At 37.9% G+C, this 144,179-nt stretch overlaps 1 protein-coding gene and 1 long non-coding RNA gene across 4 annotated transcripts; both read right to left on the bottom strand.

Moving 5' to 3' along the window:
• Positions 1 to 23,972: 23,972 nt before the first annotated feature.
• On the bottom strand, positions 23,973 to 120,879 carry LOC132521272 (uncharacterized). Of its 3 annotated transcripts, none has more exons than XR_009540788.1 (5): positions 120,707 to 120,879; positions 103,039 to 103,116; positions 77,876 to 77,999; positions 31,334 to 31,586; positions 23,973 to 27,582 (listed from the first exon to the last, which is right to left on the bottom strand). It is a non-coding gene; the product is annotated as an uncharacterized LOC132521272 (long non-coding RNA). The 3 variants fall into 3 exon arrangements; XR_009540789.1 differs by lacking the exon at positions 120,707 to 120,879 and adding an exon at positions 112,104 to 112,265; XR_009540790.1 differs by lacking the exon at positions 77,876 to 77,999.
• On the bottom strand, positions 27,615 to 31,325 carry NRIP1 (nuclear receptor interacting protein 1). Its single transcript, XM_060150757.1, has one exon. The coding sequence runs from the start codon at positions 31,226 to 31,228 to the stop codon at positions 27,758 to 27,760; it is 3,471 nt and encodes a 1,156-aa protein (XP_060006740.1). The 5' UTR covers positions 31,229 to 31,325; the 3' UTR covers positions 27,615 to 27,757.
• Positions 120,880 to 144,179: the final 23,300 nt, after the last annotated feature.

A 144,179-nucleotide genomic window follows, 5' to 3' on the forward strand; every position in this document is an offset into this window, starting at 1 on the left:
GCAGAGGTGTTAAGTCATTCCTTCAAGTTCACACAACCAGTAAGTGGAAAGCCAAGCTTTCAACTCAGAGGGTGGCCTACAGGGCCCACAATCTTCCCACTACATCCTACTATCCATAACTTGCTAAACTACTTCTCAGCATGATTGGGAAAGGACAAAATACATATTCCATAATTGTGTCCTCTGAGTAGTGGGCAAGAATGAAGACTGGGATTTTCCCGTAATGGGAACCACTTCAGAGCCACAATAGCAGCCATAATGGGGATTTTTACTTTGCTTCTTAGAGAGGGTGGGGACAGAGAAGCAGCTCTGCAATACTGGGACATGTCTGGACAGGATTCACATTATTTATGCTAGGTTGCATCACTAAAACAGGTTCTCAAAATAAGGTGGGTCTGTTCCAAGATCCATTTATGTTCTTATGTATTCATTTGATTTAATCTTTAAAATTGTATCTGTCTTTCTGGAAATTTAGCTAATTAACTTAAGAGATCCCCCCACGCTCCCCCCTTATCTTCTTCTCCCAATGTACTGTAACTCTATGGTTGAGCGCGGAACACAGAAGGTTGAAAAACCTGCATTCTCTCCCTGACTCTGCCACTGCATAACCTAGGCCGAGTCGTTTAACAGTTTTGTGCCTTGGTTTCATCATCTGTAAGTTGTAAGGATTTCTTCCCGATTTACAACTCTGATATTCTAGCTCACTGCATCCTTTGTGGACATTTCCGTAAATTCCATGAACATTTGAATAAAATAAGAAAAAACTTAATGAGAAGAGGGGTCATGTCCATCTTAGTCACCAGTGCATATGCAGAACTTAGTACTTAGTTTGAAGCCTTTAAATATTTGTTGTATTTTTGGAAATGTAAGAATATTCCATATATGTAATAAGCAAAAATAAAAGTAAAAAGCAAGTATCTCAGAAAAAAGCCCTACATTTGGATCAGTAAGTGGGGAATGGCCAGAAGTATTTAATTCACAATTTGAGGCATTTTCTAAGAAAGATCTGATGAGGTTCAGGCCATGCTATCCCAGAATATGGTACCTTGGCATGTTGAATATTTTAAGCTGAAGGGAGTTTGAGAAAATGGCAGAAGGTCAACTCTCACCTGCCCTCCTTGACCTTTCTTCCCTGAAACAGGTCATAAAACTCCCACGTGAAGTGTACCCTCCCTGTACCAAAAGGAAGGAAGACATTCTAATCACCAGAAACAGGGAATTGGGGGGCAGAGAAATCTACACAAACAAACCTTGTTAAACTAACCCTTACCTTCCTAGTTACTTCTTCATCATTTACTACTCCTAACCCAAATTCCTGTCTTGCTAATTCTTCACAAATTTATTGTTTCTGTGTCTAAAAGATCCTGCTCTGGTCACTTCTTTGAGTCTTCATTGTCTTGTAAAAACTCTCATATACAGGTAAAAATTCAATAAAATGTGGATGCCTTCTCCTCTTAATCTGTCTTTATCAGTTTAATTTTCCCAGACCCAGTCAGGGACCCTAAGAGGGGCAAGGAAAACTTTTTCCTCCCCTGCAGGTCTAATAAGAGTGCTTTTTCTCAGAGATTTAACTTTTAAAAGCTTGCAAATACCTTTGCTTTCCTTGCAGTGTTTATTGAATCATTATAGCCTGGGGGTTGCCAATAAATACATCTCATACACAAAGGAAAAGTGCTACATACATCACTGTCCTTACTCTTATAGTCCAAGCTCACAAAATACAATGGAAAACTAAAATGCTATGTAGACTTACACACTGCTCTTTCAACAATCACCCTTGTCTCACGAGTACCTACACTTCGTAGCACCTCACCTAGTTTGATTTGCTAACATTATATTTGGGCACACACACCACACACGTACGCTTAATGTAATTATTATCTTGGGAACCCCCAAGTGACCAATGATGGAATGCTATGAAATCTTCTAAGCTGTTCTGCGAAGTTTCTAGATCAAACCTAAGCAACTATTACTGATTTTTGGCAGATATTTTGAACCTGAAATTATTAACTCGAATTCTCCCTCTTTTATCCATATTTTGCCCCCCCAAATGCTATTATCACTAAAAGTTTCACTTAGGTTCAGTCAAATTAGTTTTAGAAAAACAGCAAGAGAGAACTGTGTGTTAGTTCTACACTGTTCTGAGCGCTTATGAATTGCTCCTAAATAAATGAAGTCTTATGGCTGTCAAATTCTCCCACCTACCCTTGCGCTGATGGGATTAAAAGGGAATAATGGTATAACTTCTTAGAAATAAATAAACATTTGTTTGACTTGCCTGCTGTGTTTCCATTCCATGTTGGATGAAATGTTTTTCAGTAACCGAATGTTAAATTTCCATGCAATTGACTTAGATTAGAAATGAGAATTTTATATCTAGTGATATTTATTTTTGCTGTTAATGTGTATTTATTATCCTAGAGTTGATAGGGTTTAACAATTTTCACACAAATCCATTAGAAAATCTTGTCTCCACATTAAAATATACTCAGAAGAAGAAGAAAACTTCTCCGACTTGCACTTCTGTTGCTACCATCCTAATACAAGCAAGAATCATTTTTCTACTGGATTACCATAAGGGTCTCCTAACCTGTCTCCCTGTTTCCATCCTTGCTTTCCCCTACATCTACTTTTAACAGAGCAGATCAGGTAATCTTGTTAAATGAAGGTCAGACCATGTTATAATTCTGCACAAAATCTTCAAATGGCTACTCATTCCACCCAGAAAAAAGGTGAAGTCCTTACAATGACCACAGATTCTGCATGATCCTCCACTCTTTCCCACTGCTCACTTCACTCAGCTGCATGTGGTGCCCTTGTGGTTCTTGGGGTGGACTGGGTGTGCTCCTGCCTTAGAATCATTGCCCTGGTCAGAGCCAGTGTCTGAACTGCTCTTCCCTGAGATAACCACAAGACTATTCTCTCCCTCCTTCAAGTCGCTGCTCAAATGTCACTTTCTCAAACTCCTACTATCCTGTTTGCAACCACATCTGACCCCTAAATCTGGGCTTCTGTTACTGAACCAAACTTGGGTCCACTTGCCTGTGGGCAATAAAGCCAATCTATTGACACTGCCTTGCGGTGAAGGAAAGGGCAGCGATTATTGTAAAGCACCATAAAATAGTGAGTGCGGGGGCTTCCCTGGTGGCGCAGTGGTTGAGAGTCCGCCTGCCGATGCAGGGGACACGGGTTCGTGCCCTGGTCTGGGAATATCCCACATGCCGTGGAGCGGCTGGGCCTGTGAGCCATGGCCGCTGAGTCTGCGTGTCCGAAGCCTGTGCTCTGCATCCGGAGAGGCCACAACAGTGAGAGGCCCGCGTACCGCAAAAAAAAAAAAAAAAAAAAAGTAGTAAGTGCGGAAAAAAGCCGAACTCCCAGATGGGTTTCAGGAAAGCACTTTCAAAGGCCAGGTGAGAGAGGGGAGTCTCAGGATATGTGATCAGCTTGTGCACAGTTCTCTGCTTGGTTGATGGTGAGGTAACAGGGTGATGTCACATTAGTAATCCTCACGCTCCAGTAGGCCTGGGGGCTATGTGCTCATGGTCATCAAGTAGTTATGTCTTCCATCTGTGAAACAACTCAGGAAATGTGCATCAGATACTGTTATCTAGATACATCAGAGAGGAGCTAAAGCAGAGAATATGGGGGGGAGGGGAGGAGGGGGGAGGGGAGGGGGAGGGGAGGGGAGGGGGAGGGGAGGGGAGGGGAGGGGAAGGGGAGGGGAGGGGGAGGGGAGGGGAGGGGAGGGGGAGGGGAGGGGAGGGGGAGGGGGAGGGGGAGGGGAGGGGGAGGGGAGGGGAGGGGAGGGGAGGGGAGGGGAGGGGGAGGGGGAGGGGAGGGGAGGGGGAGGGGAGGGGAGGGGGAGGGGAGGGGAGGGGAGGGGGAGGGGAGGGGAGGGGAGGGGGAGGGGAGGGGAGGGGAGGGGAGGGGAGGGGAGGGGAGGGGAGGGGGAGGGGAGGGGAGGGGGAGGGGAGGGGAGGGGAGGGGAGGGGGAGGGGAGGGGAGGGGAGGGAGAGGGGAGGGGAGGGGAGGGAGAGGGGAGGGGAGGGGAGGGGAGGGGGGGAGGGGGAGGGGAGGGGAGGGGAGGGGGAGGGGAGGGGAGGGGAGGGGGAGGGGAGGGGAGGGGAGGGGAGGGGAGGGGAGGGGAGGGGAGGGGAGGGGAGGGGAGGGGGGGAGGGGGAGGGGGAGGGGGAGGGGAGAGGAGGGGGAGGGGGAGGGGAGGGGGAGGGGGAGGGGGAGGGGAAGGGAGGGGGAGGGGAGGGGAGAGGAGGGGAGGGGGAGGGGAGGGGAGGGGAGGGGAGGGGGAGGGGAGGGGGAGGGGAGGGGGAGGGGGAGGGGAGGGGAGGGGAGGGGAGGGGAGGGGAGGGGAGGGGGAGGGTATCTGTCCCGGGAAGGCCCATAGGGTCCTGCTCTGTTACATTTCCAAGTCCATGTATACCGCTCTGTCTTTTCACCATAACACTTAGCATTTTCTACTATTGTATGTAATTTTCTTATTTATTATGGGTATTGCTAATTTTCTGTCACTTTTCCCCACTACAATGTAAACTCTTGTGAGGATGAGAACTTTTTATGCTTTGTGTATTAATATATTTCATGTACTGTGTTTGGGATATTATAGGTCAGGAAGACATGGGTTGAGAGTGGAGATGGGTTTGGGGAGTGAAAGGTAGAATATCAACTCTAGCATAAGTATAACCCCTCAGTTATACAGTAAAGTAAAATTATGGCAAAGTTTTACACCAGCCCTTAAGGAAACTTATACAGCAGAAAAGATACCGAGTAAACAAACCATATATCACTTAATATCTTCTGAGAGGATTTGGGGCTGTTAGGGACACAGCTGAACACTAGTGATCTAATCCAATGTTTTCATTATAACCATGAAGAAACTGAGGCCCAGAGATGTTAATTGATTTTTCTAAGATCACATGGTAGCTTTAATGGCCAAGACAGGACTGGTACTGAGATCTTTCTATTCCATCACTATATTTCCCAAATTTCATTTTAGCATGAGTATCATCTCTTGAAAAAATATCACCAAACAGCAATTTGTTATCATCAAGTAACAAGATCCTTATTATTCTCATCCTGGCCTTCCTGTGTCCAACTGTAGCTGTGTTGCTAGTAAGTAACAAAAATTTGTTCAAGATTTGTTTCAGGGCTTCCCTGGTGGTGCAGTGGTTGGGAGTCCGCCTGCCAATGCAGGGGTCGCGGGCTCGTTCCCCGGTCCGTGAGGATCCCACGTGCCGCTGGGCGGCTGGGCCCGTGAGCTATGTTCGCTGGGGCTGCGCGTCCGGAGCCTGTGCTCCGCAACGGGAGAGGCCGCAGCATACCGCAAAAAACAAAAACAAAAACAAAATTTGTTTCAAGTAAAGGAGAGTGCAGAGACATGTATCAACAAAATCAGGAGGAAAATTGGGTAAGAAAAGGTCAGTGTTTGCACAACTGAGTATAGCTTTGACTGTTGACTGGACAGCTGTTAAATCCAGAACTTTGTATCCCAGAAAAATACTCAATTATCAAAAAGGCATTCATTCATTCACCAGCTGCACATTAAGATTTTCTAATATTTAAAAGTCATAGAGGTCACCACGCTTAAAGAGATATTATTGAACGTTACTGTTCCTTCATAGGAATTGATTCTTTTACTATTTATTCAACTGTTCATTCAGCTGAACTCACTGAGGAGAACTGTGCTGCAAATATTGAAACGGGGTCCCGTTGGAGGTTGAGTGAATCAGCATAAGTAGGCGGGGAGCTCTTCAGGCAGAAGGCTGAAAAAAAGCACCCTGAATAAAGAGCCCAATTTCACATCCAGGACACCAGCCTCAAGCAGTTTCATTATCAACAAGTCTTTCCAAGTTCATGGTTTGTGCTCAAGACATATAAACGTCCCATTTTGAACTTCACAACAATAACAAAATGTACTAAGAAACTAGTGAAGGGAGAGGGAAGAAAACTTCTAGTCTGAAGCACTAGGAAATGATGTCACCACCCAGTTTTCCTTCCTGACCTCGGGCAAATGATTGACTTTGGAACTGACCATGGCCGGCTTAGAGCTATTCAGTGTCAAGTGCCGCCTGGTTTCATGTCACTGAACATGTAACAAAGAACAGGAAAAGAGAGACTGGGGTAATGGGGGAAAGGTACATATCAAATTACATCTTGAAATCTCAATCTTTCCCAAACAAATGTAAGCACTTAGGTACATCTGAATCATTCATTCTGAAAACCCAATAGAGCCTTTCCTGGGCAAGTAGGACAGATTAAAGCCAACAATAACTCCTGCTTTGCTCAACTGATTTTTCTAGACTGAGCTAACAAAACTGGTCTTGCAGAAACCTGCCCTTGCTTCCTTTCACCTACAGAATTAAAATGTCCCTCTTGGTTATGCCACAGAACCACAACAGAGTAGCCTGGGAAATCCTAGTAGGGAAGAGGCACCCAGAGCTGAAAGGTCTGAGTTAGGACTACATACTGACTGGCTTTATTTAGAGCATTATGATAATTTTCATAATGAGCTAATCACCTGCCAAAGAGCATCATCACTGTGTTTGTGCCTCGTCATCACATTGTTACCACTCCACCCAGTCATCACGTAATTACAGAACTAAAGGTCTCAGGTTTCCTTCAGTTGTATTCACTTATCTATTCATTCACTGGTTGGATTGCTTACTCTCTTCTTCCCCCAGTTAGCTACCCAACCAACTTTTATGAGTGGGACAGGCAGGCATGATCTAACTGATGGAGATGTGAAAGACAAGACACGTTGCACAACCAGGCAGTACCTGCCCTTCCAGGTATGGCAATGGAGATGTTGGGGCAGAATGGACTGACTGAAGCTTTGCCTGGGAGAGTTGAGAAGCCTCCACTGGATCACTCTTTGAGAAATGATGAAGGGAAAGATAAGAATTAACCCAGAAGAAAGTGCATTCCAAGCAGAAGGAACGATAGGTATAAAGGCAAATAAACATGGATAGTCTTGGTATGCTTGGGGAAGGGTGGAAAAGTTCAATATGCTTGGAAAGAAAGCATAGGTAGGGATGAAAGGGAAGGGATAAAGAGCCGCCAGGGAGTTGGAGGAAATGAGACTAGAAAAACAGGTCACTGTCCAAACTGCTTTTCCACTTACTGGTTTCTCAGCCCAGTGTGATATGGCCTCAACCCCACCACTCCTCTGAAAGTACAGTTGTCAAGGTCACCAAAGACCTTCTTATGACTGAATACTTAGGTCATTCTCAGGCCTCATTTTACTCATCATTTTTGCCGGTAGCGTACCAAAGGCTGGAGAGTTTGAGTGGTCAACTCTGAGTACAGGTAGTAAGGGGGTGCCTTGTCTATTAAAAACAATAATAAAAACTGATAAGTTTGGTCATTTTTTATTATCACAAGGTACCAGCAATTGATCAACAAAATACTCCTCCCCCTACTTTATAGCACAGGGAGCTATATTCAATATCTTGTAATATTCTAATGGAAAATAATAGATATTTATATACACATATAACTAAATCACTTTGCTGTACACCAGAAACTAATATAACATTGTGAATTAGCTATGCTTCAAGTATAATTTTTAAAAAATTTTTTAAATAAATAAACTAATTTATTTTTTAAAAAAAGGATTAAAAAATACTCCTCCCCAAAACTCTTTTATTGATCTAAGTTCTAGGCAATTGCTATTACTTTTGCATTTTAATAATATATATTATTATTATATATGTATATTATAGTATGCTATATTATATGTATATACATATGCACAATTCAAATAAGCACCTTTTTATTACTTATCCTTTAACAAATTTCATATTCTATCTGAAAGTTAATTTTAACAGTCCACAGTTAAACAGTTCACCCCAGACACAGGTGGACTCATTTCAAGAGTAAATCCAGGGACTTCCCTGGTGGCGCAGTGGTTAAGAATATGCCTACCAATGCAGGGGACACGGGTTCGAGCTCTGGTCCAGGAAGATCCCACATGCCGCAGAGCAACTAAGCCCAAGTGCCACAACTACTGAGCCTGTGCTCTAGAGCCTGCGAGCCAAAACTACTGAGCTCATGTGCCACAACTACTGAAGCCTGTGTGATTAGAGCCCGTGCTCCACAACGAGAGAAGCCACCGCAATGAGAGGCCCACGTACTGCAACGAAGAGTAGCCCCTGCTCGCCGCAGCTAGAAAAAGCCCGCATGCAGCAACGAAGACCCAACGCAGCCAAAAATAAAATAAAAACATTAAAAAAAAAAAAGAGTAAATCCATAATGATTCAGAATCATTCAGGCTTGCGTTGGTCATTGTGTCTCCAACCCTACAGTACGTGTATTCCTATGTTTAATCAGTAGATTCAAAATATACCATGTCAACAGAGAGACTGTAAAGACAAAGAAATAGAGACTGAGTTCATTCTGTCATTTTTATGTTACCACATGTTCGGAGTTTTTATTTGTATTTAAAATCGAAAACAGCAAAACAGAGTATGAACTTTGAGGTATTTTTTATTTGCTTGGCAAGTACAAACTTTAATTCATACATGAACTAGTTTACTGAGTTTGAATAATATCTTTAAAACTGAAATTCGTTTTTTAAATGGTGCTCATTTTAAAATTAAAGACCAAATCAAGAAGATGTTTATTGATTCTTACATGATGATGACTGAGATTTCACCATATGGAGGAGGGACTCTGCCCTGAGTATTAAATGCACTCGTTACTGATCAACGCAACATTCACCACACTCTCTTTCGGTAAATATTCTTTTCTTTTGGTTTCCATGATACACAGTCTCCCAGTTTTTTCTCACCTAGCAGTCTCCTTTGCAGGATTTTCTTCTTCTCATCCCTTAAAGTACTATATTCTCAGCGTTCTGCCCCAGGAGGTCATCTCTTCTTAAACATACAAAGTGCCTTGAGCAATCTCTTCAGCTTCAAAGGCTTCAGTTATCAACTGCATGCTAACAACCACCCTCAAACCTATACCTTTGACCTAAATCTCTCCTGAAATAACTTGTTTACCCGAACTCTATGCTTAATATCTTCCCTTGAACAGAGCTTAGACATCTCCAATTCATTTGTCCGAAATTGAGCTTCATTGACTTCACCAGCAATTTGGTGAAGTCCGGAAAACCTTAATTTATCCTCCTTTTTCACCCACGCCTACTCAATTACCAAGGCTGGCAAATCTCTCTCCTAAATACCTCTTGTACCATCCACTTATCTGCTTCCTCACCATCACTACCATTCCCTGCGCCACCGTCACCTCTTGCCACGATAGCTCCAACAGCTGTCTTGTGCATTGCAGACCAAGAGCTCTCCCTGAAGGGAAAATCGGATCACATCACCAAACTGCTTAACATCATCTAATAAATTTTGTGGCTTTACTTTCAAGATCCATATAAAGAGGTCTCTTTCTACCTTCAGAAACTCATCTCTCAGCCATTCTGATTCGATTTCAGTTTTTGTTCTTGTTTTTTTTTTTTTTTTTTTTTTTTTTGCGGTACGCGGGCCTCTCACTGTTGTGGCCTCTCCCGTTGCGGAGCACAGGCTCCAGACGGGCAGGCTCAGCGGCCATGGCTCACGGGCCCAGCCGCTCTGCGGCATGTGGGATATTCCCGGACTGGGGCACGAACCCGTGTCCCCTGCATCGGCAGGCAGACTCCCAACCACTGCGCCACCAGGGAAGCCCCCGATTTCAGTTATTTTAATGCTTTAAGTTCTCTCCTACCTCCAAACCACTGTTTATGCTATTTCCATCCTCTAAATTTCAAAGAAAACATCGTTTCCTCTATAAAACCTGACTGCTATTCAAGTTTGGGTTAGATACTTTCCTGCTGCACCCTATCACAGCACCAAGTCTGTCTCTTCTAGTTTTTGACCCCCGCTCTGCAGCATGTGGGATCTTCCCGGACCGGGGCACAAACCCGCATCCCCTGCATCGGCAGACGGACTCTCAACCACTGCGCCACCAGGGAAGTCCTCTCCTGGTTTTTAAACTACCTAGACTTCAATTTTTTTTAAGAGCAGACACAGATCTGTCTTACTCCTCACTGTATTTCTAGAACCTTACATAGTGCTGTTATAGAGTGGGCACTAATAAATATTTTGTTAAATGAATGAATATACGCATGAGTCGCTTTTCCCCTCACAAGAATTTCTCTACACCATAGACCATGGCTGCTTTGTCTAAGGCTTACAGCATCAATTGCTCTATTTTGACTTATTTAAAATCCACCACGTGGGAATGGAATGCAGAACCTTCAACCAACGTTAGAATCGCCCTTTCAATTTTAAATCTACTTATCAACAGAGATGGTCATTTTAAGTCTCTCTTGGTTCTGAGCTTCAGGGGAGAGTATATAGAGGGGATCTTTTCTGATTCCAGATGAAGAGATATACACAGAAACTACCGAAAGTCAAGGCACTTCTTACAGAAAAGGATGAAGCTTTCATCACTGGAGAGGCCCAGCTAAAGTCTAATGCCAAGGAAGAGAAGAAGAGGCCGAGTGAGATTTTCTAGCCAGCACGACCTTCCCTCCCTTCGTGTTTGTCTCAACAGCAGCAGCTGCTTACTGGTCCAGTGTTTACATGAAGATGAGAGGCAACTGCACGGATTCTCTGTCTCTATCCTGCCCCAGGCGGAGCTGAGAGCATCAGGTAACAGGCACCTGGACGGGGCTCCCCACGGGCCGTCAGGATTTCTAATCAGCTTCTCTCAGCCGGCAGATTTTGAACAGTGGGTATGTTCCAAATGTGTCAGGGCCTATTTTTCAAACATCACTGCAGATTCATTTGTTATGTCTTGCCTTTTTTTAGACCTTGACAATAAAGGGACATTTTTAACCAAGGAAGGGAAAGAGAGAAGCTAGCGTACACTGATGTCTTATGACATGCTAGGATCCACAGTGAGATTAACCTATTTCTTTGAGATCTTTGGGGCCCTATTATCTATGACTCCTTGTTATTTTCCATTCCAGGACTGCAATTATATCTGCAAAGGGGGAAGATTCAAACTACGCTTTCATGTTTATGTGCTCTGAATTCTGACATATTTCAAAGTGTGTACCTTAAGGTGGGCTTTGAGGAAATCCAGGGATCTCTGCTCTGCTCCAGGTGTTTATGTGTGTGTGTGTGTGTCCAACTTAGAATATGAATTACACAAGCCTGAGAATCTTTGTTTTATTACTCTCCAAAGGACAGTGAGTGCTTAATACTTAAATTTTCACACACACGTAAATAAAACTCCCAAAGCTCTCTAATGTATTTTGTGCATGTGTACTGGAGCCTGCACCTACCCTAGGAAGACACTTGAGGAAGAGAATTTGGAGCATTAAAATGAACTCCTTTGTATTTCCTTTATTTCCTGTGCAGCAACAGAATGATGTATGATTTTCCCAGAGCTGCTGTAACAAGTCACCACAAACTTGGTGGCTTAAGGCAACAGTGATTTAGTCTCTCACTGTTCTGGAGACCAGAAGTCCAAAATCGGTTTCACCAGGCCAAAATTAAGGTGTTAGCGGGGCCACAGTCCTTTTAGAGACTCTAGAGGAGACTTTTCCTTGCTCCTTCCGGCTCCTGGCATGCCTTGGCTTGTGGCTGCGTCACTACTGCCTCCATGGCCACATTGCCTTCTTTTCTTCTGTGTCCAATGTCCCCTTAGCCTCTCACTTGTAAGAACTCTTGTGATTGCATTTTTTTTTTTTGCTGTACGCGGGCCTCTCACTCTTGTGGCCTCTCCCGTTGCGGAGCACAGGCTCCAGACGCACAGGCTCAGCGACCATGGCTCACGGGCCCAGCCGCTCCACGGCATGTGGGATCTTCCCGGACCAGGGAACGAACCCGTGTCCCCTGCATCGGCAGGCGGACTCTCAACCACTGAGCCACCAGGGAAGCCCCTGTGATTGCATTTCATACCTGTCTGGATAATCTGTGATAATCTTTCCTTAAAAGCCTACACTTAACCATATCTGCAAATTCCATTTTACCGTGTGAAGGAACATTCATAGGTTCCAGGGATTAAAATATGGCTATCCGTATGGGGGTCATATTCAGCCTATCACAGTGGTTCAGGCATCACCTTACTAAAAACGAATTTCTTCTGGGGTACAAGCCATTCAGGGGAAATCAAAGGTGAGAGGCACAAGCTGTGACAGCAAGAACCATTCTCAAAAAAAAAAAAAAAAATTTAGGGGCTTCCCTGGAGGCGCAGTGATTGAGAGTCCGCCTGCCGATGCAGGGGACACAGGTTCGTGCCCCGGTCCGGGGAGATCCAACATGCCGCGGAGCGGCTGGGCCCGTGAGCCATGGCCGCTGAGCCTGCGCGTCCAGAGCCTGTGCTCCGCAACAACAGAGGCCACGACAGTGAGAGGCCCGTGTACCGCAAAATAAATAAATAAGTAAATAAATAAATGAATAAAAATTTATTCTGACTCTGTGATTCAGAAGTCAATGAGGAAATGGGTTCTTGACTTTAGAAAAGGATTGTGTGCCAAAATTTTGTGAGGCAGTTCTGTAAAGCTCAGATCTTAGAACACTTTTCTACAGAAACAATGAAGCTTAAGACAGTTTTGATTCCAGTGAGCCACAAAGAGCTAATTCAATGTAACTGTGATACATCGAAGTTTACTTTTGTCTTCTTAAAATCTGCTCTATGGAAATCATAAGAAAAGCAAAACTCAAAATGTGTGTGCAGAGATGTTTTTGGCAACACTATGTATCATAGCATAAAAAAAGGTTTGGAGAGAGAACCTTAAATAAGCAACAATATAGAAGGATTTTAATAAATTATAGAATATCCACATAATGGAAGGTCATTTAGCCATATTAAGTTGACGTAAAAATTGTTAGACATGAGAAAATGTGCATATGAAATTTAAGTGAACTGTCGTGACAACATGTGTTTTGCTTGTGAATCTGTAATTTGGGCAGGGCTCATTGGGGACAGCTTCTCTCTACTCCACTTGGCATCGGCTGTAGCAGCTCAGAGGCTGCAATCATCTGAGGGTTCACTTACTCATACGTCCATCCATTGACGCTGTTGGTCAGAATACCTACACATAGGCTCTCCGTGTGACCTAGGCTTCCCCTCCTGGTTTCCAAGGGCCGGTGTCCTAAAAATGAGAGCCAGGCAGAAGCTGTATCACCTTTTATGACCTAGCCCGAGAAGCCACGCAACATCGCTTTCCCCACATTCTATTGATCGAGGCAGTTGCAAGCCCTTGCCAGTTATAGGTGGAGGGAAAATAAGACTCTATGTGTTGTTGGAGAGGCCAGGTTCTGGCACCAGAAAATATCTGGTGGCCACTTTTGGACAATACAGTCTGCCACACAAGGACAGAGCATAATCCTGACAATGTTAAACACAAATATGTAATTACTGGCAGATTGGAAGAAAGTAGTAATAGCACTTCATATTAATAGAGATAACTAATAGTATTTATGTCTTGGGGGTAGAATTATAGGTGATTTTTGTGTTCTTCTTTGTGTACTTTTCTGAATTCCCCATACATTTTATGAGTAAATATAATCGTTATGACTGAAAATATCGACATCCGTTTTGGAAAAGAGAATATGTGAATAGCACTTTACATAATATTTTCACGTGTAATACGTCATGTGATCCTAGCAATAGTCCAGTGGGCAAGAGGTACTGAACAAATTTTCGGGCCCCAAATCTGAGACTGAGACAAATTCATGCTAGTTTTTGGGGGAGCTGAACTTCAAATTCCAGTCTTTTGATTCCAAAGTCTTGTTTTCCACTGTACATAGTTGCCATGGTTTCTCCCTTAAAGTGGGTTGGAAATTGCAGTTAATATACTTACAATCTAGGGGAGAATCTCTTCTATTTTCTTGCCCCTCATTGCCACAGTGATGGAAGGATGATTCCTCCTCCCTCTTTATACCATCTCTTTTGCTCTAGAGGTAAGTGTTGGGAAGAGGTAAGATTAGAAACCCTTGAGAAGCTTCTGAAAACGTGCAGGGAAAAAAGAATGGGGAATGCAGGAGTTTGGGATGGGGACTTGGGAGACTTCTCTTGCAGTGGGAAGCATCAAGCAGGAGTACAGGGATGACTTTGGATCCTGTTGCCTATAGGCTCAAATAGCGCAGGTAGGGACTGGCTATGTCTTCATCTTTACCACGGTGATGCTGAGACAAGATGCGTGAGAAAAAATGAAGCAGGGCTGACTTTCCCAAGAACGTTAGTTTCCATAAGAAAGAGGAGAAGTTTCTGGGGAGGGACTAGTAAAGGAGTGAGTACTTAGTTCTAAGAGCTGATCATAAATAACTAAAGGATTTTCATAAATTGGGTGCTGGTAAACCCAAATTCCCAGCAAATCTGGGAAAAGAAGGGTGTCTAGTTAGCTAAAGGATTCAAGAGCAATTAAATGAATTTGAAATGACCTCAACCAAAATTGTCTTCTCAGTTGAAATTTGTTTCAAGATGTGTTTAGGTTCAAATGGAATATCCAATTTTGGAAAGAGAAGAAAAGCTTTAATCACATAAACAAACTAAAACAATAAAACCAATAAATGTATATGGATATAGTTATGGTGTCTGTTTCTGACACCACAACTGAACATCTCTCTATTGTTATACTGAGCTTACGTGAAAAGCACTCATCGTCATTGGTTTTGAATCCTTCAGTGTCAGCGGTGCCAACTCTCCAGCGTGTACTAACTTCACGCTCAACTCCATCATCTTCCTTAGAGTAACCCTGTAGAGCTTGTGGCAAACCTAAGCTTTTTCCTTAGGATTAGTAGATATCATCTGAATCCTTAAGTTTTGTTAATTTTAGCTTCTAGTCCATAGTGTGAAGAGGAAAGGCAAACATTAAAATATAATCAAATTAAATTTAGTGATCAAAAGGACATTGTTCTATGCTCAGGCAAATCCTATATTGAAAGTAGATATTACTGAATGTTCACCAATGCTTCTGGTTCTTCTTTTTCCAGGTATACCACGTACATAGTTAAACTTCCTACCATCTTGAAGCTAAGCAGACCAGTGCTTTGGTTGGTGTAATGTGAGGAGGTGTTAAGTCTTTTAAATTTGGTGCTCAGTTTGCCATGTTCTTTTCTCTCTGCCAAGGCAACCAGTGACACTCCCAGATAGTGGAGGTACCACCACCCTGGATGAGCGTGACCATGAGCAGAGCCCGCTGCCAACTCAAGTTGGACATGTAGCAAGAATATGAAATAAACCTTTGAGGTTTTCAGTCACTGAGAGTTTGATATTGCAACATAATGTAGCTTAACCTGGTTGGTACATCCAGTGAAACTGATGGGCTTGGAATTGATGATTAAGCATTTCTTAAGCACAGGAGTTGTGGGAAATTTGAATTATTGGGAAGGTCAGCTCTGCCCTCTTAAAACACATATCAAAAAAGAAAAAGGAAGAAAGAAAAATGAAAAAAATATATAAAAATATATCAGAAATAATAAAAATCCCAATTTTTAAAAATTTTAATAAAAGAAAAAACTTGAAAAACGTCCACATAAAAGCCCTCACAGCAGCTCTATTCATAACTTCAAAACCTGAGAGCCACCAAGATGTCCTTCAATAGGTAAATGGATAAACAAAATGTGATATATATACATACAATAGAATATCATTCAGTGATTAAATGAACTTAAGCTACAAAGGGACATAAACCTTAAAATTGTATTGCTAAGTGAAAGAAGCCAATCTGAAAAGACTACATACTATATGGTTCCAGTTATATGACATTTTGGAAAGGGAAAAACTATGGAGACAAAGTGATCGGTGGTTGCCAGGCCCTGGAAAGAGGTGGGAGTGAGCACAGGAGTGCATGGGAGGGATGAATAGGTAGAATTTAGGGAATTTTTAGGGCAGTGAAACTGTGATGATACTCAAATTGTGGGTACTTGTAATTATACATTTGTCAAAACCCATAGAGTATATAATACAAAGAATGAACTTTGTATTAAAAATATAAAGTCTACAAAGAATGAACTTTATATTAAAAATACAAAGTCCAATACAAACCAAGGACTTTAGTTAAAATAATTTTATTGGTTCATCAATTGTAACAAATGTATGGCACTAATACAAGATGTTAATAATAAGGGAAACAGAGGGGGTAGCAGTGTGGAGGTATATGGGGGAGCTCTGTTCTTTCTGCTCAATTTTTCTATAAACCTGAAACTGCTCAAAAAATTAATTTAAAAAAAAGCGTAAGAAGAAAACCAAAGAATAATTTTCCTGAGTTAAATACCAAAGAGCATTTAAATGATTACAAATTGAATATGTAAGTGGTGACCGTTGTTGCATTGAGTTTGGTCTGTTGGGTTCAATTGTGGAGCATTTGATGGCAGGAAGAGTTATGAATCGGAATATTATCCAAGGGAGGACGTGAAAAAAAATTAAATGAAATTCTCGGAAAAAAGAAAATAGATTTAAGTAAATTATGTTTAATAGGAGGTAAGAAAAGAGTCATTTAAAATAGCACGGGCCAGAAATGTGTCATCCTATGGGTAGAAATAATGCTGCAGCACAACATTGCTTAAGTAGGTTACCCTGGAGGAATGTGGCTTTGAGTCCATTTATTTGTTGATGAGAAATAAGGTAAGTAAGAGGGACCCACTTTGGGAATGGCAGCCTGAGGGGCTCTGCAAACCCGTTCTCCAGCAAAACAACGTAAGTGGTCAAATTATTTTTTAAAAGTACTCTGGGGCTTCCCTGGTGGCGCAGTGGTTGAGAGTCCGCCTGCCGATGCAGGGGACGCGGGTTTGTGCCCCGGTCCGGGAAGATCCCACATGCCGCGGAACGGCTGGGTCCGTGAGCCATGGCTGCTGAGCCTGTGCGTCCGGAGCCTGTGTTCCGCAACGGGAGAGGCCACAACAGTGAGAGGCCCGCGTACCGCAAAAAAAAAAAAAAAAAAAAAAGTACTCTGAAAATTTTCCTAAAGGAACACATCAAATGAGGAACATTATGTAAGAAAATCTCTTAAATCTTGCTAAGAACATTTGAGCCATGACCTACTCCTTCTCCCTCACCGTAGCTTAGTGTGATGGAAGATCCACTCAAGCTGGGTGTGGCCGTGAAAATGAGGGTCCCTCTCCCCAGCTCCAGTTAAGGGTGTCAATATCTCCTTGGAAGGGCCAGGTGACCAGCATTTCTCATCCTCTGCAAAACTCTGGGTTACAGAGGCTACTGTCGACTGAAAAAAAATGCATAACCTAAACATTGAAAATTATGTTTTATTCAGTGGACTTCCTGGGGACTCAAGCCCAGGAAGCAGCCTCTCAGCTCTGAGGAACTGCTCTGAAGAGGTAAGGGATGAGCCAGGATATAAAGGAGTTTTTGCAAAAAAAAAAAAAAAAAAAACAGGGAGTCAGAACATCAAAAGATTACTTACTATTAATTAAAGAAAAACCAGACATCTCAAGTTAACGCATTCAGTGTTTTTCTATGTACCTGAAGATGCAAGAATCTGGGGTCATTGAAATCATTCCTTTGATATGCACCTGACTATCTAGGCCCAGCATCCTGTTTTTCTCCATCCTGAATCCCCTCAGGGTACACAGTCAGCTGCAGTGGCTGCTGGTTTGATGGCTGTAACATCCTTTGTTTACTGATATGGCAGGTGACATTTTTTGTCAACACTACCTTCCAGGTGAGTGCCACTGAAAGTCAAGGGCTTTCTTCCTCTACTGAGCTTCTTCTCTAAGGGCAGACAATCTATCTTAAAGGTGGCAGGGAAGAATAAGGGGCTGTAATTGCCCTAGGCCCAGCTCATTCATAGGGTAGAGCTTCCCCACTGGGAGTGGTGAACTGAGAAGACCCAAAGCTATCATGCTCACCCAGCATCCAATTCGTAAAAACAGGGATGTTACTCAGAGAGAAACAGGCCACTATCTCTGTCTTTAGCAATGGCACAGTGGCTCAGAAATTTTGACCAGGGGTTGAGACAAGCCATAAAAACGGAGAGCTCTGAAGCTCTCCCTTCATTTAGAACAGAGTGTGAGAAACTTCAAGCCTAAAATATTCTTGAAAACAACAAAGATCTTGGTGGTAAGCAATTGAGAGGAGGCTGTTAGCTCTATGAGAATAGTAAGCTAAACCACAGGTCAGCTAGTTTACCAGAGGGAATCAGGAAAAGAGACAGCTAAGAAGAGCCCTCTGGGAACAGAATAAATCTCAAAGACCTGCCTCAAAAACCACACTTGCAAAAGGGCCCAAATGTAATTGGGTCAGACAGTGGAGATATTTATGGCCAGGGCATTGTCAAAAAAAAAAAAAATAGTAATATACACACACACACACACACACACACACACACACATACATACAGAGAGAGAGAGAGTAATGAGAGGACAATTAGTGGAGCCTAACAGCTGGGTGTGACACCAAAAGAGGCAGACAGCAGAGAGATCAGGGAAAGAGCCAACTAAACAGGACCCTGCTAAAACCAACGTCATCCCAGGATGACTCTGTTGGAAAACATCAAAGAAGACCTAAATATGTGGGAAGACACTCTATGTTCACAGATTGGAAGATTTAATTTTGTTAAAATGGCAATACCCCGCAAATGATCTGCACAAATTCAACACAATCCCTATCAAACTCTCAGCTATCATTTTTGCAGAAATTGACAGTTTTATCCTAAAAGTCATATGTAAATTTAAGAAACCAACAACAGCCAAAATAATCTTGAAAAACAGATTTAGACGACTCACACTCCCTGATTTCAAAAATGCCTACAAAACTCTAGTGATCAAGATGGTGTGGTATTGGCATAGGATAATCATATACATCCATGGAAGAGGACTGAGAGTCCAGAAATGAACCCCTACATTTACAGTCAATTGACTTCATACCCTCATACTTCATGGGTGGCAATCTCCAAACCAAATGTTGATTGGTTGTCCATCCTGCTTTTGATGAGTGACTACAACAACAAAGTTCACAGCAAAAATATTCATAATAGCTAAAAAAGAAAACAACCCAAATGTCCATCAACTGATAAAATGACATATACATACAATGGGAAATTATTCAGCAGTAAAAGAGGAAAGTACTGATACATGCTATAACATGGATGAACCTTGAAAACACTAAGCTAAGGTGAATAAAGCCATTCAGAAAAGGTCACATATTGTACGATACCACTTACATGAAATGTCCAGAACATCTAACTCTATAGACAGAAACGATATTAGTTATCTAGTGACTCCATGAATACACTAAAAACCATTGAACTGTACACTTTAAATGGGTAAATTGTACAGTATATCAATTACATCTCCTTAAATCTATTCTATTAAAAAGAAAAAGAGAGAAAGAGAAAGAGAGGAAAGAGAAAAAGGAAGGAAGGGAGGAAGGAAATAAGGAAGCAAGCAAGCAATCTGGTAAGTCGGATGATGTGTTTGAGCTCTGGCCTGTATTCCTGCTTCAGTAAGATTTCACTTGGTGATGATCAGAAACAGCCTCTAAGTACTATATGGTCCCATTAATCTAGTGGCATCAACGTCACTGTTATTTTAAAAAGTTGCACTTTGACTATTCACTTTGAAAGTTGTACTTTGGCTTCTGGGAACCTTTCTTGCATTACTATCAGTTAACAATTTGGAGCAAAAGTGAGTCCTGGAATACAGCTTTTAGCATGATCACCTCACCCCTAATACTATTTTGCTCATTAAGGCCAGTTGGATAAATACGTATGATGCTTTGATGGTTGTTAGGTTGCTGTCTGGTTTGGTTTTAGGGGAAATGTTAAGTTCATAAGCTTCTTATCACTCTTTTCCCTGGTCTCATATCCCAGTCCTGGAAGTCTACAACCTTACCCAAGTATGAAGAGATGCTGGGGGAAAAAAAATAAAACCAAAAACAACGCAAAAAATCCCCACCTGATTTTAAATATCCAGACTCGCAAGAAACTCCTTACCTTTGATGAGAGGATGAGTATGATTATTTTCTATTAATATGGTTAAGATTAGAAGCCTTCTTGATTCGCTTAAGCTAGAAAGGAGCTCATAGGAAGAGAACAGCTTAGGGAGCGTCCCCTCTTCCTTAGAAAACTAGGGACACTGTGCTTCCAACTTCTCTGTCCTCTAAATATGTCTCTAGCTCTTTCCACTATCTAATTACATAAAACATCCACTTAAAAATGTCCCCTTTGAGACAGAGGTTTCCATCTGTTTCTTCCCCATGGCCTAATATCAGGTAGAAATCATGAGTCATCAGTCCTTGGCTAGGGAAAGGGGACCATTTCACCTCCACTGAAAGCCAATCTCCTCCTCCTGAATATGCTCTGTATTTGGATTTTCCACTACCATTTGGACATATGATAAGAGCGATTTCATAAGACTTTATTCTTTCTCTTGGGGGTTGGGAACACGCAATGTGGTTTCTCTGGACAAATAAAATGCAGCAGTTAAAAAAAAAGTTTATTAATTTTATGTTATCAGAATGAAAGGAAATTAACATCTCAGTCCACCTCCACACATACAAAAGAGATGAGCTTCTGCTGTCACAGTGACTTAGCACACCTTTAAGCACCTGCTGATTCACTGAACATTTGTATTACTTTTCTGATACTCTTAGAACCTGTTGACGTGCCTTTCTAGGTAAGTTGCCACTGTCAAAGCCCTCCGATGAACGTGAATACGTGTGCTAGTGGACTAGTTCGTATGCGGCACTGGTCTCTTGGCATTTCCACAACTGTAGGGACTCAGATTTCCTTGAGGATCTGAAATAGCCTAATGCTAAATCCAGGTCCTACCCTGGTGAGGGTCTTACCATCAAGGAGTTAGTTGCACCACACCCACCAAGAGAGCATGTTCTGCCTGGGTGTGATTCTCCATAGTTCAGGAGAGTGTAGCCCTGTGCATCAGGAACTTATTCATGATTGGCAGGAGAGGCCATGGATTCTTGCCTCAGGCCTATCTCAGTGTGGTGTTTGGAAGCTTCCCTGATAAAGGCAAAAAATTCTAAGATGCTCACTGCTGTTTGTAAGAAGATATGGTACAACAGGTAATTAGACCTACATCGGCAAAACCCCCAAAGTTCCCGTCCCATTCTGGAGAACCAGCTCCTCTTGTTAGGAATTTCTCAGCTGACAGCATCTCTGCAGATTAGAGAGGACAGAAGAAAGAATGCCTGGCTTGGCCTACAGAGACCATGAGCCCTAGGGCTAGAGGTAGCCTGGGAGACTGGGTATCGTTTCAGGGAAATGGATGCATCCCAACCTTGTAAATTACTTTGTTTCCCAGCCCAGGGGAAGGGGAGACAGCCTTTCAGTTTTTGTGTGGGGAGAAATCAACCTTCTTTCATTCTTTGACTGGTCATACATTTACTAACTGTTACATATCATGCCTTTAGAAGGAATACAAAGTATGTTGTTAACCACTCTAATGAAGGAAATTAAGAGAGGTCTACACAAAGTATTATGGGACTGCAGAGGGCTGAGGAACACACTGCCTGAAGGAACTACAGAGGGTTCTTTGAGCAGCAATATTTGTTAGGTTTTGAAGATAAATACAAATTTACAAGGCTGCAGATGGGGAGGAGAGGGCAAAGGAAGGAGGTATTTTAGGCAGAGAGTGTCACATGGCTGAAGGTGATGCCAAGAAGGCATCTTCTTGATGCCAGGAAGGCAGATGTGCTCAGGAAACTGAATTCCTACTGGGAAGGTTTTGAACACTAGAATGATTGGTGGCGATGGGCAGAGAGGTGTTAGATGGTGGGAGAATGAGTTGAAAATGTGAGAATGCAGTCAGGGCCACAAGTCCAAGGGCACTCTACCAGATGCAGCAAGGCCAGCTAGCACATCCAAGTGGGTGCTGCGAGTCTTATAAGAATTTGCTGCTCATGGAAAGATTGGCTACAATGGCTGCTAGGGGCAACCTGGGAGAAATCTATAGTTTTCTAATTATAGTTATAGTGAAGTCATCTTACTGTTCTATCCTTAAATTACCATTTCAAATCAGTTAAGGGAAAATACAATCTCAGAAAACATACCAACACCAAAGCTCTACTCTGGGGCCCCGCTGGTGCAGCTTTCAAAAACTACGGGCTGGGCTTCCCTGGTGGCGTAGTGGTTGAGAGTCCGCCTGCCGATGCGGGGGACACGGGTTTGTGCCCCGGTCCGGGAAGATCCCACATGCCACGGAGCGGCTGGGCCCATGAGCCATGGCCGCTGAGCCTGCCTGTCTGGAGCCTGTGCTCCGCAACGGGAGAGGCCACAACAGTGAGAGGCCCGCGTACCGCAAAAAACAAAAAAACAAAAAAAACAAACAAAAAAAACTACGGGCTATGAAACCCATACCATGTTAGGCCATTTCCTTTTCCAGATGTGTTTGGAGGTGAATGCGTATCAGCAAAAAAGAGCAAAATGAACAGTCCAAAAGGATTGTAGACTTTTCTTAAAGCTCAGAGCACCTAACCAACGAAGTTTGGTAAAAGCAAAGGCTGGACGGTAGGTCTTTGTCGGTAAAAAGGCTGTAAAAGGACTGTTTGGAATGGCTGAAAAATCCTCTTCTGACTACAGAAGTGTACTATTGATATTTTAAAATTTGGCTATTGCTGGAAGGGTTTATGTATTTACCTTTAGACACTCAAATGAAGGCATCGTAAGTGCAGCAGCACTTCTCCAGGACTGAAGTTTATGGGATTTGAATTTTATTTCCAATTATTCTGTTTTACCAACTAAAGAGTACATTAACTCTGGCTTTTTAGAGCAAGGGTCTTTAACTTGCCTACGAGGACGGCATCTTTAAAATGTTTTAAGTATTATCGTGCCAACCATTTAGAGAAATGTAGCAGTAAATTAACGCTAAAAGGTGCCAACAGATTCCTCCACCAACCCTTACAAGGTGCTAGCCTCAGGTACTTCTTAAGTTTGATGGAATAAATGAAAAATGTCATGCTTAACATTTAAAATCTATTTTCTGTAAACAAATAGGTCACAGTTTAGTGATAGTAGTGGTAGGAGAAAACTTGTTCAAAATTATTTCTTTGTAAAGGAGTCTTCCACATTAACAAGCTTGAAATAGAACTTGGCACAGAGTGGGTGATCATTATCTGATTAGATTATGAAAGACTTTCCATACTAAAGTCATTGGCGCTAACTTATAGTCAACAGGAGTTACTAACTGGGGTGGTTTTCATCTTAAAAATCCCTCAGTTTATTACATGATGAGCTCGTTATGCCTTTTTACCGCATAAATCAATAAACAAAACAAAACGTGGCTGTGCATCTCTGGTTCCGATGACAGCGTCTGTACAGACGGCAAAGCGTAACTTTTCAACATTTTAATCATGTAGAACAGCTGTATGTATTTCTATTACCTGGATATTTTTTTAGACAGTGTTTATAAACTTGTTAGGGAGAAGGTGCAAAATTTTCAGATTTTAATTTGAGATTTTAATAGGCCTATTTTAGTGTCAGAAGACAGAAACTGATCTTCGGGAAAATGCCTTCCTCTTAAATTATTATTAATATATTTGTAAAAATAATGCCCTCCCCACCCCAGATCATCAGTTCACAGGTATAGTTCTTTTTCCTTTTTCTAAATAAATTGGTCTCTATTACTTATTACATAAGGACATTGCTTATCATTCTCAACTACTCATTACCTATACACATATAGTATACATACACATGTGTGCAAGCGCACACATTCATTTTTGCAAAACGTTTGGAGACTTTTAAAAAAAATAAATTTAGGGCTTCCCTTGTGGCGCAGCAGTTGAGAGTCCTCCTGCCGATGCAGGGGACACGGGTTCGTGCCCCGGTCCGGGAGGATTCCACATGCCGTGGAGCGGCTGGGCCCGCGAGCCGTGGCCACTGAGCCTGCGCTCTGCAACGGGAGAGGCCGCAACAGTGAGAGGCCCGCGTACCGCAAAAAACCAAAAAAACAAAAACCAAAAAACACCCCAAAATTAACACCCGTCGAAACCTGGATAAAAACCTAATAAAATCCTATCTTAAAACAAGTTTATATCAAATCGACTTTATTTTTGAACACTGTACAAACTTTTTCCCACTTCAAAAATCCATGATGGCCACCCAGTTACACACCAAGCAATAGAATCAAGGATGGGTAGAAGAGGCTATATAGGCTCATTGTCTTTCTGAGCTATGCTTCAATTGCCCTGTCTCTAGATAATACTAACTCGCAGGCCACCTTCTTTTTTTTCCCTTTATTTTTCTGAGAAGGGCAAAGCATTCTTGAAGGCTTGTTATTTTCATGACCAGAGACTTTTATGTTTATGGAAAACCTGAAAATCGGAGACAGCCCAGAAAATAACAATCATTTCAAACCAGAGACAATGCATTTTTTTCCTCATTTATTCAAATTCACTGCAGGAAGTAAACACTAAAAGATTAAAAAACACAACAAAAAGTTCACACTGCAGTATGTACAGTTTCATGACATCACATGAAGAAATTAAATTTCTAATAAAAATGACAAATTATATTACTGAGCATATCGCATCAAAATTGGTTGTGTAAACCCCAGAATTCATACCATGAATGGTAATGTGCCTGTACTCCAGTACACTGGAATACTCCTGGTATATTATTATGCTTCCAATGGGATTAAAAAATTCATGAAAGTAGTTGTGTGAATTCTTTATGTTGAAAAGTGGTTGACTTGATTTAAAAAGTTTTAAGACCCTTGGATTCAAAGCACATTCTTTCACAAAGCTTAAACCACGGAAGTCATGTCCAGAAATGGAATACTGTTATGTTGGGATGAATATCTGATCTGACTGCTTAAGACATTTTGCCAAATGCACAGATGCACAGGGTCCCCCATGCACTTTTCATGCAGCAGGTAATCACAACTTAAATAAAAGGCTTACTCTATACATTTGTCCAGACTTGCAACTGTATACACACATGCACAATTTTTAAACCTGTCCGATTATATTTACACTTATACATGGAATATACAGAAACCAAAGAGATTAAAAGGCTTTTCTGTTGTATTAGAACAATACAAAATATGTATTTTTCATTAAGGAAATCACTATTTACATCACCTTTAAAAACCAATTTTAACATCTTCATGTAACAAGTCAATATATATATATATATACATATTATATATATATATATATATATAAAATATATACTCTCACCAGTTTACTCTTCTGTAAGATGCAGCAGAGAATAAACAGGTAATGCTACCTTACTGATGTCAATGAGAGCTGTAGTACCCTTTCACAAATGACTTTATTAGGAAGAAATTGTCTAGCTATCTAAAATAGTCCTTGAAAATGTGTATATGTGCATCCTTGTATCTACATATGCATAAATGAACTGCATTTATGGATGTAGGCCCTTTCTCACCGCTCTTCTTTAAAATCATACTAAACTCAAATTGGGGACACTCCAGTAAATCAGAACAGGTTTCTCTGTGGTCATGTTTATTTATATATGACATACCTTCGTTTCTTTGACTGCTGACAACAGTAACAACAACAACAAAACAAATGACCAACCAAAGAAACAAACAAAAAAAGCAAAGCTGGCCCTTGATGTTCTTTTTCCTGACCTAAGTTTCACCCCCTTGTAAAAGCCCATTTTCCCCTAACCAAGGGGGAATATCAATATTTTTTTCTAGCATACTTCTAAGGCTCCAGACCTTTCACAACGGCAGAAAAAAATGACTTGGTTAAAAGCTTATTTATACAGTGTAGACAATAAGATTGTCACAGAATAAAGATGGGATGGAGTTGAATATCTTCACTGGCCCGTGGAATTTTCATGATGTAGCATAATATTCGCTCCTATTATTTTATAATATATCCAGTAACTATTTACAAATTATTTTGAGAAAAAAATAATCATTTAGGGTTTTAGATCATATTAGGAAATAACGCCCATTTTTAATATAAAAATCTTAGAAACAACCTCAAGTAGAACAATTTCAAATAGATTTCCTTCTAATTAACAGTCGATTATATAACAATTTTTTGATAGGTCAGTTGCTAACTCAGCTCACAATTAAACCCAAAAATAACTGGTGAAAGAATTGTGGATTGTAAAAACTGAACTGAAAAGCATGGACTTGTTTCAAGATAGAAACCCCATGCGGCTCGATAATACATTAAGTTCTTCCAAGAAAACATCAATGTTTACTTTTAATCACTATTTTAAAATAACAGATCCGATGGAGTGACTGTGTACAAATCTGTCATGTATATGTGCCCTTCGTACTTTTTTGTTTAGTCAATCTGAGTTTAGTGCCTTTCTTGGGTTTGAAATAAATGTTTTCATCTTTGTCAGCACTGTTCTTAGGACAATGGTTTTAATAGAAGTTAAGGATGTATTCAGGAGGAGTCGCCAAACCATCCTGGAATCACCTGAGTTTGGTAAGTGGCCCTGTTATTCCATCCCTAAGGCTAATTGAGTAGATGTTACTCATTAGAACACACAAATAATCATAGATTTTCCTGAGATGTTGAGCCAAATATGAAAGTTGTCCCCTCCACCCGATTTTTTTTTGTCATAAAAAGTATTCTGAACCCGATTTCCAAAGTTATAGCAGTAATATATGAAGTACAATATTGCAAATTTTGAGTTGATGTGTGACTGTACTGGGGAAAATACAGGCATCAAATAGTTTGTTCACAATCCTGTGTTGAGAGAAGTCATAGGCAATGGTTTCAATTTTCAAAATTCAAATTTCAGTGTGCAGAAGAAACACCTAGGGAGTATATTAAGATGCAGAAGGAAGATTCCCAGGTCCACTTAGCAGAGATTCTTGTTCTGTAGATCTGAGATGCTGCCTAGGAATCTGCATTTTAAAACAAGTGCTCCAGATGATTCTAATGCAGGTGGTCTGAGTCCAACTTTAAGAAACCCTGGTCATAAGACTCACAGGTACCACAGAAACGGTGAGAAGTAGCTTTTACAAGAGATGGTGAAAACTGTCCAAAGAAAAGCCATTTTGCTTGTTAAAAACAACTTCTTATTTCAACTATTCAGGAAACCACCTGAAGATACATGTTAACTTTCCTAATTCTGTAAAAGGAGGAATATTAATTTAGTAAAGTAGTTAAAATACAAAAATGGAAATCTGCCTTTTTTTTAAAGATCTATCAAACTTCCATCAATTGTAATCAATGTTTACTAAGTAGTACAAGGTTTAAAGAAATATAGTATATTGAAAAGGATTGGGGTGGGGCAGACACATTGAGGAACCACAAAACCCCTTCCAAGAATTAAAAATAAATGTGTTTTCTTTCTTTTTTTTTTTTTAGCAAAAGTGAAAAATGTAAGCATATTTTTTTTCTAATTTGTTTTTGAACTGAAAAAATGAATCAGTATTAGGTTCTTTGATTCAATAATTATCCTTTAAGGAGTTATTATTTAACAATTTGGACTTTAAAAAAACGTGTTATGTACGCTGACTTCTGAAAAGCAAAATAAAGTACCCTAATAAAGGCAGCAATGCATTAATCCATTGTGGGTGGAGATTCACATTTTAATTTATGCCTATTATTTATGATTAAAAAAGAATATCATTCATGGGCTACTCACAGTTGTTGTCTGATGCATAAGAAGGTGTTAAACAACCAATTGCTAGTTCAGCAGCTTCCTCATGACATCTAATGTAAAGCAAGAAGTAGTATGCATATTTAAACATCACAGTAACCAATTCTTTTCAAAATGAAAAAGTTTCAATTATACCATGCTTTTCTCAAATCATGCGCTTATTTATACAGATCTCAAGTTCATACTAGTTAGTTTTAAAAAGATCCAAAGATGGATGGCAGGTACATTTTATTCTGATTCTTTTTTTATTGTTAGCACGTTTCCCAGAAGTCCATAAACTTCTCCATTTGCACTGTGTGGGCGAGAGGCATTATTTCCCATATGGCTATTGTAAGTGCTTCTTAAATTAAAGAAAGAAGCTTTAGTTTCTGCAGCAGGAAGTAACTCCTCTTTGATTGTAACCTGTGAGATACTTTCAGCAGATGAAGGCTCCCTCCAAATGTCCTTGTCCTGTGTTTCTCGACTGGTAACAGAATTGCCTCCTTTCTGGAGCATGTAATACAGTATTGGGTTAGTTTTGGTCAGTCTCGGAGAGTCTTTCTCATACTCATTCTTATCCACATCTGTGATAACCCACTTGATGGGTCCCTTCTCACTGGGCACGGAACACCCATTCACAAGCCCAGATTCTGGTCTAGACCCTGCGCAGCCCAGGTGCTCAGGGAAAGGAGGGCTCACAGGAGGTTTTCCTACACCGGGGTATGGAAATGTCCTGTGGCCCATGCAGCTGTTGGGCTGAGCAGCACTGTACATCAGTCCGTTCAAAGAAGAAATGCTGAAGTCGGGCTTGCTACTGGTCACAGTGCTTCTGTGTCCTTTTTTTTTACTGTCGACGACAGAACTACTCCTGTGCTGAGACAAATCTCTCACACAGTTTTCTGAGAGAAGCAGCTGTTTCAGAACGTTGAAGCTTTTGCTCTCTCTGGCCCAATTCCTGTGTTCGCTGTCACTCGCTGAACCATGGCTGGCAGGATATTTAAACTCAAGATCATTTCTGCTAAGCTTCAGCTCTTGCTGGTTAAGCAAGGACCCATACAGCACCTTCGGAGCACTGGGACTGTTTGCAGCATCGACTATGTTATTTCTCATCTTTTTAAATGGATTTTCTAATGGCTCAGTATGAAGCTTCCTTTTTTTAGGGACCATGCAAAGATTCTTTGAGTCTACAAGTGTCAGTTCACTATTTCTGTGACTGTTGTCCAGGTCATCAGCCGGGTGACTCTCTTGGTTTTGTCTCAGCAGTCGACTTAGCAGACCGTTCTTAGAGAAAGAAAAATCCTGAGGTGAGACCGGCTCCGATTTGAAGTCCTCAGATGCTGGTAAGACAGCTGTGCTTCCCTGCAAGGCAGGAGCCACGCCTAGGAAGGGGGCACCCTGAGCGTCGTGGCTCAAGGGCACATTTGTGGTATGCGTATGCAAGTCATCGCAAGGCTCAGATTTTATTTTCACCATCAATATTTGTTCACTTAAAGCTCTATCTGTATGTTCCTGAGTACTTTCATCTCTTAAGGGCATCTTCTCTTTCTTTTCGGGCTTCCCTTTGTTGGGGTTTCCCAGCAGCAACTGGAGGACGGTGCGCCTTTCAAGCAGATTTTCTATTTCAGAACCAGAAAGTCCTGGTTCAGGACCTGTTGCGTGACTGCTGAATGCTTTATTTTCTTCAACTGCATTTGTTTTATTTGAGAGCAGAGGGCTATTTAGTCTATCAGTCATACCTGTAGGTTTCTCTGTGTTTACACTCAGCAGCTGTTTACTGGGTCTCTGCTCTTCCCCTGACACAGAAGACTGCATTCCACATTGCGCTAAATTTTGTAACAGTTTACTGGCACTGAAAGTGGCAGAGTTTTGTGTGCCTTCATTTTGGACTGGTTTCTCCCCTTGCGATTCTTTGCTTTTTGTAAGGTCCATCAGGTGGTTCGATGCGGTATTCGTTGGCTTTTCAGACTGAGGGCCACAGGCATACAGTGGGGAATTCCATTTGATGACCAGAGAGTGTTGGGAAAGGTTGATGGGAGACTCGGCTTTGGTGGATGCAAGTAATGGTGGAGTGCTCACTGGAGTAGTCCTGCTGGTACTAGGGCTTTCTATGACAGAAGTCCGCGTGTAATTATGTGTGCTGAACTTTGTCCCATCACTGTGTGGTTCCTGAGGGCTGTTGTTTCTTTCTACATTTTCTTCATTCTTATGGCCAAGTAGCAACTGAAGAAGGGTTACTTTCTGGTGCGAATTTAGCTTAGAATTCTTTGAGGTATCTTGATCTTCTTTGATATCTACTTCGGGGACTTTGGGATCCCAAGTGTTTAGCAAGGACTGAGTTAAGTTATCCAGAGAAACAGGCTGGTCAGGTTCTGGTTTTTCGATTCGGTGTTTGCAAGACAAGTCTATGGGAACACAGTTGGAATATGAACTTTCATCACCACTGCTATCATCTGTAAAACTAGGATTGTTATCTGAGTATTCATCAATAGTTGTAGGTGTACTGCTCTCCTCAAAAAGGCTTCCTTTCTCACTATGACTGTGTCCGTTCATTGGCTTAGGTATGGTCTGGCTTTTAAGGAGATGTAAAAGCAAACTGTTATTAGCAGCTTGTTTTGCATTGCTTCTTTCCAGTGAGTTCTTATAGCCTGCATTTTTGGGGGAAGAAGGAACAATACCCATCGGAGTTTGAAATGCTGTACTTTTGCTAGCCATTAGTTTGTTTGATGATGCTCTTGCCTGACCATTAAGATGGCTTGACATTCCTTTTGAGAAGTGGAAACTGCCCACATCCTTTTGGCCATTTTCTTGTAATCTGGCCATAGCAGCAAGTCTTTCACTTGCCGCCTGATTTGCATTTTGTGTCTTTAAAGCGTGTTCTCGAGAATACTGCTGTAAATGGGCTTCGCTTGAAAGGAGTAATGCTAATTGGCTACAAGCAACACTTGGCTTGGGTGAAGTGGCAGGACTAGCCCTTTTTTCCACCATGCTCGCGACAGCCTGTAACCTCGCAGCACATGACAAGGGTTCACTCATGACCTTTGTGCCACTCTGTCCAACATGATGAGGTGACTCTACGAACCTATCTCTGATGAGGTTTTTAGTTACGTCAGGGAGACTGGTATCAGGCTTTTGATCTTTAGCTTTACTTTTCTTCAGCAAAGTTTTTAAGTGACTTGATGCGACACCGTAGCACCTTAAATCCTTCTCCACTTTTAAAGAATTATGACTGAGGGCGTATCCTTGCTCCTTGAGGCTCTGCCTAATCTGTTGTGACAGAGCAACAGTCTGCAGCCTAGAGCTGAACGACTGAAGCAAAGAGGCCAGTACCGTGTTATCCTGTTTGCCTTTAGGCACACTGTCAGCCATGCCAGCCAGCAAAGCTTCCTTCTTTACGTTTAAATTTACGATGGAATCAGACAGCCTCTTCCGCTTCGCTGCATTCCAGTCCTCAGAAGACTGCAAGAGTCTGGCTTTTTTGAGATGCAGCATGCCAGATCCCTGATATGTATGTGTATTGAGAACTGGACCATTACTTTGACAGGTGGGAAATGCATTACCAGAAATGTTAAAGTTCTGATCTTCTTCATTACAGCCAGCAGACTTTTTGTCGATGGCAGTACCTGATCCCTCTGCTGCCTGATGCATTAGTAATCCTTCTAGGTAAGTTAAAACAATAGAATCCTGGTGCACATCAGAGCCAAGCTCTTCTCCATGAGTCATGTTCAATAGAAGTGTTCACAAAGGCTTGGTTTCTATTCACTTTGAAGAATGGTTTTCTGTGGGTGAGTGAGACGTAACTTCAATTAGTGAATGTCGGTTTCTCACCTTCCATAGTAATTAGACAGAGGTGTACTGTTCCGTTCCGACCGGGATTGGTCTGCTGGTTGGCAATGACGAGACAAAAGGCAGGCAGGCTCCCAACGCAGCCTGACTGCAGAGTTGATAACTCCCAAGCAAGAAGCAGCAGCAGAATTCCTCAACACACAGGTCTGCAGCAGCAAGCAGATAGAATCCTTAGTGAATATCCTGCTTCTCCTTCTTCACCTTTTGTTCCACAATAAATGCAAATATCAGTGTTCTATAAAATAAATAAATAAAAATAGTTAAGGAGGTGAAGCATTAGAATTATGCTGTGATACCTGTAAGCAGAAAAATACAGCACTTGTCAGTTTCTAAGTGTATATATACAATATACATATATATGCATTGTAGTCACTTCTTCAGTAATTTATGTTATTGTTATTCCTATTAAATTGGAAATCTCTACTGGAAATCCTATGGATTAATCCATATTGTTAAAATGATCCAATCAGAGAAGAGAAAATACCTTAATGTTACGTAACTGTCTTCAAAAGTCCACCAAGTTTCTGAATTTTCATAAACACCTTTCTGCAAAGTGATGTGAATGCTAAGTCTTTTCTGTAGCACCACAGCTCTATGAGGGGCTAGAACGAGCTTCCTTACGTTATGAGGAGCTTAGGAAGGAACAAGAGAAGTATCAAAAAAGGAAAAGAGATCCACGTGACATGGACTCAATCTAACGAGTGTGATGTGAGGTTGAGGCCGACACAACGGATTCACTTCTGATATCATCCCCCAAACATCAGACATCCCATAAGTAATCTGGAGCATTTCCGTTTTCAAAGACTTGGAAGCCCTAACAAGTATAAGATTCTTTTGTAGGCCTGTGCAAATTGTGAGTCTTGGTCGTACAAACGTTTACATATCATCACAAGCTTATTCACCCCTAGTTCTTACCACAACTTATTAAAAACAGAAGAGTGATCCTTCAGATGCTCATTCAGGTCTATCAAAGGCTTAACGTATCTGTTTTAAAATCCCCACACGTGTGCTCCATGTAGAATTTTTTAAATGAGGTCCATTCCTAGCAGATGCAGAATACAGGTTACAGGTGAATCTATAGCCCTAAGTTTCTAGAATGTTCCTAATATATAATAAAATACTCCTCCTCCCTACCCATGCTATCTCTTCGTGTGTGACACTGTTATCAATAAGGATAAAATGTTACATGTGATTAAAAAATTTTTCTTAGAAGACTTAAAGTCATTATTTAAAAAAAATGTATTAGGGTACTTGCACCAATTTTTAGTTTAGAAAATGTGGTTACTGTGACACATAAAAGTATAACTATGTGTTTACACTAAGCTATCACATCATCCTGTAGAAGAGTGGGCAAGAAATAAATTTAGAATAGACCTGAAGGAAAGAGGAATAATCGTTCTCAGAAAATTCTAAGTTAAAGTGGTTATTTTTCATTAATTTCTTTGAAAAGAAAATTCTATAAACAGCACCAATTACATGAACAAGAAGAAAAAGAGCTTTTCATAGAAACCTGTTTTTTTTAAACTTTTTAAGGTTAAAATCGTTTGATTTAAAGCCAGTATTATTAACCTGACTCATTTTCTTTCAGTGGAAAGGCAACCAACCACATTATTTTTGAATCACTGACACTGGCTTACTTGATTTTACACTGGCTTACTTGATTTTACATACATATTACTTAAGAATGCTGCCAAGTGTTGAACACTACCTGAGTACCGTCAGTTACAAATACCTAAATGTCAACACACATTTAAAAATTAGGCTTTTTTGGAGATTTGCAAGCAATATATTTAACAACTGGAATATTTTACAAAATACTGTGATTCATTAGCTTGTCAGTGGATCTACTGGTTTATTTTTTTTTATTTTTTTATTTTTTTGCGGTACGTGGGCCTCTCACTGTTGTGGCCTCTCCCGTTGCGGAGCACAGGCTCCGGACGCGGAGGCTCAGCGGCCATGGCTCACGGGCCCAGCCGCTCCGCGGCATGTGGGATCTTCCCGGACCAGGCCACGAACCCGTGTCCCCTGCATCGGCACGTGGACTCTCAATGACTGCGCCACCAGGGAAGCCCCCTACTGGTTTATTTTTAACTTCAACAATGATTTTAAATATTAGAGCTTGTATACATGTCTATTTAAAAATATTCCATACTCTCTTCATAAACAAAATAAGGAAGAGACTTGACTTGTACAGCAAACACTTGTTAAAGAGATTTCTGCGGAAAGGGAAAAAGAATTATCCAAAATATTTGGTTTATGGAAGGTAAGAAGGACCAAAGGGAGTAAAAGTACTGAGGGGGCAGAAAAAAAAAGAATAGGAAAAAGAATTCAAATGAAGATCTCACAAATTTTGCAACTCTCATGAGGTTTAGAAGGAAAAATTCAGTTTAGAAACTAAAATACATTAATAGTCTGTCTTTAAACATTAGGTTCGTAGGCATGATAGGCAAAACGAAGAAAGATTTCTTTAATGAACACTAAAAATACATATATATATATATATATATGTGTGTGAATGGGAAAAAAATAAAACCTACCCAGTGATAAATTAAAAGCTGACTGAACAATGTCTATTTCAACTTAGTTGTCATTTTTATAGGGTGATTCCATAAAATATTTAGAAAAAGTTTTCTGGTTTTAACAAAAAATTTAGTGTAACATTTATTATACCAAGAAATGACTTAATTTTGATTTTGGAATGATCAGTTAAATCAAAATCAGCTCTTTATAATTTTAATGAATTCATTTAACCCTCAGTATACCAAGAAAAACAGTCATCACCATTTACCATCTGGGTCCAAGAACATTTCATCACTACTTAGGTCAACTTATGAATAATTTACAGAAGAATAAAGAGATAATGTAAAACAACTTCGTTAGAATTTTTAATAAGAATTTACACATGGCAAACCCAGTTCTTAATTCTATATTTTCCTGGTTTTGAAGGATAACATATCTGAAATGGGCAAGGCACTTTGGAACTGATAGCTCAACTACTGTCATGCACAAACCTGGAAATACCCTGTAAATACCAATTCCAGATTTCAAATACATGTCTAAAAGGTTCTAGCTTAATCATCACTTCTGAGTCTTCTTCTTGTACTTGTATAATTCAAAATGTGTTACTTTGGAAAACTTGGACAGCTCAAAATTATACTGAGGAAAGAGGGACAGAAATCTTCCTTGCTACGTAATTGCAAAATATTTTTTCTATTTTTTAGATTTATTAATACTAATTACAGTGATCAATTCAAAGAATTATGTCATTTTCATGTCATCTACTTCCTTCCAATCTCTTGTTACACACCAGCCGTGTGTATTTGTACACTTCTGTTTCAAAAAATGTGGGTGTGTCAACATCATAAAAGAACCAAGATAGGGCAGGCGAGGTTCTTGTCACAAAATACTGAATGAAGTCCTTCCTAATAAGCAACTAACTGGAGGAAAATACTGTTATTTCCTTTTTGTCTTTAGGACTATATTGTTATGGTAACTATGTGAAGTGATGGATATGTCAACTAACCTCACTTTGGTAATCATGTGCATATCAAATCCTCACATTACACATTATAATAAATATAATAATATAATATAAAATATATAAAATAATATAAATGTAAAATATATAAAATATATATAAAATATATAAATATATAATATAAAATATATAAAATAATATAAAATAATAATTTATTATTATAAAATATGATATGTCAATTATATCTCAATTAAGCTGGGGGAATAAGAACTATATTGTTCACTCACTGATCCTTGAGTTTGAGAAAATTCATCTTGGATACTGTCATCTGAAGACAACAGTCCGAAATGTTGCTTATACACTCAATGTCACTATCATCAATCAGGTATAGAATGCTACTATCAGTCTCTTCGCACTCATCCAGTGACTCATCTAATTGAAGCATCTTCCTATGCCAACTTTCTTCTCTTTAACGTTAGGGATGGAAAATAAAAAATACTGAATCCTCAACTCTACTTACTACAAATTTAAAACAAAATAGAAAGACTACAAAGATAATCTCCAAACATTATTTTACACTCTTGAAAGATAATACAGTATTAACAGGCTATGCTATTAGAAAACTGAAGATGATACAATAATGATGACATATTTCACTACTGCATCACCTTTCTAGGCACTTTCATTAACTTCCTTTGGCTTATATAATCTTAGTCTTTATATCATACAGTTGAAAGTAAATGATGATGAATTTCCAAAATGATAAAAGGGCAAAATGATTAAAGATACAGGAAAAATAAGATCACTAAGATTCCATAATGTATGTTTGAGTTATAAAAAGTTCCAATGGATACACAGGGTAATAACAAGATATAATGTTTTTTTCCTATTGAAAACACATTCATTGAAACATTAAAAAAGAATAAAAGTCATATAATACAATCCTTCCTACCAAACAAACAACTTCAAACTAAAACTGGGTTCAAAGAACCCTGACTGTATACCAAGGGTTAATGCATTTCAAGATAATTTAACAAAATTCATGTATAACCATTTTACAGTGTTAAAATTATAAATGAAATCCTTTTATTAATATAAAATTGTTTATAAGCATAAAAATATCTTTAAATTTAATAAAATTGAGATTTTATTGGTCCACTAGCATGCAGCAAAAAGAATTATTGTTGTGGCAGGACAGAATTATTAAAAATAAAATCAAACTAAACCATAAATGAATTTCAAGCAGTCCTGGCCATATGAATAGACAGATTTTGGCAAAGATCCAAGTTTCAATACACAGACTAGTTTAATGAAATATCTAGTAAAATGCTTGAATTCAAAGTACGTTTTTCTAAAAAGCTACATTTAAAAAAAGAACTTGAAAAATAAGACTCAACATAATGTAACTTTTTTCTTAGCGCTTTAGTTGATAAAAGACAGTTGTAAATAATTTGCATATTAACAATTCCTAACTAGGTGTTATATTGATTCTCTAAAGCAAAATATTTCCATTGCACTGTTTTACATTTTCTATTTGGAAATGGTTTATTAATAAGCAAAGGGAAAATTCGCTGAATACTTAAACACTTTTATAAATGGTAAAGTCCAAGTAAAAAGATTTTACTTGGATAAATGAAGGACGCATCTAATAGGATTCTTACACGTGGGACTACTTTTGGTTGAAAATACATGAGAAAGGTCTTTCTCTAGCTGTATTTAAGGAAAGGATTCAGTATCTCACTAGTAATCAAATTCTCCACTAAAAACACATTTCAATGATTAAACATCTATGAAGTCAACTCTGTGTGCTATTTAAATGACGTCTAATGAATACCTCACGACTTCCAATTGTTTCCATGAAATCTCCAATTTCTTCTGCATTATCAAGTAACACCTGTTTCAGTACTGAACTGAAAGGTATTTCTGCAATGCCACTTTAATGAGCCTTTGGATTCTTGGCTCTGATTCCTCAAAATGCAGAAGGAACTGAGAGGCTACTCCTATTGGACAATATTACCTAAGTTTCACTGTAGAGTACTTTGGGGATGCAATTTTATGCACAAGGAAAGACAAACATTAAGATGTTTCAGTAAGCATTAGAAGAAAAATATGTAAGTACTAAGAAGATTCAAAAGTCCTAATTATTGAAACTTTTACTTAAGCAATACAAATCCAGGTAAATGATTCAGAGAACTCTTGGTGGTCTCCAAGGTGAGACTTTGAAAGAAAGTTTTAGGAGCTGAACAGGAAAAAAAAAAAAAAAAAAAACCCAAGAAAAATATATCAAGAAGATGTAACACCAAACATTTTATGCAAATAGATGAGATTAGCTTTCTAAACCAAGGGCCGATGAAAAGTTAGAATATATAAAACCCAACACTTAATGTCATAGAACAATAAAGGAAAGTAAAATTTCAGATAATGGTCCTGGACTTCAGTGAAAAGTGAAGAATATAGTGAATCCTCTATTATAAATTAAAAGTTAGTTTTTGAAAAGAGGTTAAGAAAAATAATAAAAGAAATGTTCGATTGTTGCCATTTTACAGCTGGGAATAATAATGGGCATCGTAAAGGAGGAGGCCTGGTAATTCATTTATTAGATATACTTCTAAGTTTTTGAAAAATAAATCAGAATTAGTATATGTCCTTTCATATAATTTAAATTCCAAGACAATTTTCATTGTAGCATTATCTATCAAAAGATGTTCAACCTGATGGGTGCCAAGAAAATACCTACCTGAAAACATTTTGCTCAACTGAGGGCCTTAACATTTAAAATTAGACCACAAGAGCTTCTGGCCCTGTCCCAGGGGTTCTCATTTTAGGTGTAAATACTCTTCAGAGATTGGTAACAGAAGCTACTGACACTGTAGTGAGTAAAACAGCTGCCCAGATTGCTCTCCATTGCAACCTGAGGGACTTACATATTTTTGCCCAAGGGCAAATTTGCTCCTACCTTCCAGGCCCATCAGCTTTAACTTGCTGTCAGCTGCTTCCACAGGAGTAAAATAGTGTCACTCACTTTCCCTATTAAGAGACTCACTAGGAGACGTTAGTGCTTGACTGACTTGAGTGTTCAACAGGACATATGTATCTGAGGACCTCTTCAACTCTAAAATTTTATTTCTATGATTCCAAGTAATGTATCAAACTGTAGTTGATAAAAATGACAAGCATTTTCACCAGAAAGATGACAAGCTGTCATAAAAGTTGTGGAAATAGCCCTGACCAGTATGTTCTATCGTCTTTTTAGTGAATTCTAGGGGAAGGAAAGGATTTTGAAACAGCCATACACCCTACCCATTCAATCCCCCAGTTGTTTATCTTCACTACTTTCTTTACTGGGGCACAGAATTTCAAACAGATGTTTATTTAAAAGCTAAATATGAGCTTATATTCAAACTGGAGCTTCTGCTTATCTCTCAATGACTATATACTGAATAAAATGCAATAGTAAAGACTTAAGACCCTTGATGACATAGACAAACACATGAGAGACGTAAAAAACATTATCCTGGAGACAGAAACATGTATCCCCTATAAATGATACAGTGAAATAAAGAAGAGCTTCTTTGTTCTGAATTATTCTCAAAAGGCTTATGTCTATGAATCAGATTCAGTAAGTCCACTATCCATTTTATTCTGCCTGTGTAGTTTACATAAAAAATTAATTTATAATCAAAGTTAAGAGTATAAAGTTCGAGATTTTAAATTAAAAAGGCTCACAGAATCAAAGGAGCTAGAGACAGAGCTCAACTGCCAAACAATTTCTACTCCAAAATGGAACACCTTCATGGATGCTGTGCTGCATTATCTTGAAAACACAGAAACTAGAATATTTTCAAATAAAATTAAATTCTAAGTGTAATTTTTAGAAATCCAGGAAGAGAATTATTATATGATAAAGAATACCTGATACTCAGCATTAACATTAATGTCTGTTCACTGCCTTCAGTTAAACAATAGTTTCTCTGAAGAAACACAAAACAATTATTAACAAATTATTTGGTGGCACCTAAGTGTGGAAAAAAGGGTTTAACTATAAAACTAACACGGTAGAGCTTCTCCTTACCTTTTCCAATAGCCCTTCAAAGTAACTGGTGCTTTCTATCAGATTTGAAAAGCATAATAATTTCCAATGTCTATCAAAATATGAAATATAATGGAAAATGGTGATTTCTTCTCCTGGAATTGTTTGAGTGTTTATAGTATGTGTGTGTATATATATAGATATATACATACCTCTATATCTATATACACGTTACATATATATGTGTATATATATGAACATCCTTTGAGACTGAAGCATAAATCCTATTAAACTCAACTATAGTTTCCCTAGCCCTAAAATAGATTTGACATACAGACATAAACACAAGGTCAAGGTCATAGATCAGTAAGAAAGATTACCAACAGAACTGATGTAACAGCTGGCACTGATCCTGGGGCTTTTAGTACACTTACCAGACACTCTGCATTTACTCACAGGGGTACACTCTGTTTTGAAAATGTTCCCCATCTTTGAAGACAAGATCTTTATGCGCTTTTTGTTATAAAGTATGTTCTACTAAAAATGTTGTACTGGATCACAGAGTAAGAAAGAGAGTAGTGTATGTATGTTTCAGAATCATGAGTTTTTACATGTGTGTATGTATATGTGTAGGTATTCTTGGGTACTTATTTATTCATTTGTTATAACTGATCCTTGCCACGTGACAACTTTGAAACTGATTTTACAGGTTCCTGAATCGACCATGCTCCCCGACACCTCTAAGCCTTTGTACCAGCTAAAATGCAAACTGTCTTATTTCTCAACGTCTTGGGTCACTTCTTCCCTAATACACAGATCTAACTGCTAAAAATTGGTTCAACCAGAAAAACTTTACAATGTGTCCATAGTCTTCCATGATAATTTCCAAATTATACATATATGAAGAAACTTTGGTTATCAACAGCAGCAATGGAAGTGACTCTTAATGGAGTATATTATTGAACAGTATAATTATCTAACAAAACCATGCCTTTTGTTTCAGCTGCTCAAACAAGATACTTAATTTATCTTAAATTACATTTATGAAACCAAGAGTTATGTGATGAATGTTCTTACTGAAGCATTCTGACCAAGAAATTATTTTTAAGAATGCATAATGCTGTTGGGGTAAATTTATAATATAAAAAAAAGCCTTCCTTGTTAAATTAAGCATCACCTGCTGTAACTTGATTAACTTGCAAATTATGATACATGAACATGTAAATGTTCTCGATTATCAGTTTTTTATTTTGAAAAATTATTTTTGATGAATTAAGTAGGCTGGAATGAAAATACCAGAATTATCCTATCCTAGAAGGTCTGCTAGTTTCTCAATAACAAAGGAAAAAGGAAAAAAAAAGTTATCAAATTAAATACCACTGAAAATGGCACTTCCTTTACCAGGCAGAAGCAGACCAAGGGTATATCAAAATTACCAGTAATGGACACCCATTTGTACATCAAACTTTGATCACAAAATCTACTGACATATTTTTTAGTTTAAAACAAACAGAATTCCTTGTAAAATATACTATATTAAAGTCTATTTAGAGGAATCACTTACCAATGAATAAATATGTTCTGGGTGAAAGTGCCGCCTTGCTGTGTGAACTCTGACTTGATTTTCCAGAAATAATAAAAACATTATGACACCACGCTTGCCCATAATGGCCCAGAACACAAAGCTTTCTAGATTGAGGGCTTTAGCCAGTCTGTGGCAGAGAAGTATCGCTACAGACACAATCCACGGACAGAGAGACATCGTGGTGATATGTGTGAAGGGAAGAAAGAGGTCAATGAACTTAACAGGCTCCCACCCCAGGGGATCGGTGAGCAAAACAACAAGAATACGCACAATGTACCTGGAGAATTTCTATGTCTTTAAATACTGACAGGTAACGTTAATAGTAACAGGTAACGTGCTAAATTACGTTCTTCAACTAGGGAGATAAAGCTACTGGCACACCGTCAGTAGGTTATTTATTTTAAGTGGTTTCATTTTGACTGAGAAACTACCACCCATACCTTTCCACAATGTCTCTCTTGCTCATCAGTACACAGAAGCAAACGTCTGAAGTAATCATCTTAGGAGCTATGGCCAGTGGCTGCCAACCTGAGACCTGCTACCCAGGTGTCAGGCACGTTCAGTCCATGAGCAGGGACAGTCTGCATGGCCCTGGCCATGGCCCCTGACACTCAGCTATAGACTGGAGTGTGGGTAGTGAGGAGGCTTTAGAAGAGGCTCCTACGAGCTGGAGAAGCAGCAGGAAGACCAGTCTAGGTCACATAGGTCTGTGCCTTCCTGACTTCACTTACTGGACCAAAAATATTTCAGAACAACCTTTACTTTAGCAATTAAGATCATCAGAAACAATTACTACTATCAACTATAAGCATTATTCAATAAAATTATTTTAACAGCAAAAAATGAAATACTTTAGCTTTGTGAGAATCTCTATCATATACATCATTTTTCTTGTTTTCTTTCTTTTTATTCTGGTGGAGATAGAATGATGACACATGGGCTGGCACGTATATACCATACTGAAACTTCTCTGTTCAGTACTTTGTTCAACTCCAGTATCAATTACTTAAATTCTTATGTCAGTATCTCCTCTATTTATATTTTGCTTTATTGGTTTGGCAGTTATCACGCTTTCAATTGTAGCACTTAATATAAAATGAATAATTTGTTTCATATTTAAATTCTTGCCATTACCCATGAGGAGATGAGTAAGACGTACCAACAGTGGGAAAAATAAATGTGATGCAGAATAAAAAGAAAAGGATCTTCTGCTCAGTGCCCTTCCCTACCTCTTCACCCACACAATCCCTACCACCATCATCATTTGATGAAATATATCAGAATTAAAAGATGTTCCACTCACCCACAATCAAGCTAAAGGAATAAGATATCTTTTCTATTCTGTAAGTCTCAGCTGAGGGCTATACCCCCCTCCCTCCTCCTTGGGCAGCCTTCCCTGAACTATACAGGCTGAGGGCAGTTTCTCATCTCTGGGACTCCACAGCACTCAGTAGATCTTTCAATCATCTCATCACAAAACTGTAGTTCATTGTTTATGCAGGGCCCTCAACTAGAATGTAAACTCCTTCTGGGCAAGGATTACGTCTTTGTCACCGTACATCCCAGCACCTGGCAGAGACAGCATTTCCAGTAGAACATGCAACAAGTCAAACTCCTAGAGCCTCAGACTATAAAACACGGGGTGTACCATAATTCTAAGGTAACTTAAGATTTGAAACGATGTAATAATGGTAGTTATAATGTTTGGTTTCAAATTCAAGACATCATCCCCCTCTCTGAATATAAATTAACCAAAAAAATTAAAGAGCAATAAAGTACTTTATTCTATGCAGGAAGTTCTGTGGGTTTGGAAAACATATGTGACTAGTATTCTGCTAGAAAAATACAAGATTTAAATATTTATGAGGGTCTTTAACATCTGTTCATAAAAAAATGATCATATTCATCCAGTTTCCTTTAACCAGTGTCTTCCTGGCTAAGGTTTGTAAGACATAACATGCCCACAGACTACAGACAAGAATGAGCAAATGTTTTAAAATTCTGGTATCATAAAGCTTTTCACCATTTTCCCCTCTCAAACTACTCACTTCACAGGAAGTTGAATAAAATCCATTTACACTAAAATATTTCATTGTTAAATTTTCTTACAATGGAGATGTATTTAAGAAATGAAGTATCACATTGAAAGATTTAATTCCTAAAATCAGACAAATCAAACTCTTCCTAAAAAAAGAGTTATAATGAAATGGGGAAAGAAAGCCTTTATGAATTAACTTTGTATCACACATTAACCACAAATGAGAAATTATTTCTCTTTGTCCATTTGAAAAATCAATCACTGAAGTATATAATACTTATATACCAAACAACTTGAACCCTTTAAATTGTGCAATAAAGATGAACTCAAATTGGTCAAAGCTATTCTTAGGACAATCTTTTTCATTTGAACCTGTATTTGCTGAAGAGCTTCAAGCATGAGCTTTTACTGTGGCTGGCTAAATAAAAACAATATCCTGCCATAAAGTGATTCAATTAGAATATGTGAAAGTGATCAAATTACTTTAAAAAGACTATACCTGAAAATCTAAAAACCAATTCAACAAAAACAAACATTACCCAAGCAGGTCTGGAATACTGATGCAAGAAGAGTCAACATGTCATTGCCCTGCCTTTCCTACTTCTTCCACATCTGCATACTGCTGTTGGCAGCAATGTAAAATCAAGGCAATTCACTCCTTTGACCTGTACTGAAGGGGTAAGCTTCAGGTCCCCACTTGCTTCATGGTAGGGTATCAAACCTAAATGATGTTTCTCAGGTCTGAGGAGGCTAAGAAGTCATGTAGGTCCAGAAAATATCTAACTTTGATGTAGATGGATACAAGTTTGAACACACATTTTTCTATAATAAGATACTCTTTAATATATATTAAAAACAAAATATATCATACTATACTCCAAAAGCTATTTAGGCATTTGTTTTAAAGTAATCACACTATCAATTCAAACTTCCTTGTCTATCATAAAATATTGTAGGGTTTTTGGGCAGACACTTTATTCACTTGGACTAATGACTTGTTTTTAAAGCTAAACTGACAAATATCCTAGCCTCCCTAATGCCGGGAATACAAATTTATGGAAGTTGTATAACAATGGCAGAACAGCTAATTTTTATGAAGAGAAACCTATTTTCCTATGATGGCTCTACCACTAGCTATCATTTTCCTAACAGCAAATAGATTCTACAAACATAATGAATGAGACCAATTTAAAAGTTAGGAGACAGTTGAAAGGTCATCTGCCTTATCAGTCATCCCATCCAACGCTTAAACACCTTTAATAATCTATTTGCTAACACTGGTTGTCTAGTTTACTTCTGAAAACTTCTAGTGACCATGGATTGTATTCCAAGGTGGTATCTTTTGAAGTCAGATGGCTCTGGGTTCAATTTCTGGCTCTTCCATTTGCCAGCTGTTTGACCTCCTCGGGCAAGTTAACTACTCTTGAAAGTTTTATTTTTAAGTGTGAAAAAACCAATACCTATTTCACAGAGCCACTGTGAGGAATAAATCTGACAGTGCTCATACAGTGCTCAGCACAGTGCCTGGGCACAACGCAGGTACTCAACAAGGATTATCCATTATTCAGAGAACTCATTCCATATTTGCACAACTGCAGTAGTACGATATTCTTCCCTGCCCCGGGGTATAATCTGTCTCCTTTACTCTGATCATTAGTCCTTTGAGGGGCCACAGAAAACAAGGCTAATCCTTCAATTATCCTTCAAACATTAGAAACATTATTCCACTGACTAAGTCCATCACCTTGTTAAGGTCTAGATAAGACAGTTAAATTCCACTGTTGAAGGAGTCTAGCAAAGGACAAACAAAGGAAGACACATGCACCTGGGTGCCAGTCTGCAAAGATGCAATTCTTTATAAATTCTCGACCGGCCAAAGTAGTGTATAAATGTTCCTGGGAGTTCTCCACCACAGGCTGTTGGCTCCTACTGAGTTTACTATACATTAAAAAAGCCCTGCTTCTCCCCAAGTGCTTTAAGCCATACCTCCTCCTCAAATGAAATGCCAAGATACGTTTTCTTTGATTTTTCTCCTGGGGTTGGTTAATATTATATTACCTTAATTTGCATTTTAACAAACAAGCAACTGAGTGATCGGTTAATTGGCCAATAAGTGGCTCATCCAAAATTAATTTAGGGAGACTTCCCTGGTGGCGCAGTGGTTAAGAATCTGCCTGCCAATGCAGCGGACACGGGTTCGAGCCTTGGTCCGGGAAGATCCCACATGCCATGGAGCAACTAAGCCCGTGCGCCACAACTACTGAGCCTGAGCTCTAGAGCTCGTGAGCCACAACTGCTGAGCCCACGCGCCACAACTACTGAAGCCCGCACGTCTAGAGCCCATGCTCGGCAACAAAAGAAGCCACCACAATGAGAAGCCCGCATGCCACAATGAAGACTAGCCCCCGCAGCCAAAAATAAGTAAATAAATAAATTTATTTTAAAAAAATTAATTTAGGGTCTTCTGAGTTCCAGCTTTCCCTATTAGTTTAAATTGCCACAGACTATAACAATGGTGAATTTGAAAGCATTTGGTAAAGCAAACGACTCTGTAGCACCTGGAGAACTTTGGATTACTTTTCCTGCTCTAAAATCTGTGTCTGTTGTTGTCTCTTGTTTTTATTAGAAAGGCCACAAAGCACAGTAGTTAAGAGAACACTCTTTGGATTCCTCACTCTGCCATTTGTCAGTAGGTGACTCTAGTCAAGTTACCTATCCATTCTGGGGCTCCGTTTCTTTAGCTGTAAAATTAGAATCATAATAGTACCTACCTCATCAAGATGTTCTACTACATGAAATATGCCTGGCATTTTCTAAGCATTAGATTAACGTTACATTATTCTATGGACGGAGCTCCAGACTAGAGGACTTTCTCAAAAAAACTTTCTTCACTTTCACCCCACATAAAGCTCCTTGCGAGTTGGGATTGTCTTTGGCATTTGTATCTCCATGCCTGATATTTTCCGTTAAATGCTTGAACATATTCTATATATATCCTGTAAAACTAAAAAAATACTTTGGATCTGTAATTTAATAACCTAGCTAATTAATTCCTTAATTTTGTAAGACATGTTTACTTAAACCAGAGTCATTCATTTCATGCACAAAAGATATCTATCATTTTTCCTTCCCTAGACTTTTCTTCATGAAGAATCAGGGGAATGGACCATGTTGGGAATGTGACTAAACTGGACCAATTCGTTTCCTCTCTTGGGATATATAATTCAAAGTGACTGAAAACCTTCATTTTGAGGTTGCTTTAATAGGCCACATTTCACAGATTAGTATACAGAGGAGTCAGGATGCTGAGAGAAAAGAACGAAGTAGGTGCAGAGAGAGAAGCAGAGATGAGGAAGGCAAAAAGGAAGAGAGAGAGAGAAGAGACAGCAAGGAGTTGATGAATGGTTTTCCAGTTTCAAGAAAGTGCAGTGCACTCCTATCACTGGGTTCCTGAAGAGCCTGCTACATGCCTCTAATAAATCTCCCTGTACTTGAGCTTTGTTGAGTAGGCTTCTGTTCTATGCAATTGCAGCATCCCTAAGATACGGCAGTAGTACTATGTAAGAAAAACTAAATCCGTGGTTTAAAGACCTCTGCACATATCAACGCTCCTTTCCCTCACTTTTCCTACAGTACCTCTACCTCATGTATGGTCTACCTCCAACACATATCTCCGATTTTCAAATGGGGACAGCCAATGACACAAAGAGGTAAAAAAGATGTTCAAGGTCACACTGAGAGTTTGTAGGGACAGAGCTGATAAAAGAATTTCAGATTTCTTATGCCCAGGGGCCTGAACTAACCAACAAACCAGCTGCCTCCCTTGATGGAACTAAAGTATGCCAATTATCCAAACTGTGTAGGAAACACTGACCAAAACAGGGGTTAATTGGACATTGGTTGTTTTAATTCCATAAGCAGCTCTTTCCCTGAGCTATCCTGGGAGTGAATAACATACCTTTTGCAGGGATGGGAAGGAGGCCAGCACAGGCCATCTGGCTGAACGTGTCCTTTCGTCAAGTTATCCCTGCAGCGGTGTGAAACTTACCGATGTTGAAGAACTTTACAGTTTAATTTGTTTTATCATTTTCCCTACTCCATTGAATTTAAAAGTAGGTAAGTCTTTATTTTCATATGAGCCAAGCAGTTTAACTGACTCTGAAGTTACTGAATCTACATGAATGTATATATTCATGAACAATTTACTTAGACCATGGCCACTAGTAAAGAAATGAAGACTCATTTTTCTTTTCACATGAAAAGTAAAACAAAATATTGATCTTCCTCTCAATCAAGGAAAAGAAGGAACCATGAAAGAACACAGGTAGACTATTTCCTTGTCCATTTTCCTGACCTCGTCCCCTTTGTCATTTTGCTAAGATGACAACAAATCTGGACTATTCAATTCAAGAGCGCTTCCTAAGACCTCAGAGTCAGAACCCATCAACTGGTTTCAACTCATGACTCTAGTACCACTAGCCAAGGGCATAGCCAAGAGCTGTTCCAGCCCTGAAACATGTACTTTTTTTCCTCCATCCGTTCTTTCTTCCTGCCTTCCTCTACCCCTCCCAACCTCTCAAATGGTCTACTTTCTCTAATTCTTCTTTCCATCTTTTAATTCCCAAGTCTTAAATTAATTCTACCTGACTTACTCATGGTGCTGCTGGCGTTCAGAACTACGAAGGCTCCTGATACTGACGTGAAGACCATATTTCCTATGTTGGGAAATGTGTATGAGGTGGGATGGGGTGGGTTATTAATACTTAATAATGCAAGTATTAATGTCCAACTGTGGGTCAGACCAGGGTTGTCCAAGCCCTAAATGATGAGCCCTGAGCAACCTGTAAGGCCTTGAGAATGAATGGATGAAAAACAGGCAAGCTCAGGGGGACTGCCTTAATCTAATACACAGCCTAGGTACTATGCCTATTAGCTAGAAGACGGTAAGGGTCCATGCCAGGGAGCTATAGCACGAACCAGATAAGAGGTAATAAAATCTTAAGGGAGATGCTGGTATTCAAGCTGTATGTATGAGCAGACTGGAAAGTGAATTCTTAAAGTGGAACCTAGCAAAAAGGCAGGTGGATGGGTTATACTGAAGTTGGCAAGGAAATAAAGACCAGATGGTTCTTGCTCAGAGGGCCAAATAGCAAAATATCACATAAGGGGGATCTTGATTCAGCCACCTCTACCATCTCTAGCAAAATATGCCCATAAACGGTCATGGCATCTAACAGCAAGCAGCACCACACTCTTATAGTGCCTGCAGTCAACGTTCATTAGTGAAGCTGGGTGGGTGGGAAGCAGGGTTACCCTGGGTCAGGCAAGGCCAGGTTATACCTAGGGATTCCAGGTACTTCTTTAATTTCATTTGCTGCTGTAAACTACGGGGTTTCCACCTGTCTCCAATTCTTCTTAAATAAACTTTGGTGGGGCCCTAGATAACAGCCTTGGCCCCAAATGTTTCAACAACAATTGCCCAAAGGTAGGAGTCAGAAATAACAACTACTCCATGGTGGAATAAACAAGAAGAAGAGGCAGAAGGTTCCACTGCCACAGTTCTCCAACTATGTCTCACTCAATTTCTTCCTGTATATCAGGTAAAATGCTTCTTCCTTTCGACAGGACCTGTGTGGGATCAACATAGGGAAGACACTGAATCCGGCCAGATGGACCAACTCCTGGAACTCTGGGGCTATGAGAGACAGTGAAGAAAGAAAAAAGTGACCAAGTGTTGTCATCTTTTTGTGCCTCACTTTACTCATTTAAAAGCACTAGGCTCAACAAGAGCCTCTTTAAGATTCTACTGCATCTCCCCGGCTCTAGTTATTTTAGCTCCATATTTCGAAGTCCTTGAGAATGTTCTCAATACAGCTAAGAATAATCACTTTGCCTTTCTTTTTCTTCTGCATCATTTAGGACTGATGCTCCTTTCGGGGGTGAGTATGTGTTCCCACTCTAGATAGAATAAAATGCTTTCTTTCATCCTCCCTCTTACCCACAGAAGGGAGATGTTTATAAGTGTTACTCCAATTTTTTTGCAGTCGAGCTTTAGAGACAATTTCATGGATATCAGAAGGAAATAAAAAGACTTACATAAATGATACCAATTTTCAAAAAGTAAACAGAATAAAGAAATTAATGTGCTCTTTTATGAGAAGAAAGAAATTAGAAGAAACATGGCCTTGTTCCATTTACTTTCCTCCCCAGCAATCTTAGAGCCCAGGCATATGACAAGAATTTGCCCATATACTCCCAGCATTAAAGTAGAAGATGACTACAAATGTTGTCCATTTATATCTGAGATGGTCAGAAATCTCATCCAAAATTAAAAGGCGGTTTTTCCTTTAAGACTTTCTGCCACTTCTCTGACCACTGTTTTCGCCTCTACTCTGAATACTCAAGGAACTCAGCCTATTTTTAAATAAATTACAGAGGCAAGGATATCACTTAAACAATTTAACCTACAAATTAAGTTTGACTGAGTTTTGTGGTTTTTGATATAGTAATAGAAATGGTTTATAAGTTTCTGTATTATACTTACATAAGAGAATACCATTCAAACTTTCCAAACCAAAAACTTAGTATTTTTCCCCCCCAAAATCTAACTGTAAACACAGGTTTGCTACAAAATTATTACTGAAGTTGATTTACCAAGTAAGGTGTCTCCTCCGCCTACCCCCTCACAAGTACATACACTGCGGGAATACTCAGAAGAATGACACAAAGGGGAGAGAAAAAAACTCTTTCAATCTACTAAAAACATCTACAGTGTACTAAAAAAAAAAAGTCCCCAAATTTGTCAATATTTTTGTTCTAAATATATTATTCAGTAGCATAAACACTGTGCAGTAGAAACGGCTGGAACACATGTTCAGAATAAAAGGGCTAGGTCGAGTTCTGTATAACCAGCAAAATGGAAGAACAAAATTATACATTGAAAACTGCATACTGGAACAAAACTAAGTAAGGACGTGCCTTGAATCTCTACTATATAATCAAGAAAAATGGTCATCAGATAGTTGATACCAGTCAAACCTTATTTGTAAAAATTATGTCTGAGAAGGGATAGAAATGGTTAAACCTTCTTAAAATCTCTGTTCAATAATCGCTTTTTACTTATTTAGAAAGAATTCCAATAGGAAGAGCACTTCTATGATTAGAGAGGGTAAGCTTTGTGTTTTGCAGTGTTAAGTATTTAGACCTGTGTGTTATCAGTGATGGACCCGGGGACAAAAGACGACTGGAAAAAACCAACTAAAATCGAGAACAGTAACAACAAAAAAAATCAGGACCGAGAAACTCAACTTCATAAACTAGTTTACAGTCCTATGTTGGCTACTGACAGGACTAGACACCATTCCAATCCACCAGCTGTCAATCTTAACAATTGAAGATGAAGAAACTCTTAGAGTCAAAATTTCCACAGCTTACTTCTGAAAGACCTTCTTTTCCACCTTCCAACAATCTGTATAATAAAAAATTCCTTCCAGTTTTCATTTCTAAAAGATACCATGAGCTTTAAAAATAAAAACACTGGGGCTCATCCACTAGCTCTGTAACTAGGTAAATCTGTTTGAGTCTCAGTTTAATGTGTATGATACCAACTTATCTAATAGGACAGTTGTGAAAATTAGATAACATATATAAAACATCCAATAAAGCAAGTCCTCAAGAAATGCTACCTTTTCCCTCTTTATGCTCCTTATATCTCTAATAGCTATTGCTAATAATTTACATAAATGCTTTTTTAAATGATAGCTTACTCTTTTTTTCTTTATTTGTTTATTTATTTTTGGCTGCATTGGGTCTTCATTCCATTCTATGAATCTAATGACACTAACTTGTCCATTTCACTATTACTGGACGTTTAAGCAGTTTCTAACAGTTTGTATTATGAATAGCACTGCTGCGAATAACTTGTTCACATTTCTGAGTTTTTTTTTTAGGATAAGGACTCACTAGGTCAGAAAGTATAATACTCTTTTTTTTTAATTTTTAAAAATTTTTTGCTGCGTTGGGTCTTTGTTGCTGCGCGTGGGCTTTCTCTAGTTGCAGCGAGCAGGGGCTACTCTTCGTGGCGGTGCACAGGCTTCTCATTGTGTGGCTTCTATTGTTGTGGAGCACGGGCTCTAGGTGCACGGGCTTCAGTAGTTGTAGTGCATGGGCTCAGTAGTTGTGGCTCGTGGGCCCTAGAGTGCAGACTCAGTAGCTGCGGCATGTGGGCTTCGTTGGTCCGCGGCATGTGGGATCTTCCGGGACCAGGGCTCGAACCCACGTCCCCTGCATTGGCAGGTGGATTCCTAACCACTGTACCACCAGGGAAGTCCTACAGAATTGTTTTAATGTAATTTTATACTAATTAGGCAAAATCTATCCTTTCCAAAATTAAACAGTATAATGGAAACTGAAGTAGTACCACATTGCAAATGTTTTGGATACTCTGGTATATTAAACTATCTTTTTGTAAAACAGTACTACAAACCAAGAATCTGCCATTTCTAATTCCTAGCTACCAGAATCTGCAATTTAAAGTAGACCCATATATAGGTATTTTACTATGACTTGATACTTTAAAATATGTGACACTGTTAGTGATAACATACCTATTGATTCCACTATCCCACTGTTTATAAGATCATGCATTCAAAGCTAACTGCCACAAAAACAGAAATACAGGTCAATGGAACAGGATAGAAAGCCCAGAGAGAAACCCACACACATATGGTCACCTTACTTTTGATAAAGGAGGCAAGAATATACAATGGAGAAAAGACAGCCTCTTCAATAAGTGGTGCTGGGAAAACTGGACAGCTACATGTAAAAGAATGAAATCAGAACACTCCCTAACACCATACATGAAAATAAACTCAAAATGGATTAAAGACCTAAGTGTAAGGCCAGACACTATAAAACTCTTAGAGGAACACATAGGCAGAACACTCTATGACATAAATCACAACAAGATCCTTTTTGACCCACCTCGTAGAGAAATGGAAATAAAACCAAAAATAAACAAATGGGACCTAATGAAATTTAAAAGCTTTTGCACAACAAAGGAAACCATAAACAAGATGAAAAGACAACCCTCAGAATGGGAGAAAATTTGCAAATGAAGCAACTGACAAAGGATTAATATCCAAAATTTACAAACAGCTCATGCAGCTCAACATCAAAACAACAAACAACCCAATCTAAAACTGGGCAGAGAATAACTGAGGCAGAAGAACGGATAAGGGAACTGAAGATAAAATAGTGGAAATAACTATTGCAGAGCAGAATAGAAGAATGAAAAGAAATGAGGACAGCGTCAGAGACCTCTGGGACAACATTAAATGCACCAACATTCGAATTATAGGGGTCCCAGAAGAAGAAGAGAAAAAGAAAGGTACTGAGAAAATATTTGAAGAGATTATAGTTGAAAACTTCCCTAACATGGGAAAGGAAATAGTTAATCAAGTCCAGGAAGCACAGAGAGTCCCATACAAGATAAATCCAAGGAGAAACACGCCAAAACACATATTAATCAAACTATCAAAAATTAAATACAAAGAAAACGTATTAAAAGCAGCAAGGGAAAAAAAAAAAAACAAATAACAGAAAAGGGAATCCCCATAAGATTAACAGCTGATCTTTCAGCAGAAACTCTGCAAGCCAGAAGGGAGCGGCAGGACATATTTAAAGTGATGAAGGAGAAAAACCTACAACCAAGATTACTCTACCCAGCAAGGATCTCATTCAGATTTGATGGAGAAATTAAAACCTTTACAGACAAGCAAAAGGTGAGAGAATACAGCACCACCCAACCAGCTTTACAACAAATGCTAAAGGAACTTCTCTAGGCAAGAAACACAAGAGAAGGAAAAGACCTACAATAACAAACCTAAAACAATTAAGAAAATGGGAATAGGAACATGCATATTGATAATTACCTTAAATGTAAATGGATTAAATGCTCCCACCAAAAGACAGAGACTGGCTGAAAGGATACAAAAACAAGACCCATATATATGCTGTCTACAAGAGACCCACTTCAGACCCAGGGACACATACAGACTGAAACTGAGGGGATGGAAAAAGATATTCCATGCATATGGAAATCAAAAGAAAGCTGGAGTAGCAATTCTCATATCAGACAAAATAGACTTTAAAATAAAGACTATTAGAAGACACAAAGAGACACTACATAGTGATCAAGGGATCGATCCAAGAAGATATAACAATTGTAAATATTTATGCATCCAACATAGGAGCACCTCAATACATAAGGCAAATGCTAACAGCCATAAAAGGGGAAATCGACAGTAACACATTCACAGTAGGGGACTTTAACACCCCACTTTCACCAATGGACAGATCATCCAAAATGAAAATAAATAAGGAAACACAAGCTTTAAATGATACATTAAACAAGATGGACTTAATTGATATTTATAGGACATTCCATCCAAAAACAACAGAATACATATTTTTCTCAAGTGCTCATGGAACATTCTCCAGGATAGATCATATCTTGGGTCACAAATCAAGCCTTGGTAAATTTAAGAAAACTGAAATTGTATCAAGTATCTTTTCCGACCACAATGCTATGAGACTAGATACCAATTACAGGAAAAGATCTGTAAAAAATACAAACACACGGAGGCTAAACAATCCATTACTTAATAAGGAAGTGATCACTGAAGAAATCAAAGAGAAAATCAAAAGATACCTAGAAACAAATGACAATGGAGACACGACAACCCAAAACCTATGGGATGCAGCAAAAGCAGTTCTAAAAAAGCAGTTGTTTATAGCAATACAAGCCCACCTTAAGAAGCAGGAAACATCTCGAATAAACAACCTAACCTTGCACCTCAAGCAATTAGAGAAAGAAGAACAAAAAAACCCCAAAGTTAGCAGAAGGAAAGAAATCATAAAGATCAGATCAGAAATGAATGAAAAAGAAATTAAGGAAACGATAGCAAAGATCAATAAAACTAAAAGCTGGTTCTTTGAGAAGATAAACAAAATTGATAAACCATTAGCCAGACTCATCAAGAAAAAAGGGAGAAGACTCAAATCAATAGAATTAGAAATGAAAAAGGAGAAGTAACAACTGACACTGCAGAAATACCAAGGATCATGAGAGATTACTACATGCAACTCTATGCCAATAAATGCCAATAAATGGACAATGCCATTTATTGCCAATAAAATGGACAACCTGGAAGAAATGGACAAATTCTTAGAAATGCACAACCTGCCGAGACTGAATATCAGGAAGAAATAGAAAATATGAACAGACCAATCACAAGCACTGAAACTGAAACTGTGATTAAAAATCTTCCAACAAACAAAAGCCCAGGACCAGATGGCTTCACAGGCGAATTCTATCAAACATTTAGAGAAGAGCTAACACCTTTCCTTCTCAAACTCTTCCAAAATATAGCAGAGGGAGGAACACTCCCAAACTCATTCTATGAGGCCACCATCACCCTGATACCAAAACCAGACAAAGATGTCACAAATAAAGAAAACTACAGGCCAATATCACTGATGAACACAGATGCAAAAATCCTCAACAAAATACTAGCAAACAGAATCCAACAGCACATTAAAAGGATCATACACCACGATCAAGTGGGGTTTATTCCAGGAATGCGAGGATTCTTCAATATACACAAATCAATCAACGTGATACACCATATTAACAAATTGAAGGAGAAAAACCATATGATCATCTCAATGATGCAGAGAAAGCTTTCGACAAAATTCAACACCTATTTATGATAAAAACCCTGCAGAAAGTAGGCATAGAGGGAACTTCCCTCAACATAATAAAGGCCATATACAACAAACCCACAGCCAACATCATCCTCAATGGTGAAAAACTGAAACCATTTCCACTAAGATCAGGAATAAGACAAGGCTGCCCACTCTCACCACTATTATTCAACATAGTTTTGGAAGTTTTAGCCACAGAAATCAGAGAAGAAAAAGAAATAAAAGGAATCCAAATCGGAAAAGAAGTAAAGCTGTCACTGTCTGCTATGACATGATACTATACATAGAGAATCCTAAAGATGCTACCAGAAAACTACTAGAGCTAATCAATGAATTTGGTAAAGTAGCAGGATACAAAATGAATGCACAGAAATCTCTGGCATTCCTTTACACTAATGATGAAAAATCTGAAAGTGAAATCAAGAAAACCCTCCCATTTACCACTGCAACAAAGAGAATAAAATATCTAGGAATAAACCTACCTAAAGAGACAAAAGACCTGTATGCAGAAAATTATAAGACACTGACGAAAGAAATTAAAGATGATACAAATAGATGGAGAGATATACCATGTTCTTGGATTGATAGAATCAACATTATGAAAATGACTCTAGTACCCAAAGCAATCTACGGATTCAATGCAATCCCTATCAAACTATCACTGGCATTTTTCACAGAACTAGAACAAAAAATTTCACAATTTGTATGGAAACACAAAAGACCCCGAATAGCCAAAGCAATATTGAGAACGAAAAACTGAGCTGGAGGAATCAGGCTCCCTGACTTCAGACTATACTACAAAGCTACAGTAATCAAGACAGTATGGTACTGGCACAAAAACAGAAAGATAGATCAGTGGAACAGGATAGAAAGCCCAGAGATAAACGCACACACATATGGTCACCTTATCTTTGATAAAGGAGGCAGGAATGTACAGTGGAGAAAGGACAGCCTCTTCAATAAGTGGTGCTGGGAAAACTGGACAGGTGGATGTAAAAGTATGAGATTAGAACACTCCCTAACACCATACACAAAAATAAGCTCAAAATGGATTAAAGACCTAAATGTAAGGCCAGAAACTATCAAACTCTTAGAGGAAAACATAGGCAGAACACTCTACGACATAATCACAGCAAGATCCTTTTTGACCCACCTCCTAGAGTAATGGAAATAAAAACAAAAATAAACACATGGTACCTAATGAAACTTCAAAGCTTTTGCACAGCAAAGGAAACCATACACAAGACCAAAAGACAACCCTCAGAATGGGAGAAAATATTTGCAAATGAAGCAACTGACAAAGGATTAATCTCCAAAATTTACAAGCAGCTCATGCAGCTCAATAACAAAAAACCAAACAACCCAATCCAAAAATGGGCAGAAGACCTAAACAGACATTTCTCCAAAGAAGATATACAGACTGCCAACAAACACATGAAAGAATGCTCAATGTCATTAATCATTAGAGAAATGCAAATCAAAACTACAATGAGATATCATCTCACACTGGTCAGAATGGCCATCATCAAAAAATCTAGAGACAATAAATGCTGGAGAGGGTGTGGCGAAAAGGGAACACTGTTGCACTGCTGGTGGGAATGTGAATTGGTACAGCCACTATGGAGAACAGTATGGAGGTTCCTTAAAAAACTACAAACAGAACTACCATATGACCCAGCAATCCCACTACTGGGCATATACCCTGAGAAAACCATAATTCAAAAAGAGTCATGTACCAAAATGTTCATTGCAGTTCTATTTACGATAGCCAGGAGATGGAAGCAACCTAAGTGTCCATCATCAGATGAATGGATAAAGAAGATGTGGCACATATATACAATGGAATATTACTCAGCCATAAAGGAAATGATATTGAGTTATTTGTAGTGAGGTGGATGGACCTACAGTCTGTCATAGAGAGTGAAGTCAGAAAGAGAAAGACAAATACCGTATGCTAACACATATATATGGAATCTAAGAAAAAAAAAATGTCATGAAGAACCTAGGGGTAAGACAGGAATAAAGACACAGACCTACTAGAGAATGGACTTGAGGACAGGGGGAGGGGGAAGGGTAAGCTGTGACAAAGTGAGAGGGTGACATGGACATATATACACTACTAAACGTAAAATAGATAGCTAGTGGGAAACAGCCACATAGCACAGGGAAATCAGCTCGGTGCTTTGTGACCACCTAGAGGGGTGAGATAGGGAGGGTGGGAGGGAGGGAGATGCAAGAGGTAAGAGATATGGGAACGTATGTATAACTGATTCACTTTGTCATAAAGCAGAAACTAACACACCATTGTAAAGCAATTATACTCCAATAAAGATGTTAAAAATAAATAAAAATAAAAATGGGCAGAAAACCTAAACAGACATTTCTCCAAAGAAGATATACAGATTGCCAACAAACACATGAAGGGATGCTCAACATCACTATCATTAGAGAAATGCAAATGAAAACTATAATGAGGTATGACCTCACACTAGTCAGAATGGCCACCATCAAAAAATCTACGAACAATAAATGCTGGAGAGGGTGTGGAGAACAGGGAACCCTCTTGCTCTGTTGGTGGGAATGTAAATTGATACAGACACTATGGAGAACAGTATGGAGGTTCCTTAAAAACGTAAAAATAGAACTACCATATGACCCAGCAATCCCACTACTGGGCATATACCCTGAGGAAACCACAATTCAAAAAGAGTCATGTACCACAGTGTTCACTGCAGCTCTATTTACAGTAGCCAGGACATGGAAACAACCTAAGTGTCCATCGACAGATGAACGGATAAAGAAGATGTGGCACAGATATACAATGGAATATTACTCAGCCATAAAAAGAAATGAATTTGAGTTATTTGTAGTGAGGTGGATGGACCTAGAGTCTGTCATAAAGAGTGAAGTAAGTCAGAAAGAGAAAAACAAATACCATATGCTAACACATATATATGGAATCTAAAAAAAAAAAAAAAAATGGTTCAGTAGAACCTAGGGTCAGGACAGGAATAAAGACACAGACATAGAGAATGGACTTGAGCACACGGGGAGGCCGAAGGGTAAGCTGGGATGAAGTGAGAGAGTGGCAGAGTGGCATGGACTTACATTTACTACCAAATATAAAATAGATAGCTAGTGGGAAGCAGCCACATAGCACAGGGAGATCAGCTTGGTGTTTTGTGACCACCTAGAGAGGTGGGATAGGTTGGGAGGGAGGGAGACGCAAGAGGGAGGAGATATGGGGATATATGTATATGTACAGCTGATTCACTTTGTTATAAGGCAGAAACTAACACACCATTGTAAAGCAATTATACGCCAATAAAGATGTTTAGAAAAGTAAAATAAAATAAAAATAAAATATTATGAAGCTAAAAAAAAGGAAACTGCCAGATTTTTATGCTGCACAGTGAACTTCCCTGGGTGTTGCCTAATCTTTCTTTTTCTTATCTTCATTAACTAGAAGAAATAAACCTATTAGTTTACCAAAAAGTATCAGTCTTGTCAGTGATAAGAGACAAATCAATTTCAATTCTGTTAAAGACATATGATTTTTAAAAATCTTAAAAATTTTCACTTGAATTTCAAAAGTCTTTTGATTTTTATAGTGAAAAATATTATTGATAGTGTAAATGGTCATTAACAGGGATACTGTGAAGATACTTAACTTCAAAGATGCCTAAAATACATTAAGCTAAGAGTTCAGGTTTTGAATCTTCGTTCACCTACTAACTTAATTTTTCTGAGATTCTGGAGATAATGTTACCTAATTAATAGGGCTATAAAAAAGATTTAATGAACTAAGACATGCAAAGCACATAGCATTGTGTATGGTGTCCCCTAAGTATTCATAAGTGGAAGCAGACTCTATAGCAAATAAATTTCTTTCTAAGGTAAAAAAGCAAAAACAGCTCAGGAAAAAAAAAAAAAAAGAAAAAACTGAACTATACTGCTATGTCTTGCATTTTTCTGTAGTATGAAAAATAATCCAGAACTTGTATCATCAGAGTAGTATAAATAACAGTAAAAAGCCAAAGATTAAGCATTATTCCAATTTTATACAAATTAAAAAGTGGTACTACAATTACAGCTTCTGAGAGAAATAAAACATGGCACATCTAATTCACATTCATGCACAAAAATACATACATACACACACACTACATAAGAAGCATTCTGATAAGAGGCTATCACAACATGTACCTGAGAGATCTAAGTTTCAACCTAGAGCCTGTCACTTACTACTCTATAACCTTGGCCCCTTTCTTAATTACTCTAAGTCTCTCAAGTTTCTTCACTTACAAAAGAGAGACAACAAGCTGTATCACAGAGAACAGTTGGGAGGGTTAAAGGCTATACAGTCCTGCGGGATCTGTGATGTCCATAGCTTCTATCAAATTACCAAACGATTACTCGAACCACAAAATATTAAGAAATGTCACAGGTTTGTCAAAAAGTTTAAAAACCTTTAAAGATATAAATGATTTTAAAGTATTACTATTTCCATGAATTCCAGTGTTTCAGAAGCCTGGTAGGAATTTAATTTTGTAAGAATTTTAATATTCCATGAACACTGGACGAAAGAGAATTCCTACACATGTAAACCCTAAACCAAATGCCTGCACCCATAGCTTAAGAAACTCCATCAAGGGCTTCCCTGGTGGCACAGTGGTTACGAATCCGTCTGCCAGTGCAGGGGACATGGGTTCGAGCCCTGGTCCGGGAAGATCCCACATGCTGTGGAGCAACTAAGGCTGTGCGCCACAACTACTGAGCCTGCACTCCGGAGCCCGCGAGCCACAACTACTGAAGCCCATGAGCCTAGAGCCCGTGCTCCGCAACAAGAGAAGCCACCGCAGTGAGAAGCCCGCGCACCGCAACGAAGAGTAGCCCCTGCTCGCTGCAACTACAGGAAGCCTGCACACGGAAACAAAGACCCAACACAGCCAAAAACAAATAAATAAAATGGATATACATTAAAAAAAAAAAAAAAAAGAAACTCCATCAAATAAGACTGAAAAACTCACTGATGATTAGAGATATATTTTTTATATAACATTATCTGACAACTGTTGTGTTATCTGGTTTAGTGGTGTGTGTGTGTGTGTGTGTGTGTGTGTACAGTACTGCATTAGCTTCCGAATTGAGCCCCCTCCAAAACATTCTCCACACTGTAGCCCATGCTCTTCGTAAAAGATAAATCCCTTTGACTAAAAACTCATTATGGTTTCCCGTCTCACTTCAAATAGTCTAAATTCCTCTCTACAGTCTACAAGGTCCTGCATAATCTGGCTCCAGAGAATCTAACGAACCTTATCTCATGTCATTTAGCCCCTTGCTCATTATACCCTAGTCAGGCGCTGTCCAGCAAAACGTAATGAGAACTACAAATGTAATTTTAAATGATCTAGTAGTCATATTTTTTTAAGTTTAAAAGGTAAAATTAATTTGAATATATTTTATTTAACCCAATGTATCTAAAATATTATGGTATCAATATAAAACCAATAGAAAATTCTTAAAATGTTTTACATCTTTTTATTGTCATACTACATCTTCTAAATTGCTGGGTAGTTTACACTTAGAGCACATCTCAATTCGGACAGGCCACGTGTGGCTCCAGGCTACTAGACTGGAGAGCATAACCCTAACTACACAGACTTCCTTCGATCCCAAAACAGACAGTTCTTCCCGGCCCTTCAGCCAGTGGGGTGCACGTGTGGGTCCTGATTCCCGGAAGGCTCTTCCTACAGCTGCTGCTTTGCCTCCCTCACACAGGTCACCTGAAATGTTACTTCCCAAGATAAGCCTTTCCCAACGGCCTTCCTAAGTGGGTCTCCCCATGTATTCCCTAGCAGAGCACCCAGGAGATCAATCGTCTTAGGACTTCTCTCATTCTGTAATACTTTTTCCTTGTTTTTTGTTTTTGTTTTTTTAATACTTGTTTACTGCTTGTCTTCTACTGTTACACCGTACTTACTGCTCCAGGAGGACAAGGATTAGTTTTATTCTATTTGCTACAGGCACAGCTGAGACACAATTTCTGCTGAATAAGTGGATGTCTATACATATTCTTAGTTTCTCTCTGACCGCTTAATTCTATACATAATACTAAAAAGCAACTGGCAGCATAGGAAATATATATACAATTACTTAAATTTATCATGTAAGCCAAGTAAAGATGATTACAAGGTATAACTTTAAGAAATCCTTCTGATTTTCAAGTAATATGCTTTTATAAAGATCAAAAGAAATAATTACTTCACTTAAAATTACAAGTACGATATAATGAAAAAGTAACATCTTATTTAAGCTGAGATCAAATCGTAAGAAATTTCTAATATTCCTCTCTTCTGTGCAGTCCAGAGAAAAGTACTGTGTTAATTGTTGTTTATTTGGCTTTTACATTTGTTAAACTCAGATCACCCCAGTGTCCTAAGGATCTGCAAAAGTCTATAATTGCTAAATAATTTCTATAATTAAAGGAAGAAAAGTCTAGAAACTATGAGTGGCACTTGAAGAAAATGAAAACTTTTTAGCTCTAAGATTTAAACAAATTAAACTTTACCTTATCTGCCCTGGGTTCTTATTTTCCAAATTATTTTCTATAATTCTAAAGTGAGGTCCATGATTCACTTAGACATTTTATACTGTTAGATGGAAAGGTGGTCATTGAAAATTATGCACAGTTTTTGATACATATTTGAATAAAGTCAATACTACAAATAAAAATCACATAACTGATCAAGGCAAAGAATATGTAGTTTGTGAGAGGGAATCATATTATTAAAGTTACAGACGCTTTTTTTTTTTTTTTTAGTTTGAAATATGAGACTAAATTAACAGGTAAAAAAATAGGAATAAGAGTTTAAACTCGGCTTCACCACGCTGCATATAGAAGATGAAAAGACTGTGTCATTCATTATGAGATACCCAAACAGCTCTGCTACATCATATTACGGTTACTTGACAAGTCCTCTTATTAACAGTGGTATAAAGCATACATCCACAGAGGGCATGACTATCTTACACTCAGACACGCACACCTACAAATAAATAATTATCAGATATATATAATGGTCCAGGCACTACACACTGTCTTCTCATTTAACCTTCATACTAACCTAGAGAGGTTGATATGATAATAATCCCCATTTTGAAGAGAAGCAAAGTGAAGTTTAGAGAGGTTAAATAGTTTGCCTGCAAACCTTGCTCTGTCCAATTGTTGAACTTTCAAAAAGCTAGGTGGGAATTTTAATCTACTAACAAGAGGGAAAGGCTTGGAAACAGTTTACTGCCATCCGTACGACTTATACGCTTCATGTACACTTGATTTGGAGCATGAGCCAAGTCCCTAAACCACGCCCCCACTGCCCACCGGTCTCCCCACTGCCCCTATGCTTGGTCAATTTGGTTTTCTGACAGTGTCTCTAGCTCTTTGTTCATTTCTCCATTGGAAATAAAACCAGCCCAGCTGGATGAAGGCAAGTCTAGTCTTGTCAGGCACTGCTTTTTGGACGGACCCTCTCAGTCTTTAACTTGGATACCCATCTGACATGTACTGCCAGGACCCACTGTATTTGCAAACCAAACTCTACCCCCTGGAGTCTAATCTTTCCATGAACAATCTGAATTAGAATATTTCTTGAATTTGGCAATTCAACATTTAATTATGTTTGCAGGGGGTCATGCCTGGTTAGTACCCCTCCTTGGAGGTCCCTACATGGCAAGAGTCTCAGTTGGCTGCCCACTTTCTTTGCTCAGCCTGATTACACTATTAAAGAAAACACTGCTGTAAGATATTAAATATTAATGGATTATAGTGTAATTATTTGAGATTGTAAATAAATTCACAAATTTATTCTAATACAGATACTATAATTGTATATATTTTCCTCGTTTCTAGTATATTTCTTAAGTGATATGCAATATCTTTGTCATTCTTCTGGAGTAAGAGTACACTGGTAGAAAAAGAAAAAACGAGAAAAGGAAGGGTACACTGGATCCACACTCACAGCGAGCAATCCGTAATTGTGTGTGTGTATAATTCATAACCAAACAGACTGTAAATTAAACTGAAAGTATATCATTTTAAATATATATAGTGATATACATAAACATATATATAATGATTTAATGTCCGTTTGCTTTAACTTACAGTCCATTTGGTTATGAATTAAAATTACTGTGGCTATAGGTATAAGATTTGGCTAGTATCAACATAACAATTATTATTTTAGAAGGATAAAATCAGGCAAAGAGTTGACAGCATATGAAAAAATGATCACTTTTTATAAAACTAGGCAATTTGTATTTTAGCCCCAGCTCAGCTACTAAGTAGTTTTATAACAGTGACCAAGTATCAATCTTTGTAAAGGCCAATTTTCTCATGTGTTAAATATACTCTTTATATTAACTGATCTGTAAGGTTCTACCACTCAAAAACTCTGGTCTAAGCCTAGCTAATGTTGAACACCTAACAATAAAAACATTTGCTCATTAACTGAGCTGAGAGAAGTTATCATCCACATATTTAAAGTTGTCCTCACGAATGACTTTCATTTCATGGCTTAAAGTATTAGTAACAGTCATAATAACAAGCCAAACATTTATTTCCTCCAAAGATTTAAATCTCTCTGACTAAAGTTACAGTGCAGTTTTCTTGGATGTTTAAAATAATTTGTTGATATTGGTTAGTAAGCATAATGTATCTAGACTCATACAATGAATCTAAGAAGACATAGATTTCACCGCTTTAAAAATTCAACATCACAGCAGGCCAGCATATGAGGAAAAAGAATGGACGCAGGGCTTCCCTGGTGGCACAGTGGTTGGGGGTCCGCCTGCCGATGCAGGGGACATGGGTTCGTGCCCCGGTCCGGGAAGATTCCACATGCTGCGGAGCGGCTGGGCCCGTGAGCCATGGCCGCTGAGCCTTTGCGTCCGGAGTCTGCGCTCTGCAGCGGGAGAGGCCACAACAGTGAGAGGCCCGCGTACCGTTTAAAAAAAAAAAAAAAAAAAAAAAAGAATGGACGCAAAGTGAGGCGAAGAAGGACTCTAAGTGTGTCTGTCTACACGTGCTTGTCTGTGTTCAGAGGAAGAACAATTTAAGGCACAGTCACTTGAACCACTCTGACTGAAAAAACAATTCTGCAAACACAGTTCCTACTCTGGTTCTGAAACACTGAATTCCCATTCCTTCAACACCTAGAATGCTTTCAGAAAGGAAGCAGATGCTAAAAACTACTACCGTGAGAACAGTGGAAATGTAAATAGACAAAAGTAAAAACAAAGTGTGTGTGTGGGGGGGAGAGTGGTTGAGTGTCCTTTATTCATTTGACTAACAAATATTTATTGATCAGATACTAGGTGCCAGGTACAGTGTCAAGCACTATGGCTATTTTGGTAAATAAAGAACACAGCTTTTGTCTCTAAAAAACAATCAAATAAAGAACACAGTTTTTGTCTGTAAAAAACAATCTCCCACTCCATCAAAAAGAAGAAGTACAACCACCAACGCAAGAAAAGAAAACATAAACATAAATTTCCTCTACTTGGTAGTTCCTCCATCATCTTCCCATTCTGAGTTGTTTATATATTAAATATACACATTCCATGTACTTCTTTTGTAAGGGTGAAAGATAACAGGATTTTCAAAATTTGTAAGATAATTACAAAATTAAAAACTAAAATTTTAACTAGAAAGAGTTCAGAACATCTTTTATGCTGGAAAATAAAATATTCTGATTCTTAGTTCTATGGTTTATTTTTTCCTCTACATTTTCTCAATCCACATTTTTTCAAAAAAAAACTTCCCACAAAACTATGTAAGAGTACAATACTAATAATTTTGATGGCTGATCTTCAACTGAAAACAGTTAGTAGTCTTAATTTGGTCACTGAGTTAAAAAGTTCTTAAAAACATCTCTTTTCCTTAATAGATAACATGACCTCAAATAGTTAATTTTAATCAATGTTTTATGTCAGAAAACCGTATTTCGTTAACTTCACAAATGCTTATAATCATCAAAGTAGTCTAGATAACCATTTAGAAATTTAGCTAATTTCATGTTTTTCATCTTTATAATGAAAATAGTGATATTCATTCCTTATTTCTCAAGATTACTGGTAAAATTAAAGAACCTGTTGAATAAAAAAACAAACAAAAACAAAAACAGCAACAACAAAAAAAACCAAATGCTTAAAAATGTTTCTCCATTCACACATTTTTCTACAAAAGTACCTGGGAATAGTCGAGACCAATATCCATGGCCTCTGATTACACCAATCTTCCATATCAGAATGTTTTTACAATGTATAATTAGTATATGCAGAACAATTACTCACACATTTAAATGGGAGTGAAATGTAATCTAAAAAATGTAAAGCTATATACTGATTTTAAGAACATAAAAGGAAACAATGGAAAACAACTTTAATTCCCTCAGTGAACTATTTTGCTTGCTCTCTCTCCTAAATCAAGTGCTCTGATTGTAATCGAAGGATCAGGACAGGGACAGAGGAGGCAAAGGGCACTTGCAGTTCACACAGGGCAGGAGACTTGGACAAGAGGAATTTCTCCTCTACCCTCACAGTACAGATTTTCACATAACCTGAAGAGTGCAGCTACGACAACATCTCAAGAGTGCCTGAAAATGGCAAGGGGTCAAACCCCAATCATAGGTGCTTCAATCATTTTGTGAAATATTAAAACATTTATTCAATTCTTATTAAGAAATCCCAAATTTTACACCGTAAGTCTCTATCCGAAGAACGTTCACAGAATTAATATATATAAAAAAAAAACTGGAAGAAACATTGCAATTTCCTTTCCCACAGCAGAATCAAACAGTACAATATTTATACAACAAAACTAGTGAAAGAATAAACTAAATACATTTCTTAATTTCTTTAATGTAGCTTAAGGTGGTATAGTGGCTACCTTTTTTTTTTTCTTTTTTTAATGAAAATCTCTTTCCTATTCTCTGCATCACGTTATGTAGGACCTTTAACAACATAACGTACTGGAAAATAATTAAAAATCATTTCCTAAACTAATTAGGTTCATAACCACCTCCCTGACTTCTCCCATTCATCTTGTGCTTAAAATTTTACAATTACTGGCTTGAATTTCATCTCTGCCTGACACGTTTCAAGCAGTGAAACAGATTAGTGCCTCAGAACACTTTATAGTGTTTTGTTATCAATCAGGTTACGTTCCCAGCGATGCTTTCAGCAAAATGATCTTATTCGAATGAACTCTCATGGTCTGAAGTAAATAAAGCTGTAACCCACTGCTCTTGCATACTTTCCATTCATTTACTTCCTTTTTTTAAACTTAGACTTATAGCACGTGCCATAGAAAGAGCGCGTGTTAAATATTCCTGTAGTGTCACAATATGTAATACAATAAAACAGATTACAACCCTACCTTTCTTTCACAGCAGTGGTGCCAAGCACAGGTACACCGGAGCAATCAATTTGTTCTGCAGACAGTAAGGCTTTCACAGAATACTAATGGAAAATCTCTTTTCTTTCTCCTTTGCCTTGACTCCCCAATGCCCAGGTCCCGACCAATACAAGGAAGAGGGCGGTATGTCTTCTGCTGAGATAACCACAACTACTAATCAAGTCTACGTGTACAAGGGCACAGGATTAAACCTCCACCAAGCTTGAGTCAGAGTTTGAGAGCAGCTAAACACATGCACAGCACGGTCAAAATTAAACACACACACACACACACACACACACACACACACATTCATACACCATGCACAAACCATGAAAATACAGATGTGTCTACTTCAGTGAACTAGTTCATCACACTTTTACCACCGATAGTTTTTTACCTCAGGGGCATAAAATTATCTCCAGTAGAACTGAGGGCTTAGATTCAACGGTACCCAACAACAATTTTTTTTTTTCCAGAAAACAAGAATCATGAACAATATTTTTTGCATTAAACTGTTCACCGTTTTTAAAAGAAGGCATTTTTCTAAATTGGACTATCCAATACAGTTTACGTGGACTTACTCTTTCAAGTATTAATATAGGGTTAACAGACTCAGCAAGGATTCTTAAGAGTTTGCACTTAAAAAAGGGTATTATAATAGCTCAAATCCACTTATCCAAGAAAAACATGTATATTACCAATAGTGAAAAGATATCTAAAAGATCTTCATTTATCTTTTAGTTTTTACATTAAATATAATCCCATGGTATTTAACAAATATTTTCAGGTCTCAAAAAATTACTTAAAAAACATCTTTAGCATTTTATAATTATGACGGCATGGTGGTATTTATGATCTCATTAATCCAGAGTTTTGAGGTTCCTTTCAATTAAGCATTTTCACTTGGCTTACTTTTCTTTTATTCGAAATATGAAAAGGTATGCCAATCATTGAGTAGGGTGATGACAGAAGTTGTTAAATATTTTTTAGCAATATAACAATGCCTCATTTTTATGTGCCTGCCTTAATTTTCAAGTAACTCTTGAAAAGTACCGATAGTCAAAGGACTGCAAACTAAACAATAATTAAGAACAAAACACTCTGGATGACTGGAGAAAATTATGAGGAGGCTTTCTAAACCAGCTCTATTTTCATGTAAACAACTGCTTTAAACTGCTAAAATACACGTGTCTTATTCTGCACTCTTCCTTTTTCTAAAAAAAAAAAAAAATCAGCAGAACAATTAAGAAATACTAAGCCTTCTATGAAGTATTGCAATAATGTTTAACCGAGACTGATGCATTTGTCCTTGACACACTGACCATGTCATCAGGCTACTGTCATGTGATATCATGTCATTTCCCCACCTGGCTAGTGACCTTGTCCTCTAAATGACCTAAAGCTTCCCTCAAGTAGCAGGAGGCCCCTCCCCGCTGCCTCAGCAAGGTCGTATGGGTCAGCGTGTCCTCATCTATAATCCACCACCATTTGTCAGCGGGGAGGCTGGAGAAGGCAGGCTTGCTACAAGGGGAGAATGCCCAATTAGGCAGCTGTCACACAAAGCATAGGCTGCAAAATTATCCCCTGTCAAAAGAAAGAGCAGCTGCGGGTGCCAGTTACAGCAACCTTTCAACCCTTTAGGTACTGGAAACTACACAGAAGTAAATGAAGAACAATTAGCGATAACAAATCGATGAATTAGGACAGTAAATTAGAAATTACTAGCAGGTGAGCTTGGGTCATACATGACATAAGGGCATACCAGACTCCATGCAAGGGCAGGGATGCGCAGAATCGCACTACCCATTTCCTTGCATGTCGATTTCCCCTCCAGCATTTTCTTCTGGCAAACCTAAAATCCTTTAAAATAGCCCTAAGCTAAAAGTGTATATACCTTTTTACTTTTCATGGAGGACCCAAATACACTGCTTCTTGACAGGAGAAAATCTTCCAGAATATTAAATCTAGTCAATTCTAAACTGTTCCTCTAATACAATCCATCAGGCTATCCCCTGAAACTTAGCTATTTGTTGGCCACAAAGTCCAAAATATCAGTTCAAATAATCACACTTAAAATATCATATCCACCTTCCTGAAGTATGTGCCCTGGATCTACTCTGGTCACACGTACAGGGAGACATCTTCTTTAAGAAAGCAACAACCAAATTCTGAGAAAACGTATGTTAATATCATAATGTTGAAGTAAAGTTTCTCTACATGATGTGAGATGTGATTCTGTGTATAAAGGAATAACTGCAAGATGCGCTTCTATGTATGATACACACAAGAAAGTATCAACTATAAAATTAACTTCTCTGATTATTCTGCTCTAATCCTATAGAGGTGATACGCATTAAGTCGCAAGCTTAGAAAGCCAATTTACTTGGACTCTTTCCAACTAATGTCTGGTACTTAGCACTCACAGCTAACAAAGGAGGAACAAAATGGGGAAACAAGTCCCACAGAGGAGAGGGAGGCCAATATGGCTATTGTTTATGGACATGGTTTCATTGTGCCTCAAAAACGTCACGTTACGTTCACAAACAACTTTCTTAAAGTCCATTTTAAACTAAAACTGCTTTTCTTCCCCCTTAGGAAAAACACGTGTGTCTTTTTACACCAGTTCTTTGAAAGTTGAGAAACCTGAACGATATGTGCTATATTTTCTAAAGACTCAGGGCAAAGTGATTTACTATAATTCCAAATCACAAATGTAAAAGTGAGGCAGAGAAGGTGAGGTGATAAAGAAGCATTTTATTCAACCCTCCCCAACACATTATAAATAAATCACAGTTGCCAGCGGAAAAAGTTTCTGATTCCTACTTCCTAAACCAAACCATTTGATAAAATTTCCAGGAGATAAATGTTGTGGGGAGAAAACTTCTCCATTAAAAGTTTATCCAAGAATTTGATTTATAAATTATGTTTCACCCTGTTAAAAAACGGCCATTTATAAATTTTCTTAAGTTTAGAACGCAACCTTCTAAAAGTCAGACTAAGGAATTCAAAGTAATGGCATATAGACAGGAATGAAGGAGTTAATGCCTTTAGAATTCAGCTTTCATCATACACGGGTGACTATCTCTTTAAATAATTTAAATCCTCTCCATCAACTACAAAGCTGTTTTGAAGCCATTTAGCTTTGTTCTTTACATGTGTTCTAATTAAGAAATGACCTTGTCATCACACATACCAGAAATCCAGGATTATTTCCTACAGCAAAAATTCACAGAGCCCCCAGAAAAAGAAAAAGAGGGGGGGAAAAAAAAAGACTTCTTCCTCAGTTCCTCACTAAAGGAAGTTGTTGGCTGGCTGAACGCTGAAGCAGTTTCACCGCATAATTTTTTGTTGTTGTTGAATGTCACAGGGCGGGTTAGTGTGACCTTGAGCTGCATCAGCAGCACAGCAAGGGTCGAGATGCCTGCAGGCGCCCTTGTACTGGATTTGCAAGACAAAAACCTTCAAACTGGCTGAAGGACATCTTAAATCTCTTCAAAGGTTTTCCGAACTAATCTGGGCTGCTCTTAGCAGGATCTGTGCCAGTGTGAGAAGCAAAATTAAAAACAAGGTCTTTGACAGGATGTTGTCTCCTCTTAACCCTTTCCCAAGCAAAACAGAACAAATCACACGCATTCTGGACACACAGTTTACCTAGAAGCATTCTTTCATAACAAATTACGTAAGCAAGCAATCACAAAGGATGAGGCAGCTATTAGTCCTTAAAACTAAACCCTCCCATTGAATTCGGGTGGAATTTTTTTCTGGCTCATATTTTTGTGTAGTGAATGGAAGACTTAAAAGAGTCTATCTGTTATCTTTTAGATTTGCAGCAAGTGATAGGTTAACATTAAGAGAGTATATTTCCATCAACATTAATGTCTTGCATTTTTTTTAAAAGAACAAGCTTTTAGCTGGTTAAGTCATAAACGTCATGCATGTTGCATACAGCTTACTAAAATTAAAACAGGGAAAAAAATTACGTGATATGTTTACTAAATTCCTTATTCCTAGCATGATGAATACACTGGTAAGAGGGGGGAAAAATCAGAATAGTGAAAGTGAACATACGTAAAACAAGATAAGGCAATCTCAGTCTTATTATAAGCAATCAGCAGAACACTTTTTTATTGTAATGTTACAGTATTTCCAATGCAGGCCAAAAGAGAGGGTATTAATACCAGCAGAAGTTGTGAGTCTTCCCTGCAATACCCTTAAAGTTTAATTTAGTAGCTACAGCTCTCAAGAAATAATCTAGGGGAACAAACAGCTATAATATTTAAAATGCAATAACTTAAAATCAGTGTATCTCCACCTTATGATGTTAGTTTCTCATCATCAGATATAAGACACGTCATAATTAGTTGTAAAGAGTATTTAGTGTAAGGTGTACCATGCATTAAGGTCCAATAGATTGCAAATTATACCCATTTAAAAAAATAGACTGAGTTCAAGATTATGCTGAGTGGCAACCAAACTCACTTGAGTTCAGGTATGCCTTCCCAAATGGCATACAAATGGGGTAGGAAGGAACACCCAGTAGGTATGTGAGAGTGAACAGTACATGTGAATTTTTCTTTAGTCACTGTGCAAAAGAAGACAGAGTTTATGTGCTAAATGCTACGGCTCAAGTTTGTAAAAAGTGCTCTAGGAACAGAGTGGGCTGTAACTAAGTTTTCAGCTTATCTGTGTCTGTGCCCTAGGTGGTGGTCAATGATGGTTAAAAAAAATGAGTAGGCAGAAGAGAATGGCAGTCACTCTAGGTTACAAAAACAGCACCTAAAGGCAGGGTATTGCTGAGTGTGATACGGGACGCGGTGGTCCAATGTGACTAGAGATTAGGCTGAAAACGCAATCAGGACCAAGGACTTTGAATCAAGGTCATGCCAAGGAGCTGGCCTTTATCTAGTGAGCAGTAGAAGGTTTACGGGCAATGGTATGACTAAATGCATGTTAAAAGACAAAAACAAAAACAGAAGCTGTAGAGTTGTTGATGGCTTAGAGGGGAAAAGTAATTGAAGCAAATTAGTGCAAAGAAGAAAACACAGTCAAAATAAGGCAGGGGAAGGAGAGTTGAAGAAAAAGACAACTCTGAAAAACAATGAAGCCTGGTTTGAATATTTAGTAAGCAATTTATATCATGTAAATAGTGTTATAAAATAGGGTATTTTTAATAGCACATTCATTAAATCAAAAAAGGAAGAAAAAAATTATGGTGACTCAAGCCCAGGTTTGTAAAACACTGTGGTAACATGACATAACGAATTTTCAAGAAAACTAAGAACTCTTGAGGAGGTATTCAACAAAGAGTCAGAATCAGAATTCTGTTGGAGATTTGAATTTTGTATATTTCAAATGGCAATCTTCATTAAGTATCGGGTAAGGATTCTGCTGATAAGGCAGCGACATGTACTTTTTCAGAACAGTGTGATGGCATAGCTCCCTTGGCTATAAGAGGGAGAGGCCTGGCTTAAACCATAAGGTCGTTGCTGGAGCTCAGAGTTTCATCAACACTAATGAAAATAAAATTAACTAAGCAAACATTTACTGACTGCCTACTATGTTTAGGACACAGAATTAAAAAATAAAAAGTCCCCAACATTCTATCAGCTTTGTGCTTCTAGTTTATCACTCATAATGATAAATCCCCAAATTACAGCTCACACCATGACACCACACAATAAAAAGATGATGCGTAAACAGAATATTGAACTGTCAGTGAATTAACAAGAGTCTGAATGAGCAGCCATCTTGGTGTTCCCATGCAGCTGACAGGTACACACAATGCATTCCCAAAACTCTCCGGGGAAGAACCAGTAAGTACCCTTTTAATTTGAAGAGAGTCATCAAACAGTGTAAGAGACTAACTGTCCTGCTAAGACCTCAGAAAGAACTTAACGGAGTATCAGCCAAGGTAAGAAGGTAGGGAGTAAAAAAGAACAGAAGTCACTAGGGCCAAGTAACTGTCTACCAGAAAGCAGACAGCACTTTCAGAAAAGGAGAGCCAGCATCAGGGATCAGGCTGAGGCAAATGGAGGGGAAGGTCAAACAAAGGAGACCAGAAGAAAAGCTTTCCAAGGGAAGACTTCTCACTCCCCTGAAAAAGATACAAACTTTACTTTGTGAAATAATTAAGAAAATGACCAAATCTCCAAACACTCTGGAGTACAGAGAATCATCACAGAAGAAGTATTTGGAGGTTCACAAGTCATAAAAAGGGTTAGCACTTAAAAGCCAAGGTACTCACAATTTTCACTGCAGCACTATTTACAATAGCCAGGACGTGGAAGCAACCTAAATGCCCATCGACAGATGAATGGATAAAGAAGATGTGGTATATATATACAATGGAATATTACTCAGCCATAAAAAGAAACAAAACTGAGTTATCTGCAGTGAGGTGGATGGACCTAGAGTCTGTCATACAGAGTGAAGCAAGTCAGAAAGAGAAAAACAAATACTGTATGCTAACACATATATATGGAATCTTAAAAAAAAAAAAAGGTTCTCATGAACCTAGGGGCAGGACAGGAATAAAGACACAGATGTAGAGAATGGACTTGAGGACACGGGGAGGGGGAAGGGTTATCTGGGACAAAGTGAGAGAGTGGCATGGACATATATACACTACCAAATGTGAAACAGATAGCTAGTGGGAAGCAGCCGCATGGCACAGGGAGATCAGCTTGGTGCTTTGTGACCACCTAGAGGGTTGGGATAGGGAGGGTGGGAGGGAGATGCAAGAGGGAGGGGATACGGGGATATACGTATGCATATAGCTGATTCACTTTGTTATACAGCAGAAACTAACACACCACTGTAAAGCAATTATACTCCAATAAAGATGTTAAAAGATAAATTAAAAAAAAAAAAAAGCCAGGGTACTGACAGGGCATAACTAGGAAGGATCTTACTGAGTATCCACAAATAAAATTACTTCTCCTTGAGTAAGCATCTCCTTCTTACAGCTGCCAAGCCAACACTGGTAATAGGTTCCAGCACATTCTATGTCTAGACATTAATAGAAGAGTGGGTAACATGATAGACCATGCAGACATATTAAAAAAAAAGGCAATTTATTAATACTAACCCACAAACACAAAAGCTAGGTTAAAACATTATTGAAATAAAAATACAGAATATTCTGTTGGCAATTAAAGTGAATTCCTGTAAAGCAGCAGTTCTCAAAGTGTGGTCCAGGGACTCCAAGGGTACCCATGATCCATTCAGGAGGAACGTGAGGTCAACACTATTTTCATAACACTACACTGTTATCTGCTTTCTTGTCTCTTTCTCTCATAACTCTACAGTGGAGTTGTCTGGGGCTACAGGATGTATGGCACTGTGTTGATGGCTACTGGAGTGCATCCTTGTGTACTTCTGTGTTTTAAAATTTTTCTCAGTTTAAATTTTTAATATGGTAAATATCGGCTGATATGACCCTCATAAACAAAAACTCTCTGGGGTTCTCAATATTTTAAGAGTATGAAAGGGTCCTGAGACAAGAAGTTTGAGAACTGCTGCTGGGCCGCAACAGTAAAGAAGTGCTTCTTGAGAAGTACAATCTTGGTTCTACTCTTCAAATGAAATCTCTACTTCCTGATTCTCAAGAACTTACATTATAACTATGACAGATAAACATTGTTCTCTGTGCAGAAATGCTTCCAAAACTCTGGTGGGAAAAGAAAAGCATGACCTTTTAAAAAGCCTACAGGGGATATGAAATATCTCCCATCTTTCCATAGTCAGTGCTATTCTGAACTTACACGAAGTAACGACTCCACAGATATTTATAAAGAAGCTGCTGTGTGTTGAGAGCTAAGGAGAGGAGGATAATTAAGCGATAAACTAGCCTTTTTTGGATCCAGTCTTGTCAGGAAAAAATATAATCAGTGACATAATGAGATAGTACTATAAGAGAAGGTATGAACAAAGTGGAAAAAAGCACGGAAGGGCAAATTCTTGGGAAGAAGATGGGGTGAGAAGGCAGGCAACACTTTTTTTAGTGAAGGCACTCCACAGAGGTGGCATGTGAACTGGCTCTAACAAAGGTGAGGCTTTGCCAATTTGAAAAGAAGTGAAAAGCATCCTTTAGGCAGTGGGAGGAGCATTAGTCCCAGCAGGGAAGCACAGCAGTACGCAGTATGTTCTAGAAACTTTAGGTAATCCACTTAAAGAACACAAACTACAAGTAATTAGAAACTTTTATACAATTTGACAAAGTAATTTGATGTCTTTTGAATTTAATGATGAAAGATTTGGATGTATAATTTGTATGTTTGTTTCTTAATTTCCCATCTGCCAGAGATAGAACCTTCTTAAAAACACAATAAAAGTGATTTACTAAAATAATGAAGCAAAAACAACAAAACAAAAACTCGCCCATCACCACAAATATTTCGAGAAGCTTAGTGGACAGGCTGCAAGATGGCAGGAATGAGGGAGTAGCAATAGCGGGAGATAAAAGCTTCAAGCTAGAAGCTTGCATAGATTGTACTATCAACAATCTCTCTATTAAGTAAATGCAAAAGAGAAAATAAATAGGGTTTGAAAATTACTAGTAGTCTCTAATCTAGAATGGGGAGAGTCTAATTATCTGAATAAAGTGCATAATAAGCTCTACTGTTAGAATCACACCAATTTCAGATGTGCAAACCACAGGCCATGTGGTTGAAGGGCAAATGTACCAAAGAATCAAGGAAAATTATCAGGTTCAACACGGTTAATTTAAGTAAAAAAAGACTACGGTCTGTGTAAGAAGAGAAAGTGAATTGACACTTTAATCAACACATTTTAAAATTATTTTAATTACTTCATTTGAAACCTTTCATGGGAGAGGGAAAAAAACCTTAGTTGACCCAGAGGCTTGGTATAGTGGGAATCTTCCTCCCAGAATAATGTTAGTTATGTCAATTAAGGTATTAAGTAAAAGACTTAGGGAAAATCAATTCTTCAAAGACATCAAATTCAGAAAAATGTTAATTATATGAATGTTTCCCATTGTAATGGTAAATTAGGATTGATTAAAGAAGGTCTGTTATTTTTCTATGGTCATTATGCTACTGGGATCGTTGAATTATTTTGATCAAAGGAGTAACACAGCAAATTGGAGTTTGGGGAAGATCTAGCGCCTGTGAGAGACTGGAGCAAGGACATCAGTATGGAGGCTTAGCAGCATAAGAGCTCCAGATGAGAAAAGAACTCTGAACCAAGATGCTGGTCATGGGAAAGGAAACTAAAGAGTGGGTGGAAGCTATGTCGGAAACTAACGATGCTTCAATTGAGCTGAACACCCAAATTTTCTTGCCCAGGTTGTCCACGAATCCAGGGAAACATCAGTGAGATAGCCAAGTTAGTTTACGGCAATTAACCCCAACCGCAGTGACTCACCCAGATTCTGGATTGATCTTGCTTTCACCAGTACCATGTCCTCATTGAAAACTTTGTATAGAAGTTTAAACACCTTTTTTAAAGTATTATTTCTTAAATTAAAAACCTTACTTTGAGGAGTGTTATATAAAGTTTGGGGAAGACTTTCCATGTTGACAATTAGCCTCACTTCCAACCTGGTAACCCAATCTGTTAGAACTCACCAGCCCACATTTTCATCTCTTCATATAGATACTATATAGGACATAAAAGTTTTAACACTTGAGACATCTGTTGAAACAGTCACCAACAACTTAACTGAACTAGGGAAAATTGTACAAAAAAGCACTCTTCTCAGTGCGAAATCATGAGCTATAACAAAAAAAAACTCCACTTAGAAAATGAGTATATTCAAGTGTTTTAAACTAAACTGATTTATGGTCAATTACCTAATTCTACCCAAGATATTAACTTTTGTATTATCAATATTTATTAAAATTAGCTAATAAACGTTACACACTGAGGTGAACAGAGCACAGAAAGCACATGGAGTCCTCTAAAGTACAATAAAGGGTGATTGTATTTTGTGACTTAGATGGGGTGACTATTTCTTTCAAAAGGGGGAGCTATCAAGTGAGTAAGGGAAATCTTGGTCTAAGATACTAAGAAGCTTTATAAACACTTCATGTTTCATATGGTTTGCAATATTCAATTAATCAAATCCTTTTCCTTTTTTCCTAATCATCCTCTTTGGCCTCTCATTCAGGACATCACTATACCTAAAAATATAACACGACTGGTTTCAAAGTGGAGCTGTATGACAAACAAACTATAGTAAAACCTTATGAAATATATTAGTCCAGAGTCTTCAACTGTACTCTGTCGTATACTAGCTATACGACAGAGTACTGGACTCTGTATCTGAAGGACAGTATCTCTGTCCAAAAGGACTAGATACTCCTTTTGGAGACTGACAGTCCACTGGCTAATGTAAGTTCTAGTGAACAGGTATTATACACTATGATGCAACATCTCCCAAACTTATTTAACCACGGGTTCCTCATTCAAAAGGAAAAGCTGTTTAACAAAACACACTTTCGAAAAAACACACTTAACATATTCACTTTTAAAATCTTGAAATGTTTTAAAATATATGTAAATGATATAGATAATCACTAATAATTCAACTTTAATTGCTTTCAAAGTTGTTCATTGTGTATTCTAAATAATCCATCTTCTATCTGGAAGAAAGATCTAGATTTGATCATTTTTCAAGGACAATTTATTGGCTATGTATATTTACCATCTGGCTATCTACAATTTATTTACCAACTGTTAAAAGTGGTTGGTGCTTACCACAAAACAAGGGTGATGAAAATTAAGAACAACAAACAAGATATAATTATATCTTGCTGGTCACAAGAATATGCATAATTATAATTTTCATTTTAACAGAATTAAAAGTTGACAATTGGGGTTCAATATCAACTATGTTTCAACAAATATAAAAGCAGATTTCAGACTATCAGACATTACCACATAATTATACCTGAATGAAAGAACTTTTAATATTTATAAATAAAAGTTAGGTAGATTTAAAATCTCAATTTAGAGGAAAAAATAATAAGTGATAATGTGAAAAATGACTAGCAACCAATAATTACTAATAGTTTTATAGCATTTTTATTTAATAAGTATAATGTTTTAAAGATTTCCTTGCTGAAATTACAAGAAAGAATAAGCAGAGTAATTAAAATAAGAGAGAAGTAGAATGATTAAAATAAAAACTTCATCACTAGATTTTCTGAACATAATCACAACAGTGAAGGAAAAGGAGTTAGTATTATCACTGTGCCAACCATATTATGCTTACAGGTAGAGGACAATCTGGTTCAAAGTTGCCATCCCCCTTTTGAAACATCAAGGCCCATTAAAACACCATGAATTTAGCATAGTCTATCTGCTATCTCTCTTTCAAACAACTAATTATGAGCACAATAATCAATCACTGTGGCTTTTCCCAGTTTACTTGTAGTTCTTCTGCCCATGCGTGAGCAGCATAAGGTCCAAGAGCTTAAGACATGACCGATTCATTTAGGTTGTAGCTATACCAGAAAACAAGCAAGTTAATCCAAGTAGAATTAGCCACTCACTCATCTCTTTCTGTTGCATTGCCCACCTACTTATGATAATTTAATCAGATTTTTAAATCATTTCTCAGAAATGCTGATACAGTATCATTTGCCCTGTAAGAGGTAACCATTTTATATAATTCAAAAAGTAATCACTGACTTATACTATAATAAGCCCACAATAACCAAATATCCTTCTATTTTTCCTCCAAACAATAATTAACTTTTTTATCTGAAATCAGATTGCTATTTTCGGTTTTCTATTAACTATCCATTTTCCCTTGTTTTTGGTAAAAACAAATTAAGCATCATCAACATAAATGCTATTCTTTCAAACATCTTAATCCCTATCTCCAGAAGTAATCTACACCTGTGAATTCTCAAGAATATTGCTTGTGTTTTTCTCATGGCATTTAACCTCTTTCTGCTGTTTGATTTTATTTACCTATCTATATTTATTCTTTCCCTGTAAGTTCCTTAGCTATGAGAGTGTATCCTATTCACTTAAAAAAACAAACAAACAAAAAACACTGCCTAATGAAGTAATTTGCACAGATAAAGCACAAAATACAAATCTGGTGATTATAAGCTAATTGGTAACTAAGAAAGGACTGTCTGAAATATATTAAAGTCATGATGATTAAGCCTTATGAACTCAGGAAAAATATTCTCACCATCCGTCTCCAAGGATTGAGTCTCTGCTTTCTGAGAAAGGAAACTGAGAAGGCTGTTGAAAAGTAGCTCTGATGCCATTTGGAGTCTTCAGATTCCCCACTCCTCCTTCAATCTAGTGTGTATCTTAAGAAGAGGAAAAAGATAGCTTGGCATCAATTCCAAACCAGATTCTGGAATATCTTTTGTGAAGTTCTGTAAACTTTTCTCAGTATCTTTTCTTGTTCAAGTTCAATACAGAAAGAGTCATTTGACAGAAAAATATGGACTGTTTATGAAATATAAATTGATCACTAAAGGAAAGCAAAAGGTTTTTGGTTTCTAGATAATACATTTACTTGATAAAAGTAGATGCTTCAAGAAAACAAACTGTGAAAAAGGTTTATAGTTGCTAGGATGCACTTATTAACCTTTGTTAATTTCAAATTTCTATCAAACTAATTCAGTTAAGTTACATGTAAAAATTCTAAATCCTCCCAAGGATGTATTTCCAAAATTTTTTTTAAAAGGAAGAAAAAAAATAGCTAGTTTCTTTCATACTAAGCTTTGTCTGTTTCAAAATACTACCTATGTAACCTTCTCAGCACAAAATTCGGTAATAAATATCAAATGTTTTATGTCCATAGAAAGACTTGTACACCAATGTCCAAAGCAGTTTTATTTTTAATAGCCAAAAACTGGAAACAACTCAAATGCCCATCAACAGGTGAATGAATTATGGTATATCCGTACAATGGAATATTTACTATTCAGCAACAAAAAAGGATATATTATTGATATAAACAACAATATGGATGAATTTCAAAACAATTATGCTGAGTGCAAGAACCCAGACAAAAAGGAATACATAGTGTGTGACTCCATTTGCATAAAAATGTAATAAATGCAAATTAATCTACAGGGAGAGTAAACAGATCAGTGGTTGCCTGGGGATAGCAGGGTAGAAAGGTACAAGAAGAAGGGATTACAAAAGAGTATTATCTTAATTGTGGTGCTGATTTCATGGGCATACGTACACACATGTCAAAAGTTATCAAACTGTATGCCTTAAATATATGCAGTTTATTATATGTCAATTACATCTCAATGAAGCAAAAAGAAATCATATTTCTTAAAATGTTGTATACCCCTTGATGTAGCAATTCCAAGTGTAGGATTTATCCTAACTGGAAAAAAAAATAGAGGATATGTACAAATATCTAGCTATAAGCATATCATTATGTACTACATAGCCATTAAAATGTTATATAAGGTAATTAAGTTTCATGGAATAATATACTATATTATATATTAAGTGATAAAAATGGGAAACAACATTATGTTTAGCATAACTGAATTTTTGTTTTAAAATTATACAAAAATAGATATAGTAGTTATTTTTGCAGAACTGATTTTTTCTTTTCCTTTTTCCTGATTTATATTTTCTAGTTTCTTTACAATAAGTGCATATTACTTTTGTAATAAATAAAACAAATTAAAGGATGAAAATAGCAACAGCCTACCACTGTCCACTCCCTAGTATATGTATAAAACAAACACTCCTACGATGTAGTGCACATTACAGATTTCTGGGTTATCATGTCACCCTCACCAGCGACCTAACAAACAATAGCGAGAAAAGGGCAGGTCTGACAGGATGAACTGGAGTCACAATTAGTAAGCTATATGCTTTACCAGTTACAATGCACTTCATGGACAAGACCTCACTGAATCTCCATAACTCAGTGAAACAAGCAGAGAAGGCATTACCCCATTTTATGAAGGAGAAACAAACAGTGTGCAGGGCTGGTTAAGTGTCATGCCCCAAATTATAGATCCTGGACTCAAACTGAACCTTGACTATAAATCCTGATAGGAATTCTGAGAGAGCAGGGAAAAATCACTTCTGATAATCTATAACTACAAGGCAGTACTTTACCCGTGAACTTAAAAATAACCATATTTACAATCAATTTAGTATTTCTATTAGAATGCGCCAGGGGCCTTGGAAATGTCCTAAATTCCCAGTCCCCAATCTCAGAATCTATACCCAAGACAACCCCATCTTGCCCCTTGTCAACATTATAATTGTTCAATTTTTAGTCACATTTCTTTCCTTCTTGAAAAAAACATGTATTACCTTTTGTTTTCAAGCTGGAAAAGAAAGTAACCATAACTATATTTATGGATGATGGGAGGAGTAACCTACAAGTTGATGTCAAAAGGTCTAACTTAATTTACTTTAAAATACCACCTTTTGGGGCTTCCCTGGTGGCGCAGTGGTTGAGAATCTGCCTGCCAATGCAGGGGACACGGGTTCGAGCCATGGTCTGGGAAGATCCCACATGCCGCGGAGCAACTAGGCCTGTGAGCCGCAACTACTGAGCCTGCGCATCTGGAGCCTGTGCTCCGCAACAAGAGAGGCCACGATAGGGAGAGGCCCGCGCACCGCGATGAAGAGTGGCCCCCACTTGCCACAACTAGAGAAATGCCTCGCACAGAAACGAAGACCCAACACAGCCAAATTAATTAATTAATTAAAAAACAAAAAGTTGCAAAATGTAATTTTAAAAAATAAATAAATAATAAAATAAAATACCACCTTTTTGGCTGTATCTTTTTTGGCACATGAGCAGACAAGAAATAGTCTCTAAACAGGCATATTCACCAAAGGAAACGACCAATTCCTGACAAGAGTAAAAGTAAATACCTCCAGAGGAGCTGGTTGGTATCTGCTGACAAAGCCTTGAAGCATAAGGAACCCTTCCTGCTACCACTCTTTACCAGCACTCCCGCAACAGTGAGAAACTTAAACAAAAGGTAATGACAGCTCTCATATACTGGGCAGTTACTATTAACAGACACTGCACTAAACCCTTTATATACAACCCTATGACATGATGATTATAATCCTCATTTTATAGATGAGGAAACTGAGTTTAAGTTACCCCAAATCACAAAACTAGTAAGAACTTAAAGTGGAATTCAAACTCTGGTATATTTTACTTGAAAACAAGACAGGGCCTTGGCAGTTCTCTGGAGCTGACTTTTTTCTAGTACTACTGACTTTTTTCTAGTACTACTGACTTTTTTCTAGTACTACTCACTTACCATAGTCTCAATTTGGGTAGTGCAAAACACCTGGCAATAGTACATAAAGTTCACGAGTCTACATTTTTCCATGTAGAGAGGAAAAAATATTCAGTGCCCACAGTTTATGTCTGATACTTTGCCACATTCTAGAATTGTTTTAATGGTTGGGCTCTATTAAAGCATTATTATAACCCTTTTGAGCTAAACATATGACCACAGGAAGGATAAATTAGAAGAATACTTAAATAAAAATTAGCAAAAGATAATATAAAATAAACCACTATCATAGATTATTAGTAAATGGAAAAATTAGCCTTAAATCCAAATCAATGAAATATGCCAGATGTGTTGTAAATCATGTAGGAAGGAAGCATGTCTATGAATAATAAAACATTCAAATAACTTTCTTATAATTATACTGTGGAATATTATGTAATCATTAAAAGATATGTTTCCAAATAATATTTAATGACATGATACAATGATCAGAATATGACTGCCAAGAAAGCAAGATACTAAACTATGTATTTGATATTAGAACAAATTATAGGGGCAAGGCACTGTGCTAGGTATTGGAATTACAAAGTGAACAGGACAAGTGCAAACCCTAGTGCTGAACTACTTACTCTCCACTTTATTCTCTGTGTGACTTTAAGGCCTCCAGGTTTTTTAGATACCAGTTTTTCCTCATCTCCTCACAGTAGCTTTTCCTCACCATTTTATACAAAGTAGCTGCTTCTTCTCTCTCTCTCTTTTGTTTAAACTCGTTATTTTGTTTTCTGTTTCCTTCCTTTCTTTTTTGTCTGTGTCTATTGAGATAATCATGCAGTTTTGTCCTACATTCTTTTGATAAGGTATATTACATTAGTTGATTGTTTCAAAGTGAAATAATCTTTCCTTTCTGGGACACATGCCTAAAACTGATACCATACTTACTGGTGAAAAAGACTGAATGCTTTCCCCCTCTAACACTGGGAAAAAGGCAAGGATGACCGGCTTTAGCCACTACTATTCAACACTGTACCAGAGATTCTACTCAGTGCAATCAGGCAAGAAACATAAAGACATACAGATTGGAAAAGAAAAAGATAAAAAACTCTTTATTTGCAGGCAACATGATCCTGTACGTAGATTATCCTAAGGAAGCAAATAAAACAAAACAAACAAAAAAGCTATTGAAATTACGTTTTGAAAGATTGTAGAATACAAGATCCATGTATAAAAAGTAATTGCATTTTTATATACTAGCAAAAAACAATCCAAAAATGAAATTTATTTAAAAGTTCCCCTCACTCACAATAGTAGCAAAAAATAAAAGACTTATGAATAAATTTAATTTAAAAATGCAAAAGCCATACACTTAAAATCCAAAACACTGTTAAGAGACATTAAAGGTCTAAATAAACAAAGATCCATTCCACGTTCATGGACTGGAAGACTCAGTATTGTTAAGATGGCAATTCTCCCCAAATTGATCTATCAAAATCCCATCATGCTGTTTTTTGTAGAAATTGATCCTAAAAATATATATGATAGTCTAAAGAACCTAAAATATCCAAACAATATTGAAAAGGCAGATTAAAGTTGCAGGACTTCACCTAATTTCAAAACTTACATAAAGCTCTAATAACCAACACAGTGTGATACTGGCATAGAGATAGACATTTGGATAATGAAACAGAATAGATAGCCCAGAATAAATTCTCACATTCATGGTCATTTGATTTTCAACAAATGTGCTATGGCAATTCAATGGGGAAAAAAGTCTTTTTAATAAATGGTGCAGGAACAGCTGGATATTCACATGCAAAAATAAACTGATAAATAAGTATAAACATTTACCTCACAACATACAAAAACAGTAACCCAAAACAGACCATAGCTCAAACTGTAAGAACTAAAACTACAAAACTTCTAGAAGAAAGCATAAGGGGAAAAAAAAAAAATCTCGTGACCTTAGGTCAGGGAAAGATTTCTTAAATATGACAAGAAAAGCTCAATCAATTATAAAAATGGACTTCATCAAATTCTCTAAAAGACACAATTTAGATAAAAGACAAGTCCCATAATGGGAGAAAATATCTGCAAATATTTTCTCTATATATTCTTTATCATGTATACATGATAAAGAAATGGTATCCAGCATATTAAAAGCCTTAGCCCTCAAGAATAAGATGATAAATCAATTTTAAAAAACAGGCTAAAGATTTGAAGACTCCACCAAAGATACAAGAATGTTTAGTAAATACACAGAAAGATGCTCATCATCATGACCTATCAGAGAAATGCAAATAAACCTACGAGATTTCATTATGCACCCACTAGAATAGATACATATTTTTTTAAAAGACTGAATAATTCAAAGGTTAGGGAGGATAGGGAGAAACTGAAACCTTCACACATTGCTGATAAGACATAAAATAAAATAGCACAGCCTCTTTGGAAAGCAGTTTGGCAGCTCCTTAAAAAGTTAAACATAGAGTTACTATATAACCCAGAATTCTTACTCCTAGGTATAAACAGAAGGGAAAACTTATGTCCACACAAAAACCTATATATGCATGCTTAAACAACATTATTCATAACAGCCAGAAATTAGATGCAACCTATGTGTCTATCAACCAATGAATAACAAAATGGGATAACATTCAATACAACGGAATATTATTCAGCCATAAAAAGGAATGAACTACTGATATATGCTACAATATAGATGAATCTTGCAAATTATTATGCTTAGTGAAAGAAGCCAGTTACAAAAAAACATGCGTTATATGATTCCATCTATGTGAAATGTCCAGAATAGGCGAATTCAGAGACAGGAAGGAGATCAGTAATCACCTAGGGCTGAAGATGGAGGAGGATAGGAGTGACTGCCAATGGGTATGGGGTGCCTTTTAGGTTCATGAAAACGTTCAAAAATTCAATGGTGGTGTTGGCTGCACACCCGTGTGGCTATAAAGAACACTTTAAATGGGTAAATTTTACGGTATGTAAATTATCTCAATAAAGCTGTAAAAAAAACCACGATGATTAGCTAGAAATTATTAAAATATCAAAAGTAATTTCAGAGTAGAAACCTGGACTTCTAATCTGACTTACTTGCTTTTGAGCATGTCTGACATTTCATCTGAACAGGTTTTAGTATTCAATTAATTGTAACTAAATATAAATCACATAAGAAAATCAACTGTGTTTTTACAAACCAGTAACAAACAGAAAATAACATTTAAAAAACATCCAACAAGAAAATGTGTCTAAAGAACAAAAGTAACTTGTAAATATTGCAAATTCTATATGGAGAAAATATTGGAAGACATTATTAAATGCAACCTAAATAAATGGGATGACATACCATGTTCCTGATAGAAAGACTCAATACTATAACGTGGTAATTCTCCTCAAACTGGACCAATACATTGAATGCGATGCCAATCGAAATCCAAAGGTTTTGTAAGATGATTCTAAAGTTTACAACGGGACAGCAAAAGCCCGTAAGAGACAAGCCATCCAACAAGAAAAAGCATACTGTACAGAATGTGCTCTACCTATATGGAGACTTATTTTAAAGCTTTACCCCATTAAGTTAGTGTGCTCCTGGAAAAGAGACAAACTGACCACTGGAGAAGAAACAGACCTTCACACATAAGGAAAATGATATTTAATAAAAGTTGCATTGCAGATCACTGAAGTAAGGAGGAATCATTCAATAGTGGTGAAACAACTGGTTATCCATTCGGGGGGAGAAAAAGAAATTGGATCTCTACTATATACTATATAAAAAATAAATTCCAGAGGAATTCAAGTTTTAAGGAGAGAAATCAAGTCTCTAACATTTTTAAAACAAAATATAAGAGATACCTTTATGAACTCAGAGTAGCAAAGGTTTTCTCAGGACATAGAAAGGGTTAACTATAAATCATATGATTAATAACTTCAACTGCATCATACTTAAAAACTTCCATTCATCAACAAATACAACAAAGAAAAAGATAAACTAAAACACCACAAAGCACGTTGCCAAAAAAGATTTTGGTATCCAGAATGTGTGTGTGTGTGTGTGTGTGTGTGTGTGTGTGTGTGTGTGTGTGTGTGTGTGTGTGTGTGTGTGTGTGTGTGTGTGTGTGTGTGTGTGTGTGTGTGTGTGTGTTATAACATTTTAATTAAAAATGCAAAGGGGCATCCCTAATAAGGGGAGTCAGAGCCCAAGCAGGATGAGGCAAGTGTCCGTGGTGGAGGGAGGGGACAATGTGGCGTGGGAGTCCACACCCAAGCTCTGGAAGGGTGGTTTAGGGTGAGCAGAACCCTGCATAGCAGTGGTCCAATGATGGGTGTCAACGCCTGATCAGGGTGCCCATAAAGAGATTCACGATGCACCGTGCTGTGCAATGTAGGAATCCAAGTGGGGTGAGGAGGGTTTCCACGTAAGTGGCTTTGAAGCTCAAACAGAATTGTGGGGTGGTGGAGGGAGACTGATCAAATAAGTAAGTAAATTTAGAATAACAATAGGCAAGTTTCCCACTGTTAGAGAGGAGGTACAAAAAAGGGAAAAAATGTGGTTTAACTCTATAATATGGGAATGAAATTGGAGGTAGCAGTATGGTCGAGGAATGACATGTCAAAAGGACACAGAAGCCAACTTGAAGGGGATCCCACCGGCTAACTCAGGGTAAGAAGAGCATCAAAATAAATAACAACAGTAATGCATTATAGCTCATTGAATAAAACACAGAATCATGTGCTCACAGTGATACAAATAAATTAATTAATTAAATGAGAGTTTGACCAGGATGGGGATATTTACAGTTCCAAAGCACCTTCACACAAAATAATTACTAATTACAGAGGAAAAATGAGTAATTTCACAGTAGAGAAACCTGGCCAACATCCTCTGAATCAAGTAATCCAAGTGAACTTCAACAGTAATAGGTCAAAATGAAACCAGGTGCCACCTTACAAGATGAGAAGAGAAGACAGTGTAACATCTGTGATATTCCTGCCAAATACTCATAACCTACATCTACTCATAAGGTAACAGCAGACAAACCTAAAGGAAGAGACATTCTATGAAATAACTGGCCTACATAGTCTTCAAAAGTGCCAAGGTCTTGAAAGTCAAACAAAGGCTTAAGAAGGGTTTCAGATTGGAAAAAAAGACTAAAGAGATGTGACAAGTAAAATGCAAGGCGTGATTCTAAATTGGAACCTTTTACTATAAAGGACATTATTGGGACGACTTTTGAAAAGTGAATGAGACCTGAGGATTAGATGGTAGCAATGCGTCAGTGTTAATTTCTTGATTTTAATGGTTTTTATTGTGGTTTTTAGGATAATGTTCTTGTTTGTAGGAAATATACACTCATTTATTTAGGGGCGATGGAGCATCAAATCAAATCTTCAGGGGAAAAAAACGTATCTTTACTGTACTTGCAACTTCTCTGTAAGTGTGTTATTTTAAAATTTTAAATTTAAAAAAATAACTGCATTTAATGTACGATCTTAAGTACATAATGGACAAAAGACATGAACAGCATTTTGTGTAAGAAAAATACCAATGTTGAGTATCACATGAAAAGATGTTCAACCTCATCAGCAATCACAGAAAAACAAATTAAGACCATAATAAGATGCTATTTTGCAGCCTCTAAATAAGCAGAAGTTAAGAAGCCTGACAAGGCTTCTGAGTTTTGGCAATGATCTGGCTCAACAGGGGGTTCTGATACATTGCTATTGGAAGGTAAAATGGTCCAAAGACTTCAGAAAACAATTTGGCATTATTTCATACAGTTGAACATCCTCTATGCTTCTACTCTTAGGTATTTCTCCTCAAGTCTTGCACATGTACACCAGTACACATACAAATGATTGCTGATACACAGACACATCTGTATCAATGTATAGATACAGCAAAATAGATATATCAAAAATGAATAAAACGAGCAAACAAAAACCCAACAATAACCCAGATGTCCACCAATAGGACAGAAAATAAATTCATACAATGGAATATTACTCAGCAGTGAAATAAATGAACTACAATTACATTCAACAATATAAATAAATGTCCAAGAAACACAATGAATGGGAAAAAAAAGTCTCAGAAGACTACACACAGTATGCTACCAATTTTACAAAACTTAAAAAAAAGTAAAATTAAACAGCATATTATTTAAGAAACCATGTGATAATAAAAAGAAAGTAAATGATTAACACAAAACTGAAGAGTAGCTGGGGGTCAGGGAGGGCAGTAAGGGTAAAGGTATAGGCAAGGAGAGGCACAATGCTGACAGATGCAACTGTTATTAGTATAAGTCCTGATCCCATGCTGGTTGGTGGGTTCTCGGGAGATCACTTTGATATTGTGCTTCATAATTTAAATATATTCCTTGTTTATATCATTCATGTTTACATAATAAAAAAGTAAGCTGCTATAAGAGTTTTACTTCGACAAGAATCTTGTTTAGGTAAGCATCTTAATCATTTGCACACATGAACAAATGCTAACTGCTAGGCAATAGATTTTGCAAACTCTCCTTTTTTTAAAAAACAAAAGCAAAGGAGAATATAAAGAAATACACTCTAAAGAACTTGAAAGCAAATTTGTAGATTAAAAACTTATAGCTTGGTCGATCAAAGAATGAGTCTAATTCATATCTACCATCAATTTGGTCGCAAATGAAACTAACATAAGTGCTTGCTTCATTACTGTAAATTTGCAGAACTCTCTCATGAGAGATGGTCATTTTGCAAAAATTACTTAACATGAGAAATAGGTAAACTGAAGTAATTCAGTACACTTCATGTTCTGAACAAACAGATTTCCCCTCTAAATATACACATTTCCCCTCACGGGTCATATAGGCCAAAGGTCATATATTCAGCATGATTGGCCAAAAGTGTGATGAGAAAAGGCTAATCCATTTTAAAGAGCGGTATTTCTTTGCTCAATAAATAATTTCGTGTATTTATTACACAGTACTTTTATCTGACAAAACAATTATAATTTGTTTCCTCAACAACCTCACATTATGGATAGGGCACATTTGATCAAGCGATGCCTACTACTTCATGTCCCGTAATTTTTTTTAAGTTTTTAAATAAATTAGAAATGATAATGTTCTAAATCAAACTTTCTACCTAAATATTTCTTGAGCACCTATAACATGAAAGGTACTTTACAAGGTGCTTCTCAGCATTTTATGTGATGCACGCAGATTGAAAACTGTAGCTAGGTGCGGCATCCTTATTAAATGTAAATAAGTGCAATAATCTGGTTAAAAGACATCTTGGACTAATTCCACTTCAAAAGAAAAGCCATTCTTATGGATAAACTCGCCTAAGGTATACTGTACTGATCTTTCTCCTGACTTGGATCACTACTGAATAATATGCCTGTGCATTAGCTATAGGCTGCACAATACTGAGGAAGTTGGGGTGTGGGAGGATAATCTGGACAGTTAACAGCAGAACGTCTTTAGAAGGATCACTTATTGCATCATGTTCAGAGTAAACAGACATACTCTAAATCCGTATCATTGGTCCTTGTGGTGTATTTCTTTTTTTAATGTGTATTTTTAACATGATTTGGGGCTTCAAAACTGAGGTACTGACTCAAGGAATAAATATATTTAATAGGCAATTTTTGAAACTAAAATATAGTAGGCACTAAATAAATGCTCAGTGTATAGATGTTTCTTTGAATACTCTATTTTAAAATTAGTTCCAGTGTTTCCCTGTATTTGTTCAATGGAACGTAAAATAGTCCTGCCCCCGCATAACACTTTTATTTCCCCCTTTTGTATTCTCTCCTTATTGCTGTTGTTTGAATATATATACATTTTTGAAGCCTTTTCCTGTTATTAATGGCCAAAGTCATCCTTTTAAAAAATATATATTGATCTGTCTTCAAGAAATATATATATAAGTAATTGTTTATTGGACATCTCAAATTTAATATGTCAATAACTGAGTTCTTGTTCTTCCTAATCTCAGATAATATCAACTCCATTCTTCTAACTGTTCAGGCCTCAAACCCTGGCTGCCATCCTAGAGGCCTCTCCTCTTCTCACACCTCACATCCAATTCCTCAGCACATTCTGTGGGCTTTCCATTAGAAATATTCAGAATCCAACTATTTCTTACTGCTCCCATCCTAGTCACCACCATTTCTCCTCGATTATTACAAAAGCTTCCTAGCTGGTTTCCTTGCTTCTGTTTTTAACGCCCCTTTGGTCCATTTAACACAACGGCCAAAGTGATTATGTAAGAATGTTACACTGGATCACTCCTCTGCTCAAAACTGTCTAGTGGCTTCCCCCTCTGACCTCACTTCCTGTGATCCTTCCTTATTCACCCCACTCCAGCCACAGGGCGTTTAACTAGAACACTCTTCTCCCCAGAGAGCTGCATCATCAGCTCCCACGCCAACTCAACCTTTACTCAAGGCATCTTCTGGGTGAGACTTCCCTGGACATAATCTGAAATTGCACGCACACCCCACCCCAGACCTTCCATGTTCCCTTCTCTAATTTTAAGTTAGCACTTGTTAATAAGAGGTCATGAAATTGAATTGCTTTATATTTTTGTCTATCTCACCAATAAAATGTAAGTTCCAAGGGGGCAGCAGTTTTTTCCCCTTCTGTTCACTGCTCTATCCTCAGAGCCTCCCCCTTTCTTACTGGCTGGCAGAACACCTTAGAAGGTGAATATTGATTAGGTCAAGCTGCTTAAGGCAAGTAATGTTTACTCTGCCAAAAAGGCGTTTAGGCACAGGCCTATGATACAATTATGGCCAATGAAGTTTACTAGAAAATGTTTCTCCCCACTTTAAAAAAAAAGTGGCATGGAAAAATAGCTATCTTGCAACCATGAAGAGTGACATTGTCAAAACACTCAAGATGGCAGAGAAGAAATATGGAAAATACCTCGTGGGTCCTTGATAACGTTATTATGACAATTAATTAACGACCAGTAATCTAAACTTCCTGTTGAGTGAGACATAATATACTCCTTGCTGTTTAAGCTATTTTAGTAAGGTCTTCTATTACTTATATCTTAATCAACACAGAAACATTTTTCAAATATTCAGTTTCCCGAAATGTGTTAGGTCGAGCTACAGTGAAGATGGATGTGGGATGTTTTCTCCCTTTTCTATGCTGCATGCCTAGAGAACATGTCATATGACAATAAACAAGATCTCTCAATGTGAATCATATTTCCTCATAGGAATGACTGTATAAACAGTGCGTTTGTTCTTAACTAAGAATTGAAAGTAAACATATAACCAAAGCAAAGGCATTCCGAATACAGAGCTTTAAAATACTTCAAATAATAAAATTATATTCTAAACCACTATATGCCTAGCCAGATTCTGCAAAACTATTAGTGCTCACCCAAAGAAAGGAAGAAACGGAAGGAGAGAGAGAAAATTAGGTGGTAAGAAGGAGGTGAGGAGTTCCCAAGGCCAAATAAAATCAGATGATGAATTAAATAAAATAATTATGCTTCCTTTGTGTGTGAACACACACTGGAAGGCAGCTATGGGACACCTTCATTCATTTGAGATGCACCCCTTCATCCCTGATTGGAAAAGAAGGTGGGTTGACAGTCAGTTACAGTTTGAGTCAAAGGGCTTAGAGTCATCAGGTTTTGCTTTTTAACTCAAAGCCAACCCATCAGTCGTTAACAAAGCCCAAACTACAGCTATTCAAAACTAATAACTCTTCATGTTCTCAGTATAACAACCTACCAAACCTTTTATGCCTCCTCATAAAAGTCTTATCAACTGAAAATTCCTATAAGGTAAAATCCCTATACCATTGAATAACTTACTCTAGACATACTGGGCCCAAAATAGAGGATATAAAAAATTAACTTTATATAGAATACACTTAACTCTATCCTAAATATTATACCTATAATATATGGTAATTATATAATTAGCAATCTTTTATTAGCTGTCATTTTGAAAAATTATTGGATGAATTACAGCTCTAAATAAAATTATTGAAAGCTGTTGAGAAAAGCAGAGATTTCCTTTAAAATCTTCTCACCACATTTTACAACAGTAAACAAAAGCAATACAAATTATTGTGTTGGTGAAACTTCAAAAAGTAGTCATGAATCAACTTAACTGAGGGCTTTAATGCAGAAAGTACATCTGATCATCCTAGGGTTGACTATTACTGACCTCTGGTACAATCTTTGCCTCTTCCTGCTCTACCTCGTTTTTTCTTTGGGTCACTCCACATACAAGAAATGAAACAGGAAGGAAAGCAGATGCACGAATAAAGACTAGATTAAAAGCACAAAGCCATGGAGTGACCACAAAAATGGATGCCGTCGTAGGCCATTCAGGGTGCTATAATAGAATACCATAGGCTGGTATTCTATTATAAAACAACAGAAATTTATTACAGTTTTGGAGGCTGGGAAGTCCAAGAGCAAGGTGAGGGCGGATTGCCTGGGGAGAGCCTGTTTCCTGGTTCACAGACAGCCATCTTCTCACTATACCTCACACGGTAGAAGGGGAAAGGGATTTCTCTTGAGCCTTTTTATAAGCATTAATCCCGTTCATGAGGCCTCTTCCTTCATGACCTAATCACCTCCCAAAGGCCCCACCTCCTAAAACCATCACCTTGGGTGAGTGGGTGGGAGCGCTGTTAGTATTCCAACATATGAATTTTGTGGGAGACACACATTCAGACCGTAGCAGATGCAGTGTAAACATCTATTTTTACAAAACATAAACTAGGTGCCATTTTTACTACAAGAGATTCAGAGCATTGTAGTATTTTATTTTAATGTAAGTCAGCTAAACGTTATACAAATAAAAAAGCATTTACTCCCAAAATTCCAACATTAACCATTCAATCAAAAAGATTAGGAACTATATTTCCCACAAGTACTCAAGGCCGTGTCCAAAAGTTATCTATCTGTGGACTAAAAAGAACAACTAAAAATTACTACAGACCATGTGCCAGGAACTACATTGTGCTTTCTACGGTTTAATTCCTTTAATTTTCAGAACAACCCTATAAAATTATCCCCATTTTACAGATGGGAATGCTGAGCCTTAGGAGGCAAGATTACTAGCCCAAAGCCAACAGTCGCTAAGTACGTGGCAGAGGTAGGATTCACACTTGTTCAAAACCATCACACCCCACAGTGTCTCAATCCTTGTCAAATTCAATCCACTTACCTGTAAATACTGCTTTGACTTGAATATGGTTTTCTGAAGACTTTTTAAAAGCCACAAATATATTTCTATATTTTAATGACTCTCAACATGGAATGCAAGTTTTTAAAACAACTATTTGGAGGGTTAATTCCCAGCTATTATGATGAACTTTTATTAACTAGATGGCAAATAATACCAGTTATTGACAACAGTGTTAAGTCATGTATTATCTCCTTTAATTGTTACCTATAAAATAGATATTATGTAACTTTACAGATGAAGAAACTAAGGCTCAGAACAGTGGAGTGGGTTGCCCAAAGTCATACAGCAGGTGAGGAGTACACCATGATTCCGATTCAGGTCAGTGTGCCTCTACAATGCATTCCACAGACCACTGCCCAATAAAGGCTCCACCATGGCAAACCAGTTGCCTTGGTCAACTTGTCTCCTGATCATTTCACGAAAAACTAATAGTCTATTTTTAGATCACAGTCAAATTTTCTGCACCTAGAGCTATGCTGAAGACACAAATATATATACTAGCCCTTACTGCCCCCACTAGCCTCTTTAAATAAAAATACATTTCTAGGGTAGACTAGTTTCTGGCAATTTCTATTAACAAATTCACCAAAAACCGTTGACCCTTGTTTGGAACTACATGGGTCCACTTACATGTGGATTTTTTCCAATAAATATATTGGACATTTTTTTGAGATTTGTGACAATTTGAAACAGTTTCAGACAAACCACCTAGACTAGAAATATCAAAAACTTAAGAAAAAGGTATGTCATGAATGTATAAAATGTATGTAGATACTAGTCTATCCTTACAGAGGCATAAGGTGAGTGATATTTAACATAAAATTAATAATGTGTTAATTTTCTGTTTTATAACTTTGCCTTCAAAGATTTACATTACTGTACAGCATGCTCCCCGAACATGGTAATACGGTATGCCATAAAAATTTTATAAGGATTCATTCATTAGTGTATAGGCTGGGCTGCCGTGAAACAACTGTATTGATTACACTAGGCTACCATAAAGTGACCACACTGTTCTTCTTCTTTATCAACGTATGAATTGTTATGTCTGCAAATAAGTATGAAATTTTCACATGATCTTTTCATGTTTGATGTCTAACGTTAATAAAGCATACAACATCTACAACGTTTTACATCATATAAGACAATATTGACGTAGGTACTGACAGACAATTCATCTTAACAGATGATGTAAACTTAGCATATGGATGAATACAGCACAGTACTATGCATTTTCTCTTCCTTATGTTAATAACATTTTCTTTTCCCTAGCTTACTTTATTGTAAGAGTACAGTACATAATGCATTTAACTACAAAATACGTGTTAACGGACTATTTTATCGGTAAGGCTTATGGTCAACTGTAGGCCATTAGTAGTTAAGTTTGGGGGGAGTCAAAAGTAATATGCAGATTTTCAAATACACAGGTTGGGGGGCTGGTGACCCAACTCCTGTCTTGTTCAAGGGTCAACTGTACACTGTTTTTGTTACTACCACAGCATAAGCATCCTGAATGTTCCTTCCTGGAATAAAGCCTGTTAAACCTCTTTGCAGGAAAATCTGTATGACTTTTTAAGTAACAAAAAGCTGAGGAAATGTTGATACTTTAAAATAAATCTTGACCCAGTAAGAACTGGCGCTAGGTCTTTTATCTTCTTGCAGTCAGCAAAAGTACAAATCTATAAAAATTCAAATAGTAGTTAAGGGCATGCATTTTGAAGTACTTACACGTGGGGTGAGTTATTTCACAAACTCATACGTACTGAAAAAATGTTTTTAATCTGGATATGTGAGCAGAAATCACTTTTAAAACCTATAAATGCTATACAATGAAAGAAAAAGCAAGTCCATGTGGGGTTTTACCAACTGTTCTTTGGGGGGGAAGTTATTACTGGCTGTTACGCACCTTGCTAAAAATATCGTTCAGATGCATTCAGAAGCTGCTGTTTCTAACCCTGTATTAATCTAGATCTTTGAAAATCAAATGATGGCCAGTTTAATCACCCAGCAAAAACAAGCAACTGTGTATGTGGAGGGCAGGATTAGAGGAAGTGGAGAGAACTGGGTCAGTAGGTGGCAGATGTTAACTGGTTCAAATTTGAAAGGCGTTCAAAAGTATAGACCAGAGTTTGTGAAAACCCTTAAAGTGGAGGAGAAACAAAGAAAGAAAAATGCAAAATGTGTGTAAGAAAAGATCCTAATTTAGAAGGGTGTGCTATTGAGTAAACAGTGGTCATCCAAAAACTTACTTCTTTTGAAAAATATAGAATTAACAACATTGTCAATAACATGTTATCTTTCTAGAACGTTACATTGGTGACAACGAACTTTATTTCCTCATTTACTTTGTGGACTATTCCTGTGATGTAGGTTGTATCCTCCTTTTTCAGATCAGGAAACTGAGGCTCAGGTTAAGCAATTTGCAAGCAGTCCCCATGGAGAGCTACGGCTCAAATATAAATCTTACGATTCTAAGACCAGCATTTTCCTCATCACGTATTGAACTGTGGCCATGATGGTGGCAACTCTTTAAGTGTCTGCGTAAGAGGTAAAAGAGAAATATATCCCTTGGGTTAATTATTGTTTTCAATAAAACAAAGGAAGAAAAGAACTACTTCTGCCTTCTCCCAGGAGAAAATGGGAATCCTATCCCTAATAAATGTTTTCTTTTAAAATACAAGCTTATAAGCTAGTGACTAGTGATCATGTGATAAGCCTATCAGAATAAAAATCTAAATGCCGAAACTTGAATGTCTTAAATAGTTCACATAGATTTATTTCAGACAATTCTGGTGGGAAAAAAAAAAAAGCATGATAATCTTCATTTTACATTAAAGTAACCAGGAGGAAAAGACGTTACATTATTTTGTAGAAGACTTAAGCTAAAATAATAGTATTCTGTGGTCACCAGACTAGGTTTAAATTGGATGTGACTTTGTAACAAATACTGTCATGACGTTTTCACCCTTAATAGAAACTCATGGGAGTACTTAAATAAAATGAAAATGTTATCCATTTCTTATTTCCTGAAATTACCGTGAAAATGGCAGCTTAGCATGAACTCAGTATTAATACAAAACCTCCATGCACATATTTTTAATACACTCGTCAGTGTAACTTTAATAATTTTCACTGTCAGGTTATATCTATTTCTATTAGAATAAACACAGACTTTCTTTCAGAATTTTTGTCTGTAATATAAAGTAAAAGCAAGCCTTAAAACAAAAAACAAAAAAGGCTTAATATTTTCTAAACTTTATACCCTAGGTAATAAAGTAACGGTTCTCTATACTGACTGCCTAAAAGCATCCGGGCGGCCTATAAGGTTAACTTCCCAAGCCTCTTTAGTGGTCCAAAGAATGTTATCCAAACTGCACATCATATTTTCTTACGAGTAAGGAAGACTCAGAAGCCACAATCATTGCCTCCTCCTCCTTACAAACTCAGTTTCTGTTACCACTCTGTGTCACCAATAACATACAGAGAACCATAACAGGCCCACATTTTCAGGGCCTATTTTATGTGTGATGACAGCATTCGTGGTTTAAGATGCTGGTCTTATGAAACTCATCTCCCCCTGAACCTCAACCTACCTCTTCCTTTAAGCTAATTTACAGCTATCATCCAGGTATGCAGGACATTCAGATTTTGTTTTTGAGGGGGAAAAAAATCTCTGAAAGACAGAAACTTCTTCTATTCCAAAATACTGTTCTTAGCACCAGAACTTATCCCCAATCAAATAAAAAGCTTTTCACAAATTCAGTCCTGTTTAAAACCTGCACTAGCCAGGTAAGCTATTTAGTTTTAAATACTCCTAGGAAATAGAACTGACAGGGATGGGGTCACCTTTAAGAAATTTATGGAAATCTGTGAAAAGATGCCCTTCAAAAAATGTATTTAACCCCAATGTAATTCAGTATGAGGAATGAAGGATCAATTTTGGAAAGTTAACAAAACTTTTAAATTCATTCATCTTTGAAACTGTTGCAGTCCAAAAAGGTAACTCATTACTTTCACCAAAGGCATCTGGATTTTTGTTCTTGTTTCAGATGAACAGTAAAGAGATTTATTAGAATATACAGTCAGCTAACATTAAATCAATCTTGCCATCATTCAGGTAAGGAACATTAAAACAACATTTTTTCAACAACAATATTTCACATTAAGTTAAGCCAAAGAAATTTATATACACAACAAAATACAGTTTGGGTATTATCATGAACACTTGTATCAAACTCTGGAACCTACAAATTTCTGACATACACGCTATCATTTCATCTTCACGCAAACCCCATGCAAAAACTACTGCACAATAAGTTTAAATAACTTGCATAATATACAATGAATACAGGATGAATTTTTAAATCCTTTGTTTGTCTCTAAAGCTCCAGGGTATACCCTGGAGTTGTTTTTTTCATCAACACTTCAATTTATCACCCTGTATATGGGAGGCATCAAGCTGTGCTTTGTAAATCACAATTTTATAAAAGATGTGGTCCCTTCCCTTCAGAAGTTTACAATCTTGTTGAAAAGACCAATAAAATAATGTCATGTGAATGGTACTCATCAACTACTGAGAGAGTGCAAGAGGGTATGTGTTCCTTTCTTTAGGGTGATCATACAAATCACAGGATGGGTAGTGTTTTGGTAAAAGAGAACTAGAGACAGAAGAAGATCACAACACATCTGAGATGAAGATGGCAAAAACTGTGGCAGTTTAAGAAGTGTGCAATTAACATGCTCAAGGATTAGGCAAATGGAATATGATGCAGGAGCTGGGTAGAAACAGGACTTGGCCTTTATCTTGTGGGCAAAGGTCTTTGTGTTCAGGGTAATGATTATTTCTTCAGAAAGTTTTATTGTGCTGTAGTGTGTAGAACATATTGGATAATAAAAACTAAAAGGTAAAAGACCAGTTAGAAAGCTACTACAGTAACTGTCTAACAAGTATGAAGTACTAAAGCTTGAATTTAGAAGATGGAAGTGGAAAAAGAAAGAAATCAATCTCATAATTCTTCCTGTTCTAATAAAAATGATTATAGAAATAGTCATATACATGGTCGCCTGCTATCATGTGCTGAATATATAAAGGCATAATATAAAACCAAAACCTTGCAAACAGACTTGCAGGAAAGACTTTACGTAAGTCATCTCATAAAGTTACCTATCCTATAATGGAATAAACATTTATAACATCTGCTTTGAGTGTATTCTAGAGTAGCAAATACCACTTCTTAATACTGCAAGTCTTTGATTACATTTTTATGCTATTTTAAAAACATTTATTGTAGATGACCCCAAACTGAAATTTTCAAAAACTACAATTAGAAAATATCTGTATAAAACGGAACGATAACCTATACTTTACTATATAGAAACCACTTCTTAAAAACCACAAGGTCTGCCTGATTCATACTAATTTTAAGATACCAAAATACAATGAATGTCTCTATATTTTACAGAAACACAGGATATCTCTTATAAACATATTTCTCAAACTGATTACCAATATTTTATGACGAAACGGAAAAATGCACGTATGTATACTCCAAAGATAAATTACCTGACCATAATATTACACTCTATTTGTGGAAAACCTCATGTTTACATATTACTTTTAATAGGGATATACATATCAGTTTGACAAATAAACTACTTTCAACTAATTCAAATTATCAAAATGTATTATTACAAATATAACTGAAGATTTTTGTTTTCTCTTCCTTTAAATATTCCCTGCCCCAGAAAGTCCATAAAGGCAAATTTTCAGGAGTGAAAAATAGTGTATCTTCTTCATATATTCAATAAATATTTAGTCAATAAATACTTATGAGCTACTTCTAGATGTCCAGTGTTCTCTTAAACCACTTTATTGAGGTATGACGTAGATACAAAAAGCTGTACATATTTAAGGTATACAACTGATGGGTTTAGAGTTAAGTATACATTTGTGAAACCATCACCATTATCAATACCATAAACACATACATCACCTTCAAAAGTTTCCTCCCACCCTCTTTTTGTGTGATAGGAACACTTAACATTACTCTTAGCAAATTTTTAAGTATAAAATACACTATTGCTAACTATAGGTAATATGCTGTACAGTAGATCTCTAGGACTTGAGTAATTGGAAGTTTGTACCTTTCGACCAACAGCTCTCTGTTTCCCCCTCCCACACTTCCTGGTAACCACCATTCTACTCTCTACTTCTATGAGTCTGATTCTTTTAGATTCTTCATATAAGTGGGGTCATTGTAGTATTTATTCTTTTGTATCTGGCTTTTTTCTCTTAGGATAATGTCCTCTACGTTCACCCATGTTGTCACAAATGACAGATTTTCTTTTTTTTTTAAGGTTGACTAATATTCCACTTTATGTAGATACATTTTCTTTACCCACTTATATGTGAATGGACATGTGGGCTGCTTCCATGTCTTGGCTATTGTAAATAATGCTGCAAAGAAATAAGAATGCAAATATCTCTTCAAGATCCTGATTTCACTTTCTCTGGATATATACCTAGAAGTAGGATTTCTGGATCATATAGTAGTTTTATTTTTAAATTTCTGAGGAACCTTTATACTGTTTTCCATAGTGGCCATACCAATTGATGCCCAGAATTATTCTAGGTTCTCTCAGATATATCAGTGACAAACACAACAGAAAAAGATTCCTGCTCTCAGAGCACTTTCGTTCTAGAAGGGGAAAACAATCAATAAACAATTAATTTAAAATAGTCATAGTATTTTAAAGGTGACAAGTGCTGTGGAAAATGAAAAGAGAGTGGAGATGCAGCTCCCACTTTGACTGGAGTGGTCACCAGCACTGGCCTCATCAAGAAGATGCCGCGGCCTTATCAGCTAATGCAAGAACTTTAGTTTTACTATAACTGAGGTGAAGGGCTTTTATAAGCAGAGGATTGATTTTCTTTTTTTAAAAAATACCATGTACTATTATAACTGGGTGTCAAAAAGTATAGTTGACTTCATTTAAAAGGGAGGAGGGAGTGCTATTAAAAAACGTGTTGGTGGGAATGGCTATAAAAAAACTACCTTATATCAGGAACCCAAAATAACCACTAACACATGTGATTATGGCCAGTATTGCTTACTGGGCTTTACCGCTTATGACAGCCCGCCACACATGACCATTTTCACAGACTAGTAGTTCCTTATTCACATTCCAAATTCTGAACACTAAAAAGTTTAAAGCAAACCAATCTGGTAGCAAAATCTGACCCAAGTTCACGTGAGACAACTGACAGCTCTTGCTACATCTCACTTGGCAAATATATACATGAAGAAACATTAACTCTCAAAATCTAGGTAAACTTTAAATATCCTCATTGATGAAAAGTCATAGGTACATCTATATGTATACATACAACCTTTCTTTAGCTGCCCTATTTTACTCAGAAGATAGTGGGGTTACATCATATGTCAATTTATCATATTAAAAGTAAACCAGCCATGCTCAAAAAAAAAAAAAAAAAAAAAAAACGAAAAAACAAACTAAAATTCTATCTAGCATATAACCTCGAGGAAGATGGACGATGTTGATCTGTTGTTACAGATTGTGATTTTACAGTTTAAAGATATGTATTTTTCATACAAATGTCCTGTAAACACTGGCTAACTGCTGTATCTCATGTTCAACCAAAACCAAAACAAAAAAAACAATGTTATTTATTCCAACACTGAAGGAAACAGGCTGTTTGAGACCTACTGAAACATACTATATAAGAATCTGCATGGCATCTTTCTATTGAATTTTTTAGGATAATTTTAACTAGATATGAATTAGACTAAAGCACTATCTTTAAAAAAATCCGAGATGTAACTTTATAACCATGCTGTCTGCAAGACACAGGTGGCTACTGAGTACTTTAAAACTGACTAGTCTGAACTGCGATGGGCTGTAAAGTAAAAATACACCCTGAATTTCAAAAACTTAGTATGAAAAAAAAAGAATGTAAAATATCTCATAATTTTATACTAATTAAGCAATGGAATAATAGTTTTCAGATGTTGGGATAAATAAAATATTGTACTAACTTCACTAGTTTCTTTTTCCTTTTTTTCAACATTCCTACTAGAAAACTAAAAATCTGAGCTCACATTATATTTCTATTGAACAGCTCTTCTCTATAATAAAGACTGAGAAAAAGATTAATACAAAATTTCTCAAGTACTTACATTCTAGAATGAATAATTTCACTTTAGATCACCAAACAGAGTAATACAAACACGGATAAAGGTAGCAAGAAACATTCATCAGAAACTCAAATGCATCTACGGTTTTAGATATTCAAAGAGGTATCCAAAAAATTCAACAATAAAGTAAAAGTCTTCATTATATGATATGTCTAATTTGTTTCAAAATCCATTTTCAGTATTTCCTTAGTCATAAGTATGTATAGGAGGGTTCTATGTCCTATTTCCCTTCACTAGAGTTAGGGTAGATCTAAGTTTCATGAACCAAACACATATCATAATGGAATCAGAAAACAGACAACTTAATTTTAACAGATGGGAAAATTTCATAACTCCTAAAAAACAACTTTAGAGTTTATGTAAAGTTGGAGAAAAGTCCATTGCACAATAAGAACCATCATTAGTAAAAGATACACTGATTGACATTTCTGAAATATCCTTAAAAGTGCTCCAAGTACCTATTTACTGAAGTTAGACATATATATACTCCACCACATAGCAGTTCCATTCCTGTGCATAGACTTATCAGAAATGAATGCTTATTTCTATCAAAAGATTAAAAAAAAGGTCATAGCAGCCTTATTTTAACCCCAAACTGGAAAGATATTCAATGTCCATTTACTGTAGAAGGGATAAATGATGGTATAATCATACAATGGAATATATACGACTGGGTGGGGGGAGAGGGAGATGATACACACATGGATGACTCAAAGACATAATGTTAATCAAAAAAATCAGACATAAAGGAGTTCATACTACATGATTCCAACTGTATAAAGTTCAGTAACAGGCAAAACTAATCCAAGATAAAAGATGCCAAAGACTGGTTCTTCTGTTGGGTGAAGGCAGTATTGACCAGGAAAGACACCAACAAAGCTCCCGGGGTAGAGTGTAGTGTAGTTACGCAGGGTACGCTTACGTAAAAAATCTCTGAACTAGCAAGTAAGAGTGCCAATTTAACTACATGAAGTTAGACTTCTGTAAAGTGGTTTTTGTTTTTTTTTTAAATATAAGTAACTTTTTTTTTAAAAAAGGGTCTGACATATCGTGAGTTATTTTCAAAAGAATTACTTAAAATCAATTCTTATTCAGAATTTACACAAGAATTTTTCTACTCAACTCTACAACTAAACTTCATTTCTTTGCCATTTTTTATTAATAAAAACTAGTAATCAGTTCAATTCTATTCAACCTACTCTTAATTTTCAGATTATCTGATAAATTTTCATAAATGGATAATTCCCAATGTCTTTAAAAAGTGTAATAATTTTCTCTATAATAGTTATGAACTATTTGAATGTTTATGTCTTTAATAAAATATGTAATTATAATAGTTAATTCTTAGTTTAAAAAGATAACTTTAAACTACACAAAATTCAGGGTTTCTGATCATATCCTTTCTTTCACTGATAAAGCATACATAAAAATTAAATTTAGTATTTGGGAGTTCACTAGAAGTCCTTTTACAGTCCTAATGTGTTTATTTAGATTTCTTATTTGCTTTTACCCTCCCCCTGACAGGAAGAGGGAGAAAATGCTGTTTTGCTAATAGTGAATAACCTTGAACATACAGAGTTCAATACAATGTTCTACGGAAATATAAAAGACTATATTCATCCAATCCTAGAAACTCATAGTGCTTGACAAGTGATTATTTAAGAAAATTTGTAAAACTGATTTTTGTGTCATTTCATGTGAATATAAATCATGACTATCCAGTTAACAGAGTAATATGTACTCAAAGAACTTGACCTATTCACTACAACTTTAACAAATATATTATCTTATTAAATGTATGTATGCATTCTTCCTTCATCTGTGTCTACTCCAAGCAAGACAGCTGCTAAGTTTTATAAAAGACAAACACAAGACTTGTGGGGAGGTATCAAGGTGGACACCAAGAAGGAAACCCTGGGGCATGGCTGAAGGGAACTGTGTTCACCACTGACCTCAGCCAGATCGGCTGGTGTATCCACACGGGGTCTTGGGGTTGTAAAGGACAGAAACACAAAGCAGGTACGTTTCTCAACTGACAATCTTAATATCCTTCCTGCCTAGTAATACATCACATGTCCTGAGACTCAGGGTCTATGAGCAAATGAATTATTATGCTGCACCAACCTAGACACATGTGATAATGCAGAGGGAACTTAGCAGATGGATGGTCAGAGGCAGAGTCAGGTGACCTGGGTGAATATGTCCGTGGGCCCTATGAAAACACAGATGGCAGCTGGTCCCTACGCTAGAAGGTAGAACTGTCACAGGCAGGAAGAACTTTAAGACTGCCTGAATGCTTAATGTATATTTCACATGGTCTTAGATAAACAGAAACTTTTTATAACTCATTTTCAAATCAAAACATTCTTTAAAATAGTACTATGCTGAAAAGGTAAAACGTAAATATCTCAGATGTTTAAAAAAGGCAAAACTGGTTCCATCTAAACCAGATTCCTTTTACTCACACAAAATTCATAATTTACCAACACTGAAATGTATCCCTCTCCTCTGTTACAAATGTTAAACAACTAGTTTATCAATATCTGAAACTTAAGAAAACGAAACAATTAAATATGGCATAATATTCTTTCTTTCCTGTAACTGAAAAGGCTTAACTACATTTTAAAAAGTGGAGCAGTGAGACAAAATACAATACCTTCTGGATGTGTTTCTCCCAGATGTTAAAATAATGGATCCTGAGGATACAGCTTAAATTGCTCACAATCCAAACACTCTGAAAATTAATAAAAATAAGTGTTACTTCAAGTTGCATCTTATCTCAAAGAATTTCAATAGCACGTTTCACAAACAACCCTTAACTACTGACTGAAAAACAAAATCTGAAAAAATGACAAAAAAAGATGTATTGCAAGTAAAAAAATTCCTAATTATACATGTTTTCCTTGGGCACAGCTGTTGATCACATCTGATCAAAAATACGCATTACAAAATTATTTATACCCAAACACTACTTATCTGTCTTTACACTGCATTAAAGACTATATCACCAATTCTCAAGTGTGTGAGAAGTTAATGTCAATGACCAAGAGGAATTCTGATCAAGGATTCTGGGAGAAAAAGTATTAGAATTATTTGGTAGTCAACACAAGAACTGAAACACCTCATTTTTTTTTTTCTAGACCATTAGAAACAAAAAAATGTTCAACTTGGAATTAGAACCTTCCTAGATACAGAATGACATCGACATGTGGACAGTTTATACTTTTAAGAACAAAAGAGTGGGTGAAAAAGTTTTAGGCCAGCAAGACCCAGAGTCCACACTTTAACACTGTGGTGGCCTTGGAAACTGTATATTGACCAATAGGCCAATGGACAGTGAGACCAGTTGGTGATAAGACAGGTATGGTGCAAACTCCGAGATTCCACCATAGCAGCATTCCACTCGTATCACCCACTGCATTTATGTCTGGTTTACATTTTTAGAATTCTCAATTCCTATCCCACAGCCTATGATTGGTTCTCAAGGATTATAGCTTAGCCTCCAAATAAATCCATAAACCTAAACCTTAAACTCCCCAAATAAAGTATTTTTCATTATCACTTAATTTTACCAGTGCCCTTCAGTCTCCTTAAAACCATATATAGATTACAAATTTCTTTGAGTGATGCTTCCTTAACATCCTAGGGAGGCAGGCTGTTCAACCACTCTGCCTCTGGGTCACTTTCTCTGTATCCTGCTTACTGTTATTCTCCCTGTGACTGTGAGCCTTGCATTCATCTTTGAATCCTCCAGCACCTAGCATGGTGCAAAGCATAGAGCTGATGCTGAGTGAAAGTCTGCTCTATGAATCACCGAATATGAGAGACTTTGTCAACTAATATACCATGCTGAAGTAAAAATAATACCAGCAAAGGGAAGCAGGTAGTTATATGAGCCAACTACAATGAAGAATACTCGCCTTTTTAAAAATTTCATACTTCATAAATGCACACACACTCAATTCTCATTCTCGCTCCCTCTCCGTCTCCCTTCTTTCTCTCAGTTCTTCATTAGCAAGACTCTCCTGGTATCTATGTCAATACTCTCCCAACCCCTACAATCAGCCGGCTGGTGGCAGGGCTCCTTTCTGCCCAGGTGAATTAGGATTCTAGCCCTGCTGTCTGAGGTCCTGCACCAATTGGCATGGTAACTGGACGTTAACACAAACCCTCTAGGCACACCATCAGCAGCTCCTAAGCTACCCTCCATCAGCAGCTGGGAATGTCACTTATATGTGTAAGTCAAAAATACCTAGAATGATAACTAAGGCAGAATATTCCTAGAATTTTATTAGTAGACAGCTGGCATTGCCTTAAAATAGAAAAAACAAACAAACAAACCCTGAAGAGACCTAGTAGTGATTAAAAAAAAAAAAAAAAGCCTTATCATTTCCTATTAGGACACTACTTTTTCAGCAACCAAATAAAAACATTACCAAATCATTTTATGTAATAAAATTTAACCTTACTTTGACCTTCCTCATAAAGCAAACAAACCTCTCGATCCAATAAAGCTCCATCTGAACTATGTAAGATGATAAGCAATACCTTAATTGCATTCATTTACATGACTTTGAAACTATTCTGGGCTGAAGTCACTGACTGCAAGGTCACAGAATACAAAAAAGTAAAATGTGTGCAATTTACCAAGGAGGAGGAATGATGCACTTGGGCAGTGGGGTAGACCTTCTCCCTCCCTCATCAGGAGACACCCAAAGCTTAATGCAATCAACAGGTGCAGCCATCTCTAACATCTCTATCTGAAATATATCATACATATACACACTGATTTTATATACATATAAAATATAATAAGAATATGTACTTGGTAAGTCCACCGTATATTATGGTTTTCTTATTAAAATCAATCTCCCTGAACAGAGGCAAAGGGCAATTCTATGCCTTAACAGCATTTAAAATCAAAATATGAAGTAGGGCTATTACTTTTTCCATTGTTTCATAAAAATTTCTAATAACTAAAATTCAGGTTATAAAGCTGTAACAATTTTTAGGACAAGAACTGCAAACACAGGATGTTAAGTATACTAAGCATTTCTGCTTTCATTTTTCATAACCTAAGCAAATACTCAACTAATTTGCTTAGAGGAGCAGACTTTTACGTCTCAAAGCCAATAATACCACATTAGTAAAAGTAAAGAAATACAACTGACTGACAGAAACTGACTACCATAAATTACGAGGGACAATGTGTATTCCTCAAAACCTCAGAATATATCATAACACACAAAAACAAGTTAATCCTACAAAATATTTCCCGTTAGTAAAATTCTAACACAAACTAGATGTTATTGGCACTTGAATTTACTGGAGAAAAGAAAAGGAAACTAAATGTTAGGATCTAGAGACCTTTAAAAATGTCTGTAATATTAGTACAAATGTAGAGCCTCAAATATTTTTTTCGGTTTAATATAACATCACCAGGAGATTCATTTAAGAAGTTTCTGTCCATTAAATTAGATAAATCTCCCACATTTAATGTACTACCAAAGCATTTCTATACTGCTCAAGCCAAACTTTTGCAATTTAAAAATGATTTAGTGAAAAAGCAGCAATGATATTATAAAATTTATGCTTCTTCACCTTCTCTCCCTACCTAGAAGGGCAAGACTCTTTTCATGTAAATCTGTATTAGATCCCAATCATTTCAATTGATGATACTCCACAAAGAACACAAGGATGAAAATATATTTAAGTACTATATTCTTAAGCAAACTCCAACACCCTGATGCCACTTTGTCCTGTTTAAATGAGAAATAAAATAAAATCTCAATTTCTCTCTATATGTTAAGCCAATTCACTTTGGAATACCTTAGTAGCAAAATAAATGTATACATGTATTTTAAAAAGTCCTAGTTACAATTACGATCCACATATAACTTTCAGTGACCATATCTTCTTTAGATATTTTAATCCTTTCTATAAGAAGTAATTCAGGCTTTAACATGATATAGATAATCTGTATAACTATGTAACATGCAATTCATGGTTCACATATCTTGACAAGGATAAAAGCACTGGAGCCAACCAGCATCCTCTAATATTGCTTCCAGTGTTCTTGGTCACATTTTTATCTGATTTCAGATCTCAGGCTCACTGTAATTTTCTGATAAATATAACTTTTGTTATTTCTCAAACACTTCCCTCTGTCCATCCAAAAGACTGAATGCTTTATGTTCCTAAAGCTCACTAATTATGATCACAATATTTATCTAAAGTTCTATTTCATACACATAAATTATCCTTTCCTTGGATATTAGAATATGTTAAAACAAATTTTTATAATCACAGTCTAGCCTTTGTGTGTTTTTAAATGAGCTACAACTGTGAACTGAAAATGAACTATATTAATGGCATCACTCTTACAGCTCTCGAAGTTGAAGAAAAAAGTCCAAGCTTAGGTTCTGACACACTTCATTTTAACAGCATGCATCAGCCTCAGGTGAGCATAGTAAATCCTGTCCACATAGCAAGTATGCATGTGTGTGCTCCTCTTTCCATTTTCTCTTTTCTTTTCCTTACCTCTCCCTAGGAAGTCAATGAACTAAATATTACACACTGTTTAAATATATACAGTGGTACAGAGATAAATGATCTATCTTGTCCAAAACAGAGGTAACTAAATAAAGAAACTTATCAATTCTCAATGTAAAATTAAATCCTGGACTGACAGGTTGCTCAGATAACACTCAGAAAAGAACAATATGACTCAACCTGTAAGGAACAGACCAAAAACACTCCATAAGATGAAGTGTATCTAAAGGAGTCCATATCTCCATTTGAAACGCTTGCTATGGAATATGTTAACTGACAGTTCCATCTAGGAAATATTTTTCTTCCTCTCTCACCTGTTCCCCCACCCATCTTGCACTCGACTCCATAAACAGCAGTTATCCCCCATTATAAAACAGTTGACGGTTAAAAAACAATGAGCCAACGAAGAAAGTACAATATTCTATAACTGACATTTACTGCATTGGCCTTGGACTTCTAATCTTTACCAGACGGGCACACAAATCAATCCATCAGCTCATAAAGGTGTGCTTTTTTAACCTCTAAAACAGATGGGATTGGCCAGAAGTGTCTGGCATGTCAAACTGCTAATCACTGCTGCCCTTTGCACAAAATAACCCTCTTAAGTTGAGGCAAGGTTGCACGGGAACCGACATTAGTCTGTGGGAAACCCATTTAGCTGTCACACACTCCCTGCCACTCCTGCTCTCCCTTAATTAAGCCTAATGCCTTATGCTTTGACCTTTTGTTCTAGCCTATTAACCCTATCTAGTACAAGTTCAATTATGTTAAACTAAAAACTTTGCTGTAAAATATTAAATGCCAAGCTCAAAAAATCATGAGGGACATCCTCACAGCCCTTAGTTCTATGCACCCTGTTACTCCATGCATGTGACAGTAAAACCTCACTTTTGAAGTGATACTGATGCTGACAGTCTAGAAGAACCACATGATCATTCTTGTTCACCCCCTTATTTTACAAACTGAGGCCAGAAAACATTAAATGACTCACCCATTTCACAGCTTCAGTTGAACCACGCTGAAACCTATCTAATCTCTAGCTCTGATCCTTTATTCTCCATTGTGTCTCTGATTTATAGTCAAACCACCCAGGAGTGTGTTAAGGATACTAGTATTTTCAACACATTATTACTTTTCACCACCCACTAAAATTCACTACTACACAAATAGGCCTAAAGCAAAACAAATGAGCACGTCCACAGAGTTTTGAGGTAATATTTCCTTTCCTCCCCACACCAAAATTTTCTATCCGCTCATGACTTTTCTTCTTTTTAAAAGGAACAATGGCCATCCGAGACCTGCTAAATTCTGCAACACTCCCAAGGCAATAGGTGCAAGTACAAATTTCTTTCTTCACTGATATTTCATTTAAGTATTCAATAGAACAAATGACTGAAGCTACAGAAAGCAACTACAACTTGCTACTTATCCTCAAATGGAAAAAGCTGGTTATCTTTAAAATACCTTTTTTACACTTATATGTAAATTGATTGCTCTTCAACATTTACCAGAATCCCAAAAAATAAAATCAAAAAAGTTTAAAATTCACTGTAAAGTAAAATCAAACATAGTCCAAACTAACATGCTATCATCACAGGGGAATTTTAGTTATAGTATATAGTAATAAGTGCTATTCCCCTTTCCACTTACTTCATACAACTAGAAAAAACTGTTTTACCACTCTCACTATGACACGTGAAAACAAACATTAATAACATCAAACAAAATTTGGATTTCTACCTGTGACTCATGTGAGGAAATGCACATTAATTTCAGATTTTTGAAAGATTTAAAGTCAGATTTTAATTTTATCCTCTTATTGACTGCCCAAAGACCCATTTTTATCTACTTTCAGTATTAACCAATACTGTCATTTTTGCCTTTAGCAATCTGGAACCTTACAGGTTAAGATAATATGCCATTAAGTGGAACATATAGCAATTTTCAAAAGAAACAGTGATGAACAACTTCAATGACAGAATTTACTACTTTTTAAGGGATAAAAGTAGAATGTGTACAAAAGTAAAACTCAAAGTGAATGTGCTTATGTTATTAGAATGGTACTTTCTTGGCATCATCAGAAGGAATATACACAAGAATTTACAATATGAAACATAACACAGGTGGATGAGCAGTCAAATGGAAAACAAACACTGACAGCAAGAACAACTAGCAGCAAACTAATGATTCAGAGTGTCAGTCACCTTTTTTTCCTGCAAAGGATATGTTTTTTTTACACACACACACACACACACACACACACACACACACACACACACTTTCTTTTTTATATTCTTTTCCATTATGGTTTATCCCAGGACATTGAATATAGTTCCCTATGCCATACAGTAGGACTTTCTTGTCCATGATATTGTTAGTTTAAATGAGATATCATACCTTAATTATAAGAGTCAGCTCATAAAAATAGAAATTAAGTTTGGGTCTCAGACACTGAGGAATTTAACAGTGGGAAAGTTATACTAGTGCATAGAATCCACATACTCTACAACATATTGACTGACACAAAGAAACAACTGAGAGGAAAGAGCAGCTCAGCACTGATGCAAACACAAAGTAGAATATACCACATTAATAGTGAATGTGCTCATTTTTCTACTCTTTTACTTTGGACAGTAGTCCATTAGCCTGTATATCTTCTTTTACTATGATTTATGTGATTCACTGCTATTTACTTGTGAATAGAAAAATATGTGAGCCCTGAGAGGTGTTTTTTCTGTTTACAAAAAGCATCTATTTCTAAGCGTGCATAAAGTTTAGTAAAAACTTTTGTTTTCACAAGCAAGAAACTGGGTTAAAGTCATTTTAAGAGCATCTGTTAAATCTCAGTGCTGTATATGTATGTCCCAGATAATCTACACATTTTCTTTAGCATTTGAAAATTAATTGCTGGTCTATAAATTTCTGAGCTCTATTTTAAAATAATTTTCTTTTCCAACTTAGCATTATTAATCAAGTTGAACGTGATAATGCTCTAACAGTCAGAAAATTCACCTCTAGTGAAGAGCAAATCCTAATTTTAAAAAATAACAAAAGGGCTTCATATACTACTTAAGGCCTATAATTTACTAGGTTTTGAATCATCAAGTCCTTCCTGATTCTAACTTTTAAGATTACTGAACGCCAAAATTAATGCTAAACATGAGATTCTGAGATGCCTCCAGTGTCCCAAGCAGTCAAATGCAATGCAATTAAATGTGCTGAGCTGGTGGATCCTTATAACTACTGCAAGTAAGGCCAAGGAAATTGCCCATAAGGCTCTAGAAATATTGTTTCATTTCTTTAAAAAAATTAAATGTTGCTCCCCCCAATTTCTCTGAACATGCATTCTAATATGTTATAAATTGTGTATTTTATTTTTTACTTTTTATTTTTTTTGCGGTACGCGGGCCTCTCACTGTTGTGGCCTCTCCCGTTGCGGAGCACAGGCTCCGGATGAGCAGGCTCAGCGGCCATGGCTCACGGGCCCAGCCGCTCCGCGGCATGTGGGATCTTCCCGGACCGGGGCACGAACCCGTGTCCCCTGCATCGGCAGGTGGACTCTCAACCACTGCGCCACCAGGGAAGCCCTAAACTGTGTATTTTTGAAGAAACTTAGTATTACAGAACAATGTCAAGTAATTATAATGTCACCAACAGATAGTTTCACTTTTCCCTTCATAATAAATATGCCTGGAAAGAAGATGATAAATTTCAAGGAAGAAATATTATTTCTTATAGACGTTCTAATTTAAATAGACCAAAGAAAAAATGTAGAACAGCAGCTATTATGCATAAGTTAGTCATAATATTTAGCAGTTTTTAATGTATAAATACACAAAGGCCCCATTCGTAACCCCCAAAAAAGCCAGATTTCACCAATAGTTGGGATTGGTACAGTTCAATTCAACAAATGTTTTAACAACCTTCTGTATGCCAGGCACCTACAGCACCAACAATACACTGATGAATACGCTCCTATTCATGGAACTTACCCTCTCTTGAGGAGGACAGACATTAAACAAGTGTGAGACTACCACAATCAGGGGTACAAGGAATTGTGAGAGACAAATCTGATCTTGTTAGAGGTTTGGAGACTGTACTGAGCACCTACACTCTCTTGTCCACTGTCCCATGAGTGAGAATATTCCTTTCCAATTTGCTTCACCAAGGTGAGGAATGTGGTCAGTCTGTGGCCCACATCAATGGCTACCATTAGGTTTCTTCTCTCTTGCTCTCTTTCTAGAGGGGTGGACCTCAGTGCACTTGGTTCAGGGCACTGATCACCCCTGGTCTACACAGTGCCCTCGCATCCGATATGCTACCTTCTCAAAGGAGAATACAGGGTGGGGCCCATAACCTTTGTATTATGTTCCCAACTGAACCAACAGACCCAACCACCCCCACTAATGGTTTTAGAATATTACTCTTCGGTAGTAAGCGCAGCTGGCCTGTGATCGTTCTGGTCACACTAGTCAACTAAAGTCACCTGGCTCTGTTAATCGACAAATAAAAGTTTCCCTACTGAATTTTAAATAGAACTCAAAAATGTATATGACACGTAGAGACAAAGCTAATGCATGAACAGATGCGCACCTGTACTGTAAAGCTTCTCTTCTTAAATTCTCACCCTAGAAAACACACCCCAAGTTCTAGACTATCAAATGAATCACAAGACTGTCCTGAACACCATATTTTAATAGCATGAGAAGGAAACAGGCTACAAAAAACAAGGCTGAGGGCTTCCCTGGTGGCGCAGTGGTGGAGAGTCCGCCTGCCGATGCAGGGGACACGGGTTCGTGCCCCGGTCCGGGAAGATCCCACATGCCGCGGAGCGGCTGGGCCCGTGAGCCACGGCCGCTGAGCCTGCGCGTCCGGTGCCTGTGCTCGCAACGGGAGAGGCCACAACAGTGAGAGGCCCGCGTACCACAAAAAAAAAAAAAACAAGGATACGGTCGGTCCGGCTCACTCCACTCCTTAAGACCCAGTCCTGATTATCAGAGGTTCTCCCTTGGGGTTAGCTTAGCTTTAGTATACTGCTGGATCCATCACCAAAGGTTATTAACTATTCCTTAACACCTGGTACAGAAAGCCCCTCTTTCTGAGATTGCTTTAGCAAAAATAAACAAACACACAAAAGAGTGTGAAATAAATCAAGACTTGATTTCTCACCCTGGGTTTAGCCAGTTGCCAGCTGTTGGTTTTAAATTCTTAGGTGCTCAGTGTGTCCTCCTCCGTAAGATGCAGACAAAAAATGTTTTGGAAATTTTAAATTAACAACAATGTCAAAAATGTTGGAAGATGAGCAATCATGTACCCTACTGTGTCACATGGATACCTAGCCGTTAAAAAGAAAAGAACAAGTGAGAAATTAAGAGAACAAAAGGGAAAACAGGGGAAAAAGGAAACAAAAATAGAGGAGGATCAAGAGAAAAGAGAAAGGTGTGTAAGTGAAATAGTAGCACTTATCACTATTTGATTCACAGTCCACACCAATTACCTATCCTATGTGCTCTTCTGTTAAGTAAGATGCCTCTATACACCGACTTGTTTGAAAATGAGGAAGTAGGACAAGGTACCTCTAAAACAAGCACACTTAAACCCAGAAATTCCATAGCTTCTATCAAATTTCCTTCCAACCTGATATCTAAGGATTCTATGAAAGTACTTCAGTTTGTGAAAGCCCAAGCAAAAGAAGAAGCAGAAAAATAAAAAAACAAAAACAGAAGAAAACATAACGTTGATTCAGGTCAGTCAAGGATTACCAAGACAGGTAAGAGTAGCATTTTACTAACAGACTGAACAATGCATTGCTTTGAGTTCTGCCTCAATAATACCAAACATCCAGATATTGGGAAAGAACCAGGTGGTGAATAATAAACACCTTCCATCTTCCATCCTTGACCTCATGCAGATTCAGTCTATTTCAATTAACTTTTTTAAAAGGCATGGATGTATTAGGGAAATAATATAAATACATATCTGAACTCCAGAAAAATTTTTTTACCCAGATTGTTCACTTACACAGTTTCTCTCTTATTTGGCCAGATACAATATAGTTTCTTAATAAAAGAATGTTCCTTTGCAGCTTTTATACAAACCCTTTTGTTTATCCAACATTTATTTGGCATTTCAAAATCCAAAGCACACTAGAAAATACTATGTATATGAGCATTATTACTCATCCTTGGGTCTCCAATACGGTTTCAACCTGACTACCTTTTAGTGTAGAGGGAACTACTCAGCTTGAGTCTTTTGGTTCAAAGTTCCATAAATTTTAAATGAGGAAAGTAAAAAGAGGTGGAGAGGTTTATAACTCCAGTTCTCACGCTCCAACAATAAAAGAATATGCCTGATGTGTACTTTAAAATACATGATGTGCTGCAAACCTCCCTAACTCCAAAATTTCTTTCCTGACCATGGTCTACTCCCAAAATGAAGCCAAATCTCTTGATTTCTGCATACTTCTGATAAATTCACAAATGCATTGTCAATTTCCTCTTCGTATTACAGAGACTAGTTCATTAGCATAGCACAGTCTTTAAAATAAAATTACTGGGGGTGAACATAGGACAATAAAAATAAAAATCATGTTAAGAACCGTAACAGTCAAGAGATTTAACTTTTCAACCAGGAAAAGCTATGGCTCTGAATTTGCTACAACTGCTCCTTGAAGTGCACAAACATAATTTGCCTTGGGAACACTTGGATTAAGACCATGACAAGCTTTTTAAATGAATTATATCAAGAAACACAGTTGCTTTCTCTGCCTCAAAGAACACTGTAGCAATTCTGAGGTCCACTTCACAGGAGCTAGGAGCCTTCATGGCTGCCCTTGGTGACTACATCTTCCTTATGCAAGCGCAGGAGCAGGACATCAGCTCTCTGAGAACTCACAACAACTGCAGCAGAAACATCGCTTGGAAACAGGGTGCCTTCCCAGTGGGAACTGATCTTTGAGAAGCCAGGCTGGGTGAATGCTGCTTGAGTCCTGTGGCTCTCAGGTTGGGAGCAGGGTTTTGTTTTTTTTTTTTAATCATTTTCTAAAAATCAGAGAGAGACTGGTTTTCTCTTCAAAAGATGGCATGTTCTCGTGGAAAAGCAAATTATCATCAATGAAATTAGCTGTGTGACCTCAGGCAAGTTACTCAGGCATCTCTCAGACCAGGTCTATGTAAAGTAGAGAAAATGATACCTATATGTCACAGGGGAACTGTAAAGCAGCCAGCACCATGTCTGGCACAAAGCAGGTATCCCCAAATCCTCTTCCTTTCCCTACTCCTCCCCGCAATAAAAAAGGAAAAGGCAAAAGACAGGTAACTAAATAACCTTTTTATATTTCAAGTTTTGACCCATCATCTCTACTCCTTTCAAAACTATAACCTTGAAATCTTTACTGTTTACTGTCAACAACAGCATATATTGATATAGTCAGAATTTCAGAATTTAGAAATGAAATCTAACCTCCCTGTTCTACAGATTCTACACATGCTGCCCAGAGACATAAAAGGCCTTTCTTTCATCAGTATCATACATTGATTTAGTAGCAGAACCTAAGCTAGAAAAATATGTGTGGAATAACAAAACAGAAACACTTTTTTAAAATATGCTTTTCAAAAATCAGACCTGAGCCTATATGACCCATTGTGTAAATATTCCCTTTAGGGGAAAAACTGCAATTGTGATTAGTTTCATTTTGAGGGTATTTCTTATATCTCATTTGTAAGTGTTTCACATGTTTTCAAATACTTTTTCTTGCTGTTCTCCACCTTCTTCTGTCCTCCTTCTTTCCCTTAATTTGTTTCTTTTCCAGGGTATAAATCTACCACTCTATTGTAGATTACTATAAATTCATAAATTCGGGAATCAAAAAAGAATTCTTAAAAAGTATGCTTTTTAAAAACCAGCTATAATCCCTTAAACATTTCATATCTCTCTATTTCTAGGTAAATTCCTTAAGACAGAAGTCTCTTTTAAACTTCTAATCCTCAAACTTTGATTGCGTTCTGCTATATGTCAGGCTCTCTTAACCACATTATGTCATTAAATCTCCACAATTATAGTAATATTCTAATTCTAAGATTGCTTATAAACATAATTTCCTTTCTTACTATTGCAATGCTAAATTATCATCTTTTTTTAACGCAGTAACATATTTAACATGTTCACATGTATGTACAATACAGGCAAATTCAACAATTGAAAACACACAACTACAAGAAGCTAGCTTAGCCGCTACATGGCTTAGCTTTTCTCTTACCTAAAGCTAATCACCTTACTTTTACCTAGTACCCTCACATAGCTGGTAAAGAAGGTAGAAGTAAAATAATCAAAGCAGACTGCAAAAAAACCCACAAGTTCCAAACTCCTTAGCTCCTGAGCTATCCTCAATCCATCAGCAAATTACAGATCTGAAAACAAGGAGTAGCCCTATCATTTAACAGGAGACTGAAAAACGACTTTCTTAATTAGAAGTCCAAGGCTGAGAGACTCCTTTCCACCAAAGCTCTGAATAAACACCAACATCAGGTCAATCAGAGCTGTCCTGGTCCCAGTGGGATCTTAAGCTGATGACTCAAATTCCCAGCGAGCTTCTAGTTTAATTTCTTGAAACTCTAGGCTTAGTCACACAGTGACCTGGAATTTAAGGCAAATAAGGGTCTCTTCCATCCTTAAAGATATTTTTGCTGAATGACACAAAGTTAAAGAGGGAAGACGGGTTTAGAGCTTTTTAGAGTTTTTACTCCCCGAGGTGTACCAAGTTAAAAAACTGGGGACAGTGACCCATGCTAGCTTTGAATTTCAAACACAACTATTAACCCTGTCAGAGAAGCAAGTCCATTTCCAAGTTTTAACAAAATGCCTTTTTTTTTAACCCCCCACACTATTTATTGAAAGAGGAAGGAAAGAAGAATGAAAGGGAGGGAGGGAGGTGGGGAGGGAGGGAGGGAGGGGGAGGGGGAGGGGGAGGTGGGGAGGTGGGGAGGTGGGGAGGGAGGGGGAGGGGGAGGGAGGGGGAGGGGGAGGGGGAGGGAGGTGGGGAGGGGGAGGGAGGTGGGGGGGGAGGGAGGGAGGGAGGTGGAGAGGTGGGGAGGTGGGGAGGTGGGGAGGATGGATGGATGTCACAAGCACCTTCCTAGACAAAGTTTCAACATATTCTGGAGTTCTTCTTGAATTCATTTCAATCAAAAAACATATAAATTATAATTTCTTTAATAGGTAATTATCCATACATTATCTTCAATAACTATCTTGTTTAGCTTTAAAAAAAATCTTAGTACTACTAAGTAAATACAGTGGAGTCCTTTTTTTCCATAACTTCAAAGAGTAATTTTTTTCTACATTTCTGAGTTGCCAGTCTTCTAAATTCTTCAAATCCACTTCTCATTATATTACTCCTAGAGTTCTAGGCTAAATGTTAGCTCTAGCTTGGTTCAAGGTGCTAATTTTAACAAAATCCAATGGTAACAAAATAACAATGGTAAACTGTATCATCTTTACTTTTTCCTCATTCTTGTTCTCAATGTTTTATGAATTTAAGAAAAATTATCTGTTTCAGGTGTAATGATATCTTAAAATGCCATGTTTTATTTGTAGTATTTGCAAGGTAGTGTAGGGATCAATTTGAATTTTAAGGTTCATAATGCAGAGTATGTAATATAACAGTGACAACAATTAGTGTATCAGCCTACTTATCTCAATACCTATACTTATTATGAAAAATTAAAATTACTCTTCATACCTGTAGCAAAACAATAGGAAATTTCTATTGTAAATAAACTCTAATTTTTAGAATCCTAAATATTCAATTTGAACATTAAATTTCAAGGAACAAAAAACAACAGATGGGTATCTGTATTACAGTTTGCAAAAAATCCCTGCTAAGATTTCAGAGGTCTCTTTGGTCCCAATTTTCCCCCTACCCTTGAATCACAAGGTAATGTGCTTAAAGAAAGCATTCTTTCTGGGGTTATTTACATGAAGTTATCTTTATGAGAAATCTTATGAAAGAGTTCTCCAGTTCACCACCCAAACCTCAGCACTCTGTTTTCCATGTTCGATAAGACCCTTGGAAAACACCACATCTCAAAAGAATAAAGAAAAGGTGGTCTATTTTTAATTCATTTCCTTCCAAATAAACTATTACTCCCTAACTCCTGGTTCTATGCTGGTACCCAATTTTGACCTTCCAGTTTAGATATATTTAAGAGACATTCAAAAACAGTGTACACATGTACAAGTGGGGAACCTGTCATTTCTCCCCCTCAAACCACCACTATTTTTATAATATTGATGACCTCATAAAAGGAACTCCATTACCATCAGCAATTCATGTCCCTGCTTCAGCACCAGATGCAACCAGGATATGGAAACAAGATCTCTCTCCTCCATTTACTTTTTATTCATTCCAACCCCTGGATATAACCCTCAGTTCCATTCCACTGGCCTGCTTCACCATCTGACACGCTTGATTTTTACCTTCTCAAGTCTTAGCGACCATCCTGGTGTCATATTTCCCTAATTGTTGTGTTAATCTAAATATTACAGAATGAGTTTGCTCATTTTCCCCCAAGACAGTCCCCTCAAAAAACTGCAACTTAAGGAAATGCATCTTGAACAATTTAATTCTCAGATTCAAACTCATTATCCTGAAAGCCCCCCACCCCTCCCTGCCCCATATTCTGTTCAGAGTGTTTCTTTGACTTTTCAATAGTAATCAAAAGTTGCTTTTCATAAAAACATTTCTCTAGTTGGAAGACGGGTACAAAGGGTTTTGTTAGAACAGTAAATGCTATTTTCTCTAGTCTTCATCCATGTTAACAGTAAATCACTATGAAACCAACCAAAACAAAACCCACCCTCACTGTGTGTAGCCACATGAAGGGGCATATGGAAAAAGCTTAAGAGTAAAGAACCTTCATCCCAGCACAGCCAAGAAGGGAAGCTACAAATGAAGGCAGCTTTCATGGAAGAAAACATCCACAGATGTAGAAGCTACTTATTTTAGAAAAGGGGACAAGACAGCAAGAGAGCAATAAGGAGAGAGAGAGGTGGGGTATAGACAAACAAACTGGAATGCCTCTTCTCTGTTCACCTACACTTTAAAACCTGACTGTATCTGGCAATCTAAAGTTTGAAAAGCAAAACTAAACCTATCACAATTTAAAGTGAACAATTTTCTCTTGATAAAAATTAGCTGTTTTGAACTTATTTGGGGCAGAATTATTTTTTTTAACCTTATACACAAAGCTATCATTGCTTTTTCAAAACACTTAAAAATGACCTGTTAAGTTTCTTGCAATCGTAAAATTTTAAAACTGAAAACCTAATCCCTTTAACATCATATATCCTAAGCCACTCTGATGTAAAATTACTTCTATGCCACTGTCTTCTAGTACTGGTTTGCAATGGAATCTGTACAATTAATAATAACCTTCTTCCTTCTCATCTTTCTAGAAAGCCAAGAATGACATATCTCCTTATCTCCCTATTTGTGCCATTAGATTGACATATTTTGCCTCACCTGTCACCTTCCATAAAACTCTGCTTTCAGATGAGTTAATTCATTTTTTAGTTGTCCTCAATGTTCTAAAATAGTGATGTTTGACAGAATTAATACAGTGCTCTAGTTCTCTCTGTTCAACTGGTATTTAATTAAAGATCTTGGAGGCATCTTTGTCTCCAGTTACACTGCTTAAAGAAGGAATGTTACTTCCTACCCGGACAATGTGCTAAACCACATGGCAACAGAGCTGCCTTCCTAAGGTCTCCCATTTAACAGATTGTTTTACCGTGTTTAAGCTACTAGCAAGACAGATTACCACTTTATTTAATGTTGATTTTACTTTTCACATCTCTGAACCACAACTCTACTACAGCCTACATTCTCTCTTACCTTTAAAGTGGCCAGCATTTCTGAACTTGTAATGCTCCCTTATATTTTTATTTGATCATTGCTTTTGTTTTACCTGGACCTCAAAAAGTCCTAATGGTATTTAATTTGTAAGATTTCTTGAATCTCTGGTAACCATGCAGAGAATCTTTAAGCAATGAGAGCTACCTGGAGCACAAGCAGAAACTTTCTTGTTTCAAATTCTTTTGATTTAAGCAGTGACAGCTACCTAGAGCACAAGCAGCAAATTTCTTGTTTTAGACTCTTTTGAATTAATATCTTTTGGCGAATAGCCCACTCAACATGTCATAATTTTCCACTGTAAAGGTAGCATGGATAATTTAAATTGGCACTTGCTATTTATTACACAAATAACTGTTCTCTTGGAATGCGTTTTGAAAGCTAGCATTTCTCAATAATTCTTTGGCTATATCAGAACCACAAGAGACATGTCAATTTAAGCAAACTTCAGGAGCAATAAACTAACAAACAAGACTCTAGGTGGTGGTATAGGTTATTTTTTTATCATGATGTTTTGCTCTTAAAACACTGCAAGAGTCAGAGGAGCCTTTAGCCTCTTTTACAGACACCTTTTTATTGTAACCTTACAATATTTTAGGGTGTTAAATTAGTAAAAGTTTAGAGACACATTCAGGAAATGGGTCCAGACATTAAAACTCGTTTTCAACTACCTCAAAGGCACTGTAGAGAGCGCACTGGAGTAAAACCAACAATGAGTAGTCCTCTTTTTTGTTTGTTTTTAATACGTATTTTCCTCATCCTCCTAGGGCACTTTCAGGGCTAAGTATGCAAAGAGGTCTTTCCCCACCAGAGTGTACGAAACAGGCTAAAGTAACAATCCTACAGCCTGCAGGATAGGGGCTTGCTCCATTGACTGAAACTTCTTTGTCTCTAGGAACTAATTCCAGGCAGAAAAAAGTTAGCACTGGTGATGAAGCCACCACTCTCTGAACCAGCTAAACTCAAACCACATAACCAAACTGCTGGGCAAAACCAGAGCAACTTACTTCGAAACTGAAAAGCACTTCAAAATACTCCAGGTAGCAACCCACACTTAGGTGCCAGGCAGATGAAGCAGCATTTGTTTAAAAAGTCCACTTATTTCAGTGTCTCTTCAACAAAGGTGCCAAACTAGTGATTAAACATTGAATAATCACATCAGGAAGATGCCACCCACTTGCTAAACCCATGATTCACTAACAAGCAGGTTCAATGCAATTCATAACTTTAAAGAATGAACTACCAAAGCTCTTTGCTTCACAAATACCACTCTCCACCCCCCCAAATGTAAACAGCAATCATCATCTATAAACGGACAACCATTTTCACTTTGAACACCTATGGATGGTCTCTCTTCCTCTAGAAACAGTTTTTCCCGCACAATCTCACATTTAATCATTTACATTACCGGAGACAAACTCCAACTCAGTTCCACCAACTGAGTGAAAAATCCTTGTGGCTAAGAACGTCTTAATTCTTTTCCGAAATAAAAATGCTTTATTAAACAATTTAAAACGCAAAACTACTTATCATTCTGTTCTTCTACTATCTTCAAAACCCAATTGCAATCCCTAACGAGATAGAAGGTAGAAACTCCTGTATTGCTTCAGAGATCAACATGTGTCACAGACTCCCAGCTTGTTCGCCTCTAAGACACAGTTGATTCCTTTGTTCCTTCAGACTGAACACCAACTCTTGATTAAAATTTGGAAACTACTTTGGAAAGGATATGACGGTTTGTAGAATATTTCCAGGCAAACCCTTCATAAAACAACAACATGCACTAGTAGTATTAGAGGACACAGATATAAGAGTGAAAAACAAGCCTCCAGAAGCCTCCCAGGACCTGCACGGAGCTCACCCTAGATGTGAGCCCGGTTTCTGGCTCAGGGGTAAAGTGATGGTTGAGGCCTCGGGTCGAAGAGGCCTCTCCCTCGGGAGGGGAAGGACAAGTACCGACGGGCTGGGCTGGACGCGGGGGTCCTCCGGGGGTCGGGAGCGCGGTCCCTTTTCTTACCCACTTTCCCCGGCCCGGGATCCGCGAGCACAGAGCTGGGAGGCACCCGAGTGAGAGGCGGGGAGCTGCGTCCGGCGCCGCCCAGGACGCCCCGGGCAGCAGGAGCGGCGCGGCGAGAAGCGCCCGGGGCTCGGGGCCGAGGGGACAGACGAGCGGGGCGCGACTCCGGCCCACGCCCCCCCCCGCCCCGGCCCGGCTCAGGGGCCACCCGGAGGCCGCCCCCCGGCCCAGGACTGGCACGGACGCGCCAGTGAGCCGGGGGCCAACTCCACAACTTGGCGGCCCCGCTGCCCGGGCCCCCCGAGTTCCCGGGGAGATTCGGACCCAGCAGGAGAGGCGGAATTTCCCCGGAAACCACCCCCCCCGACACCATCTCGTCCCGCCACCGAGTCCACCCCGCCGTCTGCGTCTGCCCGCGGCGCCGGCCCCGCCGCCCCGACGCCCCCGAGGCCCTACCGGCCATCGCCAACGCCGCCGCGGGCCGCGCTTCCCGGCCGTTTCCGGCGGCGTGGGCGGCCGCTCCTCCGAGCCCCCCAGCCGCGGCCGCCACTCACCCGAGGCCGCCGCGGCTCCGAGCCCAGGGCTCCGGCAGGCTCACTCCGCGAAGGCGCCCCGCCGCCCCGTCCTCCCTCGGCGCCCCAGCGAGCTCTTGCCTCCGACCGGCACTGCCGAGCGCAGCGGCTGACGCGAGGCCACGGGCGGGCGTGCGGGCGCGCGGGCGGGCGTGGGGCCGGGTCGTCCCTCCGCCTCGGCCACCGCCTCCTCCTCCGCCGCCGCCGCCGCCTCCCGAGTTCGGGGCTCTGCTGCAATGTCTGCGAGGCTGACTTTGAGCGCCTCGCTCGCCGCCCGCCCGCAGCCGCGCTCCTCCCTCCGCCGCTGAGTCCGCCGCGGCCCAGTCCCTCCCCTCGCCGCTCCACGCCATTCAGCTCTTCAGCCAAGTTTCTTAACCCTTTTTTCCCCTTCCTTCCCATTGTCACCGGGGCGGGAGGAAGGCGCCCGGGTCCCGGAGGCTCGCGGGAGCTGAGGGGCCCCCTCGGTTGGCTGGTTTTCCTTCTCGCCCGCCCTCCGGTCGGCCGGGCGGGGACTGCGGGGCCCCGAGGCGGCGGGAGGATCGCGGCGGCGGGGAGAGGTGGGTGCTCCACGCGCCCGCGCCGTCCCCCGCGGCTCCCGGCTCTGTCCAGCCGCCGCCACGGCCGAAGGCGCCCGGACAGCTCCTCCCGGGGCCCCGGGGGGACCGATCTCGAGACACAGGCCAAAGGCTTGTGTTGGGGGCACAGACTGGGGGCCGGGACTCCCCGGGTCCCCTCCTGGGTGCCGGCGCCCTAGGCGTCCCCCTCCTCCCATTTCGCCCACGACACGCGTCCCCTTGGCTCCTTCTCGCCCACCCCCAACTTGCACCACCTTGTAATCTGTGTGTCTTGCTTTGATCTTGGGGGGCACGGGCACTAACTGCGGGTCACTTTGACCCCACGCCCAGCACGTAGGAGGCAGCCAGGGATAAATGCGGAGTGAGTCCGAGAGGAAAACTGGGAAGGAGACCTGAGGAGCGCCCCATTCAGCTCCTCGGACGGCGGAGGACCCGGGAGCAGGGTTTATCTTCAGCTGCTTTGTCACTGCGAAGTCTCCAGCGGAGTCAGTTCTCGAATCTACACCATCCCCAGGAAGAATGTGACCCTACAAGACAAGGCAGAAGGCACCGGGCCGCCACTTCTCGGGCAGCTCTCCGCGGTTCAGGCTCCGAGTAAGAAATAACAATTACATCACGAGGCCGGGGCGGCAGCGCCGAGGAGCCTCCCGGTTTCCTGCAGCTTGATCTCGCTGAACCCGCCTCTAAACTGGGGGGCATACGGATTGGTGAAGAGAGAAAGTGGAGGGAGGAGAGAGTCATCCGAAACCATCATTTCCCCCTTCTCCCTGTATTTGCTGTTTTAAAATCTTGTCCTTAACGCTCCCCAAACATCTAACTAGAACTATTAACACCCCCTCAACACCTCCGCAGATGTCAGGTTTCTTTTTGACTCTAGCATCTAGCATTTAGTAACTCGCCATGAAAAGAAAAAAAAAAAAAATTACCAGGGGAAATGAGGACCGTTGCTGAAATTGTTTTTGCTTGCTGCGAAAACGCTAAAGTACAGCTTAGCCTCACTGTGAACTCCGAAATGGCATGCCTGTGTTCAAAAACTTATTACACAAAACAAGTGAGTGGATGAGACACTCCATTCTTACGTGTAGGTTTTCAGACCCTTAAGAATTCGATAGCATTTGAAAATAGAGTTGCTAGTGCACTTAAAAAAAGAAAAAAGAACTATCCAAGTCGTAAAAAGTATTCTATGCCTGTTATGTAATGGCTGTGTTGTGCGTGTAAAATGTCATTTAACCTTTAAAAACATGAATAAGAGTTTGGGGTTACCTTCACAATCTTAAAAAAGAAAGCATTTTTTCAAATTAATGCTTAATAATCCAGCCCCTAGCACAGTGCTGGGCACATGGTAGGAAGATTTTGCTTCATGGTGATAGTGCATTTTAGAACAATTATTTTACATCACCCTAGTGATTCAACTGTGCAATCTGTTGCCATCTTATATAGTTTAAACCTCATATGATAGCTTATTATTTGTATGTAGCACCGTTTTAAATTTGTTTCAGGCAACTTAGTAAAGTCAGCTATTCTGTAGCGCAACATATATCCAGGATTGATGCAAAGCAACTGTTCCAGTTAAGTGATGGTCAGCATAATTGGAGCGTGGCCCTTTAAGGAGTCAAACTTCTTTTTCTAAAATCGTTTTTAACTGTTGTTAAAGATTTTCTGAAATGTATTATAAATATTTCTGTTTTCTTAAGCAGTTTGTTTGGCTTTTTCTGGAGAATTCAGGGTTAATTTTATTTAAAGTATTCATTATAGTAGGTGTTAGTGGATTTAACAAATACATCAAGTTCCTGTTCTCTATCAGGCTTCTTCCTAGGTGTTAGGGATGCTCCCAGGAGGTGTATAAGCCATAAATCGCTGCCCTGAAGGACTCCAGGATACTATGACTGATTATCTCTGCCTTTTGTAGTCTCTCTCTCTCCCCCTTCCCTAACTGACAATCTGTTGACTTTTCTGTCTTTTGCCAGCGAGCCTGTCTCCAACATTCTCCTCCTCTTCTGATTGGCAGCTTCTAGTCTGGTGCAGACTGAGAATCCAGATAGCCTCACTTGTCACAATTCAGTCTAAAGTAAAACTAAATAGGTCCCGTGTAAGGAACTGATGTGCTTACCAAGGAGAAAGGCACATGAACTTTAGTGCATAGACTTTGTGACAGATATTTGGACTACTCAAATGTTGCTTTGAAAAGCATTCTTTTTGCTTCTTAGGTGGGTTTTAGATCATTGTGGTTGGTAGATAAACAACCTCCAAGTAAGTAAGATTACACAATTAATACAACAAGCCGAATACTGGTCCTGCCCCTTTTAGCACTAGTGTTAAAAGGTCTACTGCAGTATGTTAGATGACTTAATAAAGCTGCTCACCTCGTTATTCATCTGTCTTCTCAACCCCACAGAAATCCAGTCATTGGAATCCTGAACTCTTTTTGATAGTACATTAGTGTTAAGTAAGTTGCACACCTTTCGTGGGATTCATTTTTACTTAATCATTCTAATTGTGTTGGGGCTATTTTGTTGTTGTTTGTTTTTAAAAAATCAGTACCTCAGTTTCCTGGCTAAGAGAGTCATTGCAAGGATACTGGGGCATATATGTAATATAAGAATACCTATTCAGTAATTGTATTTTGAAGACAACTCTCATTTTAACTGATTGTGATGTGAAAAAAGATGCCCTTGAGCTTTTATACTTAAACACAAAAGTATTTTTATGAACTCAGGTTCCTATGGGATCAGATATGTATAGTTCAGGCTCAATATGTTTATCCACCACAAAGAAGTAGTCTGGGAGAGGCATGCTTATGATGTACTCCCTGAATCTCTCCCGTTATAGCATTTTTCACACCAGTTGGTGACTGGGTGTTTACTTATCTATATCCCATTCTAAATGCAGGCACTCTGGGCACAGGGTCTGTATCCCTCTGGTTCACATATGGACACTTCCAGCACCTATCCCCGTGCACAGCAAACAGTAGACGGTAGATATCCAATAGATATTGGGCAAGATACTGTCATGAGTCCCGAGAAGAGTCTTTGTTTCTACTTGGGGTACAGGTGTGGGGTAAGGGAGCTCAGAGAAAATTTTACAGAGAAAAGAATGCTTCAGCTGTCTATTAAACAGCTAGAATTTACCAAGTAGCCAAGTGGGAAACAGGTTCTCAGGAGAGGGAAAAGACTGTTTAACAGTGGTGAGGTGTGAAGAAAACAAAAATATACATTGAGAAGTATTGAACTCACCTTATACACTATGAACTAGTGACTAATGAACTATGACAGCTGACAAATATATACAGATGGAATTCCAGTGTAGTTACGCTGTTATAGTCCCTCAGCCTCTAGAGAAGCACTGTCCAATAAAAATATAACGCAAGCCACAAATGTGATCTACAGATGTACTTTTAAATTTTCTAGTAGCCACATTTTAGAAATACAAAGAAGCAGGTAAAATTAATTTTAGTAATATATTTAACTCAATGTATCAAAAATATTTCAATGTATACACAACATAAAAAATATTCAATAAATATTTTACATTCTGTCATTCACACTAAGTTTTCAAAATCCAGTGTGGTTTTTACACTAGGTTTTTTTACTCCTAGTGTAAAAACTCCTAGGTTTTTACACTAGCCATGTGTAGCTAGTGGCTACCGTATGGGGCAATGCAGCTCTCTAGAGGGCAAATGAAATCTTTAATAGTACAGTCAAATGAAATTTTCTTAAGATGAAAATCTGAATCTTATGAAGTCTATAATTTTGTGCTGATTACTGGTGTTTAGCTCTGCTATGTTATAGAGACCACTTTCTTCTGTCTAGGCTTTTGTGCCAATTAGAGAATCAGTGAAGTTTACATTTTATGTACTGTGTCTCCATTAACCATACTGTGGTTACAATTACTTTTATTTCTGTTAACTCTGGTGGTGGACTGTAAATGTAAACTGGCCATACAGCATTAAAAAACACTATAAATTTGGGGTTGAATAAACTTTTTGTAAAAAGTCTTCCTTAGATCACAGAACTACTTCTATGCTAGTTACTGTCAAGCATCTTCCTGGCTATAGAAGCCCACAGTTTTGCTCTCCAGTTCTTCCATGCCCACTTACTTAGGGAGTATAAAATCCACCCTAGCCTTTGTTTGAGGCAGTCACCCGTCTGAAGCTGCAGCAGTAAGCATGTGCTATAGCACCCTGAGTACCGAGAAAGGTCTGAAGAGCTAAGATGAAGATGTTTAGACACCCTGTCTGCAGGTTACTGTGCAGTTTTCCCTAATGAGATCGGAGCCCTTTTACTTTCTGTGGAGCATGAGTGCCAAAGACTGGCAAAACCAGGGCACTCAATTTATTCACTAAAATGAATCCTGAAAACTGGATCTTAAAAACAAAAAACAAAAACAACCCGAAAATGTTTGCATAGAAGCAGCTGAAAGTGTGCAAGGAAAAGGCAGATACTTTAATGAAAGGCAAATGTGGACGATGCCTTCTCATTCTCCAAAAAAGAAAATGTCTAGTATAGTTAAGGTGTCCAAAAAGCCAAGAAATCCCAATGAAGCTAAGGAAAACCTGTCAGTTTTGATGATATGTCAGCTTAATATGTACGTGTAAATATTACATGGAATCCTATCCTTTTATGTAGAAATGGGTCATGTAGATCTCATTAAGCAGCCTGTCATAAGTGACTACAACATTTCAGGATTTCACAAACATACATCTGTATAATAAATCAACTGGGTAAAACATGATCCTATTAATTTTTAGAGATTTTACTCAGATAACCTTCAACTAAAGCCAAGTACATACAGTCAGCCCTCCATATCTGCAGATTTCACATCCACAGATTTAATCAACCATGGATGGAAAATATTCTTAAAAAAAAAAAATCCAGAAAGTTTCAAAAAGCAAAACTTCAACTTGCCGCTTGCCCACAACTATTTACACAGCATTTAACATTGTGTTTACAACTATTTACATAGTATTTACATTGTATTATCTGTTGTAAGTAATCTAGAGATTATCTAAAGTATAAGAGAGGATGTTCCTAGGTTATATGTAAACACTACTGCCATTTTATGTAAGAGACTTGAGCATCTGAGGATTTTGGTTTTGGGGGGGGGTTCCTGGAACCAATCCCCTGCAGATACCAAGGGATGACTGTATCTGTTTTCCTAAATTATTAAGGATTCTGTGGGGAAGAAAGCTATAAAGAAAACATGATGTATGCTTGCCATTTGTGCAATTGTTTGACTCTCAAAAGACATAGACGTAGACTCTGACAAATATGTTTCAGATTTGTTTAGTTTAGGAAACATAAAATTCTTATATAGTTTATCTTTCCACAAAACCAAATTAAAATTACCTTCGCCCTCAAACACACACACACACACACACATACACCCCCCCCAAGATTTCACACAATGCAATGGGGAAAGAATAGTCTTTTTAATAAGTGTGGCTGGGACACTGGATGTCAACATAGAAGAAAAGGAAATCTGACCATTTCTTTGAACCATACACAAAAATTAACTCAAAATGGATCATAGACCTAAATATAAGAACTAAACTATAAAACTCTAAGAAGGAAATATAGCAATAAATCTTCACAACATTGGTTAGGCAAAGCCTTCTTAGGCATGACACCAAAAGCACAAGTGACAAAAGGAAAAAGAAGTATATTAGACTTAAAATCTTTTGTGCTTCAATGTACACTATCAAGAAAATTCAGGGGCAACCCACAGAATAGGCAAAAAATTTGCAAATCATATATATATCTGATAAGAGACTTCTATCTAGAATATGTAAATAACTTACAACTCAACAATAAAAAGACTAGTACCCATATTTTTTAATGAGCAAAGGATATGAATAGACATTTCTCCAAAGAAGATATACATTAAGGACATGGGAAGATGCTCCATTTCATTAACCATCAGGGAAATGCAAATCAAAACCACAATTCAATACCTCTTCACACTCACTAAGAATAGCTATAATCAAAGAAAACAAAAAACAAAATAGTTAAGAACAAGCATTGACGAGGATACAGAATAATTGGAACCCTCGGACACTACTGGTGAACACATTAAATGTTGCAACCACTTTGGAAGAAAGTCTGGCCATTCCTCAAAAGGTCAAACATAGAGTTGCCTATGATCCAGCAATTCTACTCCTAATTATATACCCTTGAGTATTGAAAATTTCTCCACACAAAAACTTGTACATTAATGTTTACACCAGTGCCCTTCATAATATCAAGAAAAGGGAAAAAACCCAAATATCTATCAATTAATGAATGCATAAACAAAATGTGGTATAGCCTTATAATGAAATACTACTCAGGAATAAAAAGGGAATGAACTGCTGATACATGTTACAAGATGAATGAACTTGAAAAGATTATGCTGAGTAACAAAAGACCACATGCCGTATGTTTCCATTTATATGAAATATCCATAATATGCAAACTTATAGAGTACAGTAGTGATTACCTAGGGCTGGGGAGGGGTTTGGAAAGAAATGGGGATTAACTGCTAATAGGATTTCTCTTTGGAGTGATAAAAGTGTTCTAAAATTGATTGTGATGATGTTTGCATAACTGTGTGGATACACTAAAAACCACTGAATTTTACACTTTAAATGTATAAGCTGTATGGTATGTGAATTATATCTAAATAAAGTTGTTATGTATTTTTTAAAAAACAAAATAAACAATAAAAAACCTTTCTACCTTCTCCTTTTGAAAAAAAAAAAGAACTTTGACCTGTATCAATATATAAAGTCTGTAAATGTTTTAAAATATGCTACAATTCAATTATTTTTGCTCAATAATATATACATATACACGTATATATGTGTGTATGTGTATATATATCCAGAAAATTACATGTTGGATATTAACTTTGGCTGCTTTATAATTCTTAAATGACACAGTACAGTAAGGATGAAGGATAGTTTTGTCAGGACGGCCCAAGTGTCAGTAATTTAGTGTACACACCGTACTAAGAGACAGAGAGAGAGAGAGAGAGAGAGAGAGACTGTGTGTGTGTGTGTGTGTGTGTGTGTGTGGTCTTCCATCAATGCCAATATAGAATTCCAGAGGTGACCTAGGAAAAGAATTCTGGATAAAAAGCATATACCACTCATGTCCCAGAAAGGCTTATACCAGATACAAAGCTCAATAATTTACAGTAGTAACTACTCCTACAAAGCTAAATGATTTATCCTGTTAGGTAGTTCAGTGTATTATATTTCCTAAAAGCCACATATCGAAGAAATCTAATTCCAATTTCCATCAGTTAGTAACTGCTTTTGGTTGCTAGTAACAGAAATAAGAACTAAAATTGACCTAACCAGTGTAGAAGTTGATTTTTCTCCAATGTAAAAAAAGGTCACAAATGCATTTTGGGATCTGTTTTGATGATACCATCATTATTAGAATGATTGCACCCAGATTGCTTCTATTCTCTCATTGTTAGCTCTTAGCTTTCATCCTAACGTTTGCCTCATGATGTTAGTTGCCTACTGGAGTTCCAGTCATCAAATCTGCATTCCAGGCAGGAAGAATGTCGGTGGCCTACCACCTTTTAAAGGAGTTTTCCTGAAAGGAGCATCCAACAACTCCTGCTGACATCTAATTGGATGTAACCAGAGGGAGTGTGAGGTATATAGTATTTTAGCTAAAAATAATACTCAAATAAAATCAGGATTTGGTTTCTAAGGAAGAAGATGAGACTAGATATTGAGTGCGTATATTAGTTGTCTCATGCTAAATAACAAATCATCACAAAAATTAATAGCTTAAAACAAGAAACACTATAATCTCAAAAGTTTCTGGTAGGTAAAGAATTCAGAAAGAGCTTAGCTGGATTGTTTTGACACAAGGTCTCTCCCGTGGTTGCAGTCAGGATATTGGCAGAGTCTGCAGTCATCTGAAGGCTCGCCTGGAAGTGGAGGACCCAATTTCAAGAAGACTCCCTCACAAGGCTGTTGGCAGGAGACTTCAGGTCCTCACACGGCTATTGGCTGGAGGCCTCAGGTCCTTGCCACACAAACCTCTCCACAAGCAGCTTGAGTATCCTGATGATATGGCTGCTACCTACCCCCAGAGCGAGCTATCCAGGAGAAAGCAATGATGAGGTCACAGTGTCCTTTATGACCTGGTTTCCTAATTGACACAGGATACTTTCACTTTTTTCTATTAATTAGAAGTGAGTCACTAAGTTAATTCCACCTGTAAGGGGAAAGTCATCTTAAAGGGAAACATATCAAATGATTTGTGGATGTAGTTTAGAACCTCCAGGTTAGGCTATTAACCATTTTCTGGCATGGTTTGCCTCTTTGGTTTTCCAAACCAACATGCACACCTTTGTTTTCAAAAATAAATAGTCTCACTGCCTCTCCAATGGATCAAGACCTAAGTCTCTTTCTGTTACTGTTGTTTCGGTAACTGATATGCAGCCCTCTCTAAGAGGGCCAGATGGGGCTCTTGTAGGCTGGTAACCAATTAACTAAGGCACGTTTTCAGCTACCAGCACACATAAGATTTCAGTGATGGAGAAGAAATGGATCATTGCAATAAGCCTGTCCATTTGGTGACATTAGTTACCATTCCATTATAATTATCAAAACCTACTGAGCAGGAATAACCAGGACCCTCTGCCTCAGCATTTCAGGAAGTTCCTTTGTTGGCCAAACTGGAAACTCCTGGTTCTTTCTCTTGAATGTTCTCCTTCATACCTTGTCCTCTATTGCTCCTGGATCTGCCCCTGGGAGGTTCATCCTTGTCAATTTTCCTCAACAAATATATCCGAGGTGGGCACGATGAGAAGGATGCCCTTTTTGGAGACTTCATGAAATTTGAAATATTGGGGCACAGGAATTGTTTTAAAGTTTTAACAATCACAGACTGCTGCAGACCAAGTCTGGGGTTTCTTTGGGAAAATAATTCCTTCAAACACTTAGCAGACTTGATTTGTTTCGATTCTATTCCATGTACAAATTACCATAGCCAAAAGACTTGCCCAGACATGGTTTTGAACCTGCAAATTCTCATCTTTTATTTACTGGGCTCTGTTCTCTGCCCATTCCCCTGGCCCTTAAATTAATGGTGGTTACCTTGAGAGCATCTGAAATAATAGGCTTAGATGGGGAAGCAATACAGTTCATCATCTCTTGCCAGCAATATCACTTCTGCTTTATGACAAACTAAGAGCCTTACCTCCTGCTAAGACTGTAGTTTCAGGTCTACAGCTTAAAACTTCTTCAAGTTCAGATACAAAAGCAGATGAGTTGTTCAACATTGCAAGTTCTAAATCACTGGACTCTCCATCAGTGTAGTTAGTGGGCATGGGCAGAGAATGCCTCTCTTAGCAAATCTTTGCTTCTTTCCACCTCTACTGAGTTCATCTAGTTCTTAAGATTTTGCTAAAGATAAATGAACCACCACCTACCAATACTATGAATTTGTTCTACTATTTCCCTGAACATTATAGCCTCAGTCAGCAAACATCCTGCTTTTTAAGGTAAGCAAGTGACAGATCAACCAAATATTTGGCCACCACATTAAAATTAGACCCTCACCACATACTCCCAACTGCTTCTACTAAATCAGTATTACTTGTACTTTTCAGCATCTCATTTCTGGTACCAATTACTACATAGGTCATGGTCCCTGGTTTCAGGAGACAATGAAATTTTGCCAGGTTAAGCAAAAAAAGGTTTATTATAATGTAATAGATAATTTACAACATCTTTTCTGGGCCCCAGGAACCAGGTTTAGAGGATACATAGGAGAAATGTCCAGGTGTACAATGGGATGGCCAAATGGAAACTCCACTCATCATCTGTCACTTAACACTAATGAAGATACAGACTAAATCCTAGATCCTCCATCATAGTTCTGTAGAAGAACCAAACTCCTCAACCCCCTTACTTGCCAGAACAGCCCCATAGATTCTGTCTCATGATGTTCATATCTACCTTTCTTGTCTTATACAGGTGCATCTGGTTGGTGGAAACCAAGTCATATGTGAAACTCTGGCTTCACCTGAGTCTGAGAAATGTCTATAACATTCACCTTTCTGGTCTCTAGTAACCAGAAAGTCATGCTAGAAAGAGAGAGAGTGGTGTTTAGTGTGTTATTCTGCAGTATTTACTAGAGGTGGAAGGATTATTTCTGAGTTTTAATTATAGTTTAATTAATAAACAAATTTGAGGAAAATTGTAACAGTATATATAATAAAATTAATAAACAGCATGAATTAAGTTGACCCAGTATGCTTCCCATTTGCTCTAAGGTTCTTTTCTTGTTTTGTTGTTGTATGTTGGCCTACCTTTCTATTTTAAAGCCAGTAATAACATTTCAAAAATGTTTGATATATATGTCCTTATACAGATGAATCAGTAACTGCTCAGTTCCACTCCCACCCTCTTTCATTCTAATCATGTGGACTTCTTGGTTCCAAGTGGGGCACTAGCAAAGCTTATATGAATGCCTGAGGAACAGGACTGTTTGGTTGTAAGAAAAAAAGTTATCTGGAGCTGAAAGTGGGTCAAAATCAAGAGAGAATGTGAAGTCAAGTATCCAGCAGAGTGCAAGACCCAAAGTTTCTGAAGCACATGAAGTGTCTTAGGTTGTAACATGAACAATAATTCATCCAAGGATCATTATATTTGGGTAAATTTTGCATTAATCATATTTCATAGTATTCTAGCTCTTGGAAAGTTGGTCAACCACATTAGCCAGTATACAATATCATGATCATGTTGGGATACAGAAAATGTGCTTACTCTTGGAAAAAGTGTTTTTGGTTTTAAGGAAGAAAAGCCTATTCAATTAACTTGAGAAAAAAGGAAATTCCAAGGGGTAACGTATATGGAATCCAAGAAAATGTTGTCCCACTAGTTCTCAGGAGACCATTGCCCTTGATCCTGGTGCTCCACCAAAAATGTGCCTTCGTTATCCACTTGTTCAGACTGTCTGTTGGTTCAGTTCTCCAAAGAGAAAGGTTGATTACCTATAGACCAGCCAGTGGACCACTCCTTTCATGGACAAGTCTATCAGCCCTGGTCTATCAGCCGGAGCCAATGAATGGAGGTGAGGGAAAGTTCACTTAGTACAAAGGATTGCCTTTCCCAAGACTGTGAATAGGGCTGATAAAACTAGAAGGGTAAGATGGGGTGTAGTAGATCAATAAACTAATGTTTCTAGCAAGGTCATTATCTTTTACACTGTGAAAATTGACTTCTAATATTGTAACAGCATGTTAATCTTATTTGCAAACTGCTTACAAATTAATGTGTGTGATTCTTACATACAAAATATATTAAACATACTCATACTTTCACCAATAATTTACTGATTGCCTACTAGGTACCCTGTGTTACACTATATCAAGTTCCCTTGATACCAAATGAACAAACCAGGGTTACTAGTTTTGTGACATCCATAGAAGGAGACAGCTAATATTTAGTTTGATACATTCTTTAATAAAGATATGGTTAAGATACGTGTTATGGAGGAAGGAGGTGTTGGTTCATATGTTGGGTGTTCAAGGAAAGGCTTCTTCCTTTGAGAAGTCACTATTGAACTCGATTGTGAGTGATGAATTTACCAGCATACTTTTTCTTTTCCTATATGGTCATCCCTGATTCGCTTTGATAAAGCTGCTTTACTCTAACGTCCTGCCATCAAGTCATTTTTTACAGATGTTATTACCCTTCCAGGAAGCTTCACTGATTGTCAATGTGTCAGTATTTAGGGCTAGAATGGTACTTGATCAATTAGAAGCAGATTCAGATTCCTCCCATGGGGTAAAATTTATTTTTCTAATGCCAGACGGCTTTCATGCACCTCAGAACTTTTCAGGTCTCTTTGTAGTAGTAGTTGTTGTTGTTTCCATGATCTCTTCCTTGGTATCAAGGCCAGCCTTAAACAAAGCTGTAACATGTGTCAACCTTACCTTTGTTACCAATAAACGCCCTTTTTCTAACTCATTTTAGTACAACTTCATAGTTACATTGTATATTTATGTACCAACTTTCTTTCTCACACACCATCAACTGTAGTATGTACTACTAAGAAAGAAGACTGCAATCAGATAATGACATAACGCTTTCTTATAACATGGAATTTTAATCTTATATTTTTTTTGAAGAACCGTTATAAACTTGTTTATACATAGATTTAAAAAATCTTTTATTACTCTTATGTATAGATAAAAGTGAAATATAAGTAAAATACATTCTTTAAGATATTCCTAAATTGTTTTCACATTGAATCTGTCTCCAAAGAATCACTTTTTGACTCAGTCATCGATGTCTATGTGTTGTATTTTTAAAATGCAGTTTAGTCGTTTTTGTCATCAGGAAGCCTTGGAGATGCAGCATTTCTTAAAAGAGTGCTCCACTACTATCTCTGATTTTTTTTTTCCAAATTGCTGACCTCCATTGGGCATATTTTGATGTAGATACACCGGCAAATGACACCCACAGACAGTGACTGTGAGATACATCCCAATGTCAAAGATGTTAAAACGTCAAATGATGACTCAATAGTATGTGGCATAGAATCAAAGACAGATGATGTTACTTGATAACTTCCAAAGTGTTATTGATTACATCTGTCTCTTGAAGATCATCATAATTATGTAAGTTAAGTCAGGTAGGCATTACTTCACATTTTACAAGTGAAGTACTGGATGTCCCTAAAATTTAAATAACCTGCCCCAATGACAGAAGACTAATAAGGAGTAGAGTTGGTAATATGTTCGGTAGAACTGAGACATTTTATTCATAAACCAAGTCTCTTTTCACCACTTCATGCTACTTATCATCATGCTTCTTGGATATTCATAGACCTACCCCCTGATTCTCAACCTGCTACCTGTCACTTATCTCTAACCATCAAAAATTTAATCCAATGGTTTACAAACTATGCTCTAGAAAAATACTGATGTATCAAGACTTTCTGCTTTTCAAAATCAAATAAAGATCATCTTTTCTGAACTTGCATGGGAAAAAATCAGCTGTCAGGTCATTCTCTAAATAAAATTTTTCTGATTTTTTTTTTGTTGTTAAACCTAGTTTCTGCTACCAGTTAACCATACTCGAATCTTGTTTCATAGGGTATTGAATTTGCACAAAACATATAGCCATTTTTAGTTTACTGTAGCAACATTTCAGGTTGTTATGAAAAAAGCTTTGCCACGATGTTTCATTTCTTGAACAAATATGAAAACCTTTGATTTCATTCATTCTCCTAGAAGCCTGCTCTCTTCCAGGGACATAGATATGCCAATGGCTCAGATACACTAATCCCTGTTAATAAGTTGGCTGGTTATTATGTTGAACTCCTTAGAGGAGCTTTTAGAAAATTCACAAGGAATGAATTGAAGAGTGGGAATTTGAGACACTTCATAGGCCAATGAAGGTTTTTTGGTTCTTTTGTGTTTTTTTTGTGTTTTTTTGCTAGTTCAGGCATTTTCAAATGTCTTCAGTTACATGATGTGAACAAGACATTCTAATTTTTAGGATAGACTTACCTGTGATCAACACTTTTCTTCCAGCCCCTTTGGAGGAGAGTAGCTCAATCCTGCATCAAAGAACCAAATTTACAGGTTCTTTCTGCCCAGGAAAAAGCTGCTGCACTTAATTAATCTTTCCAGGAAGCCAGGCTGACTCTCACTACTTCAACGCATTGTATGTTTAAAGCATGTAGAATTTAATCCTGTTTGAATGATGTGTGAAAGAGAATTGACATAAAATAGCGAGAAATCTCTGAAGTGAACCGAGCTACATAATTTGGGCAGGTGCATTCTTAATATCACTTTTAAAGGAACTTGAAATATATTCGATGGTGGAAGAAATTTTAGTATAGGTTTGAAAACTATCAAACAGCATCTGTTGCCTTCTCCATTTTGATTAAAACATGCTCGCAGGGAAAATAGTGGTTTGTCTGTTAAGTCAAACAGTAATGAAACATTTGCTACAATAATCTCTTTAATTTGGACGACATTTGGCAATAAAGTGCACTCATTGGATCATTAGCCTGTATTTTGATCCTTCAGAGTTAACTGAGCCCAGCTAAGTCTAATACGGTAATGGGCTCTTTGTTAAAACCTAGGCATATGCATTTCTCATGCTCTATTGTGTTCTACTCTGGTAAAGAGAAATAAGAAATGTTATTGTGATGGCATTAAAGGTTTCTCATGGACATATCTGGACACCATGAGCCTGAACTGTCTCATTTAGTCATGTCCTGTTTCCACATATCATATGGATCAACGGCACCATGATTATAAAGCTCAGGTGAGTAATGAGGATTATAGGTATTAATCAAGTCATCACAAAAAGAGTTGGTAATTAATATTCAAATACAGTGTATACGCATTTTGAATTAGCCTATGGTAGTGAAAATGAAAACACGAAACATCTTGCATGTGAAACAAAATAAATCCAGTAACAAATACCAGTAGAAATAATTCATATTATCACTGTATACAATTATTTTATAGAAATTAGACTAATTGTTTTAGAATGCACATTAGCTCTTATTTCTAAATCATTGTTTTAAATGTAATGTGTGTGTGTTTGTCTATTCATATTCACACACATCATCCCCCAATACACACGCACACAAAAACATATTATGATGGATTTTGTGTTAACATCTACCACTTGCAGTAAATTAGGCACGTAACAAAAACAAAACAATAAGCTATCCTTTCAGCTTCTTCTAGCCCCCTGCAAAACCAGAAGGGTCATTCACACAGGTATACTTGAAAGAACTGACCTGTCTATGCCCTTCCAGAAGTTATAAGTGGCTGGATCATCGTGTTGAAAGTCGTCATTGGTTTTGGGGTTTTGTACTATTAAAAGAACAGCGAAGTGATGACCTTTTTAGTGGCTTATGCAATTACCGTAGGCTGAGATGGTCTTTCTTTTATATTTTCTATCAAAAGACAGAGTCAGCTCAAATACCACACTATACGTAAAATTTTTCCATCTCTATAAGGTACTTCTTATACTTCTTTGTTAGTACTTACTTCATCCAGGCTTGGATATGGTCGAATTTCCAAATGCCCCATACCCTGTTAGACTGTGAGCTCCTGGAGCTCAGGGAGGAGCTGTGAGCAGATCTGGGAGCAGCTAGAAACAATGTCAGTGGGGACAGCATTGGAGTTGGTGTAATGGAGATGACATGACACATGGCAGGGGTGACAGGAGCCGAGACAGAGGAAACGTTGCCAGCAGCCGTGACAGTGGTCAGTGGTGAGGAAGCAGAGAAGATGTAATAGAAGTGGAACCAGAGGAGAGGTCAGTGAGATTGGCCTCAGCTATGTCCATCAGGAACACACTCAGATGCTGGAATATTATTTCCATGCCTCTTCCCACATCATGGCTCTTCCCACCTAGAATTACATTTTTGATAACAGCGTGTGATTGCATATTTTCAGAACACATTCTTTTATGTTGTAGAGGTGTTACTAAACTTCATCACTTAACATTGTTTCTCTGGATGAACGCTTTATCATCTCTAACTGGATGCCAGAAACATAGCTTCCCAAGGATCTTCTAGGCAGAGGGTCAGCGAATGGAGCAGATTGGTGTCAGACAATTAACTTGTCAGAGATGATCCTATACACCAGTTAGTTGTTAAGAATCTATTTCTTCTTGGCCAAGTATTCCCAGGGATTAGCACAGTGCCTGACACATATTTAGACCTTGATAAATATTTGTTAAATGAGTGACTAATAATAAATCTGGGGTTTATGGGTGTCAGACATGGTGCAAAATACTCCACAAATATTGTGTCCTTTATAGTAGATCCTATTATTTCTACTTTATAGATGAGTAAACTGAAACTTGAGAGATTAAATAACTTGTTCAAAGTTACACAGCTACCAAGTGGTGAAATTGGGATTTGAACCAAAGAAACCTATACCCAATATAACACACTACTTCCCTATGCCTAGAGCATGTGCAAATGAATCATTGAATGTTCCACATAAGAGACCATCGTTATTCTCTAGGTTAATGGTGCTCCAAGAGTACAAAATTGCTTAATGCAAGTGCAAAGGCTCAGGGCACTGCCCATCCTTATAAAAAGTTTGCTTATGAAACCACAACTAATTTTTGCTTATTTTTTACATGAAATTAGATGGAATGCTCTATCAAAATTTTCCAACTTTATTTTTAAACTTAACACATCTACATGATAAAAAGAAACTTAAGACGACAACTACTTCAGCAAAGAATTGATAAGCGAAAGACCAGATGCTACATATTTTTCAACTGCAAAAATATCACGGGAAGCCAGCTGTATCTTCTAAAATTTCATGATGTCATCATATGGCTTCGGGATCTATTTAGGTGGTTCATAATCTTATTAGCTTATCTCTGTTTCCAGTCATGATCTAGGCTTTAATTGCATAGGTTTGTTTATAACATTGTTAGAATTAGAGTTCTGGTCTCATATTTCATGCAAGAAGCATCTGCCAGGATGGTGCACAAAAATTGCCACCCTGCATAGTACCTAGTGACCCACTGCAAACTGATGTCACTGTCCCATTTTTCTGAAGTGGTCTTTGCTTCCTGGCATCGAGCTATCACACAAGTGACTCAGAGTTTTGACCTTGTTCAACTTTACCAGAAGTCCAAGTCTAGGATGATGATTTCAAAGTGTGATGGAAGAAAAGTGTTTCAGTTCAGCAACTTTCAATGTCACAGTGAAATTTACCTTGTTTTCCAGGCATCAGTTACACTGCCAGATTCAGGGAGATTTCAGTTATATTAGGGATGGAAATAACTTTGCATTTACCACACTTCTACTCTAAATTTCACTATCCCATCTTCCCATCCCCCCAACTTTATTCACTTTTTTATTCAGTCTCAAAACCACATTTTTTCACAGGTCAATATTTTTCTATTAAAAAATTTTAGGTAAGCCAGTGCCAGATATTTCCTGAGATTCCACACTGGGGTGGAATTTTCAAAATTTTTGAATGTAAAAATACTAGCATTTATTATCACACATTAGAAGAGTCTGCTCCTCATGGACCCACCAGAGCTGGGTTGTCTTCCTAGGGAATGTATGGGCAAGTTAGCTCTACAAGACATGATCCCTACCTGTACATACTGGTTAGTCAAACAATGAGACCATCTTTCTCTCCCTCAGTAAATTATATGAGTAAAACATATTATTTAGGACTCTTTTCTGTACAATGAAAACTCAATTCAAAACTTCTGTAAAGGAGAAGGAACTCGAATTGATTAGCTCATGTAACTGAAAAGTCCAGGAGTAGGAATGGGTTCAGGTGGGGTTGGTTTATGCAAGACCCAATGCCCTGTGGGTCTTGATTTCTCTCAGTCCTCTTGGCAGGATGCAACCATCCAGCCCCAGTGTGTCTGCTTCATTCTCATCTTCATTCACAGACATAAGGTGGTGAAAATATCTCTTGACTTTCAATTCCCCAAATTCCTAGTCCAGTAGAAAGGGACAAATACAATTCCTCAAAAGAACAATATAAATTGTCTCAAATCAGTGTTTCTGGCTTTGATTGACCCGACCTGGGCCATGGGATCACTGGGAACAAATTACTGCTGCCAGGAAAATGTGATGCTTTGATTGGCCAGTCCTGGATCACTTGCCACATCTGGAGTCGAGGTAGCATTTTCCCCTCAGGGACCTTAATAACTGAGACTGGAGAGGAACAGAGCCCCAAAAAGATAAACTGAAAACAGTTATCAAAATAGGATGAACGGATATTGGGCACCTACTAAACCATATGTGTCCACTATGGTACCATTGCAGTTATCCATTCTACTTCTTCCTATCTTTGCATATTTTTCATTTCTCTTTCCTCTCCCAGTTCTTTAAGCAAGCATATTAAACAGTCGGTCTCTGGTTTTGGGGGAATTGTTTGCTTCTGAGCAATCATCTTACATCTGGGCTTTCTGTATTCATTCTTGAGTCATGCACACACCGCTTGACTTTGTTTTATGTATTACGACGTTTTGTTGTTGTTGTTTTCTTCGGTTTCTATTCTGATTCATCGCATGTCAATACCTGCTACCGTATTTGTTTCTTCACTTTTTATTCCTCAGATTTGGGGATAAGCGTTGGAATGTTGAATGAGTGGCCAGTAAGCATCCAAGTGGTCTTTTATGCAGATAATATAATTTTGGTAGCAAAAGAAAAAGAACAGTGCTTTGTCATCATTAGAGTTCATAAATGTGAAAGAATTAAAGGTAAAAAGAAAAAATAAATTGAAATGGTTGAAATATCTCATTTTAATCATTAAACTCAACATTTTCCTCCTAAAACCTTTCATATGTACAATTAACAATAACAAATAAATTTATTGGAATTTTGCCTCCCCTTTATGACAATGCCCACTGGAGCTGTTAATGAGCAGGAAAATGATTAAGAGGCAGGTGGCAGAGGAGTTAAGGACATGAATCAAATAGCACAGGCTCAACAGTGAGTGCTAAATAGTTGATACCTGGGTAGAGACAATACACAAACAGAGGACACGGATATACAGAGCAGAATACTATTGTTACTAATGGTCTCAGGGTACCAGCTACCAGACAGCAAGAATGACTTTTTATATTCAGTTCTTACAATGATACAATACATGTTTTTGAGGCAGCAGATTCTTAAATGAATTCTCCTGGAGGCCCTTGTATATATCTTTTTCATTCAGTGAAATAGCCATGAGATAATGATAGAATGGGTACTAAAGTGTGTCACATCTTTACTTCAACAAAACCATCATATATTCCTATTGACTTATTAGTAGGCTGCAATGTTTAAAGCTGATAATATCTGTGTAAGGAACTAAATTCAAAAGATAGACAAAGTATACAGGAAAAGTAAGTTTCTCTCCATCCCTCAACTCTCCAGTTCCTCTCCAGTAAAACCCACTATTACCAGTTTCTTCTGTATTCTACTACAGACAATTTAAGCATCTGCAAACACAGGTACCACTACAAACATAAATGTATTATTATACATGCATTTATAAACACATTATTATGCACCTTACCTTTTCACTTATTAATATATGTTAAAATTTTCGAATGGTTCAATTACTTACAAAGATGTTGAAGACCAAGTTTCTAATATGAATTCTACTATTTAGAAAAATAGTATTATACCTGCCATGATAGTAGGCATGAAATAACTAGACCAAAATACCTTGACCAATAAACGTATGGAAAGAAATGCAAAATAAGAATCAAATGGGAAAATTCTTTTTCCTATTAAATAAGCAAATAACAATAACAACCATAAAATAGTAATAATAAAACCTATAATGGCTACAGTCAATTGCTGAAGCCAGGAACCTGGGAATACTTTCTGATTTCTTTCTCTACTTCAACCACATTTAATCTTTCACTGAGGCCTGCCTTATCCTCTAAGATAAACATATTAAACCTCTTCAGAGGATATAGCCAAGTTGTAAACAGATTCCTGACCCATAGAAACCATAAGATAATAAATATTTGTTGTTTTAAACCACTATGGATTGGGGGTAATTTGTTCCACATAGATATATAACGAATATACATCTAATAGCATCTTGTTTTTATAGTCATGGCACTTTTTAAACTTTGTAGTTGATTATTGTGATATTTATTTAATGTTTATTCTCCCCCTTTTAAATGGCATAACCAGAAGAAGAAGGTCCTTGTTTGTTTGTTCCCCAAAGTATCTGTAGCATTTATCACAGTTCATGAAATTTATTTGTTGAATAAAAGAATGAATAAATGCACTGGTATTCCACCATGTGGTTGATGGGAGAGCATAAACTGGTATATGCTTGTCTTCTGTAGGAACGTTTACCACTTTATATCAAAGGTCTTAACTATGAAAACTCTTTGACCCTGTGTTCTAATGTTAGGAATTTATCCTGGAATATAAATGTTTCTAATAGCAAAATAGTGTAAATAACACTAATAGCAAATAGTGTTTCTAATAGCAAAATAGTGTAAATAGTAAAATAGTGTTTCTAATAGCAAAATAGTGTAAATAACTTGTGTCTAACAATAGAGGATTAAATTATGACACATCCTCTATATCCATTAAAAATCACATGTAGAAAAATATTTTTCAACATGGAGCATATTCACTATATGTTACCAAGCGATGTAAACAAGTTACAAATCAGATATATAACAATAGCTCATGTTTACTGAGTGTTTAGAGTGTGCCAGTCACTGTGATACACACCTTTCATGTATGATCTCATATGGGCATATATATATGTAGAATTAGTGTTGTGTGTGTATGTGTGTGTGTAATAGACCTGGAAAACATCTGGAAGGGTATACCACTAAAATGCTTACAGTGATTATCTCTGAAAGAAAAGGTGGGATCCTTACTTTTGCTTTTTGTTTCTTTTCTTCATTTCTCTATAATGAGAAGGAAGTTAAGGCCAAAAACGCCAAAGCGACAATTGCCAAATGATAAGGGTCACAGATACCAAAGGTAGAAAATGGAGCCAGATAGACAAAGAGCGGAGCAATAGATCAGGGTTTAGGCTGGGATCCAGGACATGCCTAAAATAAGGAGCAATTGTTATTAGCACTGCTGGGATATGCTGTCACTTTCCTAGGATAATAAGGATCTTGTAAAGTTTGGGAAAGACCTTGGGTAGTACCTTGGTTAGGCTCTGACACGATCAAGCATCTGTGTTCTGTCCAGACTGAACCGTCTTGGTCCGTTGCAGTTTGGTCTGGATGGGCAGAAAGTTCCCAGGTCAGAGGGGTTTTCAGTGAGGAGTCTGTTCTACTAATTCTGCTGGATTGTGTGACCTGGTATCTGCTTGGTGCCAACTGCCCAAGACATTTAGACATTGTTCAGGTTGAAGCATTTAAAAACATAGCCCATGTCACCTATCTACTCTGGTTGCCTCGGCTTTTCTAGGCTGCCGTGTTTAGATGCCTTGTCATCACTGGCCTGGAGAACTGCCTCAAATTTGGCATCCATTGGCAGAATTTTCTGTCCCATATGCAGTGTTGATTTCAGGCAGGACCAGGTTTCTAGAGATGTGGGCATTGAGATTTCACTTGCCGGGATACTCTTGTAGCATTAGCTGCACTGATGGTGGAAGGTTAGGTGGTGTTAGGATAAGGGTCAGAGCTTTCAACTGTTGGAATGCTGAAGGCTCAGCCATGGGCCAGATCCCCCATTTCAGCTCCTGAGGAGGTCTTTAGTTGGATGTTCAGAGTGAAAACGTGGGGCATGCACCACTGTTTATGTCTGGAAAATCACAGGAACTAGTGGACATTCTTGATTGTCCTTTCCTTCCATGATTAGTGATATTTGTGTTGTTCTAAGAATTCTACTTCCAAACTTCTCAGTATGCTACCGGTATTAGTGCAGACATGGTATTGTTCACATTACGTTTAGAACATTCTTAATCAGGAGCTGGTGGGAAGGATCTCAATGATATATATCAAGACGTCAACACTTATAATTTGGTTTGGCCCAGAATCCATAGAATCAACTGTTGGTACACTTAGTGGGAATCACAGTGCCTTCAAAAGGTTAGAAAACTCTCTTCCATTTGCCATCCTCCCACGTCAAGGATTCAGCTTGCAGACTTTGGAGTCAGATGATGTCAGATGACCAAACTCCACAGAGCTGGTTTAAGTATAGGTAAGGATCCCAAAATGAAGTCTCATTAAGGCTATGGCAGATGTTGGTGTATGAGTGGAAACCCCAGACTTCTTTTCCAAAGGGGGTGCCATGGGGTTTAATGAGCCTTAAATACATGTCTCTATCTACGTGACTTTGAATATATACCAAGTGAAGATACTTGCTGAGCAGAAATTTGCATGATGGGCAGAAGCAGCTGCACAGAATTGTCTCTCCCATGGCTAGTTTGTGCTACCAGATTTCCCAACTTGGAGTCCCCATGGCACTGCCTAGTCACATGGGAATAGATTTGTTTTAGAGATTGCTGGTCCACTGGATCAGTGTGTAGAAAAAGCAGCTTTTTGATGTCTCTGAGTCTATCAAGGATCAGAATTGGATGTGGCTCCCTTCTAGCTTTAATTCCAAGAGTTACAGAACATTTGCCTCCCGTCTTTATGTATGGTGTGATGAGGGTATGAAACAAGACCTGGCCTGCTTCCATCTTCAGTGGGTTGGGTGACACTGGGATTGGGCACCT

This window comes from Lagenorhynchus albirostris, chromosome 5 (assembly GCF_949774975.1).
Source record: "Lagenorhynchus albirostris chromosome 5, mLagAlb1.1, whole genome shotgun sequence".
NCBI classification, from domain to species: Eukaryota; Metazoa; Chordata; class Mammalia; order Artiodactyla; family Delphinidae; genus Lagenorhynchus; species Lagenorhynchus albirostris.

Excerpts from the sequence above, each read along its gene's own strand:
- NRIP1 (XM_060150757.1), bottom strand. The coding sequence starts at position 31,228 with ATGACTCATGGAGAAGAGCTTGGCTCTGATGTGCACCAGGATTCTATT.